Source organism: Eulemur rufifrons, chromosome 7 (genome assembly GCF_041146395.1).
Source record: "Eulemur rufifrons isolate Redbay chromosome 7, OSU_ERuf_1, whole genome shotgun sequence".
Lineage (NCBI taxonomy): Eukaryota > Metazoa > Chordata > Mammalia > Primates > Lemuridae > Eulemur > Eulemur rufifrons.
The window spans coordinates 104,224,402-104,368,580 of NC_090989.1; positions in this window are offsets into that span (position 1 = coordinate 104,224,402).

A 144,179-nucleotide genomic window follows, 5' to 3' on the forward strand; every position below is an offset into this window, starting at 1 on the left:
CACGGATCAGCACAAGAAAGACCCATGAATGTAAAACTACTCAAGAGCTAAAGATCAAATCCCAGATACCACAATGGCTCAGGAGAGAAAACATTGCAATGAAGTTCTACCCAACAAGCTGAACAAAAAACCGTCTCACTTATCAGTTTTCTCAATGAATGTGAATGGCTTGAATTCCCCGCTCAAGAGACATAGACTGGTCCAATGGATAAAAAAAATACAATCCAAGTATCTGCTGTCTTCAAGAAACTCACCTAACCTGCAAAGATGCATTTAGACTGAAAATAAAAGGATGGAAATCGATATTTCAAGCAAATGGTAACCAAAAGAAATCTGGTGTGGCAGTCTTAATTTCCAATAACTTAGCTTTCAAACCAACAAAAATAATAAAAGACAAAGATGGTTACTACATACTGGTTAAAGGCACAATTCATCAAGAAGCCATGACTATACTCAATATATATGCACCCAACCTAGGTGCACCTAGATTCATAAAGCAAACCCTGCTAGATCTGAACCAAATGATACATAACAATACTGTAATAGCTGGAGACTTTAACACCTCACTGACAGTACAGGACAGATCCTCTAAACAGAAAATAAACAAAGACATAATGGACCTAAATAGAATGCTAGAACAAATGGGCATGGCTGACATCTATAGGACATTCTACCCAAAGTCCACAGAATATACATTCTTCTCATCAGCTCACGGGACACTCTCTAAGATTGACCATATCCTAGGACATAAAGCATGTTTTAAAAAATTCAAAAAAATAGAAATTATACCATGCATCTTCTCAGATCACAGCGGAATAAAAGTAACAATGAACCCAAACAGAAACCCTCACTCTTACTCAAAGTCATGGAAGCTAAATAACTTTCTCCTGAATAATTATTCTATAAAGGAAGAAATCAAGATGGAAATCAAAAGTTTCTTTGAATTAAATGACAATGGAGATACAACTTATCAAAATCTATGGGACGCAGCTAAAGCAGTCCTGAGAGGAAAATTCATATCCATAAATGCCTATATCCAAAAGACAGAAAACATGCAAATAGACAACCTAACGAATAGACTCAAAGAGCTGGAGAAAGAAGAACAGAACGACCCCAAACCCAGCAGAAGGCGAGAAATTACTAAGATCAAATCAGAATTAAATGAAAAGGACAACAAAGAAACTATAAGGGAAATTAATAAAACAAAAAGTTGGTTCTTTGAAAAGATAAACAAAATAGACACACCTCTGGCTAGACTAACCAAGATCACAAAAATAAAATCTCTAATAACCTCCATCAGGAACATGAAAGGAGAAATCACAACCAATGCTACAGAGATACAAGATATCATCTATGAATTCTACAAAAATCTTTATGCACACAAACTGGAGAATGCAGAGGAAATGGACAAATTTTTAGAAACACATAGTCTTCCCAGGGTCAACCAGGAAGAAATAGAGTACCTGAACACACCAATATCAAGAACTGAAATCGAAACAGCAATAAAAAACCTTCCCAAAAAGAAAAGCCCTGGTCCAGATGGGTTCACACCTAAATTTTACCATACATACAAAGAAGAACTGGTGCCCATCCTACATAAACTATTCTCCAATATTGAGAAGGATGGAGTTCTCCCCAACACGTTCTACCAAGCCAATATAACATTGATACCAAAACCAGGAAAGGACGCAACAAAAATAAAGAACTACAGACCAATTTCTCTCATGAATATAGATGCAAAAATTTTCAATAAAATACTAGCAAATCGAATCCAAGTACTTATCAAAAAAATAATCCACCACGACCAAGTGGGCTTCATCCCAGAAATGCAGGGGTGGTTCAACATATGTAAATCTATAAATGTAATTCACCACATAAATAGAAGCAAAAACAAAAACCATATGATACTCTCATTAGATGCAGAAAAAGCATTTGACAAAATTCAACACCCTTTTATGATAAAAACGCTTAACAAAATAGGCGTAGATGGAACCTACCTAAAAATGATATGAGCCATATATGACAAACCCACAGCCAACATCATTCTGAATGGGGAAAAACTGAAAGCACTCCCACTTAGAACTGGAACCAGACAGGGCTGCCCACTGTCCCCATTACTTTTCAACATAGTATTGGAAGTCCTTGCGAGAGCTATCAGGCAAGAGAACAAAATCAAGGGAGTCCAAATAGGGAAGGAAGAGATCAAACTCTCACTTTGTGCTGATGATATGATGTTATATCTGGAAAACCCCCAGGATTCAACCATGAGACTCCTGGAATTGATTAACGAATATAGCAAAGTCTCAGGCTACAAAATTAATATACACAAATCAGAGGCATTTATATATGCCAATAACAGTCAATCGGAAAACCAAATTAAAGACTCAATACCCTTCAAAATAGCAACAAAGAAAATAAAATATCTAGGTATACACCTAACTAAAGAGGAAAAGGACCTCTATGAGGAAAACTATGAAACACTGAGAAAAGAAATAGCAGAACTTGCAAATAGATGAAAAACTATACCATGCTCGTGGATCGGAAGAATCAACATTGTTAAAATGTCTATACTGCCCAAAGTGATTTACAGGTTCAATGCAATCCCTATTAAACTACCAACATCATTCTTCACAGATGTAGAGAAAATAATTATACACTTTGTATGGAATCAGAGAAGACCCCGTATAGCAAAAGCAATTTTAAGCAACAAAAACAAAATGGGAGGTATTAATTTGCCAGACCTCAAACTATACTACAAGACCATGGTTCTTAAAACAGCCTGGTACTGGCACAAGTACAGGGACACAGACCAGTGGAACACAACAGAAAATCCAAATATAGAACCATCCTCATATAGTCACCTAATTTTTGACAAAGCGGGAAAGAATATACTCTGGGGACAAGAATCCCTATTCCATAAATGGTGCTGGGAGAATTGGTTAGCCACATGTAGAAGACTGAAACAGGACCCACAGCTTTCACCTCTCACAAAAATCAAATCACGGTAGATAACAGACTTAAACCTTAGGCATGATACAATTAGAATTCTAGAAGAAAATGTAGGAAAGACTCTTACAGACATTGGCCTAGGCAAAGAATTTATGAAGAAGACCCCTAAGGCAATCACAGCAGCAACAAAAATAAATGAATTGGACATGATTACATTAAAAAGCTTCTGCACAGCCAAAGAAACAGTCACGAGAATAAACAGACCACCTACAGAATGGCAAAAAATTTTTGCATACTACACATCAGATAAAGGACTGATAACAAGAATCTATTTAGAACTCAGGAAAATCAGCAAGAAAAAATCAAACAACCCTATCAAAAAGTGGGCAAATGACATGAATAGAAATTTCTCAAAAGAAGATATAAGAATGGCTAACAAACATATGAAAAAATGCTCAACATCTCTAATCATCAGGGAAATGCAAATCAAAACCACAATGAGATATCACTTAACTCCAGTGAGAATGGCCTTTATCAAAAAGTCCCAAAACAATACATGTTGGCGTGGATGCGGAGAGACAGGAACACTCATACACTGCTGGTGGGACTGCAAACTAGTGCAACCCCTGTGGAAAGCATTATGGAGGTATCTTAAACAGATTCAAGTAGACCTGCCATTTGATCCAGCAATCCCATTATTGGGCATATACTCAAAGGAAATAAGGTCATTCTATAACAAAGACACATGTACCCGAATGTTTATAGCAGCACAATTCACAATTGCAAAGATGTGGAAACAACCCAAATGCCCATCAATACATGATTGGATTAGTAAGCTGTGGTATATGTATACCATGGAATATTACTCAGCTATAAGAAATAATGAAGATACGACATCTCTATGGTTCTCCTGGAGAGAATTGGAACCCATTATATTAAGTGAAGTATCCCAAGAATGGAAAAACAAGCATCACATGTACTCACCAGAAAATTGGTTTCCCTGATCATCACCTAAATACACATCTGGGAACGATACCAATCGGATATCAGACTGAGGTGGGGGGAGGGGGGAGGGGATGGGTGTATGCCTACATAATGAGTGCATTGCGCACCGTTTGGGGAATGGTCACGCTTGAAGGTGCTGACTCAGGAAGGGGGGGTTGGGAAGGGAGGGATATATACCTACATGATGGGCGCAACGCGCACTGTCTGGGGAACGGACACGCCTGGAGCTTTGACTTGGGGGAAAAGGCGGTACATGGGCAAGGTATGTAACCTGAAATTCTGTATCCCCCATAATAATAAGATGAAATAAAAAAAAAGAAATTATTCTCCATATTATGGATAAATTATAGGTCATTTATATTCACAGTTAAACAAAAGTAAATAATACTGCATGATTTATTTTGCCTCTAGGCTAAACCTATATGAAAACTCTAACTCTTACAGGCCTTTTTCATCTCTGGGAATATTCTGGGCTGAAAAATAAGAGAAACTTTGAACAAAAGTATACAAAGATCCAATATTTTACTCAGAAACAATGCACACATTGATTATTTTTAGTAGTAAATTATAATGGCCTGTACTTCAAAATAACCTTTTCTTCCAACTACATTTTTAAAAAACTGTATATTTCAAGAAATTATAGAAAACTTGAATTTGCTTTAGTTTAATAGATGAAAAGTTATAAACTTTATGGCTGAAACAAAAATATCAACAGAAAACAATGAAACGAAGAGCCAATGCCTGTCAAAGCAATAATTTAATAGGAAGTTAGCCTGCAAAAAGTTAATTCTCTTATAAAAAGCCAATTTCTCTCTACCCTCTGCAAGGCTTGTCTGGGTTAGAAATTCAAAGCACTAATTGCCTGAGTTTAGAAACTCCTGGGATTTATAAGTGTCTGAAGGTCAAAATACCAGTGCAGGTAAATGAAGGCTTATTAGCATGAACTAACAATTGGGTTGTGGTGCTGCAGATATTTTGTATTAAATGAAAGAATGAAAAGGGAAAATAAGCCAAAGGAATGGTGAGTTAAAAGCTGGTGGCAGGAGGAGGGCTTAGAATAAAGCAGTCATTAAAAGTCCTTTGGAGTTAACTTCTTTAAAACAGCTAACAAGGCATGCTCCTGATGGCATGAATTTTTTTGGTTTTTGGTCTCCTGCAGAGACAACAATTCATTGCGGACCTTGAATAGGTACCCAATATGCAATTTTCCAAACGATTCTGATGTACATGGAAGGTTGTTGCAGACAAAGGCAGAAAGCGCTGTAAACAGAGATCTTGCAGAACATTTTCCTTTCTGTTTGACCCTTTATACATTTCTGCTGAAACTCAGAACTGGTTTTCTTACCTACTCCCTCTCCTATGTTGTTTTCTCTCTCCAGCCGTGCTCAATTTCTAAGCAATGTCCAGCTAGCCCAGCAGCTGCTCTACCCTTTACAGCTTCTCTGTCTCCAGAGGGAACAAAGCCAAATGACAGGCGCTCCGATTATCATCGAGAGGCAGACGGGCAGTGTCAGTGCAGAACACCTCTGTCTTAAAGCATTTATAATCAGTGCCTTTTAAGATTTAATATGGATTTTTAATTTAGCTATTATAAGAGTAATACACTCATAAAAATTAAAACAAATATAAACAAAAGCAAATGTAGAAAAAAACAAATACAATCTACAAAATTAAAATTATAAAACAAATATAGAAAAAATATATAAAAATTGTTCCCTTCATCCTCTTCTAATCTAAAAATTTGATATGAAGGCTTTTTCCAGTACTATCTTATGCATATATAAGCATGTATATACATACATCTATGCAGTCATATTGTTTTTGCAAATTGAGGTATAGTTTATATACAATAAATAAAATGCACACATTTTAAGTGTACAATTTAATGAGCTTTGACAGATGTATACACTTGAGTAATCATCATTTCAGTGAAGATATCGGACCTATCCATCACCCCAGAAATTTCCCTCAGGCCCCCTTCCAGTTAATGCCAACAGCCTCCCCTCTCTGGGGTAACAACAAGTCTAACTTCAAATATCATAGATTAATTTTGCTTTTTCTTAAGTTTTATATACCTTTTGTTTACGGTTTCTTTTGCACAATATAATGTTTTTGGATTTTCTCCATGTTGTCAGATGTAGTTCTTTTTTGGGCCACGTAGTTTTCCATTTTGTATGAATACCATAATTTTAAAAGATCTTTCTATTGATGGACATTTATACATAAGTAATGTAATTTTTATATGCAAAAAGGATTGTCCTATGCATCTTCTTCTGTGACTTTATTTTTATTTTTCCGTACAGAATTACATACTGAGCATGCTTCCCTATATGTTCATGTGAATTTACCTGATTCCTTCTAAGGCTGCATAGTCTTCTAGCATATGGATGTGATACATATTATACTCACTCCTCTATTTATAATTATGCACTTTCATTACTAAAGTGGTTTTGTAAATTAAAGTTATGCTTGCAAACAGCTGCAAAAATTAACATGATAAAGATGTGTCTAAGATGAAAATATAGAAATGTCTAAATCAAAAAATCCTTTTTTCACTTTCCAACTCCAAGTTTCATTACCAAGATATGAGCACATTTAACAGTATTTTAAACTAATAAGTTGGTAGCTATGAGATTATTTGAAGAATATATATTTCAATGCTACTTTTATCAACTCTAGAGATGCCTGTTGATTCTGTGCTATGAAAAATGAGGAATTTAGTATTTTTGTACTATTCTCACCCTCTTTCCCTATCTCTCCCCCAGATTTATATTTTGGTTGCATTATTATTTTTACATTCTAAACATCTTTACATTCTGTTCTACAACAATAATTAGCCTTACACTTTTTATCTAGATTTGGTTCTATAAATGTAAGTACATGTAGGTATTTCAAATTTATGATGATATAAACTCTATTTACTCAAGAACCACGTAGTATGAATGGGCCAAAAGAAGTAAATGTACTTTTATGTCCAAAAAAAAAAACCCTTTAATGCTTAAAGGTGAATATTCCAAGTATTGGAGAGTGCTGTAATCCATTTTATCTACTTTTCATCAATTTTTTTAAAAAAATTTCTACATCATTAATCAACTAGAATTTGTATTTTAACTTATCAGAAAATTCCTGTTTCATTTTATGGAAATATCTTCATATAACCATTATTTTTCTTACCAGGCACATAATGATTAACTTTGAGTCTTTGCACTTTCCAAATATTAATTTGCACATGTATTATTTGATTGATTGGAATGCTGAGGACAAGAGGTCTGGTATCTTCTGGTTCTCTTCCCTTCGGAAGGAATCTCTACTTTTATCTCTGAATGCTTTCAGGCTTTTCCCCTTTGTTCTAAAATTTCCAGGACCTACGTGTTTGGGAATCATCTATCTGTCCTGCCTGACTCTTGGTGGACTATTCCTCTCTACATACGACTTTCTTTTCTTTTTTCTTTGTTTAAAATATGACTTCTCCATTTTGTTTGTTTGTTTTGTTTTTGTTTGTCACCAGCCTCATCATCTCCTTAAGCAGCTGGGCCATCTGAAGAGATCCCCGCATGTCACAGAACTTTGCTGTCACATTTTCAGTCTCTGTTTTTTCTCGCCATTCTGAACAGTTTTCCCTATTTATCTTCCTGATCCAGTTTTCAGATCCGTCCATTGTTTTATTCAATTCTTTTGTAATTTCAACTTAAATGTCACTGATGAAATATATTTCTTGCTGTCCGATTACAGTTTTTATAAAGATGTTGTAATATTAAAAATTATCTAGGACTTACATTTTAAATGTTTTAAATTGTAATAACTCACTTAATCCTCACCATAGCCCTATAATATTGGTTCTAACATTAATCTCATTTCACAGGTTAAAAAATTAAAGTACAAGAAGTTAAATATCTCATATAAGATTACACAGCTGGCTCCAGTGCCCATGCTTTTAACTACTGCATTCCACTTCCTCTCTTGCTTTACTGGTGAAATACCATTACACATTTTTCTGAAAATACAATTTCAATTATTGTAGTGGTTTTGTTGTTACCTTAATTACCTCTTTTTCTCTAAGACTAGAACTTCTTTTGGTTTAGATGAGTTTTTCTCTAAGCTATTAATTAGTTTGAATGCACTGATGTGAATATACCAATGTCTATTGCTCCTAAAACAAATTGTGAAATCTCCTACCAATGCCTGTGGGTTCCTGCAGAGCTGGCCCCTATTTCCCATTCATCTTATTTCCTTTCCTTGTCATTTTCTCTGTCAGAACTCTCTTTCCTCAGTCTTTGCCTGGCTGGGTTTTTATCATCCTTCAAGTTTCTGCTCAAAGGTCAGCTTCTCAGAAATGATCACCCCACCCTTTTGATCCAAAGTGGCTCTGATCTTGACACCCTATTCCTTGAAAGCACATACCACAATTCATGATGAGCACGCTCATCTTAGCTTACTTGTTTATTTTCATCTCCCAATCTAGAGAGTCATGGCAAGACTTCATGTGCCTTGATCACCATTCACTATCCTCCAGCATCTAGTGCTGTGCTTGGAGCAGAGCAGGCAGTGGAGAAGTTGAAGAGCAAGTGTAGGAGAAATGATAACAGAGGGACGTCACCTTTACTGAGACTTCATTTTTATGGCTCTTTTTTTAAACAATTTTTTATTATTGCATAATAGATGTACATAGTTATAATTTAATACATTCATATAATTTATAAATATCAAATCAGATTAATTGGGATATCTAACACCTTAAATATTTTCTTTATGCTAGAAACATCTAACAATTCTCTTCTGGTTATTTTGGAATGTACAATAGATTGTAAACTACAGTCATCCTACTGATCTATCTAACACTGGGTCTTATTTCTTCTATCAAATCACATATTTGTACCTGTTAATCAACTTCTCTTCAATCCTCCCTCTCTCCTCCCCTCCCTGGCCTCTGGTAACCACCAATCTACTGTCTATCTTCATGAAGTTTACTTCATGAGTGAAAACACACAATATGAGTGAAAACATACAATATTTGTCTTTTTGTTCTTGGCTTATTTCACTTAACATAATGATCTCCAGTTCCATTCATATTGCTGCAATTAATAGGATTTTATTTTTTTATTGAGACCTCACTTTTAGAAGAAAAAAAATCCACACTTAATTTTAAAATCTATTCCCTTATCTATAAAATCCAACATCAATTTTTAAAATGAGACTGCTTCTCTATAGCTGAATATTTATTGAGTATAAGCTCTGCTTTTCTGTCCATTTTCTAAATGTACAGTTGTGTTTTAATTAAGGGAAATATCCTACATTAGTGGCTTTTGGGAAATAGTTCATTGATTAAAGATGAGAAACAAATAGGTGACATTTACAAGGACACCACCACTCCAAGGCACATATGTCTGTTCTTATGAAAAGAGACCAATTTAAAGTCACACACTGCGGTGCTACTAATGGTCCTCAGCTGAGCAATCTTCCAAACAGTATAATTTTGATTGGAATGCAATTTACTTTTCTGTAAGTAATGAAAAAAGGGTCAACTCATCAGAGAATATGGAAAAGGGAATGTGGAAAGGAGGATGTTGGAGAGACCAGCTGTTAGGTAAAGTGTAGGAAATTGGAAATAAAATCTTGAAAAAACTTCAGTTAATACACATAAACATTGCAGAAATATAGCCTTTGAAGCCATGGTTTGAAGCCATGGATGTTTTTAGGGGTAATTTTGCCAAGGCTAGTAGGTAAGCCAAAGAATGTAATATCTAATATAGCCAGCGAACTTTATATACTGTTAAGCTAAAATAGCTTTATAATAATTTGGCAGCATCTTTGGCAACTACTCCCAGACATAAAACAATTAGAGACTCCAAGCCTTCTCTTTCACATAGTCACTAATTAGCTCATGAGATAATTTTTTGTTTTTCCAAATTTTTAAAATTTAATTTCTCATCCTAATGAATGACTTCAAGTATAGAGATGATGTCATTTTAAAAAATATTGCTCAGACACTCTTTTTTTAAATGTTATTAGAAATCCCACTTTAACCAAAGCAGTCAGGGAAGTTCCCTCCCCCAACTTCTGAAGGAAGCAGAAGATTTATTTCTAGGAACCAGAAAGGATGTGAAATTGGGCATACAAGTTCTGTCAGAGGGTAAAGGTGAAGAACCAGACTGAAAATAGGGGGATAAATTGAATAGTTGCAGGCAAAACAGTAAGCACCTCACCCCCAGCCTCCTTCCTGGCCTGGCTCAAAAAGCAGCTAAGTTTATTACCAACACACATACACACACACACAGTGACAGATCATCAAAAGATACATTTCTAGAGAAACTTCATGGGCCCAGACAAAAGACCCACAAAAGGTTTACATTACAGATTACCGAAAGGAGGAAAAAAGCCTAGAAGAGAAACTTAAAGGAGGAGAGTAACACTTAAGAAACTGATTGGGCCGGGCGCGGTGGCTCACGCCTGTAATCCTAGCATTCTGGGAGGCCGAGGTGGGCGGATCGTTTGAGCTCAGGAGTTCGAGACCAGCCTGAGCAAGAGCGAGACCCCACCTCTACTAAAAATAGAAAGAAATTATATGGACAGCTAAAAATATATATAGAAAAAATTAGCCAGGCATGGTGGCGCATGCCTGTAGTCCCAGCTACTCGGGAGGCTGAGACAGGAGGATCGCTTGAGCTCAGGAGTTTGAGGTTGCTGTGAGCTAGGCTAACGCCACGGCACTCACTCTAGCCTGGGCAACAGAGTGAGACTCTGTCTCAAAAAAAAAAAAAAAAAAAAAAGAAACTGATTGAAAAAATAAAACTCTAAAAAGGAAGAAGGAAGGGAGGGAGGGAAAGAAGGAGGAAACCAAGAAAGGAATGAAGGAAAGAAGGAAGGAAGGGAGGGAGGGAGGGAAGAGTGAGGCCGAGAGGTAGTGGAAGCACTAGGAAATAAAGCATGGTGGTACATAAGCCAAAAAAAAATGACACTGCCCAGTGTCAAATGCTTAGGTGAGGTTAAGCCAAATGAGAATGGAAGCATGTTCACTGAATGTCACCACCTTGTGTGTTTTATTTTGTAATGTTTACAAGATCATTTTCTTTAGAGTAATATGAGGGGAGCCAGAATGTGGGTTGAGAAATAAGTGGGAAATAAGAATATTGATGGAAGTAATGTAGGCAGTTCTTTCAATGGGTTTAGATATGAAGGAGATGAGCCATTTGTCGAAGGGGCTGGAAGGGGTGGAGAGTTGGAATGAGTGAGGTTTAGTTGTTTGTATTTCCAATTTTGTTTTTAAGAAAGAGGCCTGCAGACACCTAATCCCTTATTGAAAGAAACAAGGAGAAATAAGGAAGTTGACCAAAAGAAAAAGATGAAGTTAGGTCATAACAGGGCAGAATCAGAACCTAGGTGGCAAGAAGAGTCCATGCACGAGGAGGAACAAGAGGGACAGGGTTGCAGACTTGGTAACAGAAAGACAAAGGACATTATTTCTCAAATTTCTGTTTTCACTGTGAAGTAAGTGGTGAGGCCATATGCTGAGAACCAGGAACAGTAAAGAAAAAGAGTCAGAGATTTCAGAGTAGTCAGGATGGAGAAGAAAAGCAAGAGGTGATGGGGGACTTGCAAAACTTCCAATGTTAAGAACTAAGATCAGAGGTTGAGTTTATCATGTCCTAAATAAGCTTCTCTGTGTGATATTTCAAGAGTCTATTCAAAGGGTCAGAAACGGTAGGCAGTTTGGTGACTATTTCACTAGACAAGTACAATGGGAAGACATTGAGGTGAAGAGTTTGAGATGTTAATAAGAGCAGTAGAAATAACGCACCCTTGATCCAAGTTTTATAGGGAAGAAAGTGAAGGTAGGATAGAACTGATAGGAAAATAGTAAAAGGGTCAATGAATCAGTGGTCAAAATGCAATAGAAAAATTAGCATAGTGGAAGTAAGTTGAACAGAAAATAACGATCTTAGAAAATGGCACCTCCATACACCTAGAGGTCATCGATTCCCCCTTATCCCCACATCCACTTTATAAGAAAGTCTCCTTAGCTCCATAACCATAGTATATCTGAACCTGCCCAGGCTTCACCTATCTTCTGCTAACACCTGTCTAATGTACCATTAGGCCACTATGACATCCTGCTAACCAACATCCATCCTGTTCCCACTCTTGTCTCTCTGGTTCTTATGATGTCATCTCTAGATGGTAGCTAGAGTGATCTGCTCTGAGTTAGTACTCCCTCAATTGCTCCCAATCATATTTTAAATAAAATTTAAATTCCTTACCAAGGCCTCCAAGATTCTAGATAATCTTCCCTGCAGACTTCTCTGATTTTTGTCTCCTACCACACTAATCACTGACGAGGAAGGCATGAAACTAAGAGACTAGGCTGCTGGATGGGTGATCCATATGGCATTGAAGTCATATAGAACATGGGGGAGGTACGTTGCAATGAAAAGCTCCCCAGGGACTTACCTATTTATTGTTTGCATATTCATTTTAATAAAATTATAAAATGAATTAGGAAAAGCCATAGAAATATACTATACTGTAAACCCTTTAAATATATGGTCTACAACTTATTTATATTTATATATCCAGCAATCAGCACATTGCCTGGTAAATTTTCATTGGTTAAATAAATGAATGAATGAATGAACAAACATAGAGTTTTTATGGGATGGGTGCATTAGAAGCTATTGTTCTTACCTGCCCAGCATCTATTTCCTCTGATTTTGCTATGGGAAATGACCCAGTCTTCACTGCATTCAGTCTCATTAGAACTGTTAGCCAAGGAATCCCACTCACTCCTGGCATGCAGCCCAATCTTAAGCCAATCAGTTATTCTTCAGGGAATTTGAATCATGGCTAGAATGAGGTTGAGATGGTAAAACTGTTCCAGCTGGTTCATGTCAACAGTAACACCCTGAGATTTTCCTTAGTTTCTGTTCTCTCAATCCTTAGGGCATCCCTCTTTCTCTACTTTTCAAGAGGTGGTTCTTCAACTTTTCCTTCACTATTGTGAGTTGCATCGTGGCCTTCTAATAACTTCTTTTTGACTTAAGTTGAGCAGAGTTATTTTCTCTTGCTTGTAACCAAAGAACTCTTAAAAATTGGAAATCCAATACAATTAAGAGAAAGACTATTTGTTTTAGTAACTATTGAGTAATGCTATGTGCCAAACATAGTATGATAGTAGGCATCAACAGATTCAAAATTCTTCCCGAAATAGTGCTTGTCTTTACACAACTTAAAGGTTTTTTTAGGGAGATAAGGAGTATGATCAAATAACTATATGATAAAATGGAATTAGTGGAATATAACATGCAGGTGAAATGTGAAGGAGATTGAGGAAAGGGATCTGTTCAGTTGGAGCAAATACGGTAGCACCAACATTTGGCCTAAGCTTAGGATCTGGGCATGCTGACTTGGGAAAGGCCTAGAGAATCAGCAGCAGCAGTGCACAGAGAAGGACAAGCCTCAGGTAGGAGTGGCGATCAGCAAGTGAATCAGTTTGCTACGTTCGTGAAGGAGAATAATGAGCAAACGAGTTGCAAATAATAGATTGGAGCTGAAAAGTCAGGCTAAGAAAAGTCCAATTTAGATTCTGTGGGCAACAGGGAACCAGAAACATTATTTATGCAGAATTGTATCTGGAAAAACAAGGCATGCAATGGCATATATGATGTACTGGAGCAAAGAAAAGAACAAAATGAAGAAACAAATCCCAAGTTATTGCAATAGTCCTATCAAGAGATGATAGTACGAGAATGAAGAAAATTTCAAACACTTTCTATTTAATTGTCAATGGAAATAAAGATAAGATTCAAAGAAAGCATTAGTGAGACCTTGAGTTGAATAAGATGCTGAAATTGATACACAATGTTCCACAGTTCTGTATTTCAAACCCTCATTTTTCTGCCTTCCCTCTCCTGAGTTTTAGTCACCCATCTCCAGCTGTCCACATGACATCTTCACTTGGATGGACCAGTATTATCATAAATAACATGCCTAAAGACAAATGTATTGCTACTTTTATCCACTACCCCACAATTTACTGCCCCTTCTTTTTTTCCCCCGAACTTAGAAGCATCTCTGCCTCCTCCTATCCTTCAACTGCCATCAGTCTCTACATCACATCTAATAGATAAGGCACTTATTCACTCATGCTGGGTTCACTGCAGCAGCTTTCTGATAAATCTCCCTGTTCCTGTTTTCTCCCCACTACATAGCAGAACATCAATAAACTCTGTCTAAAGTTGATAAATTAATCTAGCAAGCACAATGCGGCTTTCGTTGCCACGTGGATCTGCTGAAAACACCTCTTAAAAAAGTACTGTTACTCCCATGCTCAAAAAATGACAATGGATTCTACTTGCCCCCAATTTTGCTGGGTAATAACTTTTTCTATTCTTTTTATTTTTATTTATTTATTTATTTATTTGAGACAGAGTCTCGCTCTGTTGCCCGGGCCAGAGTGCCATGGTGTCAGCCTAGCTCACAGCAACCTCAAACTCCTGGGCTTAAGCAATCCTCCTGCCTCAGCCTCTCGAGTAGCTGGGAATACAGGCATGCGCCACCATTCCTGGCTAATTTTTTCTATATATATTTTTAGCTGTCCAGCTAATTTCTTTCTATTTTTAGTAGAGACGGGGTCTCACTCTTGCTCAGGCTGGTCTCGAACTCCTGAGCTCAAGCGATCCACTCGCCTCGGCCTCCCAGAGTGCTAGGATTACAGGCGTGAGCCACCGCGCCCAGCCTCTATTCTTTTTAATTGCTCAAGGTCCACTATGTTATCTGTGTGTGCGAGAGTATACCTGTGGTGGCGGGTGACCGTGGGCATGTGCACACCCTAATAGCAGAGCAAAAGAAGACACGGTACAGCAGAACTGGGCTTCCCTAGGGTGAAGGCCACATTCCTCAACTAGACACCATCTTATTAGATTAAATTCTCAGGGGCCTTGATGGGAAAAGAAGGAAACTGAAAATGCAACTGCTGTGCTTGTATACACTAGTGCAAGCTTTGACAGGTTAAATCTTCTGATTATCTGTTTATGCTTTCAGCTATTTGGTTTTCAGAGATTTGTATCGATCGATCATGTCCACACAATGTCCAGATTTAATCCATATAACTCCAAAAGGACTAATCCTGTGTAGCAGCAGATGCTTTAAAAATATCTGTTCACACAGATACACATGTCCCAGCCCCAGCACTGCACATCCACAGCCCAGCCTGGACCCGCCCTATGTCTGTGCCTCCACCCCGGCCACGCAGAGCAGCACCTCTGACTCTGCTTCTGCCCCCGCCCCTCCTCCAGCCTGAACCCTCTAAGCAGAACACGCGCCTTGGCCAAGGCAGCTATGGGGTCTGGTCTCACCCAGTCACACCCCGGCTGCCCTGGATCTCTGTGTATACTGTCCATTAAAGTGTTTGTTTCTAAAAAAAAAAAAAAAAAACTTCAGTCAAGTAACTGCAGACTGCTTGACACCTGAAAATCATCAAAAACTGAAAAAGAACTAGATTCATTCTGGTAGAAAAAAAGATAGCCAAGGGTAGTTTAGTATAATTTTAGTATATACTTAATGCTTGGTCCGAGATCGATAACCCAAGAACAAGAAACAGTCTGTGTCTCCAGTCTCAGTTGAATATTGATTTTAAAATATGTTTTAAAAAGTGTTGTATAATCATCACCTTTTGTGAATGTGCTTGAAGGAACACGGCCTTCATTTCTGGTGGTGCTCAGGTCTGGTCCTGTCTGAAGTCAGGCTGACAGACAGGACAGGAACACAGTGACAGTTTTCTTAGCTCAAAGCTCAGGTCCCTTCTATCTTGTTGCAATTCTGTACACTGAGAGCAGGGTTAGGATAAAATGGCAATGTTCCCAAATTTAATGAGTTGAGAATTTACACAGATTTATGAGGTTTTCAGATGGGCACTGTTTGCAGTGGACATAAGTAGAATAGTATGACAGATGTGTTTGTTACAAGATTTTTATCTTAGTAGATGAATCTAGTAATTATAGGACTTTGAATACTCTTTTTAATTTAGTATAGACAGTCCATTTGGAGATATATATTTTTTACAAAGTCTTGGAATAAACTCTTAAGAAGCTCAGGTTCAGGCCTGTGGTTCATTACTCAAATGTCTCCATGTTGGCAGTTTATGACTTCATCATTACTAAAATCCTGGCATTGTTTCAAACATCTGGGCTGTCTTAAAGTGAAAATAAAAGCCACAATGAAAACTGTGCCTGAAGTCACTTTTGAATGCTTAAACAAAGAAAAACACACACACAGTAGGTTTTTACTAGAGCATCTGACTGCTATTTTTCGTTCTGCTATTTGAGCCTTGTTTATTTTTTCTGTAATCACCAAACCAGAATTCACTGAACCTACAAGCATGGACTTCACTGTAGTTACAGTTCTTCCTGCGGGTGAGGGGAACAGCTCACTACAGCTAGATAAACTTGATCTACAATGTTTTTGCACATAAATTTATGTTTTGTGAAAATAAAGCTTTTATAGTTTTTTTAGTCAAATTCCTTAAGGCTAATAGTCATTTATTCACTTAGCAAATATTTATCATATAGTATATACGCCAGCTGCTGTGTCAGGCACTGGTGTTCAGTGGTCACCATAAATGTTCTAGCCCTCAAAATTATATGTAGCAGGTATTATTGAAATTCTTGATTCAGTTATGAGCAATCAGGAAGGTCAATTTAGTCTTATGAATATATACACATAGAAAAAAGAAAAAAATGTATATATATTTTTCTAGCTGGCTTTAGATACTGGTGTCCTTTCTATTACTGGGGGCTCTCAACTGCAAATGTTAAGTGTAATAAAGACAAAACAATTGTTATGTAGACGAGCGCCACAAGGAATGACACTTGAGTTGTAGTAAAACCATGTAAAAGAAAGAGCGAACAATTTTCCCCAGGAAATAGTTTTTCACATTACAACCTGAAGGGTAGGAAGGGGTTGAGAAAGGAGGCGAGTAACAATGATGAAATACAGCACCTGCAAAAATCTCATGGTGAAGGAAGAGCAGTGTCTTCCAGGACCTAAAAGAAATTCAGTGTAGCCAGAGAGACAATTAGAAAATGAGCTTGAGAAGAGCATTAGGAGAGTCAGAGAATGTGGTGCATTTGTGCTTGCTCATCTTCCTCTTCATAAAACTCCAGAGTTTGGAATCATCTGTAGCACAGGAGAAAGCTATACATACAGTTTGTCAGCTGGGGTTTGTGAAATGAGTTCTGCAAATGTGTCCCTAACCAACTGGAGTGTGGGTAGCATCATAAGAAGTGATGGCCATCACCCTCAAACTTTCTCCCATTCCCCTGAGCCAAAATTGGAAAAGCAGGAGTTTTAAATTCCTTATGGAAATCAGAGTTGTTTGCTAACAACAGAAATAATGTCAAGAATACATGCTAAATATAATTGTGGTTAAAGAAATTACTAGGCAATTAGTTGTTTAATATCTCCCTCGTATGTATGCTGGAAGGCATACTCCCCTAACAATGGAGATCATGTCTTTCCTACTCATCACAGTAGAGTGCCTTGATGCAGTAAGCCCTAAAAACATTTTTTCTGTTGATGAAAGAATGCTGATATTTCCTCTGATGGGGGACAGTGGAAGAAGAGCACATGTAAATGGAACAATCAGAGACCCTGGAGCCCTGATGAGAAGTCTGGTTGCTGCCTATGAAATAGAATCACTGAATTAAGGACTACATTTATACACAAACATAGAAATGATCTTTTCAGTCTAATGCAATAAATGAAAGGGCAACTAAGAAACAAGGCATTGCCCTGGGGGCATATAGGGTAAGTTAAAGTGGTCTAGGAAAGTGAAAATGTAAAGGATGTTGCAAGCAGAACAGAGGCTACTGGCAAGGGCAAGGAGTTAGGAGGATGAAAAGGCTGTGGGGGTGTGTGTGTGTGTGTCTGTCAACTATTAGTTCAGTGTTATGAGAAGAAAAAAGTTAGGCAAAGAATGAGACAAATAACAGGATGGAGACTGCCAAGCCAGACCTGTGTATGTGTGTATGTATGTATTTATTTAAGATGAAGTCTTACTGTGTCACCCAAGCTGGAGTGTGGTGGCATGATCATAGCTCACTGCAGCCTGAAACTACTGGGCTCAAGTGATCCTCCGGCCTCAGCCTCCTGAGTAGCTGGGACTACATCAATGCCACCACACCCAACTAATTTTTAATTATTTTTTTAGAGATGGGGATCTCACTATGTTGCCCATGCTGGTCTCAAACTCCTGGCCTCAAGCAATCCTTCCACCTTGGTCTCCTAAAGTTCTGGGATTACAGGCATGAGCCACTGTGCTGGGCTGCCAGATTTGTGTTGTAGAAGGCTGTTAAGATGGATTATCAAGATGGATTATCAAGATGGAATGTGGTAGCTAGATTTAAAAGGGACATGACTGACAGCAGGGAAGAAGCGACCTGATGAAAGGGAAAATGGAAATAAATCGTGGACCGAAGAAAAGACGGGATTCAGAATCTTGAGTAATTTCTATAACAACCCTTTTTGTGACTTGGGCAAATATTTATGGAAAGAGTGAATGTATTAATCAATCAAGCAAGCAATCAATCAATACATCAATGAACTAATGACAAAACGTCCCTTTAGGAGTTTATACAGCTAAAAAAGAATTGCTGATTGTTTATAAGATAAAAATAAAAAATTTAGATACCATAAATGAAAGGAAACAAGTATTTTAAAATTGTCATACATACAACATAAATCACCTAAAAGAGCTTTCTTTTCTTTTCTTTTCTTTTTTTAACCCATGGAGCAAAGTAGTTACAGAGTACTTTTGTAACTCTATGAAAGAAAGTACGCAAAAACATTAAAATTATACAGATTAAATTTGGTTTTCTTAGTAACTCTTTTACTTGTATTTGAGAAATTTTCAATGTAATAGCTATTAGACTACTGAATTTCAAATAGAGTCAGATCCCTAAAGTTATATTTAACCCAAACTTGTAGCTATACCTCTAATTTTCTAAAAAATATAATTGCCCATAACCCTATGTTGCCGTGAATACCTGTCATCATAATCTCCAAGGCAACGCCAAGTTCAAAACATATTTCTTGAGTTTGACTGGCTTAGAATCCTTGGTATGTCAAATGAGTACTTTGTAATTTTCCTTCCATTAATATATTCACTTTTATCCCCGATACATAGCCAGAAAGTTAATCCTGTTCTAAGGCCCAGAAAAATTAAAAATATAGCACAAAGTCATGCAAGTAGTGAGTGAAGGAACTGGATAAAAGACCAAAAATTACTTAGCCTTTTTCTTGTTAAATTACCATGCACTGCCATTATGCTCATAACATTATAGTTTTGAATAAAATTAGATTAATTGAAAAATAAATATTTAATTTATCATTCTTCAAAGCTGCTCTGGAATCTGGACTGATTTTAATCATGAAAATGTTTGTGCTTTATTAATATTGCATCATACAAATGAGCATTTATTATACATAGCACTTCATAGCTTTGCTCTTTTGGAAACAAGCCTCCCTTAGAGTTACTTACTTAAGGCAGATGGCATTTTCTGCCCTTTATTTTTAGGATAAGATTCCTCATCCAAGGAAATGAGAAGTATTCCTTTGAGATTTGAAGGCTTATTTTCCCTCAAACAGAAGCATATATCAGAGGCACATTTCAAGACTTCAGATCATTTTTGGTTAAATAGGTTGTACATAGTAGATATTTGTTGGTTGGCTGGTTTATTAGTAGATTTATCAATTGATTGAAATATAAATTGAATACATTTACTATCTAGGTAAGATCAGTGAATGAAATATGGCTGGCCAAAAATTAGAAATAAACTGGAAATGATCAGCTATGGAATCTCAAGTTTTGCAACTTTCACTTTTAGAAGCAGAAATCTTGAGTTTAAGTTATTAGTATGGAATTATGCTTGAAATGGCACCTAAGAGAAGGAACACGAAATTAATTGTTTAAATGAATATTTGTTGAATAAATGAATTGTATGAATAGTGCCTTGCTACAGCTGTTTTAAATTAAATTCTAGGAGAAAGTCAAGAGGGCGGATGAGAAACACCTCCAGCCAGAGCGTCTCTGCAAGAAGGAAAGATTTTAGATGAAAGTCAAAAAAAAAAAGCAAACAAGCAGACAAACAGATCAGATGAGGGTCAGAAAGAAGGGTGCCTGAACCTACAGGAGACCTTATGGGAAGAGGTAGCAGAGCAGAACTGGAAGCAGAAAGGCATCGGCAGGGACTAAGCCTTGAGAGGCATGGAGACCAGCAACAAGGGAAGGTGGAGTGGTTAAAATTCCCCTCTCTTGCATTCCGGACTGCTGGTGGGCTCCTGAGCTGCTGGAGAGACTTGCCGACACTCGCCCAGAGATGGCTGCTGCCAGGGAGCGAAGAGCCTCTTGCTGACAGGGCCCTGGGCTCCCAGCTCTTTCAGGTACCTCCTGCCCCACAAACCTGAGCCAATCGGCAGGCACCATATTGCTTCATTTCCCTCTTCCCCTCCTCCACTACCTTCAGCTGAGAGAGAGACAATTTAGCCACCACCCAGAGGCAGCCACAAGGAACCGGTCCTTTCCTTTTGGGGCCCTGCAGTGGACTGAGGGGTACTCGGACCATGAGCTCCCTACCTGCCAGCCCTCCCAGGTGCTGCTGGCCTGGTGACTCCAGCAGAACAGGGCAAACCCCAAGGCGGAGAGACATTGATTCAGCTTGGGCACCCAGTGGGTGTCTTGAAACCAGCACTCTTCAACCTGGCAGGGTCAGGGATTGATTTCCAGAGACTGGAGGACAGGCCTACAGGTCAGATCCCGTACACCCAGGTACTAACTGCATGCCCCGGGCGGGGGGCGGGGGGCGCCACAGAAGGGATATTTGTTAACTAGTCTACTGAGGTGTGTGTGCCTTCAAGGGCAGATCAGAGTGGGTCCTAGCTGCAGCATGCTCAAGGGCACCCTCCACCCACTGGAGGGCCGAGCTCCCAGCTCAGGCCATGATCCTGGGCAGGGAACCTCCTGGCCCGCATCACAGTCAGAGGGAGCTCAGCTAACTTTAGGTCCTGCCTCTCAGCAGAGGCAGTCTGGTAAATTGGTGCCTCCTGCTTTGTTCTTTTTGCTTAAGGTTTGGCTATATGAGGTCTTCTCTGGTTCCATACATTTAACATTTAGAGTCAATGAAGTTGCTGCTTGCTATTAGCAATGATATTGTCAAAATAAATGCAATTCAGATTTTATGTCTCTTAATGTTCATTCTTATTTTACAAATGGATGATTAAGGAATTATGCATCATAAACGAAGGAAACTAAGTGAGCTATTTTATGGGTGCACTGTCTTTGTCCTCATATTTGAGTATATATTGAATACAGGATTTACTCACATTTTCCTTTCTAATCTTTTTGTTGAACGGAGATCCAGATTTTCTCTTCTTAAAGCACAGTTGTTTCTATGTGAAGCAATCTTGCTATTGCCTTGTTTTTATTGCTTTTATCCATGACAAGAATTCTTAATATGAGAATAGATATCTTTTACTCAACAAACTGAATAAAGAAGTTGAAAGGGGAAAATGTGACAAAAATAGGGCCTAAAAAATCCTGCAAATAATTTGTATAAAGTTAGAGTTCTTGGATTAGAACCAAGGTCTTCTGAGATACTGAAACAAACAAATGAGGTGTGAAGGCATTTTGGAAAGCAGCCAAGAACAGGCATCATAAGTCTTGAGTTACAGTCCCCATTTTGCCATTAATTTATGAACTTCTTGGAGGTCTTTTTTAATTGTGTAGTGCAAAGGTCTTGCATACTTCCTGGCACACACTAGACAAATAATAAATGTGTGAATAATGAATGCCAATAATCCCTGTGTGACCTTAAGAAATTTACTTAAATGTTCTAGGATTAAATTTCTCCAAAGAAAATTAGATAATTCAAGGCTTGGTAAGTGTATAACTGGCTCATTGCTGGGGTCCTTTCTTTCTGTAAAATTTAATGGCTCATCTTGAATAGTACTATGATGTTAAAACTATTTTCTAAATTCAAATATAAAGTAGTCTGGTTTTTTTTTTATTAGTAGTCTGGTTTTTAACACAGATTGGCTATGCCTTCTAAGTTTGACTATGTCTTCTAAGTTTAGGAGCCATATTTCTGTTATTAACATTAAATACTTAATGTTCATTTATATGTTTGTAACTATACTTGATTTTACACAATGTTGAATATATTCATTATGAATGAATTGAGGGAATATTTTTCTTCATTCATTGTAGTGATGTTTCAAGATAGTTTTATTGAAGATTATGAAGATACATTTTAAATAAATGTAGTATAAAACCTATACTTATTTTCAATATTAGGAAAGTCCAGTTTCAATTTCTGGACAAGCAGAATCAAGACAATCATATTGAGTGACAGATTCATATCACACTTTTTAATATCTAGCATTCCTGGGGTGATATATTCATTTCAATATCCCTTACAGATGACCCTTTCAAAATATTTTTTGACATAAGATATTAAACCTAACTTTGGAAGACAAGCTCTCTAAGGCTTTCTTCAGCTTTAAAATTTTGTGAGGCTCTGTTTACATATGCTACAAAGATTTCAATTGATTAATATTAATAGCAATTCTATTTATCTTTAGTCTACATAAGTCTACAAAAAAAGGTGAAATCAAAGTCTCTACAAAAGGTATAGTGATATCTTGTTTATCCTGAAATCATGTAATGATAATCCCAAGTGCCCAGAATCTGAAAATACATTTAAAAAGTGGGTAAAATATTTGTAACAAATATCATAAGAGGAAGTTCTTTCAAGTATTTATTCAGAGCCTATTTGCTTCCACTTTCTATGCCATTAAATAGTTTAGTTATCTGATTCTACAGTCCAGAATAAATTAGAAAAATTTTAAAAAAGGATGTTTACCATGGAGTTCCACTCAGCCACAAAAAAATAATGGTGATCTAGCACCTCTTATATTATCCTGGATAGAGCTGAAGCCCATTCTACTAAGTGAAGTATCACAAGAATGGAAAAATGAGCACCACGTTTACTCACCATCAGATTGGTATTAACTGATCAACACTTGTGTGCACATTTAGTAGCAACATTCATCTGGTGTCTATACACAGCTAAGGGGCGCGGTGCGTCCGGTCCGGGGGATGGGCACGCTTCAAGCTCTGACTGGGGCGGGGCAAAGACAATATATGTGTAACCTAAACATTTGTACTCCCATAATATGCTGAAATAATAACTAACTAACTAAATAAATAAATAGAAAAGGAAGACTGCCAGAAGTGGATGTGTATACTGCACAGTAAAATTAGATATTTAACAATAAAAGAGGAAACAACCCAATCAGTTGTTCTCAGTCACTACATTATAGCAAAATTACCTAATTGATGTTTGTAATTATGATACATAGACATAATTATGACTATACTATATATACAACATATTTCATTTTATAAATGTTTTCATCGAAATTGTTGAAATGAAAACAATTTTTACTAGAAAAACTTAACTTTCAGTTACTTCAGAAGTCTCTTTTTATAGGACATAATTTTACAATGAGGCATTTAGCTAGAATATTTTTATATATAACTGCCTTTGAAAATTCACCCCCTGAGAGTTTAAAAGCCAAGGACTACCCTATGATTCAGTAAAACTTCGAGTTGGGTACTGTTCCAGTCTGTATTGAATTACTAAGTGAAGGTGATAGATTTTTATACAACCACATGACACACCATTGTTAGTAAAAGGTTAACTTTTATCATGAGAAGTAATTTCTAAGCTATTTTTCCACACCAGGAACTCAATAAATTATTGTTAAATATACAAATAATGCAACTCTACTGAAATTTCCTGTGGATATAACAATAGGCCACTGCAGGCTATGAAGGATTTTGTTTAGCACAGAATCTTAATGCTTAAAATAACTCAGAAGCATGTCTAGGAGCTATAGACATAATATAGAGCCTTGACAAAAACTGAAAACTATTTCTAATGTCCTCCTCCAAACTTACAGTCCGCTCTACCGCAACTCCTGGCAAGCATCCTGAGTGACTTTGACAATTATGTAGATTAGTCAGCCCTAAACTTTCTGTTCCTACACTTCCTCATCCCTAGGACCTTCTCCTCTACCACAGCCACCCACTCCTGTGTCACATCCTTGACTTTCTCATCAGCAAAACTGTGTACATTCATTATCACTTCCTTTTCCTGATCACAATTTTTCCAACTTACTTGCTCAAGTTCCCCCACCACTACAGTTATTTTTAAAGTCAATGCATTATCCAACCTGTTAACATCTCTAATTTCTCGATATTCATCAACCATCTCCTCTTCTCACTTTCTAATCTATTCATCTGCCTTCTATATACTTGTACCCAGCAGCTCAGCTCTGCGGGAGAAAATCCACCACCAACTGGAAAGACTAATAGCACTATTAATTTATAATCTCCAGCCTTAACTGGGCATTCAAATAACCGTAGTTTTAAGTTTCTCTAATAAGCTTACTTTCCCATTGAATGAGATAGTTATGAATTAGATGATGTTTAAGCAGAGACTTGCTTATGGAAAAAAAATCTATCAAGGTTAGTTATTATAATCATCATCATTATTAACATTTATAATGGTATAATTCCATATTTATGCATGCCATTATTTGTTTAATATCTGGGTCTCCTCCTACTAGACCTGAAGGTCCATAATGGCAGCATTGGGTCTATTTGAGTAGCTGTTGCATTGCTGGTATCTGGCATAGAATTTTACATCATAGACATTGCACAAATATTTGTAGAATAAGTGAATAAAAATAACCAGATTGGCAAATATTTTTATTTAATAAAATAAGAGTATAATATAACTATAATGTTTCTTAATTTCAAATTTTTATTTCTGGCTCTGATGGAAGAGATTGAAGGAGACGAACGCTTCTACCATAAAAACGTAGAAAAGCTAGACATAAAACAAACAATAAACTACATCTGTTTGAAAGAGGAAAGCTGTGAAGGCAACCTGCATGTGGGAGGCCAAAGTCAGAGAGGGAAGAGAATCTCAGAGAGGTGAACTGATACTCTCTGAGCTACTTTTCCCTTAAGGCATTTGCCAATTCTAGGCACAGGGCAAGAGGCTGAGAGACCAAGTAGAGAACTCCAGCTGAGTCAGAAAATTCAGTAGATATTTGGACAATATCATGGAACTAAAGAAGCATAAAAATTGAATTTAGAGCTCAACTTCCACATCTAGGTAAATGAAGTAGATGTAATTTTCCCTATTCCTCCTGATCCATACAACCCCAAACCCTGAACATAAAATAATAATATAAAGCAGACGTCAAAAGACTCATATGACCATATGGCCCATATGATCCAGCCATCCCGCTCCTAGGTGTTCACCCAGGAGAAATGAAAACATGTGTTCATACAAAAACTTGTACACAAATGTTCACAGCAGCTTTATTTGTAATAGCCAAAAGCTAAAAACAATCCAAATTTCAATTAATAGTTTAATAGGTACACAAATTTTAGTATATCTGTGCAATGGAATAGTGCTCAGCAATAGAAACGAATGCAACAGCATGGATGAATCTCGAAACAATTTTGCTGAGTGAAAGAAGACTGAAAAAAAGATACCACATGTGGTATGATTCCACTCATATAAAGTTTTGGAAAATGTAAACGTAATGACAGAAAACAAGAATACAGTGGTTGCCATGGAGTTGGAGGTCAAGAAAGGTTGGGAAAGGCAGATTACAAAGTGGTAGGAGGAAACCTGGATAATCTCACAGGCATATATACACACCCTACATCAAAATTTATCAAATCATACACTTTGAACATGTGCAGTTTATCATATGTCAATTATATTGCAATAAAGCTGTTAAAATTTAATTCAGTATTTTTCTATGTGTACATGCAAATTGTAGTGAAGGGTCTACAAGCTTACACTTTAGAATGATAACCATGGTGACTGGAATTGGGGCTAATAATCAAAGTGAAGTTCCTCATTATCTGTAGTATTTTAATCCATCCAAGAAGGATGTGCTTATTTCCACAGTTGAAATTACAATTATGTTTTTAAAAATTACAAAACAATGTGATAAATTCCATTATGCTGTCTATGTGAGCCCAAATTAGGAAGTGACTAACTCCATATCAGAGGCAGAGAGGTAGAAGAGGAGAGTGACTTTCAGAAAAAAGTTGACAGAAGACACAACTCTTTGTCTGAATCTTAAGGAATAAGTAGGATTCTTTGAGGGGAGGGAGCGTAGAGGTAATAAGAAGTATCAGAAAAGGCCTCAGGAGAGTTAGTGCCAGGTAAGGCTGCACAAGCTGGGATGGTTTGCGGGCTGTGCCAGTGAGGAGCCTGCAAGGATGGTGAGGACAGTGGAAGAAGGAAGGGTCAGCGCACAGTAGGGAAGGATGTAACAGTGCCCGGGAAGCAGGGGGCAGCCACTGAAGAATTGTAAACAGAAACATAATACAATAAAATTTGTGTGTTTTTTTAAATCGCTCTGGTGGCACTTTGAAATGAGGCTATGATAATTGGTTCCTTCACTCAGACAGTGGAATGCAGAGAAAGAGATGGATTTAAAAGATCATTAAGTGTCAGGAGGTCTCAGAGTTGACTGGAAATACAGCAGTTTAGAGACCGAGGGATTGGGGAAATTGAAACACAAATAACAGGGCAGGAAGGAATCTTTTTGTTGGTATGCTGTTATTTTTTGTTTTGTTTGGCTTTATTCTTTAAGATTTAGTTTTGAGAAATAGGAGTGGGAGTGGTTGATGAGAGAAGGTTCCAGGCAGTTATAAGCAGAGAGATTTTTGAGCTTTTTGCAATGTCTATAAATGAATGTAAAAACCCAGCATTTAGGAGAGAGTTTGGATTATCAGCAAATGTCATGTAAGTATTAACTGAAGCCATGAGATTGGGGAGAATCAACCAAGGAGAACAGGCAGGAAGAGACTAGAAGCTAGCTAAGGGTCGCACCCTATCAAACAAAAATACTTAAGGTGTAGGCAGAGAAAGAGAAAGGAGTTGATTGAGAAGTGAGTGTCATTGGGGCAACAGACGGAGAAAGTACTGGATAAGTAAGGGTGCCCACAAAGGGAGGGGCTGGGAGGTGGGAGAGCAAGTGGACTATGGGAACTGGTCAGTGGAAGTCACCGGGGGGACCTCGGGGAGGCTTTTTTGGTAGAGCATGAGAGTGGAAGCCAGGTTAGAGTCGGTACTGAGGAAGTTGGGACTCAGATTAGGCATTCAAATAGTCTGGAGGAGAAGAGAAGGAAAGGATTCAGGTGGCAGCTCAAGAGGAAGGCTGGGCCAATGAGAGGAAAAGCAGCAGGGGAACAGGACGATGGACCAGTGCAACGTTCTAGGAGAGGAAAGAGGATGCATTTCTGCCAGTTAAGGTGGAAGTAGTGATCCAGGATGTTACAGGTAAGTGAGGAAGAGGAAGAGAAGGGAATTGGGGAATTTCACATCAGATAGCTGATTTATTATTATCTTTATTTTTTATTTTTTGGTAGGCAGTAAGATATACTCCCCTAAGAGTGAAGATAGTAAAGGTAAAGTAATACTATGAGGAAGATTTATAGAGGTTTTAGAACAGTATTCCACAATATATGTGAGAGGAAATTTTTATTTATTTTTATTTATTTATTTATTTTTGAGACAGAGTCTCACTCTGTTTCCCTGGCTAGAGTGCCGTGGAGTCAGCCTAGCTCACAGCAACCTCAAACTCCTGGGCTCAAGCAATCCTCCTGCCTCAGCCTCCCGAGTAGCTGGGACTACAGGCATGCGCCACCATGCCCAGCTAATGTTTTCTATATATTTTGAGTTGTCCAGCTAATTTCTTTCTATTTTTTTAGTAGAGACGAGGTCTCGGTCTTGCTCAGGCTGGTCTCGAACTCCTGAGCTCAAACAATCCACCCATCTCGGCCTCCCAGAGTGCTGGGAGAGGAAATTTTTAAAAAGTAAAAAGTCAAGTCCTACAGAAGCTTGAACGACCCAGCTGTGGAGACCTGTTTGTAATGGCACCTGTCAGGCCCTCTGATGCGTCCAACCTTATCAGGCTTTACTACAAGGCAGTGGTTCTGTGAACATTGAATTCACCTAGTGAGTTTTAACAAGTATTTTTGCCTGGGTCACACTCCCAAATATTCTGATTTAATTGTCTCGGGTATGGCCCAGGTATTAAAAACTGTCAAAGCTCATTCGGTGATTCTCATGTGCAGCCAGGGTTGAGAAGCACAGCATAAAACACTCGTTTCTTTAGTTATTTGATTCACTAAATATGAACTGAATTCAAAGCATGGAACACAGTTGAATTTAAACTAAAAACTGAAACTTGGGTGTCAAAGATAATAATAAATAAATGTTCATGAAAGAATTTCAGGAATTGTAACTATCTTAATGCTGCACACATTTGCATTCTTAAAGTTTGTATTTTCAGTGCCCAGCCTTGCAGCTTTGCACAGCCACATCAACAAAACTGTCATAAAACCGAAGGGAATTTTTTAAACTACCTGTCAAATAATGAAACAGGATGAATGATGCCAGGTTTGTATGGTCCGTCTTTGAGTGATTGATGCATATTCTGCATATATAGTCAGCAAAAGTACCCACTTTGATTGTTTTGAGGTTTCTTTTTCCCCCACTTCTCATACTGTTTTTTAATCTAAAACAAATGCCATAAACAGTAATATAATGAAAAAGACAAGAAATTTCAGCCTTGATTTTATAGTTCTGTCACTCAGTATCTTGGCCTCAGTTTCGTAATGTCATCTTTTTTTAATTTTCAAAATTCACCTTTCATTCACCTGGTAAATCAACTCAATCTTACCAGTCTCAAGAAAAAGAAAATTCTAATACAAAGTAATAGCTTATTAATTTACAATGAGGAATGTGATTTCCAACTGGGCCATATTCTTGTTGGTCACTAAACCCATTCTCTTTCCATCAGGGAAGGTAAATACTTCATTTATATGGAGGTCACACGATTCAGTTTTGTGTCTAGAAGAAACCCAAATTTCTGGGGGATGGACACACTTGAAGCCCTGACTTGGGTGGGGCAAACACAATATATGTAACCTAAACATTTGTACCCCTATAATATGCTGAAATAAAAAATAAATAAATAAATAAATAAAATCACTTCCTGGATGAAATTTCAGAAAGAAAAATACTTAATTAGATAATTAAAAAAAGAAAAAAAGTTTTTCTAAAGAAAGTATATGCAAGGCTGGATGCAGTGGCTTACACCTGTAATGCTAGCACTTTGGGAGGCCAGGTGGGAGGACTAGTGGAGGCCAGGAGTTCATGACCAGCCTGGGTAACATAGCAAGAGCCCTATCCCTACAAAAAGAAAAAAAAAAAATCAAAAAAGTAGTAGTATGCAAAACTTCTACGCGGCCAGCTGCTCTTATTAATAGCAAAGATAATTGCCTTAGAACAACAGCTCAGGGATGTTACCTGAAGCAAAAAAGCTGTGTTTGTGGTGGAATTCCCTCTTTGCCCTATAGGCTCATCTCTTGATTCTAAAAGTATCTCCAAAGAGACATTCTAGAGTATTCCAAAGGCAAGTTAAGGAAAAGTTCTGTCTTCCTTAGCAACTTCCCTGGGGAGAATGCGTCAATTTATTGAACAGTCAGCCACCATAGTAGATTTCAGAGGTAGGTAGGGTAGAAATCTGAAATTTAAAATCCATCCTTTGAACAGATCTTTTATTCTAGCTTTTATTTTGTAGGACACACACAAAAATTATGGAGACTTTCTACATTAAAGACATGGCAGAGGTTTCTATACTTCAAACTACATGGGAAAAAAATAGTTATAGATAATGAGTGAAAGGATAAATATTTGGATTTTCTGGTATGAATGTCTACTTTACTTATTATTTATTTATATATTTTATAAACATTTGCATCATATTATTTGCTGGACACAGTGCTGGGCACCAAGGGATTCAAAGATGAGTAAGACATTGTCAGTGATCTCAGAGAACTCATAGACAATAACATAAGGAGAACATTGTGAAACTTTACTTCAGAATAATTGTGATTGATTTTTCTCTTGGCTTCCCTCCAGTTTTTGCAAGAAGTTGGTTGCTTGGAAGAATACCATACTGTATGTTCTGTATCTTAGCAATAGCTCAGGACAAAAAGTGTTTTTACAAACTGTTGTTATTAAATGAAAGGTGGTCAGGATAACTTGTGCTCCACATTTTTAAGTCACAAGAAAGTGACAAACGATAAGAGTGAAAACTTCTGCAATGACTTCCTGATGCCAAAATAACTATTTGATTTTTTACCAAAAAGGAAAAATATCATTTAGCAGTCAGTTCACTGCAAGGCTGGGAGATGGTAGGGGGGTGGGAATAATATCAAGCCATTTATTACTCATTATGGCACTTACATAACCCTATCTATTTTTACTACATCCAAATGTGTGATAGTTTCTTATTCTTTAATAGACCCAATCTCTGAAACACTTTTCTTGTTATCTACAGACTTTCAAGACTTCAGGCTATAGTTCTAGAACCATGTATTTATGACTCTTGACCAAGCCTAGTCCATAATGGTCCCATCCGTTTCTGAGCTCCTACAGTATTTAGAGTCTGACCGCTGCCCTCACATGCAACAATAGTTGCCCTGTATGGCTCTCTGCTAGCCATGGTAACTTCCACCAGAACAGGTAGCACATCTTTATATACTCCCCTGCGTGTAGCATGGCCCTGAGAAAAAGTGAGTTTTCATGAATGATACTTGAATTTAAGTCTTCAGCAAATCTAAATTATAATTACTAAGAAGAAAAACCTTAAATATTAGAAAAATGGTTTCTCCAGGTTATGAAATAAGTCCCTTAAGAGCAAGGACCTCTGATTCATTTTTTTTCTCCCAAGTACTTAGGACTGTGCCTAAAATGGAAATTTAATAAAAGTTTATATATTGACTCAAAGATGCACAATAAGTAATAGAATAAAATGCTGTTAAAGATGTGTGGAAGAGTTTGTAACTAAAACCATTCTATATTTTCAAGGAAATGTGTGTCTCAGTTTGCTCAGCTAAGCAGATCTATACCTGAATAATTACAGCTCAGCATCTGCTATACAAGAGAAAGTAATTAAAACTTTTGTTTACTTAGTGCATTATTATCTTAAACATTATCACAATATTTACATTTAATGAACAATATCACACAAAATCAATAATTCACAACCTCTAGTGAGCCACAATCACACTAGAGAACTTGAAATCTGCTCGGGAGATTGAGATTTAATATTTCATTTCAGCACCAAATATTAGTAGTATCCATCCTTGTGATGCAAAAAGAAAGGGTAAGGTTAAAGTTGATGAGGAAAAGGGAATTATGATTTTGTTGGAACACTTTCACACTGATTTAACTTCACCAACAAAATAAGCACGAGTTGAATTTACAGCTGCCAGCAAATGACTCTTAACTAACTTAACTTGAATCCTCTTTTTTATGTTATAGCATTGACATTGTAAAGACCACAGAAGATGAACCCATGCCTCAAATAGGCATTTTAATTTTTTATTTAAATCTGGTCACATTTTATGATCACCTTTTTATAAAAATATTACAAAATATTTAAATTATAGTTTCATTAATATTTTATTTTTGGCTTCTCTGATAGAATTTATAGTTCTTTAAAAGTTAGGGTATATACTTGTTCTTCCACCAGAAAAAATTTTTAAAATGTGATCATTTATTTGGTTTGATATTACTGTGTTTTAGAATATCAGAAAAATCTTTATTTCAAAGTTTTTATACACAACATCTTTTCCCTTTCAGGGAAAATATTATTCTTTATAACAACATTGATATAACATGACATAATTTGAGGAGGCACAGTACACTCACACTAATATCTAACTGTTGGCCCTTTAAGAAAGATTTTGCTTATTCTTAAAGAATGTCTAAAATGACAATTCTTGCTTGCATCGAATGCCTCCCAGATTGAACCCCCATGCAACCCCATATGTTCAGCATATAGATTTCCCATCCTTTGATGTGTCCAGTATTAACCAGAGATACTGTTTAAACTTGATCCAGTTCATATCACTCCTCTGCTCAAAACAGTAGGAATTTTCCATCTTACTCAGAATCAAGGTCAAAGTCTTTGTCATGTCCTACAAAAACCATGGAGCCTTTTTGTCCACTGCCCTTTCTGACCTCATTTCCTACCTCTCTTCCCTTGCCTACTTCCCTCCAGCATCCTGTTCCTTGAATATGCCTATCTCACTCTCATCTCAGGGCCTTTGCACTCATCATTGCCTCTTTCTGGAATGCTCTCCACCCAGATATCTGCAGTTTCTTTTTCATTTCCTTCAGGCTTCTGTTCAAGTGACATCCTCCCCTATAGGTCTTCCCTGGCTACCACATAAACCACCAACACTCTAAATCATAATTCTTTTCCCCCTTCCCTGTTTTCTTTTACTCCATAGCATTTATTACTAAGTGATCCCATAATATATTTACCTGTTTATTATTTATAATCTCCCCCTCTGCTAAAATATAAGTTCCTCGAACCAAAGACTTTTGGCTTATTTTGTTCATTGCTATCCCTTCAGTACCTGTAAGAGTGCCTAAACATAGTTGAAACTCAGTATTTGCTGGATGAATGAATTCATTGTTATAAATAGAACTACCTATTAATACTTATGAAACTCCATATAGCATGGCATTTCTCCCTGAAATTATTTTCCTACAAATTATATCCACATTAAGATACCCCAGTTATCTGTCATTAAAGAATTAAGCCATCATGATGCAATAAAAGAGTACAAATGGAGGCCAACTTATCCCATATCTAAATATATAAATATTGCATGTTTAATATTTAAGGGTTATCAAACAAGCTAACAGTGTTAAAATATACCATGCCTTCCCGCCTTGACAAATATGTCTCATTATGGCAAAATCTTCAAGCCAGATGTTTAGGAAATTGTTTTGAAATAATTGTTTGAAAATTCAGTTCCATATCTTTTTGTTTTTATTTGGGGGAGTGTGTAGGTGTAACTGGGTGTTTATTGTTTTTGTCAAGAATTGATATTCTTCCTCAAAGTAAAAGTTTGAAGTGTGTACTTTTTAAAGATGTTTTTATAATCTCATTTATGAACTTAGTAGCCAAGGTGATCCTAACAGAACTAAATTTTGAGTACCTTTTCATGTTGACCCAATTGCCTTAGCTATTATTCACTGTGCAAGGAAAGTCCTTCGGATTTGAAACCAAACTGGGAACAGACACCAAGAGTACTTCGGTGTAATCTGGCAGGCTTTGCTGCTCTTCTGCTAAAATAACTTCAAAATGAGAAAAACCAATGTATCAGTGAAAAGGATTGACAGAGAGGTTTTAATTCATATGTGAGAGAATTATTAGTTCCCTTGAGACATAACAAAATATAGACAACATAACCCAACCCTGATGGACCATATGATCCAGATGCAAAAACAAGATACAAAGATATAGTGTTATGCAACACCATAATTTCAGGACACCATGTAAATGAGGCATGACAGTGTGGTCCAAGCTGTAATCACAAAACTTGCAATAAATGTAAAAAGTACAACTCAGTGTATCAACTTGAACAAGGAAGACAATAATAATAATAGAAATAATTATATATCATTTATTTTATGTCAGGCATTTTTCTAAGTACTTTCATAATTGAACTCATGTAATTCTGAAAATAATCACATGAAAAAGGTACTGTAATTATCCTCAACTTATAGATGAGGAAAATGAGCCACGTTAAGTTAAAGTCACTTGCCCAAAGTGATGAAGTCAGATTTTGAATTCAGGTAGTATGGCTCTAGAGTTCATACTCTTAACTACTGCTCTATATTGTCTTTGAGCTGAAAAAGTTAACATAATTAAAATAGTAACAGTAGCTTAGTTGTACAAGGTGATTTATCATGCACAAAACACGACTCTACTTTCATTACCTTAGTGCAAACTTACAACTACTCTATAAGTTACACATGACCACCTTATTCCTATTTTACAGATAAGAATTTTTAAAGGTTTGAAAGATTTAGATAATAAAAGTCAAGAAAAACACATTCCAACATGTGAGGGAAAATAAAGAATGTGAATGGGATTAGTAATGGGGTTTCTGGTCCTAATTTCCTCAGGACATCATTGGACAGAACTCATGCATGGCTCCCAACCACAACTGATCATTTTCAGAGCAGTTTATTATAAATCCACAACTAAAAAACATGTATTCACAGGTGCTCACTCATGGTTGCACACATTTCCCTGATTGTGCAAGTGCACCATCCTATGAATAAAACCATTCTTCTTGTTAAATGAAACACTTAAATTCTCAGATTGAAGGACTCCCTGAAGCAGCATGTATAGTTTATTCTTTTGGCTAAAATGGATTTTCCCTAAATAAAGGAAATGTCTACACCCATGATGAATTCAATTTTCTATCCTGATTAGTAGAGCTGATTACAACTTTTAATATGAGAATTTTCAAATTGCAAAGGTTTTAAGTGCCATTATTTAATAGCAATAACTAACATTGGTTCCATGCTTCCTTTATACCAGGCACTGTGTTAAGAATTTTAAATGTGTAATCTTATTCAAGACTCAGGACGATGTGAGATGAGAGACATTAGTTGTCCCTATTTAATAGATGAAGAAACTGAGTCTTAGACAAGTTAAGTAATTTCACTGAGGTCACACACTAAGTACATATTAATATTATGGGCCCTTAGAACTAAATCTGTCTGACCCTACTGGGGTCAGAATACCCCATGCTATTCTGTTATTACTTAGAAAACTATTAATATTTGAGAATATTTACAGCAAGGTGGAAAAATAACTAAAGAAATTCTAAATTCAAAGAATCAAAAAAATGAACAGTGAGCTCTTCTTGTAGTAACTAGCAAGTGGCTAATGTAACTATGTGGTGAGTCACTTCTGCTCCTTATGAAACTATATTTAGTTAAATCATGTGAAATTGTCATTGTTTTAGGTTACAAACAAATACCGTTAACTGTTCAACATTACTAGGGGTGGAATAAGGAGACCTGAGATATAGGTCAAAGATTGCAATGTTAAATTCATCTGGGGATTATAAATTTGTGTTAAGAAGGCTAGTCCAAGAGTCTGGAGTGATGAAAGTATTTCTGGTGGGAACTTGAGCTGCATTTGGCTTCAATATTCATTCCCCTATATGAAAAGTATCCTAAATTTGTTCTGGGAGACCTGTTCTATTGGATATAGTCTGGTGGAGCCATCCATCAAGATGCCTGCTCTCTTCCGAGGATAAAGATGGTACAGGATACCAGTCAGACCGGTCACACATTTATTTAATAACAACATTGGAGCTGAGTCATGCCTTCACCTTTAAAAAAAAAAAAATACGTGCTTCTGCTGTGGTTATTCTAGTTCCTGTTCTTTTGTAGGTTGGTTCTTAGCTTCTCCTTCCGTTGCTTAAGCTCTGTCATAAACAGAACAATATTTTTTTCTGATTAGAATTATTTTTAAAAATTTAATTCCATTCATTTCTATTAAGTCAGTTTAGCTTTAGTTAAGTCCGATTAACTAGAATCAATTCCTCTTGTTTACAGGCATGGAACCTTAACAGATAATTCATTTTAGCAAGATAGATGTTGTAGACTAAGGGTAATGGATGAGAATGAAAATCAGAGTAGGAAAGAGGAGGTGGGTAGAGGTGGTAACAAGCAAGTTTATGATACAAACAGGTTTGAGATCATTTGGAACAGGTTAGAGAAAGACTTTAGAGGTGAGTGTTAGCTAATATTATCAATATTCTAGTTTTTGTGTTGGGTGATAGGTTCTTGGGTGCTTATTTTATTTATAATAAATAAATAAATAAATGCCATATGTTGACCAATGATGTAAAATGTGTCATGAAACAAGAATTATGAGCACCCTAATTTTGTGTAATTAATGTAAAAAATATTTTTTGGAGATAGAGAAGCTTTAAAAAAATGTTAAATTAAAAAACCACTGGAACTGGGAATACAATTTGCTGTTGAACTAATCCCTCCAAGACACTTGTTTTAGATAAAAAATTATAGCACCTAAAAGAGAAAAAGTTAAAAGAAATTCATTCACCTCAAATGCTATTGGATAATATTCTAAATCCTAAAATAATTTAGCAGTGGAAACTTAAAAAATAAATACTGAATTAAATCATACTTACTGAATTTCCTTCCTGGTCTTTCTATTCTTCTAGGACATGATCCTTTAATTTGATAATGAAATGCATTTTAGCAATTATTTCAACAGGGTCAGCATCAAAATTCTCAGATTCTTCCCTTTATTTAATTAGTTTTAAACACAGTAGTATCCTTATGGAAGCCTAACTTGCTATTTTATATTTAAAAAAGGTGATATGCAAATAATAATTCTGACTGAAATAAATAGCAAGGAGTGAGTGATCACTGTCTGAATAGACTCCAAGTCATGACAAATGTGAAATAAAATGACAAAGGCAGCCAAAGGGCAAATTTCTTCAGATGCTGTTGAGCATCAATCATAATTCCAATCAAGGTCTTAACTAAAATTCTAAGGAAAAATACTTTTTAGAAATGCAATCCTGTATAAACTTTAAAAAACTTTCATTTTCTACCAAATATCAAGGCATGATAGTCACAGTCAGAATGCCTAGATCATAAATAGTACAAATGGTCAGTAAAGGAATAGAAATAATATATACAGATTCTAAATTCCAATATGTTTTGTACACATTTTTACATATTTCTATGTAATTGCATGTGGGCAAATCAAATGTAAGCTACATATCAAAGACTTAGATAAATCAAACTTTAAAGTTAAAAGTATGAGCTTTTAATCTGACTCATTTCCTTATTTTAAGACAATAATATATGTGGCAAGAATGTATCTCTGTAGACTCTATGGTTTTGCTATTATTAATTCTGAGGTCCAGAACAGTTAAATAATTTTCTATTTCATACAACTAATTAGTAGCCAACCTCAAAATGGAACTGAGGTATCCTAACTAATAGTCTGATGCTGCTCTTGTGACAAATATTTATTAAACACCACCTATATACCAAGAGGTGCAGATACAAAAAGCAAGCGAGCAAAAAACAGTAACAAAACCCAGATACTATACAAATATCAAATGTTACTAAAATTTAGTAACTAAATGTTACTAAAATTGGGGAAAATTATACAGAGTAGCTGAGTGGGAATAGGGTTTTCAGGGAAGGGTCTGAGAATTTAGGGCTGAGTCTGAATCATGAAAAGGAACCGTGATAAAGTGTGTTGTAAGTGAGGAAAACGCCAAAGGCAAAGCCATGGCTCTCTCTCCACTGTTACATAAAGTGTAAAATAACATCCCAGTAGGACTTAATTGTTATCCCCATTTGATCCTAAAAGTCAAGTTCTTTCAATTATACCACATTGTTTACACTTGGTTTAGTTCCTCATGAAATCTCTCCAAAAGGGAGATATCACATATATAATTAACATGTGTGCACATAATTTTAAGGGTTTTTTTTAGAATGCTTTCAAGCACATTATTTGATGTTTACAATAATACTATACAGTAACAAGGTAGTTTTTATTCAGAAAAATCTATGGTGGAATGAAGTGAGCACTGGTTTTGAAATTAGGGTTCAAAACCTGATCCTACCAGTAATCACCTTTAATTCTTGAGCATGTAACTTAAAGTCTCTGAAACTAGGCTTCTTTATGGTCAAATAAAGATAAGTTATCTTTTTTCATAGAGTATTGTAAGAATAACAATGATATTCTTCAAAATGGTAGTGGACTTATATCAGGTACATAAAAAGAAAGAATAATGATTCTCAATAAAAGTAATTTTTAGTTAAGGAATGTTGAACCCTTCAAAAGTTTCAGTAGTATATTTAAGACATAGCAGAAGTGTGATAGACTTAAATCTTTGGCATTTAAGAGTTTATCATTCTATTCCTTCCCTAACCATTTCCTAATTACATATGACTTAAAGAGTCTTTCTGCTATTGAAACATGATAATATTAATGATCTCAATCACTTCTAAATATTTGATAGTGATGGTTTGGGTTTGGCTTTTTTTTTTTTTTTGAGATAGAGTCTCACTTTGTTGCCTGGGCTAGAGTGCCATGGCATCACCCTAGCTCTCAGCAACCTCAAACTCCTGGGCTCAAGCGATCCTTCTGCCTCAGCCTCCCGAGTAGCTGGGACTACAGGTATGCGCCACCATGCCCGGCTAATTTTTTCTATATATTTTTAATTGTCCACATAATTTCTTTCTATTTTTAGTATAGACGAGGTCTCACTCTTGCTCAGGCTGATCTTAAACTTCTGAGCTCGAACGATCCACCCTCCTCGGCCTCTCAGAGTGCTAGGATTACAGGCATGAGCCACCGTGCCTGGCTGGGTTTGGCTTTTTATTGAGTTAGTGGTGATGGTATTGGTAGTAGTTTCTTGGTTATTTGCCTTGAGGTTTTGTTTTCTTTCTCTTTGCTTTGCATGAGGGTTGTATTATATAAGAATGGGAGAAGTATGACATTAGTGAAGTAGTGGTGGTGTTTGGATTTTGTGCTAACTTACTCCTAGTTTAAAGGACTCATTCTTTAAAAGGCTAGGTAGGGAAGGCTAATATTTTATAAATAAGCTAGAATATATATGCCATTTTTATAACTAAACTAGAATTCATATGTATGACAGTGTTCCCTCTCCAGGTTTTTATGCAAGCTTTTTCACATTCATCCATATAATCCAACCACTTTCCCCATCACACTGATATCTGAGGGAAGAAAATTACTCTGTTTTTAAGACTTAGTCAGAGCTTTGAGTCCCTTCAATCCAGAAATATTTCAGTTGTTTCTTGAAACCTTCCCCCAAGTGAACTCAGATTTATGCAAGAATAATCACACATAGACAAAAAAAATAGTTTTCAAAGATATAACCACACAAAAACTGCACATTTTGCCATACTTATCAGACAACAAGGTTTAGACTCTTCATCTGAAAATTACACTAGAAATTAGTTATAATCTGTCCTTGGTCTCTGCATCAAAAGGTCAATGTTGATCCTTTGAAGGTCAAAGCAGATGTGGAAGAGGAGAAGATCTAGATAAATGTCTAACCTTATGGAGTACCATGCAAGGATGCTCCATAGTCCTTACAGTCCATTTCTAATCTAGTATTATTATATTCATGCTATGATGGAGAAACTAAGACAGAAAAGATAAGTTTATTTACCCAAGGATGCACAGAAAGGCAAATCCTGACAGAATCTAGATTCTCTACAGAGGATCTTTCTACTGTTTAGGGTCTCTTCAATTTGTAGCATCTTAAAGATTTCATAGCAATATCACACACATTAGCTCCTACCCAACCCAAACTGAGTTTATTAAATTAGCAAATGATGAAAACAGGTGGCCAAATGCTGAATAGAATTAATTCAGCCAAACCCATATTCACCGTTTTCAGTTTATACAGCAATTATTCTTCAGATCTCATAAATTCAGAACACAAACTCATTTGATAAGGTAAATAAGGAGATTGGGAAAGATTTGTAAGCACTGATTAGTTTTCCAAATACATAGCTGTAATAGGCAAAGTGCTTTCCTGCTTCCTTATTATGCTAGCTAACGCTTATCATTTCATACACATGTCAAACACTAATTGATGAAACTTTGAAAGAGGAAGAGCAAAAACAGCATCTCACTTTGAAATATCTTTGAGAACTGAAAATTAAAATGAACATACAATAATCGGGGGTGGAAGGAAGCTCAACACTCTTCATTTCAAACCCAGAGCTCATAAAAGACACCTTCAAACCTCCCACCTGCTTGGCAATTGGAGAAGAAAGACCAACATACTAATATGCTTTTTTGGTTAATCCTAACAAATTTGATGATAAGTGAGCATTTGTTTACTTGTTTTCATTCAATAATCTTATGTTTGCATCATTTTCCACATAATAAGCCCACCACTCAAAACAAGTTTGATGTGTATTTTAATAAAGCTAATTAGGCAGTAGGCAGTTTGGAGAGCTGCTCTGCATAGCACATTAGCAGTTAGGTAATTTCTCTGGGGAAGAGTGGGAGGAGCCCGGAGCCTTTTAAAATTACAGGCAGATCATTATTGTTACCATGTCTTTTTTCCTTAACAAAGTTAACTTCTTTAAATGCCACTGAGAAAAAGCTAGGGTCCTCTTGAAAATGAATGCTGATTACATGGTAATGAGCCCAGGATCATAGGTCCATGGCTAGACACTAAACTATATTCCTGCCCAACTGCCACAAATATATGTTATCATGTGTAATGGAAAATTTGCCAAAGTATTAAGAGTTCAAGGTAAACCCTCACACCATGGAACACACAATTCGAGTCCACTCACAATTTCCACCTTCTCAATTGCTCAGTGGAGGCAGCACCTTGTCTTAATTGGAGAAGAGACCGAATTTCTATGACTATCGAATACTTATGGCATTTATCAAGTCTTCCAGGCTTTGCAGAAATCATTTAATGTCACAGGGCCTTGTTACTAGTCCATTGTTTCTATTTCCCCTTTTTAAGGTCACTGTAATATTGAGGTGAAATCATGGGTACTATAGTTGCCTCAAATAATTAATGTGCCATTAATTTGTCTTTCCTATGGAACATGCTTTAGCCATTAAGGAGAATAAAAGGTCTTATTAGCACCTTCTAGCAGGAATCAAAGACTCCTATAATGTCAGAGGTTTATAAAGCTGAAGAATACATCCTTGTAACTCTCCATTATATATCTGTATATGATTTCTTTTAATATTATTTTAAGTGTTCTTAAATGCAGAACAATTAGCTGAGAAGACCAGTCCAAAATTAGTTCAAGCCTGAAGAATGCACCAATTTAAAGTAAATACCATTTTACTACTTTCAGTAACACATAATTACACAAAGGAATAACTGTCAAAATCTTAGGCAGGGGTTTTCACCTAGAAATTAGCCTTTTATTTATTGTCTGCATATGGATTTAGTAAAAATTGCTTAAAAACAATTTTCATAAAGAGGCTAGTCTTTCTTTTCTCCCATTCCAACTTTTTAAAAAGTTGTGTAGTTACAAAAGAACCACAATTTCTAATAAGAAATGTAAAGATAAATTTCAAATAAATCCATGAAAAATTATTACAAATTCTGAGCTAGTAAAAACCAAGATTTTACTATAATAAAAACAAGATTCACTTATTCTTTCATCAAATACTTATTAGACATTTAATATGTGCAAGATTTTTTTGTAAATGTATTCAATATGTTAGTGAATAAAATAATAATCTCTAACCTCAGGGAGGGAGGTTCTAGGTGCAATGCAAATAAAGAAAATAAGGACAGGATACAGAAATCAGGATTGTTTGGGGTAGAACTGTAACTTCAGATGGTCAGGTCAGGGTATACCTGATGGAAAAGGTGAGATGTGATCAAGGAAGTAAGGAGGGAAGGAATCACAATGGGTCAAGAAGTTTCCAGCAGAAGAAATGACAAGCTTGAGATCTCAAAAGTGGTTTGAAGAACAGCAAAGTGGTTAATGTGACTACAGCAGATTGGTCAAAAGAGAGAGTAGGAAGAGGTGAGGACAGAGACAATGCAGGGCAGGGGTTGGGGGAGGGCTGTGGTGATCAGGAAGGACTTGTAAAGACTGGTTTTCACTCTTAGTGAAATGGGGGGCCATTAGAGGTTTTCAGCAAAGGAGGGACATGCTCTGGCTTACTTTTGAAAGTATATTACTGGCTTCCATGTGGAGAGTGGTCTACAGGGAGGCAGAGGTAGAAGTGGAGTGAGTAGTGGAATGCTATTATACTATCCGGGTAAGAGATGATGCTGGCTTGGACTAGAAAAAGATGTAAAAAATGCAAGCTTTCATGACACCCTCTTCAATCTCTTTTGAGACTTAGATACTTTATTCTCCCTATATAACAAGATTTATTTTGCTGTATTATCATGTACCTTTTTATAATATTTCTCCATCAATAGACTGTGAGCACCTGAAAGACAAGGACTATTATTCATTCTGCATTCTCAGAAGTTACACTCTGCCAAACATATGAAGGTGCTCTACATAACATTTGTTGTATAAACAAGTTAAAATAGTCTCAAAAAGAATGTATTTTTCATTTCAGAACAATTTTTAATATGTAATTGAGAGGTAAAAAAGTACAAGAGGGTTGAAAGATTAATAAGCCAACCAGAATTTCCAAGCTATGAGGTATTGTGTGTATTGTTCCACTGTGAAGTAGTTCACATTTAATGGTGATCTGTAGCTCATCAATAGTATCACATCTTTTTTATCAAAATATAAGGAATTTTACATTCTTCTAATTTCAATATTAAAGAATTCCAAACTTTTCAAAATCCTAATTGGTGAAAAAGTTGACAACATTTTCAGAAATAATTACTTGGGAGAAAAACAAGTCTTAAAAGAAACCACAAGTCAGATAGAATGGAATTATTACATTAATGCTTATGTGTGTCTCCAAGCCTAGGAAAAGCTACATTAGCATAAGATTTCTAGACCTAGTTTTAAAAATGTTTTATGGCTCCCAAAGGGTAACAACAATGATAAAACCTTCCATCAAAAATGACTAAAAGGATAAATTGAAAAAGAATGTCTTTTAATCATTTCTTAAATTTAAAAATATTAAGGGGGTACAAATGTTTTAGGTTACATGGAGTCCCAGCTAAAGGTGTGCCCATTACCCAGATAGTGTTCATAGTACCCATTAGGTAGGTTTTTATCCCTCCCCTCCACCTCCTTCCCCCTGAATGATTTGCACAGAATTTTATTTCCCTCTATGCACGTGTGCTCATCAATTAGTTCCAATTTAATAGTGAGTACATGTGGTGTTTATTTTTCCATTCTTGAGACACTTCACTTAGGAGAATGATCTCCAGTTCCATCCAGATTTTTGCAAAATGTATTAATTCATCTTTTTTTTTATGGATGAGTATTACTCCATGGTGTACATATACCACATTTTATTAATTCACTAATGAAATGATGGGCACTTGGATTGATTTCACATCTTTGCAATTGTGAATTGTGCTGCAATAAAACATACGCGTGCACATGTCTTTTGGTGAAAAGTCTTTCTTTCCTTTGGGTAAATACCCAATTAGTGGGATTGCTGGATCAAATGGTAGGGTCTACTTTTAGTTCTTTGAGGAATCTCCATACTGTTTTCCATGGGGGTTGTATTAATTTGCAGTCCCACCAACAGTGTATAAGCATCCACACAAGCATCTATTGTTTATGGATTTTTTAATAAAATCCATTCTAGCTGGGGCAAAGTGATATCTCATTGTAGTTTTAATTTGCATTTCCCTGATGATTAGTGACATTCAGCATTTTTTCACATGTTTATTGGCTATTAGTCTATCTTCTTTTGAAAATCTACTTTTTTATGGGATTGTTTGGTTTTTCCTTGTTGATTTGCTTGAGTTCTTTATAGGTTCTAATTATTGGCCCTTTACTGGATGCATAACTTGCAAATATTTTCTCCCATTCTGTAGGTTGTCTATTTGCTCTGTTGATTGTCTTCTTAGCTGTGCAGAAGCTTTTTAGTTTAATCAAATCTCATTTATTAATTTTTGTTGTTGTCATGATTGCCATTGGGGTCGTTTCCATAAATTCTTTGCCTCGGCCAATATCTAGAAGAGTTTTACCTACATTTTCCTCTAGAATTCTTAGGATTTGATTCCTTAGATCTAAATCTTTTATCCATCTTGAATTAATTTTTGTGAGTGGTGAGAGGTAGAGATCCTGTTTCATTCTTCTGCATGTGGCTATACAATTTCCCCAACACCATTTATTGAATAGGGCTTCTTTTCCCCAGCGTATATTGTTGTTTGCTTTGTCAAAGATCAGTTGATTGTAGGTAGATGGTTTTACATCTAGGTTCTCTGTTCTGTTTCATTGGTCTATGTTTTTATTTTTGTAGCAATACCACGCTATTTTGGTTATAGCCTTGTAGTATAGTTTGAACTCTAGTTATGTGATGCCAACAGATTTGTTCTTCTTGCTTAAGGTTGCTTTGGCTATTCGGGCTCTTTTTTGGTTCCAAATGAAGTGTAGAATTATTTTTTCTAAATCTTTGAAGTATGACTTTGGTAATTTGATGGAGATTGCATTGAATTTGTAAGTCTTTTAATATTTATTTATGTCTTTCACAGGAATGTGGAAAAATCATTTATTTTTGTTTTAGAATAATTTATTTTTCCTCATCATAAAGTTAATATACATTTACTCTATACAAGTGAAAATTTAAAACTGAGGAAAATCACATAACATTTTGTCAACAAAACTTACTCTCTACTAACATTTTGGTATATTTTTAATCTTTTTTCAATGTAAAAAATGTGCATATTTCTTGTTTTACAAAATCACACTATCCAATCTTATGGCATGTACTTTTTGCTTTATTTTATCTGAGCATTTTTTCATACTATTCAAATTTTTTGAGAACATGTTTTAACGCATTTTGTTACTTTTTTCTATTGTTTTCAGTCAATCAAATACATACTGAGTAACTACTCTCTGCTAGACAGTATGTTAAGCACTAGAGAGAGACTCCTGGAGTACTTGCTTACGTAGAAAGCTTATATTCAACAAGTAGTACCAATGAAGTCTGATGATGCTACAAAATGCTATGGAAACACAGCAGGAGCACCTAACCTAGTCCAGGGAAATCAGGCTACTTTTAAGCTGAGACCTGCAGGTTAAGCAGTACACAATATGTGTCAGGAATTTGTAGGTTGTATTCCAGACAAAAAACTGCATGTGCAAAGAGTTCAGTAGTCAAGAGAAGCCATGTCTCATTCAAGTTATTGAAAGAAGTTTGTTGTGATAAGAAATAAGAGTGCTTAGGAAAGGAAAACAAATGTTCAAAGCCTGAAAGGAAAAAAAAAAGGCTTTGTAAGAAGTTTAAGCTTCATCCCTGGTGAAACAGAAAGCCATTATAAGTTTTTTGGATGAGAAAAGACATTGTCACATATATATCTTAAAACAACATTCTCCACTGATTAGGAGGCAGCACTGTCTGAAGACAGAGAATAGAAAGCCAATTACGAGAACTTGGACCAAAGACAGAACCCAGAGATGGAGAAAAGAGGACTAGTTGCAAGGATGAGGTCTATAGGAACTGATGCTTGGTTAGATGTGAAAAGTGAAAGGAGACAGTAGTGGATAAATTTCAGGTTTGGGCAACTGAGCAGATGAAATAGCTCAGTGGGAGGAAGGTAGAGAGGATAAACACATTTGAGTTATAGAAGATGATAGACTGATTCAGGGATGTGTGGAACTTTAAGTTCTATGGTATTTCCAAATTACAACATCAATTAGACGGCTTGCTATATAGATCTAGAGCTCAGTAGAGGTCACTGAGCTGGACATATGGATTTGGGATTCTTCAGTATATGTATGATGATCATTCCATTCACCAACTTAAAAATGTACTCCCTATATAGTTTCTGCATCATAATAATATAATGGTTTAAATAGTAAATGCAAAAGTGTAGTTAATTTGGGCATTAACTCAATACTTGAATTGTGTAATAGTTATTTGTTGTGTTACAGATTCAAGATGGTGAACATTAGAGGGCCTAATTTTTGCCAGATTACCAAAATTTGGCAAATATTGAGAAAATGAAAAATTTAAGTAAACCCTGAAAGTTAATATTTCTTTTCAGAAGTATATTTTTTCTAGATTTTAGCTGCAAATAAATAAATAAAGCTTACAACATATGACAAGATGGTAAGTGATACAGAAAAAAAGGCAGAAAAGTGGATAGGGAGTAGGGGTTAGAGGAGAGGGGGGTGCAATTTTGAGCAGGGTGATCAAGGAAGGCCTCACTAAAAAGAAGAATTTCAAGCAAAAATTCAAGGTGGGGAGGGAGTGAGCCATGTATAATAGATACTAGGGTTAGAGGTTTCCAGAGAGAAGAAAGCAAAGAAACCAGAGGGGCTGGAAGAGAGTGAGCAAAGGGGAACAGTGTGGAGGAAATAAGTTCAGGGAGGCAAAGTAGTGTTGTGAGGGAACAGTGGATGGCCTCAGAGTCCATTCTAAGGACGCTGGACTTTAGTCTGAGTGGAATGGAAACCCACTGTAGGGCTTATGCTTAATTAGTTTTAGTTTCAAAAAATAAATTCTAAAATACAAACTCATTTTAAACAAAAATAACTTTTATTTGCATTATCTCTTCCCTTCCCAATATCCTGACATTTTTACTCTCAATTTAGCAATGATGAGGGCAGTAAACATGATGTTGAAAGTTAAAGAAAAAGGAGAAATAATAAGAGTATATTTTTGTATCATGTTCAAAACCTTTATGTAAAAATATACAGTGATTTTCCACAAGACAGAAAAATCAGTGACAGAGTTAAATAAGTCTATAGTTCAAATCATTTCTTTCTTGCCATAGAAATTTCTCAATAAAATAAAAGATGGCTTTGCCTAAGGATACACATTAACTGAGAAAATAGATGTGAGAGATGTGATATCCAAATTTGAAAGGCGACTTTCCAGTCTTGTTTTTTGAATTAAACATCCAGATGATGAAGGGCCAGACAGCCAAAACCCTATAGAGTTGGGAAACCTAATAGCACTGCTTGTCTGTCTGTCCTGAATTCCAATAAAATAAAAAAAAAAATCAAAACACATAAGAAGCAGATGCATCGGAATGAAAGGCAGCTCCCCAGAGACAGAAGTGTCATTGCTGTGTTTCTCACCTGTCCCCTTAGTTAGCCAAAGGCCCAAACACTAACTGCTCCCTCAGTTACCCAGGTCTCCCTGTACAAGGAAAATACACACTGCACAAAGTGCTGGAAAAGCTAATTCCTATTTTAAAGAAGAGGAAAAAGGAAGAGAAACTGAAGGACACAGAGGAAACACAGTTCTTTATGTGTGTCCCAAAGAATACATGTATGCAAAGCAGAAATACACAGGGGAGAATCAAGTGAATAAATACAAATGAGTTTATTATTTGTGATGATGTAAACATTTATATTTCTTTCGAGTGATAGATGCAGAAAACATTGCCTCCCAAGCTAGACAGCTGGAGCTTTTCCCCTGCAGATTTACACAGGCTCGATAACCCATCATTACTGCATCTCACAGTCTGATCTGACCTTTACAGCTTTGCTTCTTTTATCTCCTATTCTCCAGTGTCTGGTTGCCTTTATTTTGCAGTTCTATATCCCACCAAACAGAATTCTTCTTGCATGTTATTAACCCCTTCTCTAGTTATAGACGTAGCCTTGAAACTATGCATATTTTTAAAGGACATTTAAGAAATTGAGGCCGGGCGCGGTGGCTCACGCCTGTAATCCTAGCACTATGGAAGGCCGAGGCGGGTGGATCGCTCGAAGTCAGAAGTTTGAGACCAGCCTGAGCAAGAGCGAGACCCCGTCTCTACTAAAAATAGAAAGAAATTATCTGGCCAACTAAAAATATATATAGAAAAAATTAGCCAAGCATGGTGGCGCATGCCTGTAGTCCCAGCTACTTGGGAGGCTGAGGCAGGAAGATCGCTTAAGTCCCAGAGTTTGAGGTTGCTGTGAGCTAGGCTGATGCCACGGCACTCACTCTAGCCCGGGCAACAAAGCGAGACTCTGTCTCAAAAAAAAAAAAAAAAGAAAAGAAAAAGAAATTGAGCCTTGACTGACTTAGTAATTACAGCATATCTTAAAGGAATGTGTGTGCTTCATAGAGATTTTGTATGTTTCTAGAGACTTTCAGTACTATGGGCTTTTTTTTCACATAGGAATAGATATTTTTTTTAAATATTCAAGAAAAAAAAAAAGAAAGAAAGAAAACACTGGACCAAGAGAGAGAATAGAAAAGAGACAAGCCCATAACTAGTCATGATATAGATGTGCCACAGAGAAAACCCTTAGCTATAGAAAATATCTTTACTAATAGTTATTCTTTTTTTTTTTTTTTTGATCCTTATTTCTGATGACTCGGGCTCTCATTTAGTGTTAGTAGTAATGAAAAATAACTAAAGAGGCTTTAGTTTTCGCCTTCACATTTGGAACCCTTTATAATTTCTTCAACTCATCTTAATAAGCACTGATACCCTCCCAAAGCAAATAGGCCAGTATTTGTATTTTATTTTTCTCTACTCACTCAAAATATTAATGCAGATGCCTATAAAGACACAGTGAGCCCTGTCAGCTCTTGAGAAATTTCCCTTGGCTCCAAATTAATGGGACCCTACGTGGCATAAGTTGTATAACGCGCGTCCTCTTCATCCATTCTGAGATTGGGGGGGGCATTTTGAAACTGCAATAGCAGTGAGGAAGCGGCCATCCATTCCCACTTTTAAGCCTAGAACTGCAGTAGCACGCTGGGTGCATCATGAATGTGCCCGGCTCAGTCCAGTCAGTGCTTTCAGGATCTCCACAGCTCCCTGTGCTTTCTCATTTACTCAAATTCCTCAGACACTTTTATAAAAGAAGAAAAATAGTTCCCAACACAACAGATTTTACCTGTGACAGACAAGTATCCGATAAGCTATATTGTCCTTCCCTTAATTGTGTTTCTCAATCTCTTTCCATTTCTTAAAACTGTTGAAAAAACGTTTACTTTATTCTCAATGTTCTTTATTCTTTAAATGAGAACAGAGTATGACATAGGACTGAATGGATAAGATTATTTCAAGTACCATTGAAAAATACAAGAAATTTGGAAATGATGATCACTTGAGCACAGAGCCAGAGTAAAGAGGAATGAAATGCAAAACAAAGAAGGGGAAAAATACTGCACACACATTTTCATGGTTGAATTAGGTAAATGCTCAGGGAGATTTTGAAGAGAAAGTAAAAGCACTCTTCTCCCTCCTCTACTTTGCAAAATGTCTTTATGATTATATGTCCACCATTTTGGGAATTCTAATAGATGTGTAAGATTCTTGTGAGCAAGAAAGAGAATTGTGATGATTAAAAGAGATGTCATTTAGTCTGTTTATAACAAAGTCCATTACCAGAGCCTTGGGAATAAAATAAGAACATGAGAGCATTTTCTGCCAGTTGCCAGCAGCAGATCAAGAGAATCTTGTCAAGGGCAATTACACTTACTGTTCACCCTCCAAAAACCCCCCAAGTAATTTCCAGGAACAGACTTAAAACCAATTTTCCCCCCTTTAGCCATTTAATATGATAAATTCAAAGACTTTCAGAATAAGAATGTACAAGAAGCCCTAATTGTTAAAACTGGATTTTCAGCAAAGCCTTTACATTTTCTCCAAATGCTCAATAGGATTAAATATTCATCAGCTGAACCCAAGAAATGCCTGCAAACCCAGTGCCCTGTATACTAACTTTATGGCTCCCGGAATATCTGCATTGCTAACAAGCTACTTATTGTATGAATGTTAGTTGGATTTGAAGTATCTGATATTCAGCAGCCATTCAGGAGAGCTCAAGCAGCATGCACAAAGGCTGGCCACTCAATCCTGCATTTTGCACTGTGAAAGATTATATAAAAAGAGAAAATTAAGTCCATTGACTCCTCATGCTGTCCTTGACGCAACCTTTGCTGTTGCTTACCTCTTACTTCCAGCAGGATCAGAGAAAGCAGCAAAGTGCAGACCTGGGATCACTAAAACAAATATCAGCTGAAAATTATTAATAAGTAAGTAAATGCAACATGTACCAGGATCCACATAACTGGCTTTAACTCTGAATGCAGTGAACCGACAACATACATAAAATGTAATAGGACACATTGCTGCCCCGTATTTACATGTTGCCAAACAGAATAGTGTCCATCTAACAAATAATTCATGTTCTAAAAATTAATTGATAAACAATATTGTAAGTCAAGGTTGACACTCCAAACCAAGTCACAAATAAAGTTAAACAGGATAGAAATTTAATAGTTGTTTTCCAACATAATTAACAAATTTTCCCCCAGCACGGACTATTATCTAACACTTTAATGCTGGAGCTTTATATCATAATTGTTTAACTTTTTTTGAAATTAGTCTTTCAAAAATAGAAAGCATTCTTAAAACACCTGCCATGATTTACTCTTTTTATGACTTCGAGCTATTATTATAAGCATTCTCTTTGTGTTATGCTAATTTTTCAGATGGTGTGGGGCATGGTGTTGTATGGGTACTGCCTATTCCTTTTGCTCACTGACCATTTCTCTTGAATTTGTGGTAAAACAAAGGTAGCTATGTAACCACAGCAGAACCACATGAGTCCTTTTTAACAAAACTATTTAGTAAATTAAAGCCAGAGCTGCTTTTCCAAGTGATAGTCTTACCCTCTGAAAACATATCTCTTTTCTGTTGTTCTTAGTGGCCTTTGCCTTCACAGCACCCCCTTAAAATATAACTGAATTTCAAATGCTTAAAAACATTATCTGAAACTCAGCAACAAGTGAAAGAGATTACTGGGTGTTCGTTACACATGCAATGGGCTGGGCTTTCTATTGACTGAGGCATTTACAAATCTATAGAGGAGGTGGTTAATTTGTAGATTGTTCTAGTAGAGATGTGAGATAGTATAATGACACCCTCCCTGTCCCTTGCAAAATATGTCCACACCCTAATAATCTCCATAATCTGTGAATATGTTATCTTACATGGAAAAAGAGATTTTGCTGAAGTGATATAAGTTAAGCATTTTGAGATGGGAAAATTATTCTAGATTATCCAAGTGGGCCCCATTTAATCACAGAGTTCTTGTCATCATGTCTTGATTTTCTGGAAGTTTCACATAATGTTGGCTTAAACAAAATGTAGGCATATAAAATGCTGATGTGTATATTTCATATTTTAATATATATTTGAAACCTCTGTAGGGTGCATTTCAGAGGCTCCAAATTTTAATTTTTTAATAAACATTTATATTTTTTATTTATATTCGTGTTCATATTAAGTACTTTAGGGTGTTTGGGAGCAGGGTTGTGCTTGGTGGGGAGTTGAAACCAGAGAAGTAGTAGTTATAAAATTATCTTGCCAATGAATAGATGACTTATAACTTACTTGACATTAGCATAGTACATTCATATTCTTAAAAGAAATCCAGGTGTAGGCGGCTTTCTGTGTTTGACTCTTCATCTTTTTCTGTAGTCTCTTAAGTCAAGGGTACATTTGCAAGGACTTCAATTATTTCAGTTCTAAAGTAAGAAAACTAAAATAATTCCCAAAGTAATTTTCAGCTGTAAATCACCAGACATCATTTTTACTTAGTCTTAACACAAAAAGTAGAGAATTTAATGTTTTTATTCACCGACTAATTCATTTAACAATCATTTGTTTAGTGCCTACTATGTGCCACATCCTGTTCTAGACACAGGCAATAGGTACCAGGAGCAGACTCTATTGTCATAGAGTTTTAATGCTAGTGAGGTAGAAAAACAATAAACAAATACACAAAATAATAACTGTAATGTCAAGTTGCGTGATTGCTAATAAAAACATTTACCTGGATAAAGGGGGAGTAACAATCCACTCCAAAATGTCTTAAGAGTATCTTTTTATAATTAATAATTCTTAACCCATATTGTTGCATATTTTTCACTTGATATATCCTGATATTTTTATTTATTCTTCACAGTTATTCCAGTTCTTTGGCTGCTTGAATCTCTTTTTATATGGAGTTGCCACTTGACTTATTCTGAAATGTAATTAGTTCTACACCTTCTGAAGAACTAACTATATTAAGTCAATGTTATGAGGCTTTAATACAAAGAAATTCTACCATTTTTAATGCTCTTGGCAATACAGATAAAGAGACAAAGTCTGGCAGTATAGTAAATAAAATTTAAAGCATGAATTCAGCAACATTATTTCTATGTTAACATTTCCTGTGGCTCTTATTCTTTGGAACAGAACATTGTTAAGGTCCAGTGATTCTTCCTTCCCTGAGAACAGTCCCTGGAATACCAGGCTGGGCTTCTGATAACTCTTCTATTACTGCATTACCCTGCATCCTTGCCTCAGCTGAAAGGTCCAGCAGTGAACTCCTGATGTGACCTGAGCGAATCAGATTCTTTTGTCTCTCTCAAGGTTATGACATTTATAATAAATGGACCCAGAAGCAGGATATTGTTAAAGCTCAATCTTTTGAAATGAAAATTATCCAGATAAGGCTTTTGAACACCCATACTGGAATGTAAAATAATATACTTCCTGATTCTTTATCACCCATCTCTCTTTTTGTTTTAGCAGACAGCATAATATTCAAAAAACTACACTTTGAAATTTATGCTTGTGGGAATCCTTTATGCTGCTTGCTTTTGCAGCAATTGCATCAGATTGACTTTTGTCATTAGAGTGCTGTCATAAGTTTGAGTGCCATGTGTTTGAGATCCCTGAATGTCTTAGATCTGCAAAACACATTCTTTTGATCAATAATATTGTTAATATCCCATTATTCACAAGCCTGATTTGCTTTTGGCTTCTATCAGACAAAAGCTGAAGGGATGAGGAGGAGGGAATGACACAAGTAGTTTAAGTCTCCATGCCCTCCATGATCAAAATATATCTGTTCTGAGCACATGTATGGGAAAAATATAAAGGATCTCTGGAGCTTAAAATAGATTCAGAAAACAGTAAATAAAATAAAATGAAAGCTGATTCAATACATAAAGAAATTCTAGATCTGTGCTGTTCAATATTGTTGCCATTAACCACACATGGCTATTAAGCACTTGAAATGTGGCTAATTTCAACTGAGAGATGCTCTTAGCATAAAACAGACACTGGATATCAAAGAATTAGTATAAAAAGAAAACTGATATTGTTTATATTGATTTCATGTTGAAATGATATTTTGGATAGTTGGATTAAATGAAATATGTTGTTAAAGTTAATTTCAACTATTTCTTATTACTTTTTTAATGTGGCTACTGGAAAATTTTAGATTGCATATAAGGCTCAAATTTCCTTCTATTGGACAGTCTGCCTCTAGACTCTATGGAAGGATATAATCACATTCTTTAAAGGGAAAATGGGCAGCTTTTACTGATTCCTAAAAGATTTCTCCAGTATAGCTACCAAATGATTACAAATGTAAAGTGCTGCAAAATGTAACCAACCTGGACATGGCGTAGTGAGTTTGAGACTCTGCTCAGCCTCCTCTCATCCTGAAGTAGCCCAAGTGGGGATGATTATCTCTTGTCTCAGGCCTTCAGCCCCCTGAGGGTACATTTAGCATTTTAATCCTAAGGCTAAATTTCTACTGGTAGGAATAAAAATTAATGACATAACTCCATGCAGTAATTTATACAGGTGTCACAGACTTTTTATTAGGGCTTTTCCAAGATAAAAAATTTATAACTTTTTATGTTATTTTTTGGGTCAAGATGTGTCACTATGAGGTCTTGGAAAAATCAAAGACCAACAATCTTGGAATAGTAGAAGGGATCTCATTTTTATAAAGATTTCAATAGACAGTGTCACAGACAAAATGATAGCCCTTCCACATTTATAAATAAAATACTTCGGAGACTTTTAAATGGTCTCAGACATCCTATTAGAAATTTTATCTAATCCTTTCCAAAGTAACTTCTCTTTTATTCTTTATTTCCAAACCTAGCTTCATTTTTCATTGCAGTACCTATCACTATCTGACATTATAATATATACTTGTTTACTTGTTTATCATCAATCTCCCTCTCTAGAATGTAAGTGTATTAAGGACGGGGATTTTGCTTTATTCACTGCTGTATCGTTCCATCAGTAACAGTATCAGATGCATATTTATTTTTCAATAAGTATATGCTAACCAATAAATAAACAAATGCAACTTTTATGGATATCATTATATTTCTTAACTCCAAATTCACTACTCTGCTATGATGATTTTGAAAACCCACTGTATTTATAAGCAAGCTTGTCATTTAGAGACTGAACTAAAGCTTTGTCTTCTGCTGCTTTAGAGAGTGTTCTCTGTCCAATGGTGTGAAAACAAAACACTCAGTATAAAAAAACTGATTGCCTCTGGACATTTCACACAAAGAAAAGGAGTATTAAAATAGCTGGAAAAAATAAAGTTCTATTCAATTGGCTAAGAAATTTTATTCACAAAAAGTTTTTTTTAAAATAAAAATCAATTTCACTATGTCCCTTGCCCTTACCTTTTGTCTGGTCCTGCCTGTCAACAAATTCACAGAGTGATTCAGGTACACCATCTTAAAGTTTATCTTCTCTTCCTTGGCTTTCTGTATGCATAATGTTAAGTATCTAAAAATATCTACATTTCTTTCTTATTCCATATTATAAAACCATCAGCCCTGTTAGCATTCATCAACGCACTATTGTGTCTGCCATCACAGGTCCTAGCAGGTGGTAAAGTGGTATGTACAGAAGCTCCCCACCGTCTTGCAGTTGGCTACTAGCTAGAGAACACAAATGGACTGCTAGCCAATTTCATGCCTTACCACGTCTAAGATCATGTCAGAAATTTGGGATGATACAATTACTCTGGTAAATTCTTTCTGATTTTTTTTCCTTCTCCCACTTACCTCAGGACAACAGCTCTTACCCCCTTATCCAGATCACCTTCCATATGACACCCCCAGATTATAATTATGCATTTCCCCAAGATTACTCTGAGGGGTAGTTTTCTTTCTACCCACGATAGATGATATCAAATACCCACAAAGAAAGTAAATATTAATATTTTTAGTTTAGTCTCACCCATAAATTATTATAGAACAAAGGTTTGAAATTCCAACTTCTGTTGAAAGTTATTAGTTTATATTTCAAAAATATCTTAATTAACTAATTAATATTTTATTAATAATTATAAATAGTGTATAGATTCTTGGGGTACAAAATTCTTAAGATAAATGGCTTTGAAGAGGATAAACTGACAACCTAAAGACCAGCAAGAATGATAATAAGTAGTCCGTGAGGTAATTCTAAGAGCTTGAGCTAAAGCAAAGACAATTGGAATAAAGAGGATTTAAGCAGGAGATGGGATCAGCATAAGTTGAATAGGTGATGGAGAGAGTACAGTTGGACATGACTTCGAGGTTTCTAGCTGGGTGAAATGGGTGAGTGGTGGTTCTGTTCACTAAGATGAAAAGGGGAAGGAAAGGGAAGAAAGGAAAAAAAAAAGGGAAGGGAAGGAAAAATGTTCTACCCCTTTTCACACTACAAAAAATCCTCAGATATCTTATCCACAAGCATGGATTCCTTTACTATAAACATGTTACTGATTTCGAAACTTGCATCTCCTGCCCACATCTGGGTTTCAGGCTTTAGTAATGTATGAGGTTGTGGGTGGGACAGCTCTATTTAGATGTTCCACAGGCATCTCAAAAATTTCCAAAAACAAAGTTACCCTCTACCTCTCCCAAATCTACTCCTCATCCTACATCCCCAATCTCAGGAAATTCCCCTATCATTTAATAAGAAGCTAAAATTCTATTATTTCTTCTTATCACTCATCCCTCACTTCCAATTCATCATCAGATTGTATTGATACCTATTAAAAACATCCACTTTTCTTCACACTTTTACTATCTTAGTTTATATAAACCATGATCTTACTCCATGATTACGGAAAAACAGCTTAATTCTTTTCTTTCCAATCTTGGCTTATTTCATTTTTACTTGTGCTCCAGTCTTGCCAAATTCATTCATGTTCCTAAATTATGTTCCTAAAACACAACCTACCTTATTTAAACCTGTTACATAGCTCTCTACTGTTTTCAGGATAAATGTAATCTCCTTACCATGGCCTCCTGATTTCTTTGAGATGGCCCTTGTCTACTTTCCAGCCTTGTCTGCCACCACTGCTCTTCTCCCAAATAAGCCCCTGACTCTTGTGGCGCCATTATGACCTGCTGCATGGCAACCACACTGAATTACCTCTAGTGTCCAATACTCTTTATAGGTCAAATTGGATAAGGACTGAAAGGTATCTATGGATTTGGCAATTAGGAACTTATCAAGAGCAATTTTAGATAAGGAATGGAATGGAATCAGAAAACAAACTACAGTGGCTTCAGGTTTCAGGTAAAATACTGAGGAAGTGGCAACAGAAAAAATAGATGAGTCATCAAGCTCGTCAAGTATTGACTGAATTGACCAAGCATAGAACGAGGTAGATGGATGCATGACACTACACTGATCCTTGAAATTTAGGTAAGAGTTAGCTAAAAGAAACTGTCAAGAGTATTCCCATCTGAACATGGCCAAATAGTATCACAAGAGCAAAGAATTGGAAGAAGCACTGATGTTGGCAAGGGAGTGGAGATGATCTCAAGAAATCTTGTAATATTAGAGTAAAATGGGAGGACAGAAAATAACAAGAAATGAGACTCATAGAGAGGAAATAATCAGACCATGGAAGGCCTTGATTGCCACATCAAGTCCTTAGATCTTACTTTTTTGACAGATAAAAAGCCATTACAAAGTTTAAAGAGGAAGAAAAATGAAACCCGTTTTTCATTTCTGATAAATTTCTCTGGCTGCAGGATGTCAGCGAGCTTTGAGGGGAAAAGACTGGAGGCGCAGTGGAAGACTGTTTATGAAGGAAAACAGAGACATGACTAGAGAAGTGGAGAGAATCAAGACTTTTATTAAATCCATGCAACCACCTGGTGACTAGATAGGGCAGGCATTGTTATTCTACTTGTACGGTTCAGATAGCAGGAAAGGAAAGATGGTGATACAACTGCTTTCTGGCAAATTTGGAAACAAAGCACAAATTCCTCACTCACAGCCTAGTGTACTTGGAGCTGGAAACCGTGAAAATTTTATTTTTTAAGGATTTCAATTAGAACAGCTTATATGATCAATTTAGCTGTAGACCCAGGGCTAAGGTATCAGTATGAACTTGTGTTTGTTTGTTTAATAGATAGATATAGAAAGAAGGAAATATGGATTCGTGTATGCATGGGTTAGTATATATACATATATTTCTAAGCTTTGTCCACTGAGAGGGTCTAGAAGCAGTGAGACACATCATTTCTCAAAAAAAAAAAAAAAAAAGAACCAGACTTCTTTAGAAAAGTGGTTGATTTCAGAATTGAGGCAGGGAAAATACAAGATGAGCCTGGGATATCTTGTGGTTCCAAGAAGTAAGAACATGCTCAAAAAGGGACAGGGGGCATGCCAAAAGGCTTCAAGAGCTGACCTGAAGGATCTCTCAATGACCAAAGCTGGAATAGTTTGAGCAATAAAATAAATAATAATGATATTAGATTATAACCCATAGAATAAATAACCATGAATCCATACTGATAAATGTAAATAATTGAATATATAAATCTGGGAAAGGGCCACCTCTTCCATACAGAATTCTCATTAATAAATGTAGAAGGAATGAGGGAAATACAAAATCACCATGAGGCCAACACTTCAGTAATAATCATTTTCAGCAAGATCTACTGATGAATGCCACAACGAGTGACTGAAAATTTCAGGAGACACAGGATATTTGCATAGTCTCAAAGTCTTTCCCCCTAAGATATTTATGAAGGGAAAAATGGTACCTTTACAGTGGAGAAAACTGACAGATACTACCTTAACCAAGTGATCAAGGTCAGCATCACCAGTAATAAGACTTTATGCACTCCTTGATGTGATTCACTGAGAAGGACACAAAATCACTTCTGTGGTGTTCTTGCCAAAAATAGATAACATCAGTCTAATCCTGAGAAAACATCAGACAAACCCAAAGTAAGGGACATTCTATTATACAAAATGACCAACCAGTACTCTTTAACAACCTCAAGATGAGGAAACACTGAGGAACTGTCAGATTGGAGGAAACTGAGGAGAACCAACAATTAAATGCAATGTGGGATGCTGGATTGGATTATGGAACAGAAAAAGAATGTTAGTGGAAAAAACTCGTGACCAACTAAACAAAATCTGTAGTTTACTTAATAGTTATGCAGCAATATTATTTTGCTGGTTTTGATAAAGGTACTGTGTAAGTACATAAATTATGGTTATGTAGGATGTTAACATTACAGAAAGGAATGGGTGAAGAGAATACAGAAACTTCATGATCTATTTTTGCAACTTTTCTGCTAGTCTAAAATTATTTCAAAATTAAAATTTTTTAAAAGTGATGATATAAATATCATACTTTTTTTAAAAAGTCCAGATAACACTGATCCAGTCTCAATAAACATAAATCGTTTTTTTTTAAAATTCATCAGTATCAAATTAGGTTTTTTCCTTCTTTCCATCTTCTCCTACAATGGGGGCCCAATTCATCTAATGTGAGGCAACTCAGCACCTGTACATAGTTTAAAATTAGTTTTATGGAGCCATAAAAATTCTGAGCAGGTACATCAGGCCTCTGGAAAAAGGGTAGGAGCTGCTCTACATTAGGTTTTTTATAGACAAAGTTCTGGACTCAAAAGACAAACATGCTTTCAAACCATTGGAAAAGTCAAATGACCAAGGACTAGAGCATTCAACAGTCTACATTTGAGGGCCAGTTCAACCACTTGTACATGTGCAAACTGAACTATTTTGGGCCTCTGGTCCCTTACTGGTTAACGGGAGATACTGTAAATACTAGCTTGGTAGGATTGTTGTGAGAATTTCCTGAATAGTGCACGTTATGAACTACGTGTTTGCATCCCCTCCAAGTTGACATGTTGAAACCCTAAGCCCCCATGCGATAGCATTAGGAGGCAAGGCCTTTGAGAGGTAATTAGATTTAGATAAGGTCATGAGAATGAGGCTGAGGCCCCATTATAGGCTTAGTGCCCTTATAAGGAGAGAAAGAGACTAAAAGGACATGGCTGGAAGAAGTCATCTGGAAACCAAGAAGAGGGCCTTCACCAAGAACCCAGCCCTGCTGGCACCCTGATTTCAGGCTTCCAGCCTGCAGAACTGTGAGAAATAAATGTTGTTTAGGCCTCCCAGCTGAAGGTGTTCTGTTATAGCAGCCTGAATTGACAAAGACAGCGACTGTTAAAATCACATTTTGTTCATACCTATTAGATACTATTAACAAAAAATATAAAAGTGATACTTAAAATGTTCTTTGAAACATAGGTCTGAATAAAAAGTAGACCTTTCTAAATTTCGTTGCTGTTGTTTTTCCCTGCAGTTAAGTGAACATTTGGGAAAACAGAAGTGCTGCTGGCTCTTCTGACTTGCCTAGAGCACATGGTCATATTTCTCTTTATTTGGCAGCTAATGAAAACAACTGCTGGGATTTAGAAGCCTCCCACTCAAACACACTGTGACAGACTCTTAAAACTGAGTCTCAGTGTTGTTAATAAATGTCTGAAGACAACTGCAAGGTGGTGATTAATTACAGAGTCTCTGGCGCTATCCCATGCTCCGCATTTATCATCACTGCATCCCTGAAATAGCATGATGCTGCTGATAGATTAGCCTCATTACCCATTTCAAGAAATATCAAACCCCCAAAAAATCTCTAATAAAGTCTCACATCAAGGAGGTTTGTTCCAATTACCTTTTCGAAAATAACTTGCAACCTACTCTACTGACAGCCAACCAAGTAATAGTGATAGCTTGTTGGATGCTAGGCCTTCGGTTTGTTTTTAAAAGTGAACCAACACTTTATTTTCACCTAACACAAACATCAAAGCATTTTCTTCCCAGGTGTATATACTAAGCAATGAAGTGCAGCATTTCATTTTGGACTCCCCCAAAACAATCCCCAGGTTTGACTCCCACCTCTCACCACCCCTTCTAGTCTTCGTAGGTTCTCTCTCCTTAACCCATCTCTTAAATCTTATTTTCCTAAGAATTTCAGAGTCTGTTCCCTCCTGACTTTACACATATTCTCTGATGAGAAGACCTGTCTATAACTTTCTCTCCCTACTCTGGAGACCATCATATTTGCTTGAATTATTATAACAGCTTCCTAACTAGTCTCAGTACTTCCAGTCTCTTTGCAATTCATTTTCTGCATGGCAGCCAAAAGTAATCTTTTTCAAACCCAAATCTAATCATGTTAGTCCCCTGTTTAAACCCTTTAAGAGTTTCCCACTGCCTTGGAGAGGAAGCATAAACTCTTAGTTTGTTACCCTTATGATCTGGCCCCTGCTTATCTCTCCAGCCCAGATCTTAACTACTCCACCTGCTACCAATGCATTCCACAATCTTACATATTTTTCTCTCCTACCCTTTTCTTCCCTAACTGGAACTTCCCATTGCATTCATAGTGCCTCCCACTGATTAAGCACATAAGTGCTCAACAAGCAATTGTTAAATAATGAATGAATAAATGAATGAGTGAAAATGGCTATCTTTACAAGCAAAGAAAGCCATTGTAAAAATTAACTGAAATATAAATTCAAATATAAAAGACATCAATGATTGGACACTATAGTTTACTACAATAGTGAAGAAAGGGAAATAAACAAAATGATAATCCTAATATCATATTTTAAAATAGATTTTTAAAGTTTTTAAAATGACAAAATATTCTTATTTTTAATTTATTACTAAAAGAATATGCAATTTTATTTCCTGAAAAACAAATCTGAATGGTTTTAGGATAACTTAACCTATTTTGATACTCAAAATATAAAATGTGTAGCGTGGACATTTATATAACTGAATAGTTGAACAAACCCCCTCTGCCTGTTCAGTTTTATAGAGGAAATTTTTTTGCTTGCTTCATAAGAAATTTAAAGAAGTTACTCAGGAGATGAAAAACAACCTCTTGATGGAATACTAAGCAGTGACTCCTCTAATTATACAGCATTTCCATAGAAATATGAGCAGATCCCATCAGCATTTCATGAATCTGTGTGGAAGTGTGAGAGCTTTCATTTATTTCCCAGGGAAGTTTCTTATTACAAAAGGCTTCTGCCTAAGTCAGTGAAGTGCCTATTATGGCTAACTGCCCTCTATTTTCCTCTTCAGAGACAGGCAGCAGGCATCCAAATTCTTATCCAATGACCCCCTTATCTTAACTCATTCTAAACTAATGACTTTCAGGACCATAAGTGGAGAAAGAGAATGTGAGAAAAACTGCGATTCAACATATAATTGCAGCGCTGGTAGAAATATGGGGTGGGAAATTTTATTCCTTCTATAATTGCCCCACTATTTTTCTATCAATATGCATTCATACTCATTATTGAAGACATAAGTACATTTCATAATTTCTCAATCATTGTCATTTTAATTTTTAAAAGATAAAAGTGGGGCTCCTATTCTGCCTCTGTGAATTATACTACTGCAAAGGCTACATCTTCAAACAAAATGATATATATAAATGGGGCACAGAATATAGACAAAAAACAGATCAATTATAAAGTAAGAGATCAAATTGAAAATCCCCCTCCAGTAATAACTCTATCCTCTATGTATGTACTTGAAGATTTAGAGGCTAGTTCTGTTACAAACTGGTTTGCTAAAAAGAATTCCCAAAAGTTCTGCTTTCTGACCATTTCCCTGCTGGTACAGACTTCTGGTCTCAAATTATTTTCCTAAGCAAACTTCTGATACAATATGAAGTGTAGTCAGACAATATTTTTTCATGTTGCTGCTTAAAATTTAAGCCCATCTTGCTACTATATTCAGAGTTATTTTACTTGCTGGAATGTAATTGCTTTCAAAGGAAAAATGTTTCTCGGTGAACAGAGAACATGTGGCTCACGACCACAGCTATATATCTATAATGTTGTGTTTAATGCAGGTAAAGAATTTAAGGAAGAAATCGATGAATATAGAAGTCTCAACAAGGTGATAAAGAGTATAAAAATTATGTAATATGAGGAACTCAACTACTTAGCTCCATGATGGCAGGATCTATATTCTTCACTTTAAAATAACCAACCCCTAAAGTATTCCTTGGCATGTAATCAGTGCTCAATAAATATCTGTTGAATAAATTAACAAATGAACATAAATGAAGAACTAGAAAAGATATAACAATAAAACTACAAAAGCTGCCTTCAAAAATTTAAAAGCTATGGGATGGAAGAGAAAATATTAAACATCTCTTGCAGAGCTCTAAATAGCAAAACTAGAACCAACAAGATAGAATTACAGAAGAATTTCTAATAAATAAAGTTATAATAAGCTATCAAGTGATGGGGTTCAGGACATACTCCTCTAAAATATGACACCTTGGCATTTGAGAAAACAATAGAAGCAGGAAGGTTTCTCTGACTTTCTCTCACCCTTCCCCCCTAAGTGGGCCATAAAATATTTCTTTAACATTCCTCTAAAGTAGGTCATAAGACCCTCATTTAAGAGGTTACTCTCCCTATACCAAAAGGAAAGGAATGTCCTTATCTCTGAAGATGCAGAAACACAGAGAAGAATTCAAACAAACAAGCTTTGCTAACCACCCCTGAAGTCAATACAATTAGATCATAGCCCCTTTGTCCAATGGTACTTATCCACAACTATCCACAACTATCCACAACTAAACAAATTTAGTTTAAAAATACAGATTCCCCTGTTTCTTTGGGTGTTCATTTCTGAAGGTTCCTGTGTTATATAAAACTTATATTAAATAAATGGGCGTTTTTCTTGTTAATCTGTCTTCCACATTAGGTATCTCAGCTAAGAATCTTGTGATGCATGAACAGAAGATATTACTTTTTTCCCCCTGCACAAGAAAAACAGATAGAAATTTCCTTTTGTGACTAAGAGTTTAGATTTTGTGATCTTTAATATCCTTTCCAAACTTGACTTCATAAAATATAAAAAATAAATTTGTTTTCCAGATTTTTTTTGTTTGTTTGTTTTGCTGATTACTAAACCCACTGTTCTCATTTTGTAAAGCTGGCAATACTTGCGTGGTTTTCATCTTTCATTTACAGAACTGTATATATTCATTATGAGAGAAGTGGAACTGTGTATATTCATTATGAGAGAAGTTCATCCAATAATACATATAGTAATAAAAATATTTGACCATTTTATTTAAATAATAATAGTGCCTACTATAAGCCACATATCAAAGACTTGGTGATAAATTTTTTCCAAATTAAAAAAATATATAAATCTTTCTCTATTTTTTGATTGAAGAAGGCACAATATCAAGGCTAGAACTTATAAAGTAAATTAATTTGACAGATTTAATTACATAAACATTTTAAACTCCATGTGTTAATAAAGTTAAAAGAAAAACAACACATATGACACATATTACAAAGTTTTGATATCCTTAATTTATAATGCACTCCTACAAAGCAATATAAGAGGAATAATCCAACAGAAAATTGGGCAAATACAAATAGGCAAATATAGATGATATACAAATGGCCAATGAACACTCCAAAAAACATTCAGAGCTTCTAATAATACAAAAGTACAAATTAAAACAAAATCAGTCTTGAGTCTGGCATGTCTACCCATCACAACAGCAAAATGACATGAACAAGATATTAGGTTTTATGAGAGAAGCAGAACCTTTATAAGAGCTATAAGGAATTTATCATAGGGATTGAACTTGATGTGATTATGCAAGCTGATTAAACAGCCTAACTGAGTTGCTCTTGAGTCTGTTGCTGGGTTTTCCTGCAGTCAACAGGGCTGGTAGTCAGAAGAGAAGACGGATGTGCCAATAAGAAAAAGCTGTAATCCCATAAGCAGGATAAGCAGGAACCCATGGCTCTCAATGGAGAACCAGAATTCTCATAGATCTCTCACTGCTTCCAAACCTCCAACTTCAATGATGGATTGACTAGAAGAAACTATGGTGTACTTCCTCACAGAGCTAAACTTCACCTGGCCCAGGAGTCGGAGAAGCAGGAGCTGCTGGGGCTGTGGGCCAGGCTGCTGTCCTGCTCCGACCAAGGTGAGCCAGCAGAGCCCGGACAACATATGTTAGACAGCTGCACCAGTGTCTAACCAAGAGGGGTGCTGCTTGACTTTCCCCTTCCAAAGGGCACACGGATTTCTCTTGCTATCAGCCCTAACTCATATCATGTGGGAAAAGGGATTCTGGGAAGGGTTATTTCCAGCTCAGCTGACAATACAAAGCCACCACAAATAACAGTAACAGGTAATTATGATAACAAGCAGGTATTGAGTGCTTTCTGTACATCAGGGATGGGCCTGATTCTGACAGAGATTCTTTGACGTAGTTATATAACTATCCTTACACTTTTCATATTCGAAAAATGAGACACAGAAAGATTGAACAACTTCTGAACTGAGACAGTCTGATTTCAGAGCTGCACTTTTAACCACTACTCCATTATTATTATCCAGATTTGATGAGGATAAAAAATGTTCATGTTATAGAAAGAGGCTGTGAGTCATGTTTGCATTTAAATTTGCCAGAAGTACTACTTATTTTGAGCAGGGCCACAAGGTGAAAATTAGACCTGGGGATGATCTTAGGTTTTCTAAATATCAAACATAAACACACACACACACACACACACACACACACCCTATGTAATTTATATTGTGGTGGATCAAAGTAAGAAAATTCTTTTGTAACTGGAGTGAACAAATTTATTTCCTACAACAAATTTATATTCTAAAGATTTAAAAAGAGGACTACAGTATTTTACCTGCTTTGGGATTTCCATACTTTGTGATCAGAAGGCTGCACTCCTAGATGATTACAAAAAGCTTTGTTGTTAAGGACTGAATATCCCAGGATGAGATATCCACAGTAAATGTGCTCTGTAAGCATAGCAAGAGAGAGACAGGTCCTGCATCCATTTAAATTTAATACAGTCTTCCCCCTACCTGTCTAGTCCTGGAACAATATTCTTATTTTATTGGGTTTCTGTGCCCTACGAGGCATTTGGAAATGTATGGAAGAGTTTGTCTTTGTCACAATGACACCACAGAGCACTTAATAGACAGGACCAGAATAATAAATTCCTAAAGGGCACAGACTAATCCCACAACACAGAAGTATCCTGCCCAAAATGTAAATAGCACCCCAATCAGAAACTTGTCTAACTGAGAAGGAAAATTTCAACTCCATGTTTAAATTCTTCAATACTAAATCTATTATAATTTCTAATTTCTAACCTTATCTGTGGAATTGTTTCTACTTCTACAATATACTGCTAAGCAAACAAAATTTTATATGACCTTTCTGGAGAAAAATTTTTCTGTACTTCCAAATACAAAATGAGCATAATACCTTTTAATGTATCAATTTCACATGTATGAATTTACCCTAAAAATTAGACAAAAGTGTGCAAAAATGAAGCTGCAAGAATCATTTATTATAAAATTGTTTATGAGAGCAAGCAGTTGAATGCTTTTATATCCATTAATAAAGTGTTAATCAAATAAATTGTGGCACATCCATGCAATGGAATACAAAGCAGCCATTAAAAGGGATAGATAGTTCTATGCACACTGATGTGGTACAATAGCCAAGATATATTATGTTTGAAAAGTAAATTGCAAAAATAGTATATACTTATATATAGTATTTTATAATGATAATTATAAATATAGTCTGGACTTCAAGAAAATTTTATTCAAAATAAAAAGTCTTTGTATATACTATTTCCAAAATGTAAATACTGTGTATGATTTATTAAGTGTTGTAATGTGAATGGTATTTACTTTGAACAAAATTTAACTGATTTTATTTGTTTAGGTTGAACCCAATTGCATTTATAAAGTAAGTAAATATTAATATTCAAAGCACTTAAAGTAAAACACAGTGATTTGTGTTTCCTTGCACACAGAAGTTCTGAAAATACATATACTAAATAAATACACTTTTCATGATTGATTCTGCAGTGGCACATACCAATGCTGACACTATTTCTTTTTCTGTCAGCAGCAATTGGCAAGGCACATGACGATGTAAATAAAAGCCAGCTTTCAACTACCTCCTTTCACTGTAATTTCCCAAAATATTGTTGTTGTTTTCCAGTCTCACAAACCACTTTTGCTTTTCTTGTATTCTCTTCAACTCTCTCAAATACCGTATTTCATTAACTCTAAGATGTCACTGCTTATAAGACACCATTATTTCATGCAGTACTAAGAAAGAAACAAAAATCTGCCAATTAAACTAACACAATAGTTTATCACTGACAATTTTTACTCAAAAGCTTCTTTTAGACTTATGTAGGCATAAATCTGTATCATATACATACATCATTCCTGTGAATACTTAAAAACAATAATAGAAGCAAGGTAAATTGGCTGAAGTATTTTTTCAATTATCTTCATAATTGGCCCATCTCTTCTGACTCACGTTTTTAATTTATATTTCAATAGATTTAAGGGTACAAGTAGTTTTTCGTTACGTGAATGAATCATATAGTGGTGATGTCTGGGTTTTCAGCGTACCTGTCAACCAAACAATGTACATCGCACCCGAAACTGACTCACTTTTCAACTACGCACTGTGGATGTTCCTGTTTTCCACACAATGCATCCTCTGATGCCATGTTTCAGAGAGGAGCGCCCCCTTTCTGCCTCAGGGATCTTCTTCCAAGCCACTGACACCCAGTTTGCTCGTTTGGATGTTGGTGCCTTTTTTTTTTAATCTTACAAGAACAAATCAATAAAAGATTTCAGACAACGATCAGGATGCATACTTCTTCCATAAATGGTCCTTAAATAGTTGGTTGACTACGTCATTGATGGATTGTAGTTGTCCAGTTGTGACAGCAGGAACCAAGTGTGTGCCTAGACAGACAGTAACTACAGCACCACAGAAGCTGCCTGGTTCACTGCAATGGCCAGATGCCATCAACTGTAAGCCGTATCTCCATTAAATGTTAATATTGAATTAACATGTTAAATTCTAAGACACACCTCTATTAAATATTAAAATGCAGACAAATATGCTCCTTGGAATGAATGAAATACAACATTAGTATTATAATTTTATACATAGGACATAAGGGTACATAAATCTCTCGTGTATTGTCCACAAAAATCACATTGTCAGAAAGTGATCAAGTGAGGGGTCAAACTTAGGTCTCATAAAATACTGTGTTTCAGATCCCACATCTGGTACTCAATCGGTGTAACTTTGGGCTTAACTCCTTTTAATCTCAAGAATCTCTTATTGGCTAGATTTGTGTTAATTATTCCTCTCTACCACCTCTCCTCCCAACCATGCCTTGCTCTCTATTTCGCTACTAAAATGTAATGCCTCTTCAATACACATCTTTAACTCCATATTTACTACTTATGATTTTTCTGCTGGCTGGAAAAAAAATGTACACAATCATATATAAATCAGAGTAGAACTTTTAACTGGAAACAGCCCATGAGCTTTAGTATATTGACTCTTGAGTTTTTAATTTCAGCTCCTTAAGAGGTTTTCTTTTAGTTTCATCATCTCTAGCTATTTTCTAGATAGCTGCAGATGCCAAATTCACATCCTAGACATAAATATAGCAGCCTACAGCTATATTGTTTATTTTGGTTTCTAAGCTTTGTGTATATTACAGCCCTATAATTCTTTGCTAATTTAGGTTGTACTATAAAATTTCTCATCTCTTGAGCCATTCAAGAGTTACTGGAAACAACTACTATTGCTATTTTGGGTTAATTACTTTTTCCCTAATTTTAACCAAGATGGATAGATAAATTATCCTTAATTTACGAACCTTAGAAAAACAGAATTATAAGTATCAGATTACTTCTATAATTATCCATGTAACCAAAACAGAATATCATATGTCATAGTTATAATTTTAAATCACTTCACTCTCAATTTACTGTGCATTTTCTCTCAGGCTTGTGATCTGTATATGATAAAATTAATATATATATAATTTTTTTAACTGCTAATGGATGTTCCCTTTTCCCTGAAGTTGCTTAACAAGCTTGTGATAAAGCTATGATAAAGCTTGTCACAACAGAACATTGGATTAAAGAAAGCTATCAGGGTTTTTATTCATACTAAAAAAGAATATTACAAAGGAAAAAATGAAGATATTTATACCAAATCTAGATTTGGCCAGATCTGTCTTATGTATCAGAGAGATCTCTTCTGCCCTATCAGTTTGGTCCCGCTGAAATGGTCATTTCTAAACTCATTTGTCAACTACCTTTAGTTATTCAGATGTCTGCCCACTTTTAAATTATTAATTGCCTACTTGCCAATTTTCTTATAAGTTATTTTCATCAATCTGAATGTATAGTTTGATAATTGGTATGTCTCATGGAGGTTTTGTTCTTTCTCTCGCAATGAAATGCTAATAAATTAAAAACTGCCTGCTGCTACACCTCAGATCTCAGTCCTATGTTTTGACAAAAGCCCCAGAGCATTATAATTTATAGATGGTGGCTCCTCTTTATACACACCATGCATATTTGACATGCTCGCTTTGACATTTATGTTTTAACAGATGGGGCTTCCTGTTTAACGGTAAGAGAGAAAACCCTCAAGTCACATTTTGAGCTGTTCTGCTTCTCTGGATAAAACATAAACAGAGTAAAGAACAAGAATGTGCTTTAATTACTCAGCAAGCATACCATGGATCTTCCGTGCTGTCAACTGTGTTGGTGTCCTTGACACACAGAGAGCACCTCCTCATTACCTTCTGGGAATTTGTGCATTAACTGATGGCTATATATGGAATTAAAGAACAGCTTTTCTGTCTAAGGCATAGGACTGGAACTGAAATACTGTGATTACATCGGTCCCAGTCTAATCTGGCGGGAGGGACCTTTATTCCAGTATTAGGTCATTGTCTTCTGTTTTCTTTTGTATCTAAAGCGTCCGTGTCTTTGACTTCCTGGCAGTCATGTTTTTGCTGGACATCTGTCACAAAACTCTTACCCTGGATCAACCCAGCCAACCACATTGCCCTACTCCTAAACTTAGATAATGAGGATTATTTTTTTAAATTTTTTTAAACTTGCGGTTTGGTAGCATTACACATTCATGATCTTCAGCCTCCATAGTACCTTCAAAACTGCACAGACATCTTGAATAAGTAGTTCATTACTTGTTATTTCTCCAACATCATCTCTGAAGTCAGTGTCAACCCTCACTACTCCACTGAAATTATTCTCACCATGTTGGCCATGACCTCTAAAATATCCAATTCAATGAATAAATTTTTGTTCTTAGCTTTTAATTATATGAAATCACTTTCTCATAATATTGCTCCTACCTTTTTAGTGACTCCTTTACAGACTTCTCTTTTTTGCCCAACTCCTAAATATTGGTGTCTTCCAGGTTTCCTTGCCAGCACACTTCTCTTCTTACTCTATCCTCTCTTCCTTGGCCATTTCATCTCCACTTACCATTTCAGCCACCACTAAAATACCATCTTAGATCTTCATATTTACAATGCCATCTTTATCTCCAGAATCTAATCTTCTACCTCAAATTTTCTTTTAACTGCCAAATCCATGTTCACAACTTCCTACAAATACCTATACTGACTACATCACTGGTTATGTCAAACTTAGCCTGTTCAATCTGAAGTTCTCATTATCCCTATTTATCTGCTCTGTTTCTGTCTTCCCTATTTCATAATTTATCCAGTTGCCCAAGTAAGAAGTCTGGAAGTCAATCTTGTCTTTTTTCTTGCCCCAACCCCCAACAGTCAGTCACTAAGTGATAACTTTACTACTTCCTTAATACCTCTCAAACCTGCTCTCTAGGTTCCATTTGTATTGCCATTGTGAGTTCAGCCTTGCCAGCTCTTGACCAAATTGTTCACAGTATCCTTTCTTCTTCATCAATTCTTTATACTTTTGCCAGAGTGACATCCAAATGCACAAATTGGATCACATCATTCTACTGCACAACATCTTTCATGGATACCCTGTAATGTCAGAAGAAAAAAAATGCAACATCATACAAGATCTTTCAGAAATGGAATCTTATCTTTTGGGGCAACTTTATTACTCCACATATCTCCAATAACACGTATGCCTCTTTTCCTCATGACTGTGTGCCTTTGCACGTGCTCTTTCCTCTACCCACACTGCCCTTGGTCTGCCTTCTTTACCTGGGTGATTCTCATTCATCTTTCATGACCTCGCCCAAGTCACTCTGAACCTTGATACTGAATAGACACTCTCTGTGCTTCAGTCACAGCTTAGGCATACTTACCATAGAGGTGTCATTCATACTACCATAACAATCTTTGTCTCCTCTCAGTTTCTTAAGGGGAAGAAATTTTATTTCTGGATAGCTCCCCCACCTCCCAGCACATAATAAGAACTCAGTAAGTCTTTGTTGAATACATATCTGATTATAACTGCTTGTCAAATTATAAAAATTTAATCCGTTAATGTATTCAGTGCCTATTTTTTATTAGAAAATGTCGCTTAAGGAAACATGTCTTTTGTTGCCAATTCAAATGGATTCAGGAGTTCAGTAATAACAACTCAGGAATAATAAAAAGGTCAAAGTAAAAACAAAGAGAAATATCTGATGATACAATAAATCATAGTTATGAATTTTCTTTGAGAATAATTTTATTTATTCTATTTAAAGGTGCTTTCAAGTATATTTTACTTGCCCAGGCCTGGAGGTGACATTTGATTTTATGTTTGAATTTAAAATGGTAAGAATATAAGATTTGGTAAGCTCAGAGCAAGAACAAGGACAAATGTAACCTATTCCATCCAGCAACCATCTTATACACTTCTGGATTTGCAAAGATTAACGTCGATTTTTAAATACTTGTATATAACAAAATTCATCTTCAATAGCTTGATGATCCAGTCAGACAAAGAGAGAGCAGGAAACACAATGAGTATGAATTTCAACAGCACAGCACTTATAATTTATATTTCACTTTCCACAAGCATCAACAAATGAAAAGGTCTGAAGCTGTGCCTCCCAGCTACCTTCATACATCATTTCAGCCATACTTAAAGCAACCACAGGAGATGCCATGAAACTTTTAAAAAATCTAAATTAGAAATCCACTTGCATGTTAAAAATAGAGATCACTTTTTACATTTGGTGTTGAGGATTGCAAAATCTAATAGTAACTTGAGAATATAATAAGTAAGAAACCTAGAAACTTAAATTGAAAATGCTGAATGAAGTAAAAAGACCTCTCAGGAAATGGAAAGGATTTCATTGTTTCATTTCCTTATAAATTACATTGTGCACTGATTTTAATGTTTCAGATCTGAATAGCCAAAATAAGCAAAAATTTATAATTATGAATATATTTCTGTGATAAATAGCTATTAATATAAATGCTTTGATATACAGAGTAACTTACAGCTATTTCCATAAAGAGATAAGTGTAGCTCTGAAGAGTAAATTATGCACTTCTTCCATATTAAAGTTACAGATAAATAGGAATCTTATTTAAATTATCCCTTGTGTATTAGAAAATAAAAAGCAATGTGTTAAACATTTCAATACATTAAAAGAAATTAAAGATGTACTAAGTAATTATCAGGGAAGAATCATGTATCTAAAATATACATAATGGAAAGTTAGAGAAATGGTTGAAATCTCTTCAAGCAGATTAGCATATCCGGGAATTGGCATGAAAGATAGAAAATTAATTTACTATACAAATAGGATGCCAGATAAATAGAAAATGAAACAACTTTTAGTTACTATGAAATAAGGAATAAAAGAAGAAAATATGCTATCATTAGTCATGAACGTTTTTCTGCAGAGTAACTGAAATATATATTGCCTTAAAAGTACATGCCTTTGAACATAGAAATTCATGTCTAGGACTTGAAAATAGTTAAATTTTTATTTATGCAAATATGCAAATATGTTCAAAGAAGAATATCTATAATAATGAAAACTGAAAACCAGCCTAAGTTACAGCAATAGGAGATTTACAAATATATTGTAGAATAAACATATAATGGACTGTTATTCGATCATTAAAAGTTATTTCAAAATGTTTATTCATTCAAAATACATTTCTTGAGTCTTTATTAAGTGTAGAGTATTTGGATATAGCTCTTGGGCTAAGGCAAACAAAGCAGAAATTGCCTCTTTACAAGGGAAGTAAAACATATTTTTGAGTGAAAACACAGGTTAAAAACAGTATGTATAGTCTCATCCCTTTGTCCACTTATTTATATCTAGATACAGATAGATAGGTTTTTATATACATTACATATGTATACATGAATAATAAAAAATCTGTAGAGAAATATTCTAACTTGCTAATGAGAACTTTCTCTAAGAGGAATTTCTTAACATATCTATAATTTTTAGTTTTCTACAATCAACATGATTTATTGTTTATGAAGAAATAATCAACTTTTAAAAAATTTACTATGCAAGAAATAGGCCAGGATTAAATGGGATTAACTAATAGGTGGAATTACATGAAATAAAAGCAAATAATAGATGTAGAGTTTAACAACATTGCAATTAATGAACATAAACAATATAAGCTCTGCTACAGCTATATTGGGCTATATATTACTACTTAGTAGTAGCAGTAAACTTTATTCAGTATTAGCTCAGTATCTGCCACTATCCTAATGTCTTATAGATATCGAATCCTTTAATCCTCATAGCAATCTCCGGTAGGTACTATTGCTTCCTCATTTTACAATGAAAGCACTGGAGCACAGAGAGTTTCTATAATTTGCCCATTCTTACAAAATTGGTGAATTTGATACAGGCAACATTTAATCCCAGGCAGCCTGTTTCTGAAGACTGTGCTAAATTGCTATGCATTCTGTTTCTTTGTAAACAAACATTCAATCAATTTAATAGAAAATAAAACCATGTATTTAAAAATCATATAAGAATGGAGAATTGATAATTATAGAAGATTTAAAAAGCTGCTATGTGAGTATATAGGAAGTGGGTTAGAAGTTAAAATAATACTAGACGTAACAAGTGGCAAGCAACTCCTAGAATTTATGAAAGCATATAATCTAAGGGTGATTCAGGCCATATAAAATCTAATTAAAGAAAAACCAAAACACCTCATACCCAATGCAGAGATCTCTTCCTTAGAAATATTTGCATACAACCAGCCTGTACTCTTGTGTGTTTCCAGTGACAGAGTTAGCCCTATTTCACATACTTTTCCAATTTCAGCTGGAGAGGTCTAATCTTTAGAATTTTCTTAATTTGAGCAAAACGCTTCCTTCCATGTAACTTCTCGACATTAAACCGAAGTGTGTCCCAAATGGGAGAAAAAGTACTCTCTTTCCTACATAATGGCATAATCTCATAAATACTTGAGAATAACTGTCTTGGGTATTTCCCTTTAACTTTTTTTTTCCACACTAAATATCTTTAAAGTTCTTTCACAAATGTAACATTTGTTTAGCGAATATATTCTGTGTTCCAGGCACTAAAGAAACAAAGACAAATAAAGAAGTTGTTTTTCCTCAATAACTTGCATTCTAGAATAGGAAAACATCGTACCAAAGAGTGCTTTAGAGATACTCCTCAACGCTAGGCCAAAACTCTATCACAGGAAAATTTGTAAATTTTTTCCCCAGATCAGAATCTATTCTATAACTTCCTCCTAATCTACCACCCTAATTAGTTATACTATCAAGAAAAAAACAATGATGCCAAATTTAATACATCGCCTCTCACGTGGCAGGTAGTAGTGCTGCATATACTCTGCCTTTCCAGATCAACTCTGCAGCCTTCTTTATCCTGCTTTGTGCCTTGGGAAGTAAACTCTAAAGGTTGCTTCAGCCAAGTTCTATCACATTCCCATTTCTAGTTGGGTTCAGTCAGTGTGAGATGCCAGTAGGAGACAAGAGGGTAGAAGGAGACAAAGATGCCAAGGTATTTCTCTCTCTGTTCTGCTTGCTGGCCCAAGGTTTGGCAGTGCCTTTCTTCCTTACCTAAGGCCTCAGCTCCTGCTGGGACTCTGGCCCCATGGCTACAGCTTTCACTGGGTTCTAACATGTAATTATTACCTTTTCTTGTCCTTTCAGGCCTAAGGGTAGTAATAGCTTCCTACTATTGCCAGCCAGGGCCTGGGAGTCTCGCCATTCTTGATTGGTTCCCTGAGTCCTGCACACACTTTGTAAAAAAGTCCCTCCATTAAAGTCTTTTCAATTGCCCTTCAGAATGTGCTGGGACTCTGACAGACCCTCAAAGAAGGTTTGCTGAAAATAATGTAGACCATGTTTTTCTTAGAGAGCTCATGCATGATGATCATTGTCAAACATCTCGATCTTTTTTGGAATAAGGCAGGGCAGTCAGAAATGATAGGAAAGGGGGCACAAATTATTTCCCTAGCCACTGGAATTATTTCACCTGTCTTCTACTAAGTGAGCTGTTTCAATTTTCTCCCAGTACGTTCTCTTTCCTCACAAAAGCCAGTCTTCGGAACGCAATTTCCAATGTGTTAAACACGTCATCTCTCCTCTGGGATTCTAGATCCATTCATTTTAAATAGCTTTAGAAATATTATAGTATATTCTATTAAGGTAACACATTAAAGGAAATAAAATTTCCTCTAGGTGGATAATACAATATCTCAGCCCATTTTGGCCAATGCATAAGGTCAGATATTTGCTTTCTGACATGTAGGTTTTACATCAAGAGAACTTGTAAGAAAGTTTCCCTGACTTGTTCAAATTCTCCTTCGATAACCACTCATCTCAGACACAAAGATTTTGGGGGAAAGAATTTTTTTCTGAAGTTGGTAAAATAATAACAAGGAACCATAGGCTCTGTGGGATATTTCCTTTGGGCAATGTGGAGCAAAGCAGTACTTTAGGTGAGAAACCATGCTCTGCAGATAAAAAAATATTTAATTTTTTTCTCAGGAAAAAAAAAGAGGCAGTATCTTTTCATTTGCATTTTATTTATCTTTGAATTGACCTATAAGGTTTAATCTAAGTTTCTAGGGGAAAAAAATCCATACTGAAAAAGCCTAAAACATATTAATGTCCTTCGATAGTGGACAGCCACACCTAGTTTCTCTTTTCAGGTCAACCTATGCTTCCCTTTTCCAACTTCAACGTAAAAGAAATTCAGCCAGCTGATGCTATTTTGTTTTCTGTTTTTCCCAAAAATATCCCTATAGGAAGAAATAATTCTTTCAAGGCTCTCTCCTAATTATCACAAAGCATCACAGAGTTTTTTGTCCATGGCCTAGGAAACCTAATTTTTAAAAGACACTTTTGATAAATGTATTGGTGAAATAGTTTTATCTAGTAAAAAAGCATTGTTATCTAGTATTCAATATAATGTCCCTGTGGAGTAAGCTTTCATCAGAGACAGTCTCAGCCAGAACCAAAAATAGAGCATTTTCAATTGGAGGCCCCAAATTGGGATTTAGTGCTTTAGAAATAGATATAGACAGATGCATTTGCCAGCACAATGGTTTTCTAAATAATTTCTGAGGAAGCTTTCAGACCTAGTACTCCATTATATAAGTTTTATTTAGACCTTGGGGAACATTCAAGGGAGCAGCAGCAATGTGAGGGCTGAAAACAAGAGAGGCACAGGACTTATACTTTGGTTATGGTTAGACTGCCAGCATTCTGGCCATGGGCTGAAGGAATTGCCAAAGAGGCTTAACACAAATAAAGGAAAAATATAAGTGGTTTTATGAATGAGAATTTTTCTTCTGGAGCTCCAGAAAAAAGTGGCTATATGGGTATACTTAATTTTTCCCAAATATTAAATTTCAGAAATGCCTTAAATTTGTGTTTTTAATGAGAATAAAACTACAAATGAGTAATATTTTTCATCACCTCCTCCCTAGTTGCTTCCGGAATTAATGAGTATAGGTTATTCCATGACAGTGGATTAGAAAGGTATGAGGGGAACGCAGGAAAAAGAGATGAAGAACTAAAAGAAAAATCAGTCACAATCAGTTTGCAATTGTGTTTAAATTACCATATAAATTTATATGTATATAGATATAAATATAAATATATTTCCCCTTCTTCCACAGCTTCTCCTTCAAATGGTTGCCATGTAAACTGTGAGATTTACAAGACTGAAGCCCTTGAGATCCACAATGCTTATTGGGTTAAAACTGTGCTAAATTCATTCAAACTGCAGCTGGCAACTGTCCTTGGAGTCCCTGTCCTTGAAATCACTGGTTACAGAAGCCTGCAAATGCAAGCCCTGAAAAATGAATGGAAGTAGGTAATTTCTTAGTGATTATCGTATAATAGTTATTAACACTTTTTTTCTATATTTGAAAGAATCACAATAAGTCAAGGATAGAATGAATGAGTTTTGCACAGGTACCAAAATGTGTATATGTGAATACACACACATACATACACACACACACATACATATATAAGTATAAAAAAAATCATTCCAAAAGTTTGGAAAGAAGAGGAACAGTTATAGTAGGACATCATTAAGAGATTAAAATAAATTATATAATTTAATGTCTTGCCAAATGGGGCTTTGAACACTATTTTACTTATTAATTGAGATTTAAAATGTAATTTTTCTTTAATAATATATATATATATTTTTTTTTTTAGAGACAGGGTCTCACTATGTTGCCCAGGCTGGTCTTGAACTCCTGGTCTCAGCTCCAAAGCACTGGGATTCAGATATAAACCACCATACCAGCTCTTTAATACATTCCTAAACTAATTTACCTTGGGATAAATTTCTTAATGATGTCCTTGTTTTCCTCCTTTACTTGGTGTATAACCAGATCCTGTCCAAGTTGTACTACTTCTGTAGACAGAACATTTTCCAAATCCACAAACGTTTCCTGTGTAACTCAAAGGATTCTCCCTGAATTGAAATTTTATTACAGAATCAAGGATTCTTAGAATTTCAGGAATGTGAAACAACATATAAATCAACCCAGGATAGAAATTTCTTCCAAACTAGAGCATCCATGATTGACAGCCACCCAGTCTCAGCAAGAACAATTCTAATGAAAAGAGCAAGGGAGCAAGGTCTAGTTCTTATATGGCCTCTGTTGCTTACTAACTGGATGATGGTATAATAATCACTTGGTCATTTATTTGTCAAATGAAAATAAAAACTTCACCCATTTACCTAGACCCCTCTGTGAAAATTCTTTGTAACATCTAAAAATGCTGCAAAATGTGCTTTATGGTTTAACTCATTCTTTATTATTTCACCAGTCAACCTATTCCAGTTCTATTTATCTCTATTTATGTCTCCCTTCCTCCTTTAGAAAGAACCAAAAGTGTTTCTCTAAGGCTTTGCCTTGAACACCACAGAATAGTCTACTGGCACTGTTGCCCCTGAATACCATGAATGGATAGATGGTCACATCAGGAAGATCAGACATAGCTACAGCATTAGTAAGGAATGAGTCTATTAGATAATAATGAGCTATTAACTCAAAATCTTGATGAAACATTACAGAGATATCTCTTAGTTCATGATTTCTGCCAGACAGATCTTACATGTAATAAGATTAAACACACAAGTTGGAAATATGGTATGCTACAACTGCTGCTATAAAAGGGGCCAGGCTGCCATATCTTTAACTGCACTACTCAGGGCTGGCTGTTCAAGCTCCACAGTATTCCACTGTCCACAGCATTAAAACCATATGTGGTAGATGCTTCTTTCTAATCTCATATCCTTTATTTGCTGAAATAAACCAGTTTGGTAGACCTTTACTTGCAGATTTGTGGTGATTTTCTTACCCTATACTTCAAATCCTGCACTCCTATTGCCTACACACACACACACACAGACACACACACCCCTTCTTCTGTAAGACCTTCCCCATCCCCCATCACTATACCCCACTCTCCCTGAACTCCCACAACATGATTTTTGAGCCCTTGTCATATCACTGCCATTCTGTCTTACACTGTGGTAAGCCATTTTCTTGCCTGCCTTTCCTAATGAGTCATAAGCTCCTTGGTTGCTTGATAATGTGACCACTGAATGAATGAGGTAAAGAACAAATGAATCATTTAACAAATGGCAATTGGAAGAGTACTTCTGTTTTTTTTTCCTCTGCTATATTGTATTTTGAATACTTTCTGTGTACTTCAGATAGGATCATATTCCTGATCCTGATTGATTAATAAAGAAATCTGAATTTATTAATTCTGACTTTAATTTTAAGATAATACTTTAGAACAAATTCAATCTCAGAAAAAGCCTAAGGTAACATATTTGTTATGTGATGAAGCATTGGAGACACAGTTGAAAAGTAGCCTTTGTTCCTGGAAATAGCTTGTTTGAAGAGATAGATCTTAGTGCCATGTCTATCAGAGTAAGAGAGTGTAAGAATTCATGGGATAAAAATAATGAATATGCCTGTATTATCTAATTGAATTAAATATTTAGAAAAAAATCATATTTATAATCAAATAAATACGGAAAGACTCTGTTTATATGTTACATTTTATATATAGTGCTATTTATAATAAAATAAGCATGGATAATAGCAGGAAAATTTCATGTTATTTTAAAAATACAAGACATAAAAATATTGCAATTATGACAACCCCTTCAGAGTAAGCTTCCAGCCCCTGGGGAAGCTTTGCTCATTCTTCTCTATTTTTAAGAGAACTCTGGTAGGAAATTGTAGGTGTATAAAAGAGAATGAATATAGTTGTAAGAGCAAATGGATGACAATTAGTCACATCTAAATAAGCTGATACTGTATATATGATTACACAAGATTATCTTATGCTCTTTGTCATCAATTTGATGTTCTTCCTGAATTTAAACCTGGGATTGATTTATTCCAGATATGTTTTCCCTCACTATGATGTAGGCACTCACCAGGCACCAGGCAATGAAGTACAAAGATAATATGAAATGGCTGCTTGCCTTAAGGAACAAGTCAGTGGTGATGGATATGCATCCAGAAGCACAGGGGTTATGATACACTGTGGCCCAAGAAAGACAGCAATCAGAATAGTCTTCTTGAAGCAAATAGACATGCATTGTACTTTAGGATTTTGAGCAAGTTAGAAAACACAGGAATTCTAAAGTCATCCCCAGAGAAATCTTTTCCAAGTTTCCAACACTTTCTGTGTATTATAAATATTCAATAGTTGATCTATTGCAGATAAAATTCTGTAAATAAATTCAGACATGACCTTCATTTACTTTGTGCTCTGGCAGTAGTAACAAAGCTCTGACAGCCACGGAGAGTCCCTGGTTCCATTATAGCAGCAATGCTGGTTTCTTAGAAAAGCCATGGACCACTGAGAGAAAGGATTTTAGAATAGTTTGATGCTTCTTTTAAAGCCATAGCAACCATGGAACGATTGGAGAAATGGAATGTTTTGAATTCTTGATATTTAAAAAAAAAGTTTCTAGTGTTATGTATTTGTGTATGAAGAACCCTTAGAAAATCCATTATGTTGAAAGGAAAATACAACATGACATTTAACATTATACTTAAGATATGAATCTGAAGTGGCTAAAAGCCCCTTTGTCAGGGATTCACTGAATAATTTTAGGTTAAATTAGATTTTTTACATGCTTGTTATTTTGAAAGTATTTATATTACTTTGTGAAAAACCATCAGCCACTAAGACATTGAGAAATGTCAAGGTTTTTTTCTAGATTTTACTCCATATCTTGATATGAGCCATAAATAAGACAAATCACTAATAGTATTTTTTACTTCACCAGAAAAAATATCTGGCCTTTTCAGCCCTTGATTTTTACAGACATTTCCAAAAACCTGAGAACAGTTCCATTCCATGAGTTAATACAGACATTTCTGAAGATTCACTATTCTATTTAGAAGCATAAGAATTATGCTTTCCTAATTGAAACTAAAAAATAAAATAAATTCCTTTTTTGTACAACTTTTCTCTAAGATAAAATATCCCACTGTTTAATTAGTTCAGTGACTCTTTTTGTCATATTGATTCACACATGAAGGAGGATCAGAGTGAATTCTTAAACAGAATAAAAATACTGGGAGAACTCATATCTTTAAAAAAAGAAAAGAAAACACATATTTGTCTTGATAAGTTTTCTTATCAACAGCTAAATATTCATGTCATTTAGCATCATAATGGAATTATATATTATTCAGAGAACTATGTATGAAGACTTTATTATTATTGATTTTGATATCACAAAGATTAATGTGTTACTATCAGAAAATCAATTGCTAATTTAACTTCAGAAACTGATTCAATTGAAAGATGATTGAAGTTGCATCTAAACACACTCTCTAAGTGGCAATGAATCATAACTTTTAAGTTTATTGTTTTATATTCCCCACGTACACTCTATCACCAAGATCAACTCTACAAATGAATGAGTGGAAATTCTGTCTCTATACATACTACTGCCAAACACTGAAAAACTTAGATTTCAACATCATCATGTTCATAGCAACTTTCTAAATCTAACTGACAGAATCACTGTCAAGTCTGGACTTTTGCATTTGTTGATTTCCTTGGAAGCACCAGCCATCATAAACACTGAGGTTTTGTTGAATAGATTGGTAAAAACATCAAAGGTTTTGCTTTGTTTTTCTTCCCTTATTACACAGTGACCAGTTTGTTTGCTCTGTTCTCTCATTACAACTCTCATCCTTAAACATGACAAATATTGCCACATATATGCTGTTGGTCATGAAGTAAACTATGACAAAGCCTGAAAAAATAATCAACTCAAAATGAATGCACCACTGACTGTATCTTTCTAAATCATGAATTCCTGGCAAAGCGGGACAATTTTGCCTGTATTGTTGAATCACTGGTGCCTAGCACATAGTTCTGATAAATAGATGTTTGTAGAATTAAACTTTTGGTTAGCCATATCAACATAAAGTACGAAGAATATCCCAAGTACTAGGGTTAAGGTTCTACTACATGACCTGCCTTTGAATTTCTACAGAACTTATCTAAAAGCACATATGAAACTTTGTGCTGCCTTGTATAAGAGGCTTTTTTTCCCTTCTATTCTCTTCCTTTTCTTTTAAATTCATATATATCCCAACTTTTTGACAAGGTTGTAAACACCTAGAGAACCACCACCATGACATATTTTTTTTTATATTTCCAAACAAATCACGAAGTTCAATAAATAAATCCAGATACAAAATTTTCTACTTTCTTCCCAAAGTATAGATATTCTTTTATAATCTTCATAGTTTTATCGATGAATTTGAAAACTTACCATAATGACAATCCATTAACTAAATCTACTCCACATATATATTAATGTAACATTAATCAGGTTCTGATGATTTTAAAGATATTCAAAATAGAAAGAAGATTTTCTACTCAAGGAAATTCTTGGAGCATCGTGACCTTTCCCCTCTACTCTCAACTTTAAGCTATTCGTCTTTCCTGGCCAAATGCCTCTTGGGATCTACAATGTAAATGAGACTTTGGGCTCACCCTGGCATAAAGAACTAGTGTGAAGCTTTATCCCAGTGTCAAGCCAAGGTCAGGAATGGAAAGCAACAGGAACTGGGAAGATTTAGCCACTTAGAGTTCCCAAAGTAAAGTTGCCATCAGCCCCTATGAATATGGCAGATGTTCCTGACACTCGAAAGGCCAAGAAAGAGTGAATGGGAGAACTGAATTTTCCTATACTGGAGGTTTGGAGGGCACAGGAGCACAATAACTAAAGAGGCTTTGCCAGGTGCGTCAGCAGGCAAATGTCAGCTTCCTGCCTTTGCAACTGAGGGCTACAGGATGGAAATCCCTCTGTGTCCCACCACCTCTGGAACCCCACAGTTTGAACTCTCATCCCACCCAGATCTGAGCTGTAATGACCCAACAAAAAAAACCACAGCCCATCTAAGGGAGACCATCAGCCAAAAGAATCACAGAACAAATTCCCAGTGAAACTGAATTGCTGGAGGGAAGAATGGGACAGTGCATAAAAAAATGAGTGTGCCAAAGGAGATTTCAAAATCTGATCACTTATCCCTACCTCTACCACAATTACCATATTTCATGCCACCATCCTTTCCTGTCAGTGTTATTGTAACAGTCTCCTATTGCTCTCTCTATTGTCTTTTCTTCACACAGAAGCCAGATTTTTCTATTAAAAAAGCGTGTCACAGAGGAGGATTTGTGGAACATTTTGGCAGTTGAGGCTTGGGCTATGGATTTCCCTCATAAAAAACCCTCATAAAAACAGAGAGAGCAACCAAAAGAACCAAAACAAAGACCCATAGATAACATCTATAACAAAACTAGGTGGCAATATACCCCCACAAATCTCGAAACATAAGGTGGTAGTAAAAAACCACTGAAATGCATGTGATCGGCATAGTGTCAGCATTTCTGTGGGAGGAAGTAGAAAGAAGGCATGTAGACTTCTGTTAGTTCTGAAAATGAGAAAGTCCTAAAATCAGGACCAAGTGTCCTCCAGAAACTGCAACCAATCAATCTAAAAACCACGGTGGAAACTTTTTCAATTTCCAGGGAGTGAAGACTATAAAGGTGCTGGAGTAGTCTGGGTCTTAAAAACTCTTGACACTAACAAATCAAATTTCTCAAAGATCTACACTGAAGAAAAATTGCTGGTGGTAGGATATAAATGGAAAAGGACTGGTACTTATGGATAAAGAAAGAGGAGATCCATATGACAGTGGAAGAAAAGAATAGAGTAATTGGATATCTAAAAATATGAGGCCATATTTTAATCACTTTGCAAAATGATGGAAAAAATGCTTTAACACTCTTGGTGTTATAAATCAATCTGGATTTATTTATTTAACTTTGTTAGGGGTCAGTAAACTACAGCCCAATGGCCAAATGTGGCCTGTGGCTTATTTTCTATGATACCACAAGATAAGATTGGGAAAAAGAAAAAGAAAAGGATGAGGAGGAGGAGGAGGAAGAGGGAAAAGAAGAGGAGAAGGGAAGAGAAGAGAAAAGAGAAGAGAATAATAAGGAGGAAGGGGAAGGAAGAAGAAGATGATGAAGAAGAGAAGGAGGAGGGGGAGGAGGAAAAGGAGAAAGAGGAGGAGAAAAGAGAGTGGGAGGAAGGAGAAGAATGGGGAAGAAAAGGGAGAAAAGGAGGAGGAGACAGAGACCTTATGTAGCCAGCAAAGCATAAAATATTTACTCTCTGGCCCTTTTCATTAAAAGTCTGCCAACCTCTGTTCTAACAAAATAGAGCTAGAAATGCCAGTTGGATACCTCTCCTTCCCCAAAATAGAGGAAACTCATCTCACTTAAAAACCAGGCAATATAATTCTTTAATCAAGGTAAAATAATTTGTTAGAAGAAAAAAAGAGAAAAAGAAACAGACTAGTGTTCCTACATCCATACCCACAAAGCATATTAAAAGTATAAATAAATCTATAACGTAACGTTTCAAAATGAGAGTTAAAAATTAAGGAAATTATCAAAGTTGCAAAAGAACAACAAAAATCAGAATTTTAAAAACTAAGAAACAAGATGGTAAGAGAAAGGGAAGATGTGAAAAGGAAAACAACAGACTCTGGGAAGAATTGGAGAAAAAGTAAAAAGTTATTTCAGAAATGAAGACTAAATTAGAATGAACACAAGAGTAAATAAACACAGAAAATAAAGGCATCAGGGAATTATTTAAGGGAAATAGAAAGGAGAAAATAAAAAGGAGGGTACAGGACATACAGACTTATGGGACACGGTGGTAACTCTAATGTCAGTGTAACTGGTGTCCTGGAAAGAGAGAACATTGAAAGAATAAGGCAGGGTAATATTTGAAGATGATGGCTGAGAATTTACTTAAACTAATAAACCACATCAAACCATAAGCTTAATAAGTACTGGGAAATAAAAGTAAGGTAAATATAAAGAAAGCCATTTCCGGGCACATCATAGTAAACCTGCTGAAAACTCCCAAAGGAGAACAGAAAAATTTAGAAGCCTGAGGAAAAAAACATGCTCACTGCTTTCAAAGAAGAAGCAATAAGATTAACAGTTGAATTTTCACAGAAAACTATTGAAACCAGAAGACAATGACATGACATTTAAATTGCTGAAAGAAAAAAATAACTCAAATCTAAAATTTTACATATAGTAAAAAAATGAAGGTGAAAGAAAGATATTTTCAGATGCGCAAAGTCTGAAAGAAATAGTCAGCAGCAGACCTACACTAAAGAAATACTAAAGGAAATTCTTTGTTCAGAAACAAAATGACCCCAGATGGAAGCAAAGGAATAAAGGAGAAAATATAAAGCAGAATAAAGGGCAAATAAGTATATGGGTAAATGTAAATGAATAATAATAAATTTTTGTTAGCTATAAAATGTATGTAGGATTAAAATGCATGCCACTATAACACCAAGAGAGGAAGTAAGATAACTGGATTTAAAGTTTTAAATTCCTAATCTTGACAGTGAAAGTAATAAATTCTATTAGGCTGAAATAAGTCAAGGATACACAGTGTAAGGTTTAGGCTAACAAAACAAGGAAAAGGAAAAGAAAGCATAACTGATAAGTTAACAGAGGGAGTAATGAAATAGCAAAATATATTTGATTAGTCAAGAAAACAATTTAAGACAGGAGTGATAATGAAACATAAAACATGTAGATCAGCTAGAAAACAAATAAGATCAAACACGTTGAAATTATACCATTGTCAATTATTAAATACATACTGCCTTGCCTTAGTAAATTCTAATACGTCAGTTTTTTCACTTCCTGAAAAATGTAAAACATGTGGACCAATTAGAAAGCAAATAATAAGATCATAGATATAAACTCAAACACCTCAAAATTACACTAGATGCAAATTACATGTTTCCTTGCCTTACTAAATTCTAATATAAGTTAGTGGTTTTTACACTTTTTGGATGATGAAAAGAACAGAGGACACTCTAACTCCGTTTACATTCACCTCACCTGCTTTGGTATGATCCTTGTGTATGTCATTTGTGTTTGTGTGTGCGTGTGTGTGTGCATCTTGAATAGTTAATTACTCATTTTTAAATGTTTTAAACAGTTAATATTCATTTAGATTTACTCACATTTCTTCTTGCATCTCTTGGGATCATTTTTCTTCTGCCTAAAGAAGATACTTTAATATTTCCTTTAATGTATATCTGCTGTTCATTAATTCTCTAAGATTTTTTTCTAGAAATATTTTATATTGCCTTTATTTTTAAAGGAAATTTTCACTTATAGAATTATAGGATGACAATTCTTTTCTCTCAGCACTTGGAAGATATCAATCTACTGTCTGGGTTTTCATTTTTTTCTGTTGAGAAACCAACTGTCAGCCTTATTGTTGCTCCTTTGAAGGTAATATATACATTTTGGGGGATGCTTTTAAGATTTCCCTTTATTTTGGGTTTTGAGTAGCTTCACTATGATGGTATGATTTTCTCTGCATTAGTCTGCTGAAAACTCACAGGAATTCTTGAATCTGTGACTTAATACCTATAGTCAATTTTGAAAAATTCATGATAGTAAGCCTTCAACTATTGCTTTTATCACATTCTCTCTCCATTCTCCTTCTAGAATTCGTAATTTACATATGTTACATAATTTTATCATATCCCTTACAGTATTTTCTGTGTATATTTTATTCATTATATCTCTATAATCTAGTCTAGATAGAGTTTCTAGAGGAAACTCTGACCCCTTTTTGTACACTAATTTTCTGTTCGAATATGTTAAATCTTCTGTTAAGCCCACCTCTTGATTTCTTAATTTTAATTATTGTATTTCAAACTGATATTAGATTTTTTATTTAATTTTTTATAGTTTTTAATTCTCTCTTGATTTTGTCACCTTGTCATTATTTTCTAGAATATATTAACAACAGCTATTTTAAAGTCAGTGTCTTGTTAATTCCAATATTTGTATCTCCTATGAATCTGTTTTTGTGTTTTTGTTTTAAGATAAGAATTTAAATATATATCACATATGTTATACAAGATTCTGCATATATATATATATATATATACACACACACATATAAACAAAACCAGAAATACAGTATATGTATATGTATGCATTCTTGACTGTGCATGCTTGGTTATTTTTTATTGACTGACATTGTTTATAATAAAATGAAGACAAATTTAAGTTCTGAGTGATGTTACCTTCCATCAGAGAGAATTACGTTTGCTTCTGACAGGCAGTTGGGTAGGAGCAGATAACTTTAACTCATTAGAGTATTGCACTGTTTCAAGGCTGGGCTTCAGTCATTGTGAGCATTGATCTTTTGTTCATCTTATTCCTTTAGAGTCACAATTGAAAGCCTTGGGTGTTATTACCACCCCATCTCTTTGTGGGTCCTAAACTCCAGGTTTGTTTTGATTTGTTTTACTCACCTATCTGGGAATACTAGGAGCTCTCCAGGTTTTCAACCTCTTCACCACTGATTTCTCATCAATTTTAACTTCCCAGCTACCACTTTAGAGTTGACAATACTTGGAGAGAAAACACAACATTTAACATTGTGCTCACCTCTCTGAGTTTTTGTTCTGTCCAGAATCTTGGCCCCTAAATCCTCACTCCCTTGATAACTCTCTGATGCTTTCAAATAAATGTGCTATATATGAGTCCATCTCTTTTTAGTTGCTTTTGGTGAGAGATTTGGTCTATAACAAGCTAGCCTGCTATTACTGGAAGAATAAGTCTACCATAAATAAATACTGATATAAAAGGAAAAAGAAGAGAAAGAACAGTGTTTTGTCCTTAAAAAGAGACTAAATTACAATTTTAGATAACAGTAACAGAACAAGAAGAATGTTAGGGGAATTTTCCATAAGTAGCTAAAATTTCTCCTTCTGTTTAGAGAAGTATAAAAATAGTATACATTTTTAGACATTATATGTAAATACAAATTGTCAATATAATAAAAAGCAGAAAAAGATAAAAAGAGAAATGTAGAAAAATAATGTAAAACCAAAAGAAATCACAACCATAATGCAAAGAGATTAAAATCATCTCTTAAAAACTAGAAACTATTAAGTTGACAAATAAAACTGACTCTGTTTTTAATCCAATGGTAAACTACTGATAACTGGGAAAGTATCCTGCTAAAAACGTACAGAATCATGGGTAGAATTTTAAAGATTTAAAATATTTTTAATGGATATTTGAGCTTACAATTAAAAAATTAAAATCCACATGTGCTAGAAATAAAGTCCAAACTGAGAAGCAGAGGCATAAAGCATGAGCTGTTATTGCAGCTCTATCATGGTAACAGCACTTTATCAGTCCAATAAACTAGGGGCTGGGGTTGAATGTCCACCTGAGGTAGACTACAAGGACTATGATCCTTGCAAAGTATAAAATAGAATCTGAGAATTTCCTATAAAGCCTAGGGTACTCAGTAAAAAGATAGACTACATAAAAATCCATTCATTATAGAAGAGGAAATACAACAAAACTCATCTACCTCTGCTGGGGCTCTGAGTAGGAAAAAAAGGTAGCTCCTGAAAGTCTAACTCCTGGTTTTACATTTTGCATGGGCACGGAGACAGGTTTTCATTACATGAATGAATGGTTTAGAGAGCATTGAGCCAGAATATTAACATAAATATTGTTCCAGGGAAGTTAGGGCCTTAAAATACTTAACAGAAACAATGCAAAACAAATCATGGAGAATATCCCTGCAACCCAACCTACAAAGAAATTCCCACAGAAATCAAAAATTAACCTCCACTAAAAATAAGTTCACAATAAAACATTAAAAGCACAATAGAAAAACAATCCATGATGAGTGAAAGTGAGCAGATAAAGCAAATAGTAGATGTAAAGGCCCATGTGCTCCATGTAATAAAAAAAACACTAGAAAAGATACAAAAAATAGTATGTTGTCAGTGATTGAATACATAAAACGAGGAACTAAAATGTTAAGAAAAGTACAAAGCTTATGAAACAAACAAACGTAACGAAGAACTAAGTAGAACTTCTGCAAATAAAAAGTATAGACATTAAAATTAAAAACAAAATGGGAATGTTAAATTAAAGATTGAATACAGCTGAAAGATTGAATACAGCTGAAAAATTAATACATTGAAGATAAAACTAATAATAAAAGCCACAGAAATGCAAAAGGGAAAGATGAAAGAAAAAGAAATATGTTAAGAGATAGAGGAGGAATAAAGATCCAATACATATATGTCTCATCAGAGTTCTGGAATTGATGAAAAGCATATCTTCATATTGAAAAATCAGAGTCCCAAGCAAAATTAAATCAACAGCTAGACATATTTGGTGAAAACTACGCATTAACAAAAACAAAAACAAAGTCTTCAAAGTTAGCAAAGAATGAAACCAGATTATGTTCAAAGAAACAATAATCAGACTAATAACAGAGAGGCTAGAAGTCAATGGAGTTATATTTTAAAAGTAACGATAGAAAATAAATGTCAATGTAAAATTCTACAACCAAGTAAAAATAACTACATCAGAACAGAAACATCATCCAAGAAAGGGGAAGATGAAGAAAAAAACAAACACTGAGTAATGAATCCTACAATACTTAAATAGATAGATAGATACTCTTAAATGAATAACGAAAGACTGTGTGGGGATATTTTATATAGGTACAAAATAAAGATTTTTTTTGAAATTAAAATACCAAACTATCTTAATACCTAAACACTGGAGGCAAAATGTTGGGAGAGAGAAAAAATTAAAATATTCCAAATATCTCCTCTGGGGAAGAGGTGGAAGAGGGGGAAGTAAAGGTATTATAAAGATCTCATCCTATTGGGCTGGTGAGACACTTACAAGTATAAAATGATTTGGTGAGGAATTGTACCTTGCTTTCACATAACGATAGAGTGCCAGCTAGCTATTTATGACCAGGAAAACAAAGGTAATCATTGAGAAAATGCAGAAGTCAAGTAGAAGTTCCAAATTAACAAGTGGAAATAGAATAACTTGCAACTTTATCAACCCAGAAAACGTAGTGGGGGAAATGGGACTTAAAAAATATAAATCAGACAGAAAGAATAAACCAAGTAAATCAGTCTAGTGCACTAAATGTGAACAAACTAAAATCCATCATTAATCAGACTGGGTTGAAAAAACAAAAGAAGGCCATTTCTTGCTTCAAAGAAATACACTTAAAACAAAGTTATAAAGAATGGTTGAAAATAAAGGGTTAGGTAAAGAAAAAAATACCAGGCAAAGGCAAACAAAAAAGTAGTGGAATAAAATACCAACAAGATGAAATTTGAAGTTAAGAGCAATAATTAGGACAAAAAGAGATATTATATCAGAATAGAAGAAACAATTTATGAAGAAAAATCAATAAATCAGCATGCACAAAACAATAAAGCAACTAATTATGTAAAGCAAAACATTCAAAATGAGCTAAGAATTTGATACGTATACTAGTAAAACAAAATTCTACAATAGGCTTCATTCAGAATGAGACTGATCTAGTCAAAAAATAAATAAATAGCATATCTATATTCACCAAATTGATGATTTGCTTTACTACAAAGAAAATCTGCTCAGAATAAAATCCAATTAAATGAGAAACAAATTTTTAAGAAAACCTTTAAGTACTTAGGTATTAAGAAACATTCTCCTAGATAATCTTTGCATCAAAGAAAATATAAAAGTGAAATGACAAACTAATTATATAGACAGCAATGAAAAGAGAACACTTTACATCAGATAAAGTAGCATGCAAACTTTACTAGAATGTAAGCATCTATGTGGCAAGAATTTTGTGTTCATGTGGTCCTAAATCAGTGAACATGGCAAGTGCTCAATAAATATTTACTAGATATATATCAAAACTAACAGGCACAGTGAAACAGTTTTCAGATGAAAATTAAAGGAACTTAGTACTCACCAGTAAAAATTAGGAAAAGAAAAATAAATCAAAAAATACTAAAAAGAAGAAATCAATAAGAGAAATCCTAAAATTAATTTTTTTCCTCAAAATGGAAAAAAATAATTCCAAAAGCTGTTTCTTTGAAAATATGAAAATTATTGATTCATATGATCAAGAAAAACAAAAGAGAAAAACATACATATAAGTTTAGAAATGAAAATGGAAACATAATCATAGGCAAAGGAAATTAAAAATAATTATCAGAAAATAATATACGTAACTCTATAACTTTATGTTTATAAATCTCTGGAAAGGATGATTTCCTAGCAAAATTAAAACTATTCCATTTGGTCTAAAGAAGAATGTTGAAAATCTGAATAAACTTACTACACTAAAAATGTTGGAAAGGTGGGAAAAAAAAACCCAAAACCCTTGTATTTATTATTGGGGGGGGAAAGATCTGAAACACATATAATATGTCAACATGTTTTAAAACTCTGGAAATATTCAAAATTTTGTATGATTATTAGTCAAATTTTGTAATTTAGATTGCTCATTGTTCCAAAATCCTGTTCTGCAGCTCTTTCCTACTGTCAGATTTCACTTTTTTGAAAGGTGCCCAATGCTGTCTCTATTCCCATACTGACTTTCCATAAGCAACCTGATATCTGCCATTGATATTTAGTGTAAATTGAAACAGTTTGTTACTGTCATAGATATCTAGTTATCTAATTGTTGAATCTATATTCATATGTACTTTCAAAACATTACAACTATCAGAGAACAGGTGGTTGCACCTTTGTAATTGTAGTGCTGTTTTTCTGAGAAAGTGGTTTTCCCCAGGCTCCTGAAATCACATCTGCTAAGCGACCTTTTCTATGCTTGCGTGCAATTCAAGGCCAGGTCAATAGAAAGTAATTAACTTGAGTATTGCTTTATTATTAAATTAATTCAAGAAACTTGCATAGGGAGATTCTGGTATTCACAGTACTGTATATAACTGCATGAATGCATGGATAGGGTGATCAAACACATGACAAATTTCAGTTTTGCTTACAGAGACAATCTTTTCCAGAAGAATATGTGGTTAGAGAAATGTAAGTAAAGGAATGGTTGAGTTTGGAATTAGGCACTTGATACCCTCAAGGCTGCTTCTCCTTCAGAGTGTTGCAGAGGCCATGGGCTTTCCCCATGTAATGCCCTCGGTGAAGCAGAGTCTAAACCTTCAGCTGCACGCATACAGGCAGACTGCCCAGCAACTTCCCTATTTCACTGCATTTAGATTTTTATCTTGGTTTGTTTTAGGAAGTTTGTAATATAATTTAAGATTCTTTTAATGAAGGCAAACATTTTTTATAATATAACAAGCAGTTTATCCACTGGCATATTAATATCAATATTTACTAGAAACCTCTTAGAATACAATTTCTTTTGGAAACTGCTTCATGAGTTCTCCCACTGCTAATATGGCTATAAAAATTTTTAAGAAAAAACAAAGAAAACTAGATTTGATGGCCCCAAGCAATACAACAGAACATTCAATGCTTGTCATTCTTAAAATGAAGCAAAGTACACTTGATTGAAGCTTACCAGTTGGCATTCCCAAAGATGCAAGGGAGAAGCCAATTAAAATATATATTAGAGATTAGGGAAAATATCCTAAGTTAACAGAATATTAAAAGCAGGAAAATTTCAATTTATTATTTTAATTTTTAAAATAAAGTGGATGTATAGATTAATTAGTCAGGTATAAAATAGCTATTTCTAAGAAAGATTCACTTTTTGAAAATGTTCAGAGAAAAGAAATATAAAAAGGGACATTTATAGCATAACCTCAATGTCAAAATCTTTGCAAGTGTCACAGGGAATTAGTAAATTTGATGAGTCTTTTTAAGTATAATGAAAAATTTTAATACAAAATTGCAATTTGGCATTGTAATTCATGAGGTATCTAGCCTATTGAAAAAGAAACATTCTCAACATCTGTGTGCTTGGTTTATCAAAGTTTGAGGCTATAAAATGAGAGACAATACTAACTTTTTGGGTTATTTGTATAATTAAATTTAAAACTTACAAAAGTACAAAAATGTTAATATTTCCCCCTCTAACCGTGGGAAGATTGGTTAGGAAAAATGACAGTTGGAAGAAGAATCAAAAGAAATAAAATCTTTGACAATATCAGCTAAAATTATAGTCTAAATATTGTTTACCAAGCTAATTCTTCTCATAGGAAACCAAAAATAGTCCTATTTAGATAAGGCAGACCAGTCATTTCCTTAAAGCAGGCCAGTTTTATTTAATAGTTAAATCTTATTTTGTATCATTACATTTTTTTGCATTTTATTCAAGAACTCAACTGCACAACAGCCTGATGCATTTAGGAAGAAGCAAAACAAAATTTTCTAAATTTATTCTTTTATTCAGTTAACCAATACTTATTGAAGGCAGGCATTCGATTATGTGCTAGGAGTTTGAGACACAACCTGGTCACTGCCCTGAAAGAGAATTTATTTAATAGTATGCATAGGGTTCAATAATTGGAAAGGTAGAGACACCATCTGATATTATTCCAGGAATCTGATATGTTTTCATGTGCAGCTTCATCGAACTCAAGAAAGAATCTTATTAAAAATGTCTTCAAGCTTCTTCATGTAACAATATCAGACTTGCTATATTTTTATTATATTATTTCCTCTATGGAGATTATCTATGCAATGCATTTCAGCATTTACAGAGTGGTATGATTATTTAACTTTTTGAGCCTCAGTTTCCTCACCTATGAAAGAAGCTGCTAACGGTATCTAACTGGTGGTGTTAGGAAGGTTAAATGAGATCATACATGTCAGGTTATCCTTGGTTTGGACCTCAGTAGAAAAACATTTCCCAATTTCACTCTTATTATCCAGAAAGGGTTTATATGCCCATAGTTAAACCAACCACCACCAACAGGAAGAGAATTACTCAGATTTTAACTTTGGGACATGGAAAGAAAGGTGAAACACAATTAAGACTGGGCTTTACCAGCAAGGATAAAAGGAGGAATGGCTATGAGTAGACCACCATTTGTGTGCACCAGAGTAGTGATGGCTTCCATCAAATGGGCATATGGTGAGGGTTAGGGGAATTAAACCTAAAAAGGATACCTTGACCAAGGATCTCCTAGAATACAAATCTGTTTAAGTTGGCAGGCAGTTAGGTAGATACAAGTGTAATGCTAGGCAACATGGAGACCCTAAAGCAAGTCTCAAATTCAGTAACCAGAATACTAGTCTTAGGAGAATTGGTAAAAACAAATACAGTTCCTTTCTTCTAGGAACTGAGATGGCTGTTGGATTGTAAATTCATAAACACTAATTAAAGTGATGTGACTAGAATTACAGTATGTGAAAGAAATTTTGCACAGAAGAAAGGTGCAAGTCTCTCTCTTTGGGATAATACCCTGGAAGGAATAAGTTAATCACTGGACTGTAAATCCTCTCCTGTAGTCACAGGGATACGTGAGTAAAGCTTGGCTCTTAGGCAAACTTCTTGGAATATCAACTAAAAGAACGTATGATTGGAATTAAATGTTCTTGAGCATACTGTATCTGGTTGTCAGGCTTATTCATTGTATAATCTGATAATTCATGGACCCCAGCTACACTAAAGGATGGGAGCTAAATCTACATCTTCTCAGGTCCTAGGGGACTAGCAAAGTATTTAAGTTGAAAAGCTCCATGCCCCTAAGGCTGTCCTATGTGGATATGACCCAAGTGCATGCCAGTTCTCATCCCACATGACAGAAACACATCCCACGTGGTAACTGGGACAATGAAGTGACATCTGGGAGTCTACAGCCTCTATGAATCTGTTTTATGCATGAGTCTGTGCTTCCTGTACTCTAATCTTTCTTTTTTTTTTTTATTTTAAAGTATTATTGGGAGTACAAATGTTTTGGTTACATAGATCACTGTTGTAATGCTTAAGTCAGGGTTAAAAGTGTGTCTGTCACCCAGATAGTGTTTATTGTACCCATTAGGTAGGTTTTCACCCATCCTCTCTTCCCCCCTCCCCCCTGCTTGATTTCCTTTGAGATTTACTTCCCTCTATGCACATGTGTGCTCATCAGTTAGTTCCAATTTAATAGTGAGTACATGTTGTTGGGACTGCAAATTAGTACACCCTCTATGGAAAACAGTATGGAGATTCCTCAAAGAACTAAAAGTCCCTCTACCATTTGATCCAGCAATTCCATTACTGGATATATAACCAAAGGAAATGAAATCAGTATGTAGAAGAGATATATGCACTCCCATGTTTATTGCAACACTATTCACAATAGCCAAGATACGGAATCAACCTGAGTATCCGTCAATGAACAAATGAATAAATAAAATGTGGTATATATACACAATAGGATTCTACTCAGCCATAAAAAAAAAAAAAAAATGAAATCCCTTCATTTGCAGCAACATGGAAGAACTTAGAGGACATTAGGGTAAGTGAAATAAGCCAGGCACAGAAAGACACATACTTCGTGATCTCATTCATTTGTGAAATCTAAACAAGCTGATCTCATAGAAGTACAGAGTAAACTAGTGATTACCAGAGGCTGAGGAGAGATCGGTCAATGGATACAAAGTTACAGTTAGATAGGAGGAATAAGTACTGGTGTTCTATTGCACAAGAGGGTGGCTATAATTAATGGCTAAAGTTAATATTGTATATTTCAAAATAACTAGAAGAAAGAATTTTGAATGTTCTCACTACAAAGAAATGATGAATGTATGAGGTGATGGATGTGTTAAATACCCTGATTTGATTACTACACAATATATACAGGTATTAAAACATCACACTATACCCCATAAATATATACAGTTATGTGTCAATTAAAAATTTTAAAAAATAATAATAAATGTTAGGCATTTTAATAAAGAGAAAATAAATGAGAAGTGGGGAGGGCTGAAGGAAGGGAAGAGAGCTTTTTTATTGGGTTTGCTCAGTTCCCTAGTTCTAATCTCAAAGTCAGTGTCCATCATGGTCCAGGAATTCTCCATATAAACATATTTGGTGTGTACTTGGCATTTATCACAACCTCTGGTCCAACAGTTAGCTATCTAGAGCCTTTTGACAAGGCTCCCATTTAGGGGAAGGGTTGAGGGTAGGGTTGTTTCAGGGTTTCTTTCAGTAGAATAGGTATGGTTACCCCAGCAACAGCCTCTCCAGTAAGAGACGAGGGCTATGCTTATTTGTAGTTCCCCACTACAGCTCCTGTGTAACAGAAATAAGCCCGCATCTCATGTATTCATTGTTATCACCACCAAAATTAGGAGCTTACTTATTTTTTCATTTTTATTATGCTCCATGCACTGGGACCACAGTTTTAATTATTAATAAAAAACAAGACACCTGAGAAAACACCATCTTTATAATGTATACTTTAAACTCTGGTCTCCATAGTAGTATACACAAGATAAGCCACCGGGCTATGAAAGCAAATATTATCACTAGATATTTATTTTATATCTAGAGAAAAAAAGAGAGCTGGCTTTATTAATAATCCATAAGATTAGCCCTGGAGCACTCAGTACACCCACAGGTGGTTGAGTCCCACTCAGTGCACTGATGTATTGCAGAAGAATTCCCCAGCACTAAGGAGTTGCAGCAGCTCCTTCATTCTCTCATGAGGATGCAACTTACAGTAATTTATATGCACCCACATAAGTGTCTGGATGTCTGGTTTATATTAAACTACCCTCACAAAATGAATAACTGGCATAAAAAGAAACTGCAGATTGACGATAACACTTATGAGCACAAGAGAGAAAAAGAAAATTGCAGAGCTGACACTTCTTCAACTCCTAAGTTGAGTTCTGATGTCATCAGCAACATTAGAAGTCAAAAAGTAAATCAACAAATATTTAATCTAATCTAAAAAGAAGTAGTCCAATTTCAAAAATTATTAAAAAGACTATGTAGACTACAAATTTATGTCCATTATAATTGAATATGAACATGAGCTGAAGTACATGTTGTAGTTCAGGATGTGAATTAATGATTGGTATACATACACAAAATATTTTTTAACAATAAGTGCATAGATTGAAGGTGCAGACTCATATTTTGACTGAAGGTATAAGCCATCAAAATTGTATGAATGCTACTATTAATATTTTCAGCAACAGTGCTGATAACTGTGGATCATATTCAGTTTGTTATAAATCTTGGTTAATACTCTTTGTAACAAGTCTTGTGAATCCACTTCAATTTCTGTACCATGTAACATCAAGCAGTATATAATTTATAATACTAAACAATTAAAAGTCCATTGACTATAGTTTTATTTCTTAACCAATTTCATTCATTTGTAAAACCTGAAAATTTCTTATAAAAATTAGAAACTTCTTCTATTATAATGAAATTAAATGATTTATGAAAACGTTAAAATCATGCTGATAATTTAAGAATTTAAGTGCAACTCATATGTTTAACTTTCTAAATTTAAACTATTTTTTGTAAACATATGTAAATGTATAATATGCCTGTGCATTGATGGCTCTGAAATATCAATATCCATGTTCCATGGCAGAAAAATTTCTTAAATAGTTTAGGAGTGAAACTATATGCTATAACAGAGTCAATTGTGTTTATTTATATGGCTTTTTAGTTTGCAAATAGACTCAAATAGGCTTAAACTTCCAAAATATATTCTTGGTTTAATAGCAAGAAATTTTTATCTTATAATGTATCAACACAAAACACTTGATCACTTTGTGAAAACTTGTAACATAGAGAAATTATACTAGTCATTGGCATTAGAGTGAGAAAATTAAAATAGAAGTATTTATTACTATAATCATTACTATGGAATGATTGTTTTTTGATATGTAGAGAAATACTTCCTTTGAGGCAAAAATATACCATCTTATTTTTATAAGAGGAAGGCAAATAAAGCAAACATTTACCACTGAATTCTCCATATATTCCAAAGCATTTACAAACTCTTTACTTATGCATAAATCTAAAATGGAATATCTAGCAAAATAAATTTTCTCACTCAGATTAAGACAACCAGGGCATTGAATAAAGTTATTTCTGTAGTTAGTCAGAAAGATTGGTAACTACCAAAAGAGATGATAGTGATAATAGGCATTCTGGCTATGAAAAAATGTGTATATAATTCTTTTCCCACGAGCTAAGTACGAAAAACAATTGATCTTATGGAGACAGAGAGTAGAATGATGGTTACCAGAGGCTGGGAAGGGTAGCAGGCAGTGGGGCATAAAATGGGGATGGTTAATGGATGCAAAAATATAGTTAGTTAGATTGAATGAACAATATTGCATAGCACAGCAAAGTGACTATAATCAACCATAAATTAGGGTATACTGTAAAATAACTAGAAGAGTGGAATTGGAATGTTTCTAACACCAAAAAATGATAAATGCCTGAAGTGATGTCTACCCCAATTGCCCTGATTTGATTAATTCACATTGTATGCCTGTATCAAAAACTCACACGTACCCTATAAATGTATGCTATTATGTACCCATACTAACTAGAAATTTAAAAATAAAAAATACTATAATAAAAATAAATAAAAATACAATAAATTCTCCTTTGCCTAGTACAAAAACAAATTCTCTTCGCTTTTAAAAAAATTGGATTTCTTTAGGAGAATAAGTGTTTCCTCAACATTCAGATGTACTATAAATGGATATTTGCTTTGTTCCCCAAAAGGTTTTAAAATAAATAGTTCTAAAGTACTTTAGAACAAATGTTCTTAAAAATGACTTTGATAAACTTTTTGCATAATTTTAGTTAAGGCAACACTATATGCCATATATAATAACTAAACTCAAAAATGTCTAATCACTCAAATATGATATGTTTGTTTTTACTGTATCAGTCTAGGTCTAATCAGGAGAGAAAAATCACAGTCATTTGGACAGTGAAAGTTTTAACTTAAATGATTAAGTATAACAGGGTATTGAAGCAACAAGGGCTTGTCTAGTAAGAAGTGAAAAGAACACTAAAGACTACAGAAGTAGCAGATACAAGGAGCACCCACTGCTTTTAAGACTGAGCTGGAACACCCCAGCGAGAGGCCCCAGCTCTCAGAACTGAAATCCTGACCTTGCTGAAGAAGGCATGGCTGTGGCTCACTGGATGGCAGAGAAGACACTGTGGTTCTGTGTCAGCAGAACTCTCTGGAAATCTGCCCTCTAGGTGGCCAGGGAAAGCTGCTCTTGGGGATGTGTCCTCGCAGAGGCTCTCCACTACAAAACCAGCAGGGGAAGCTGCTGATGGCTGAATGCTGCTGACCACCATGCCCTGCAGGAGCCAGAAGCTAGCAGGAGAAGCTACAAGTGCAACAGAGGCCAGCCAAGTGAGCACACACTGGCACCAGGATGCAAAATCCTTTCTTCCTTTACTGTCTCTCCATCACTTTCTAAGCCTCAATGCTTGGTGGCATTGAAAAAATATTTAAAGGGCCCAGACTAATTTTCTTTTCTTTTTTATTCCCATGGAATACCATGAAGCCATTCAAAAATATGAGAAATATGTATTTACTGGGTGGAAAAGCAAGTTGTGGTACACTATCATAGTATTGTACATTTATGTAAAACACATTCACAAACAGTATTACGTATTAATATACACATGCATAAAAAATTGATCAGGGCTCAGGCCCATTTTCACTGAGAAATATAAAAGAGCGAATTTGAAGCTGAGAGGCACTAAATCAATAACGATTATACTTACTCAGGTCAAGCCCACATGGCTGTCCTGATTTTTGCAGTGTTTTTTTTAACTGTTAATTTGGAGGCCCGGTTTTTTCTTCTTTGTGGTTTTTCCATCTTCTACTTGCACTGTTCAATGTGATAGTACTTGGCTGTATCAAACTGGTTTAAAGAGAAAGAGTGTGGGAAATTTCATAAGAAAGGTTTCTGCGGGCAAAGTCTGGAGGCGGCACGTATCACTTCCGCTTGCATTCCACCGGCAAGAACTCAGTTGTATGGTTACACCTAACTGTAAGACCAGCTAAAAAATGCAGTCTAGCTGGTGCCCAGGAGAAGGCAGAAATGGTTTCCGTGACCAGGTAGCCAGACTCTATTACACTTTATTTCTCCTAATTTGTTTTATTAATTCTGGTGCTAATGCATCTTGCCTGAGGCCTAAGTGATGGTACTGTGTGTGTGTGTGTGTGTGTGAGAGAGAGAGAGAGAGAGAGAGATCCCCAGATGTGAGCTGAGATCTGACAATGTTGGTAATATGTGTGCATATATGTCCAGATGTCAGCTAAGGTCCCTCTGACCTTGAGTTCCTGATAAAATTTGCCCAAATCCCCCATTTCATGCCCCAGAGATGTCCTGAAAATTCTCAGAGTTTTTATATTTTCATAATTTTCTCCATGCCCAACTCCTGCTTTCAAACATGCCATTTCCACATGACATTTCCACCAAAAATACTGGAAAATACTTTCACTGATTTCCATCAAAAATACTCTTTTAAACACTGCACTTGTGGGAATAGATGACTTTACTGAAGATTTGAGAATGACGGCAGAGGTTTAAATTATAGGAACAAGAAAAATTTCACAGTACATAGCAGGCAGCCTCCTGTCCTCTGGTACTTAATTCTGGGAAATTTCTGAGGCCCTCCACCTCATCTGGTTTCCTTCCTCATATCATCTCACTGCTCCTTTTCTCCCAAGAGTCCCTTTACCTCTCAAGAGAAAAAAAAAACAAAACAAACTGATTTCCTTTATTTTCCAATGCAGAACTACTTAATGATTTTTATTTAGTTGTTTCTTAGGTTCCTCTAGTATTCTTGGAGGTCTTACCTTCCACCCCCAGGGAGTTTATATACATTCTAAGAGAAATTCATATACCGGCTGTCAAGCTAACATTTTCACATTATTTCGTACAAAGTCAAAATAACTTAAATACTAACTACAGAATATATTAAGTAGGTTCTACTAGATGAGCATTCTCAAAGCGTGTTCTGTGCACTAGTCCTGTAAAAAAAATTGTGCTCCCTGATGAGGTAATTTTAAGAATCCCTGAATACCATATTCCCCTGTCAGAAATTCACCATGCATATTAAGCATACTGAAATCTGTTAGAAGTCCAGCACTAAGAAACTTGTTTAGCTCTCGTATTAGCTAACTCATTTGATGACATAACCTTTTTTCACAAAATGTCTTCTAATATATAGAATACATTTTGGAAAACTCTCAGCTAGACAATTTCTAAGGTCCCATCTAGCTGTGATGTTCTCTGAAAAGCTATAATTCTTTTTTTTTTACACATATATATATTTTATTTATTTCAAAATATTAAGGGGTTACAAATGTTTTTGTTTGATTGTTTGTTTTGGCTTTAAAAGTGGCCAGTTTAATAGATATTAAAGAAGTATTGTGTGTTGTATTAATGACACAAATTATGAAGTTCTACTCCCTAAAAATTTTTTCTCTCTCTCTCCCTCCTCCTTTCCTTTCTTCCTCCCTTCCTTCCTTCTTTCTTCTTTCGTTTCATTTTTCATTTTTCCTCAATGGCAATTTCTCTCTAGTTTAGGAACCAAATAAAATATGATGCTGCCTCTAGGGTGTGGTATTTTAATCACTTTTTAAGTGGGATCTAAACCAAAGTGCTCTGAAGGGCTTCGAAGATTCTGTCTTCAGAACGGAGTGTGTGTTCCCAGACAATAGTGGCAGAAGGCAAGTATGCAACCACCTTACATTATAATTTGTTCATTTTGGACTGGAATCAATAAATTAGTATGCCACATCAGTTCTGCTTCACCATTGTGATAAAACTTGCATTTATATAACTCGTAATCATTTTTACTATGGGCACAAGGGAGAAATTGATTTTTAAAATTTTTTTTTATTTCAGCATATTATGAGGGCACAAATGTTTAGGTTATGTATATTGTCTTTGCCCCACCCTGAAATGCTATAATTCTTTTTTTTTTTTTTTTTTTGTTGAGACAGAGTCTCACTTTGTTGCCCAGGCTAGAGTGAGTGCCGTGGCGTCAGCTTAGCTCACAGCAACCTCAGACTCCTCGGCTTAAGCGATCCTACTGCCTCAGCCTCCCGAGTAGCTGGGACTACAGGCATGCGCCACTATGCCCGGCTAACTTTTTCTATATAGATTTTTAGTTGTCCATATAATGTCTTTCTATTTTTAGTAGAGACGGGGTCTCGCTCAGGCTGGTCTTGAACTCCTGACCTTGAGCAATCCACCCGCCTCGGCCTCCCAGAGTGCTAGGATTACAGGCGTGAGCCACCGCGCCCGGCCCGAAATGCTATAATTCTTAAGCACCTATGTGACCTGTGAAGAAACAACCGTGGGAGAATTAGCCCAACATCATGGCCAGAAGGGGAACTGTTATGCACTTTCTTGCTATAGGAGCCCTCTCAGTGACCACTGCCTCCACCTAGAGCTTTAAGGCATCTGGTTATTCTAAGAGAGTGACGCAGAGCCCCTCAGAGACTGAGCAGAAATGAACAGGAAAAAGAGAAGGCAGATTTTCCAGTTGGTAGTGAAAGCTCCCTGTACTGTACTCCCGCTTATCTTCATAGAGGCTACTGAGGCAGAGCTCTGCTGTGTGCCTGAAAATGTCCCCTCTCCCTTTCCTCTTTGCATTCATTCACTCTGGGATTCCTATGCTCTCTTTAGATGAGCTGCTCTCGCTGCCCCAACTCCTTCCCACGCCCCTGCAATAGTCAACCTTTCACTAATCCTCGCCTTGACTCTTGGTTCCTTTGGTCAAAGGTACTCTTGGTTGTGATTAAGTGTTACAGCAAGTCAGCAGTCTAGATGATGGATGCTTTTTACCATCCTTTCTAACCTTGACAGTATGAAATAGTTTGACTTTTGCTTTAGTAGAACGTATTGACTAGCAAATTTAAGAAAAAAATATTTTAAATAAGAAATAAGATTGGGTTGCACAATACATTTTTGAATATTGTCACCAAGGCACAGGCCCATGTTTTTTTTATCAATTTGAAAGTGTCTTGAAAAACACAAAGTATAATAAATATAATAAATCATTAGTATTTCCTGTCACTTTCTGTGAAGAACTCTTTCTTCTATATTTAGATACTTCAGATGCTGGAATAAATATATGCTGCAGTCTTATCCATCTATTCCCAGATGAATTAATTCAGATTGATACAATATTTTTAGAAAATACAAGCTGTGGTGCACTGATTAGTCTGTTTTGTAAATTCCAATATAATGTCCTAATGAATGCATGCTAGAAGGTAAGTTTCTCTTGGTTGTGAGGATCATGAATCCCTTTGAAAATATGATAAAAGAGAAACGTCTCTACAGAGAGAAATATCCTGTATCAGCTAAGACAGAATTTGGCTGTGAAAAAAAGAAAACTAGACTAGTTAGTGTATCAAAGCAGGTTTTCTTTTCTTTGTTTCCCCCCCGCCCCCAGAGTTAAGCAATACAGAACTAGTTACAGCAGTTCCACAATATAAGCAGACCTACGATCTTTCCTTTCTCTTTTCAGCTACCTTTAGCAAGATGGATGTTCCACCTCTGAAAACGGAAAAGGATAAAGGGCGAAAGGCTTTTGCCAGTTGAGTCAATTCCTCTATAGGACTTTGCCAGGTGCCTCACCCAGTAATTTCTACCTATGTCCTATTGGCCAGAATGTGTCACATGTGTACTTGCAGCCGCAAGAGGGCCCAAGACATGTGAATTTTTAGCAGGGTACCTGTTTCCCTGAAACAAAATCCAGCAGTGTCTGCCACATGTCCATATACAAAATATGGAACGCCTTTAGAAAGATTCCAGATTCAGAATCATTTATTTAAAGACAGCCCACAGGTAGAACAGTGAGTGATGTCCCATTTATTAAAGTTGTTGATAATCTATAGATTGAAAATTAATGTTTTAATATCTAAAGTGGTTAAGATGATTACTGTGTATAACAGCCTAAAGCACTGTCTCTTAAAATGTGGGCCACAGTTACATCATCTGTGATGCTCCTTCTGGATCATGCAGATTATTTGACTCAACCAGAGACCTGCTGAGTCAGAATCTCTAGAGATGGCACTCATGAATTTTAATCTCCATCAGTGGTTCTTATATATACTAAAGTTAGAGAACTATCAGCCTAAACTCAAATGCCTATAAAGGCCAGGAAATAACACAAATGAGTAAACACACTGAGTATATAGAATACAATAGGGAATGAGGGGACTGTGGACCGTATGCCCCAATCAAAAGAGGCCAGCACCACTTAGTATCTGCTTATGGTCACCACGTAGCAATGTGGACCTGGTATTTTCAGCCCTTTTAATTTTTTTCAAGGGAAGATGAACATCCATATTTTTATGTAAAATCTCCAGATTTTCAAATGCTGGGGACTAGCTTTGAAATATTTAAAAGAAGCTTTTTCAGCATTTGACAAAATTCAACACCCTTTTATGATAAGAACACTTAACAAAATAGGCATAGACGGGGCCTATCTAAAAATGATACAAGCCATATATGACAAACCCACAGCCAACATCATACTGAATGGGGAAAAATTGAAAGCATTCCCACTTAGAACTGGAACCAGACAAGGCTGCCCACTGTCCCCATTACTTTTCAACATAGTATTGGAAGTCCTTGCGAGAGCTATCAGGCAAGAGAGCAGAATCAAAGGAGTCCAAATAGGGAAAGAAGAGATCAAACTCTCACTCTTTGCTGATGATATGATGTTATATCTAGAAAACCCCAAGGTTTCAAACAAGAGACTCCTGGAATTGATCAATGAATTCAGTAAAGTCTCAGGATACAAAATCAATACACACAAATCAGAGGCATTCATATATGCCAATAACAGTCAATTGGAGAACCAAATTAAGGACTCAATACCCTTCGAAATAGCAACAAAGAAAAAAAATACCTAGGAATATATTTAACTAAGGAGGTAAAGGACCTCTATAGGGAGAACTATGAAACACTGAGGAAGGAAATAGTAGAGCATGTAAATAGGTGGAAAACCATACCATGCTCATGGATCAGTAGAATCAACACTGTTAAAATGTCTATACTGCCCAAAGTGATCTACAGATTCAATGCAATCCCTATTAAATTACCAACATCATTTTTCACAGATATAGAATAAATAATTTTACACTTTGTATGGAACCAGAGAAGACCCCGTTTAGTAAAGGCAATTTTAAGTAACAAAAACAAAATGGGAGGTATTAATTTGCCAGACTTCAAACTATACTACAAGTCTGTGGTTCTTAAAACTGCCTGGTATTGGCACAAGTGCAGGGACACAGACCAGTGGAACAGAACATAAAATCCAAATATAAAACCATCCTCATATAGCCATCTAAACTTTGACAAAGCAGACAAAAACATAGTCTGGGGAAAAGATTCCTTATTTAATAAATGGTGCTGGGAAAACTGGATATCCACATGTAGAAGACTAAAACAGGACACACAGCTTTCACCTCTCACAAAAATCAAATCACGGTGGATAACAGACTTAAACCTTAGGTGTGAAACGATTAGAATTCTAGAAGAAAATGTAGGAAAGACTCTTAAAGACATTGGCCTAGGCAAAGAATTCATGAGGAAGACCCCTAAGGCAATCACAGCAACAAAAAAATAAATAAATGGGACCTGATCAAATTAAAAAGCTTCTGCACAGCCAAAGAAACAGTCATGAGAGTGAACAGACAACCTACAGAATGGGAAAAAAATTTTCGCATACTCCACATCAGATAAAGGACTGATAATAAGAATCTATTTAGAACTCAGGAAAATCAGTAAGAAAAAATCGAACAACCCTATCAAAAAGTGGGCAAAGGACATGAATAGAAATTTTTCAAAAGAAGATATAAAAATGGCTAACAAACTATGAAAAAGTGTTCAACATCTCTAATCATCAGGGAAATGCAAATCAAAACCACAATGAGATATCACTTAACTCCAGTGAGAATGGCCTTTATCAAAAAGTCCCAAAACAATACATGTTGGCGCAGATGCGGAGAGACAGGAACACTCATACACTGCTGGTGGGACTGTAAACTAGTGCAACCCCTGTGGAAAGCAATATGGAGATACCTTAAACAGATTCAAGTAGACCTACCATTCGATCCAGCAATTCCATTATTGGGCATCTACGCAGAAGAACAAAAGTCATTCTATAAAAAAGACACTTGCACCCTAATGTTTATACAGCACAATTCACAATTGCAAAGATGTAGAAACAACCCAAATGCCCATCAATTCATGAATGGATTAGCAAAATGTGGTATATATATATACCATGGAATATTACTCAGCTATAAGAAATAACAGTGATATCGCATCTCTTTGGTTCTCCTGGAGAGAGTTGGAACCCAGTCTATTAAGTGAAGTATCCCAAGAATGGAAAAATAAACACCACATGTACTCACTAGCAAACTGGTTTCCCTGATCATCACCTCAGTGCACATTTGGGAATAACACCAATTGGGTATCAGACAGAGGTAGGGGCTGGGGAGAAGGGATGGGTGTATACCTGCTTGATGAGTGCAATGTACACTGTCTGGGGAATGGTCACGCTTGAAGTTCTGACTTGGGTGATGGGGGTGGGGGGAGGGGATGGGTGCATACCTACATGTTGAGTGCGATGCACACTGTCTAGGGAATGGACACGCTTGAAGCACAGACTCGGGGGGGTGGGGGGGCATGGGCAATATATATAACCTGAACTTTTGTACACCCATAATGAGCTGAAATTAAAAAAAAAAAATAAAGATAAATAGGAAAAAAAAAAAAGCTTTTTCAAAAAATGGTGCTAGAACAACTGGACATCTATATGTCAAAAAAATAAATCTAGACACAGACCTTACACTTTTCACAAAATTAACTTAAAATGGATTATAGACTTAAAAGTAAAATGCAAAGATATAAAAACTCCTAGAAGATACCATAAAAGAAAACTTAATTGACATTGAGCATGATAATGACTTTTCAGATATATAACACAAAAGGCATGATCCATGAAAGAAATAATAAGCTAGACTTCATTAAAATTAAAAACTTCTGTTCTGCAAAAGACATCAAGAGAATGTGAAGAAAAGTAATAGATTGTGAGAAAATATTTGCAATAACATCTGATAAGGGACTGTTATCCAAAAATATATAAACAACACTTTAAACTCAACAATAAGAAGACAAACAACCATATTCAAAACTGGGCCAAAGATCTGAACACACACTTATGAAATAAGATATTCAGATGGCAAATAAGCATAGGGAAAGGTGTTCAGCATATGTCATTAGGAAATTGCAAATAAAAATAACAAGATACCATTAAACACATACTAAATGTTTAAAAAACAAAATACAGACAACACCAAGTGCTAGTGATGATGTGGAGCAACAGGAACACTCATTCATTGGGGATGGGAATGCAAAGTGGGGCAGCCACTTTGGAAGACATTTCAGGAGTTTCTTATAAAAATAAATGTACTTTCACCATATGATTGGTATTTACCCAAAGGAGGTGAAAACTTACGTACACCCAAAAACCTGAACATGAACGTTTATAAAAGCTTTATTCATAATTGCCAAAATTTGGAAGCCATCAAGAAGTTCTTTAGTAGATGGATGATCCCATTCATAAAAATGGTATGATCCTCCATTTATTTACATTTCCTGAAATTTCTCTGAGAAATAATTTTTTGGTTTACTGCATAAAGCTATGCACAATTTTATTAAGGTTTTCATTAAGTATATAATATTTTGATGCTATTATAAAGGATGCTATTTTAAAGTTTTATTTCTCAAATTCTGTTGCTAGTGTATGGAAACACTAATATCTCTACTATTCATGTGAATAAAATATTTTTTCAGATTTACCATATGGGTAAAATAATTTTTAAAAATAAAAAGCAAATAAATAAATTTTACTATAAAACCTATAAATCATAATACAATTTACTTACACATAAAATTAATATTTCAGAATTTATTTCCCACTAATGTCTTTATAAATGTATTGGCTTTTCATTTATCCTAAAGCTATTTAGGGGAATATAATAGATAACACTAGAAATGAAAACTCTTAAAGAATTTAACCAAATTCAAATTATTTCCCTCAGTTTCTAGGCTGTCCACCCTGAGCCTAACAATCAAACTCTAACCTATTATGATAGTTAATCCATGTTCAAAATCATGTTAGCGGTTAAAAAAAATTTAAAGCAGTTCAGAAAATGCATTTGTAAATCATCTAAACTGATTAATAACTCCAGTGTCTATAACATACAATGTATCTCCACCTCAACATCTTTCTAATCCTGTAACTATCTTCTCTTCTTTCTCTTCTCAAATATATAGTTTTACTGCCATATTTATTTCTTTTCTTCCCTAATATCCCTATTATCCTCAACCTCTCTCCATACACTGATTTTCTTACTTCTATTTCAAAGATAACTAGGTTTTTCTTTCCTTGAATGAATCTTCATAAGGGGGCTTCCTCCAGATCCTGCCTTCTTTTTCTCTTGGCTAAACTTCGAGTATCTTCATCAAGCACTCACTAAACAAACCTCTCATATCAGCACATACATGGAACATAGAAGGGATGTGAACAAATGTTTCAAATGAGTGAATGAGTAAATGAATATAAAAATGAAATAAATCTGGCTTTTATTCTTACAACTTCCCCTAAATTCTCTAATTAACATCCCTGTAGCCTTTCTCTCCTTAACCTCTCTTAAAATTTTTACTGTATTTGACACTCTTGACTTTTCCTTCCTTGATGTCTTCTTTTGTGTTTGCTTTAATCTCTCCCTTCCTTTCACATTACATTTCGGTCAAATTGTCCTGTTCCTCACTTTCCTCCCACTTGCTTCTAATGACCACCTAAATCCTTTCCTCCTCATTTATTCCTCAAGAGTTCATCTAATTTCCAGGTTTGAGTTATTCTTAGAAATCAGACCTGTTGCTACTTCACACAACATCTGTGTAAATGTAAAAATGACAAAACTGAGCAACAGACACAACCCTATAGATGCATAGATTGTGAATAGAAGATACTTTAGTGGCTTCTGTTTGAAAGATCTGCTCCTTTGTTGGGCTTTGGGCTTACCCAAGTACACAAACTGTACACAGAAGTTCTGGGAATGATCCTCAATTCTACATATCTAGCCAGGCCAGCAGGCCTGTGAATACTCTTAAGGTCATGGGGAACTTGACATGTCAAAAATCAAAAGTAGTTTTTTACACTCAAATCTCCTGTTCTTTCAAATCCCAAGGTCTTATTAGTTTATAAGGCCAGGCCCTTCTGAAACATACTTAACTTTCTAACATGTCTCTTCATTTTTTTTAAGAGACCACCACACTAAGACAAGACCCTACAAACTGATGAGTTCACTATTTCAATGGTCTCTTTTTGGAACAATTTATCTTTTCAGTCTCTCTATGTGATGACTTCTCATTGTTCTCAGAATAAAATCCACTAAAGACATACAAGCCTTTGCATAATCTGGCTCCTACTTCCCTTTCATAACTTTCCTATCAGAATTAGTCTCCTTGACATCTCATATACCTTGTGCTTTCCCTTGACAGTCTATCACCATGGTATTAATAATTAAACAACTCTTTATTTGTAAAATTATCTGTTTTATATTTGCCTCCACCAGAATTATAGTAAAAATTACGTATGAAGGTAAACACTGTGTCATCTTATTCTAACTTTATGTCTAGATCTTAGCATAGTATCTAGCATATAGAAGGCAATATATATTTGTGAAGAAATAAATGTTAATACTAGAATAGCATCATTTTAAAAATAGAAGGGATCTGGTTAAATATAGCTAATATCAAAAAGGCTACGAATAATAGAGTGCACATTCGGCCATGTAAACAGATGATGAAGTAATCATTAATTAGTCCCACAATTTCATACAGGTCTTGTTTCCTCCAAGAACGTCATCAGTCATTGTTACTTGTATAGACCTTGTATTTCCATATCTCACAAGGAGAACACTCCTTGAGACTTACTATTTAACATTAACTTTTTTTTTTCTTTTTGAGATAGAGTCTCACTCTGTCACCCAGGCTAGAGTGCCATGGCATTGACCTAGCTCCCAGCAACCTCAAACTTCTGGGCTCAGGTGATCCTCTTGCCTCAGCCTCCTGAGTAGCTGGGACTACAGGCATGTACCACCACACCCAGCTAATTTTTACTATTTACAGTAGAGGCAGGGTCTCATTCTTGCTCAGGCTGGTCTGGAACTCCTGAGCTCAAGTGATCCTCCCGCCTCAGCCTCCCAGAGTGCTAGGATTACAGACGTGAGCCACCATGCCTGGCCTTAACATTTTAATTAGTCCATCTCACTTTATTAATGGGAACTAGCACTGACACACACAGCTGGAGGGAGAAAAGAGCTGTTTTAAAATGAAACATGATTTTTATTCATCTGTTTGATATTTGAAAAGGTGATATGGCAGAAAAGCTAACACATGAGGCCATCCTTGAAAAGGCACCTGACCCTTGGCAATACCCAGGACTTCTCCAGGACTCAGTTCATTGGGAATAATATGGGACAGCGGTTCCTCAGATTTCACTTCCTGACTCAGCAAGCACTAAAAGTCATCAAGTTTTCTAGAGGTAAGCCTGAAATGGAAGTTTGGAGAAAAATGGGAATCTCTTCTGTCTGGAGTCCTTTAAATAGAAGAGGACCACCCAAAAATATGACAGCAACAACATGCAAAAATCCAGGTATATTGTTTCCAGTATTTCTCTTTTGCCCTTATATTCCCTAACTCTCTGATCCTTTATGAATTCTGACTTTAGTGCCCAGTAGTCACCTCAGAAGACCTTGCACTACCCATCCATTTCAGACACTCTCCTCTGGCTGGATCCCCTGCAATCTTGCAATAGTGACCTAGTTTTTACCCACAAGTTTTAAATACTGCTGATGTTAATAGTTGTTTCTGTGTGTTCCCCAGGTTCTACAGGCTCCTGTAGGCCTAGAAAGTCCTCCTAAGCCAGAATATTCAGAGACCCCATGTTATCTTCTACATAAGGCATTGGAGCTTTACTTTTGCAAACACAACAGTGTAAACAACCATGTAAAGCCCAATAACTATGGCATTGATTTAAGAGTTAAACCAAACCAGCAAAGAGAACAAGGCAGACATTTTTCTACTTTTACAGTAACCTTTGAAAGAGACTTGTGGCAATTACCAAGTTACCACTTCTCAGCCAATTCTCTTCAGATCAAGCAGACCTAAATTCTTATATAATTTTAATTAAAAACCAAATATATTCTTTTAAAAAATGTTTTTTTCTGAACTTTCCAATATCTTTATAGGCCTCTTTTTTTTATTTTCATGAAGTAAGATGTGTTACATAATTTAGAGCCAAATAGTTTTAGAAGGCTTGTGGGATGAAAAGATTGTCTCTCTCCTACCCTACTTCTTGCCCTACATAAGCAACTATTTTCAACTCTCTTTCAAGATTCTTAATTCTAAGTAGCAAGCATATTCTTTGTTTTGAGTTTTAGGCATTTTTCCATTGATTTATAAATAATCAATAATTGTATAATTTTGAATAAATGCTTCAACTAACAGTAATTAGAACAGTAAGTTATCTGTAAGAAAATTTTCATGATCATTTTCATTGTACAATTGAGTGATACTTATAATTCAATCATTTTCTTGCCTATTGTATGTTTATTTCCAAATTAGAGGAGCAGTGGACCTATAGAAAGTAAAAATTAAAATATAATCCTGATTTAGGAATCCAGGCTGCAATATGACTTCAACATTCTTGAAGAATGATGGTTAACCCTGAAGTGACAATTTCTTTTGGATTCTTGACAGATGAACACTTGCTTCCACGGAGCTAGAAAACCTAACAATGTGACCATGTGCACTAACACCCAGTGTGTCAGCTGGCTGAGAAATGTGACTCCTGGTGTCTTGCTGGAAAACAAAAGCAAAAATAACTAAAGAGATGGCCTATTGTCCCACAATACTTTTCATATGATCCCAACATAATGCTTATGAAATGTAAGGTTACCTGTGTCGGCAGGAAGGCTGCAGAAGGTGATGAGTCATTTTGTCTAAAGCAATTCCCCCTCGTTCAGAATAGAATAAAAGTTGTCCTAACACTGCTAGCAGATGCCCTGCCTTGACATGTGGAACATGAATGTCCCACAAGCAGAAGAGATGAGTAATGATGAAGATGACAAGCATTGACATCACCACAAATCTTAGAGAAAGGTCAAAAAAGCCAGCTGAGAAGCTGGGGCTTAAACAGCCATCACATGGCAGGTTTCAAGTTCAGTCATTTTTAAACATTTTTCCTTTTCTTTTTTTTTTTTTTTTGTTGTTGTTATGAGGAGGATGTTTTACTGCTCAAGTTTTTAAAAAGTAGTCATAATTCCTGTCATTGTTGCTATCTAGAACTATTTTTCAATTTGTTAATTAAAAATTAAAATACACAATGCCGTAAGTGATAACAGCAGCAGCATTAAACAAGGACTGTGGAAACACTTTTCCCAGAGTAAACATGAACTACATGAGCCATTTTAAGGCTCTATGCCTTTGCTTGTGTAGTTCTGTCTACTAGAGTCCTCCCTCCTCCCCTCCCCATATCACCTACCTCGTTAGCCAGGGAAACACTTATCATTCAAGACCTCGACTCCAATAGTGTCCTACCCCATGGGTTTGATAGAAGCTAATTCTCCTCTGCCCAACTGGCAGAAGCTGTTCTACTCTTCCCTAAGACACACAGTGAGGATGCTGCCCAATCTCTTGCCTGTGTTTCCATTCCCCAGCTGTTCTAGCTCACCTTTGTTCTAAGATCATCACCCTGGTCTCAACATGCTCTTCCCACATCCCAGTGAATTTCTTTGAGAACCTCTAAACTTGGTGCTGGAGAGAACCTAAGCCAGAGACCTGTTCCTGGAGGATAAGTAGGATTTTCCCATTGCCTAGCTCAGGTTTCCACATTCTGAGCCCAGACACCCATCAAAGACTATGCCATCTACCTCACCGCAGGGACTTCTTAGAGATGTCAGTTCAAAGACTGTCCTGACACCAACTAGGACTCCTCCCTTATCATAAAACATTTTAAGGGGAATACTAAAAGAAAGGCTGCCCTTTTGAGTAATTCAGGGTTTTCAAAAAGAGACTGTTCCCATTATGACACACCTACTATGCCTCAGTGATAGGAATGAATGTTCTTTCTTGTTTCTAAAGCAAAGGCGGGGGACTCCAGGAGTATCACTAATAATATAATTTGAAATATAATGTACAATTTTTATTTTCTTACTTTATGTTATTCTAGGAAGAAAAAAAAATATCCTGAGACAAGAACTCAGATACAAAAGTAATTTATTTGGAAGATCCATGAAGTACTGGTAAGGGGGAGGAGAAGTGGGAAAGGGAAGGGTGGGCAGCTGGTGGTTTATCTCCCTGGAGAAATTTAGAGTCAGTGTAAAGTACATGTCTGAGAGCGTGGTGAGCAAGAGAGCTGGAATTACCAAGTCCAGTCAGTCAGGTAACGAACCTGCCTGCGGAGGGGGTGGTGGTGTTAAATATGCTCGCACTCTGAGCCTTCCTCAGATGATACAGTGTTGAAAAACTGGACTGTGGCAGCAAGAGAGAAAGCTCTCGGATGGAGACATGGAGGTGCTGAAAGTGAGAAGATGGGACCGGTTGCACTGAAGTGGCAAGGACAAGGATAGAGGTGGAGAACTAACAGCATCTGCTATATTTATAATATCATTTTTGCCACCAAATAGCTATGTGTCACACTGTATATTGTGTATTATCTACTGTATATGGAATATCAGTTTAAGTACAAGACCAATATATAGAAACAGAGTGTGATTCTAAATAATCTCCTTTGGTCTCAGTTACAATATATACATTATTAATTTTTTTAATTACCTTGCCAGATAGTTTCAAGAAGGAGGCATGTTGTGGAGCATGAAGGATGTTTGGTGGACTGGAGTCCCACTAAGGGTCAGTAACTGAACAGGAGTTCAAACCTCTTATATTCTAGCAGTGCCTCAACTGCACCAATTAAAAAATTATAACTTCCCAATATTCATTGGCTTATTTAATTTGACCTCTTCTTACATATCAAATGACATTTCAATAAGAAAAGAAACTGAATCACGTATTCATGAATTTTTGAAGGATTCACAGCTAGTGACAGTTTGACCCAACATCTAAAACCCCTAACTCTCCATTCAGTTTTCTTTCCATTTGTGAACTTATTGAGCCCTTCCTTGACTTTCAATTCTTAAAATTATCCAGAGCCCCTGAATATCAGGATGACACCAACATCAATATATTTCTATTGCCTTGAATATGATATTTATTATCTTGTCAAACTGATGTTACTTTGATGATGCATCTACTGAAACAATACATCCATATAATCTCAGACATGTTAGGATAAAGTGGAGAATCCATTTTCTTAGATGAGTGGCATCCTAAGTTTCTTCAAAATACTCAGTACCAAAAAGATCCATTGCATTTTCACAGTGAGTTTTAGAGTCCTCTTTGGCAGTGTAAAAGGTAATAAATTCTTTTTATTTCCTGTGTTCCCAGACATCCTAATAGTGGAAAAAATATACTGTCATGAAAGAAATGGAAAAACACTATCTGTACTGAGAGCCATACAAGAGTGAGTGCATTAGGTAGGCTTTCTTCTGACCACGTATATTGCTGTAGTCCTGAAAAAGGGAATTTGGGGATATGAAAAGTGGAGGAAAAATCCAGAGCCTGCTATATAGAAATTTCCCCAATGAGGAGTAGTTTTCTTTTTCCTTTTTGCAGAGAGCTGGCAGAGATATTTTGAAAGAATGGTTTAAGTGATATTTTTCTTCCTCTAGTGTCTTGGTCTTTTATTTTTGACTTTTTGGAGTTTTTTAACCTTAGAAGTACCAAGGTTCACATTGGCTTTCTGTTTATAAACATTTGATTTCTTTTTGGTATTCCATTTAGAATAATGCAATGATGATTAGTAGCTTTTCAATAAGTGTATTACTTAGCTTGGGCTGCCATAACAGAATACAATAGACTAGGTGGCTTAAACAACAGGGATTTATTTCTCATAGTTCTGGAGGCTGGGAAGTCCAAGATCAAGGTGCTGACCTATTCAGTTCCTCTGTGAGGGCTCTCTTCCTGTTTTGTAGATAGCTGCCTTCTTTCTATGTCCTTACATGGCAGAGAGAGAGAGAGAGAGAGAGAACATTCTGGTCTCTCTTCCTCTTCATTATTTCAAAATATTAAGGGGATACAAATGTTTTGTTACATGGATACATTGTATAATGATGAAGTCAGAGCTTTTAGTGCGCCCTTCACCAGAATAGTGTTCATTGTACCTGACAGGCAAGTCTTTATCCCTCAGCCCTCTTCCACCCTCCCCCCTTCTTGGATTCAATGTCCTTTGCATCTCTTTGTGCCCATTTGTACACATCATTTAGCTTCCATTTATTAGTGAGAACATGTGGTGCTTTTTTTTTTTTCATTACGAAGATATTTCACTTAGGATAAGGGTCCTAAGTGAAGGTTCCATTCAAGTTGCTGCAAAAGACATTATTTTGTTCCTTCTTATGGCTGAGTAGTGCTCAACGGTATATATGTTACCACATATTTTTTATCCGCTCATCAGCTGATGGGCACTTAGTTTGATTCCATATCTTTGCAACTGTGAATTTTTCTGTGATAAACATTTGAGTGCAGGTGTCTTTTTGATAAAATGACTTCTTTTCCTTTGGGTAAATACCCAGGAGTGGGATTGCTGGATTGAATGGTAAGCCTACTTTTATTTCTTTGAGAAATCTCCATACTGTTTTCCATAGAGGTTGTACTAATTTGCAGTCCCACCAACAGTGTTTAAGTGTTCCTTTTTTCTCTGCATTCACAGCAGCATCTATTATTTTTTGATTTTTTAATAATGGTCATTCTGACAGGGGTAAGGTGGTATCTTATTGTGGTTTTAAATTGCATTTCCTTGATGATTAATAATGTTGAGCCTATTTTTATGTTTGTTTGGCCATTTGTCTATCTTCTTTTGAAAAGTTTCTGTTCATGTCTTTTGCTTACTTTTTAATGGGGTTGTTTGCATTTTTCTTGACCCCAAAGGTGAATACAGCAACAGCAAAAATAAATAAATAGGACTTAATTAAATTAAAAGGCTTCTGCACAGCAAAGAAAGTAATTAATGGAGTAAGTAGACAACCTACAGAATGGGAGAAAATATTCAAAAACTATATATCTGACAAAGGGCTAATACCCAGAATCTACAAAGGACTCTCTTTATTTTCTTATAAAGACACTAATCCCATAATGGAGGCCCTACCTTTATGACTTCATCTAAACCTAATTACCTCTCAAAGTCTCCATTTTCAAATACTATCATATTGGGGGGTAGGGCTTCAGCACATGAATTTTGGGTTTCAACATGTGCCACAAACATTCAGTTCATAACAGTAAGACTAGGACTCAAAAGAATGATTCATGGATAATTACATATTTCAAGAGTTTCAGATATTATACATCTCAGAGAAAGACAACAAGTACCACAGAGAGCAATGAGGCACACATACTAATGTGTATACATTCTGCTTAATATCTATAAAGGAAATAAAAGACTTACTGGGAAGATCATCATTATGTCTACCAGAGATTTTCTTACAATATTAGAACATAATTTGCACATCTACATAAGAGTAGGAAACAATGTGTTTTTATCCTTAAAAATTGGAGCTGTTTTTGTGGTTTAATTCAGAATAGTCTCCTAATCAAGCCTGAATGGCAGCTCACCATTGTGTCTACAGAGCATGAGTTTTCTGAGAACAATGTGGTAAATCATTCAACCAAAAAATATTGTCATGGGGCACAAAAGATATAAAAGTGAATATTTCATAGTCTTTGGCTTCTTGGAGATTGAACTCAAAAGAGGAAAGCATTTAACTAAACAAGCAAGTATAATGAAAACTAAATACAAATTAGTGTGTAGTTGAAATACATAAGAGGGAAACAACCCAGTCTTTGGGATTCAGGGAAGGCTAGCAGTTGTCCTTGTGAAATGTAAAAGATAAAAATATGTTCTAGACAAGGGCACTGAGGCAAAGAAATGCACAGAATATTTGAGGAACTGAAACTAATTCTCTAGGCTGTACAGTAGGCAAGGACCATAGATGGTAACAGATGGGCTGGGAAGGCGAGGTCCTTATAAATCATGTTAAAGAGTTGGAAATTTGTCTGAATATGATAGTAATTTATTAAGAAAGCTTAAGGAAGAAAATATCATAATCTTGAGCACATTTGAATGATCACTCTGGCTGTACAATGGAAACTATTCTTGGGAAATATAAGACTCGTAGGCAGAGAAATTCATAAGGATGTTCTAGCAATAATTCAGACAAAAGATAGTGGTGGCCTGAACAAGAGTAGGGGTAGTGGGTATGGTGAGAAATAGATATATCTGAGAGATATTGAAAAAGTAGACTTGGTAGGCACTGGTGATTGATTGGCTGTCAGTAAAAAGGAGAAAAAATATTCAGGACTTCTGGTCTGGGCGACTGAACAGGTGATATACCACTTACCAAAGATCGAAAACTGAGAGGTGCAGTTATTGTGTGTATATCCACTCCCTGTGAATAAAATTAGTATTTACATAATAACACTATTTATAATTGTTTTAAATTATATCAAGGTCCTTTACTTTGCCACCAACCACATATAAAATACATTTTGCAGGTAAATAATTAAAGGCTCAAAGAAATTACATAACTTGCCTAAGATTACACAGATACAAATGATGATGCTAGGACCAGAGCCAGATCCTATATCTTTAACACCTTTGCTTATTGCCCTCTGCCTCCTTCCCTTAGAAGCTGCATTAACTCTTATCAGGGATAATATCTTTAGTAGTGATACCAATGATTTCCTGAACGATGCTCTGAAGACCTAAAAGGGATGGTGTTGCCTTCTGAGCTATTCAATCTACTCACCTAGCAAGGCAATTTCAATCCCCCAGAGCTTGTTATCTTCACTGGCATCTTCATTTTTAAAAATAGCAACCTTGAAATAGATTTTCTACCTTTCCCTTCAAAGTATTCCACAACTAAGTTAGAAATACAAATTTGTTTCAAAAGAAAGCACTCAAACATTCAGAAGTAGTAGGCCCTCTTCATGTAATTAAATTATCTTATCCTTGTGATACTTGCATGACAAAATATCATTTTGTCTATTTTCTGACTATAGGTAAATCATTTACCATGGCAGTTTTAAAGTATTATCTGTGTTCTGCAGATATTTTCCCTATATTACTGTTTCAGAGGTTTTCTGAGATCAGTATCAAAAAGTGCTTTGCTGATATAAATCAAGTGAAATCCAATTTTCCCAAATTTACAAAATAATAATAAGCAATGGATACAATCTTCTTAACCACAGTTTTCTGTCATACATTTTTATTAAAATTTCATATCTGCTATAAATTATCTATGTGAAAATCTAGTGTAAGAGAATTCAGGGAGGACAATGGCAGTAACAAGCCTTGAATCCCAGCATAAAAACAGGCAGAACAACTTCATAGAATCATCCATGGCAACATTAGGTGACAGACTATCCTCATGAATGTGCAAATATAAGCAAGTGAAAAAAAAAAACTACAAGTCACAAGACTTGATGGTATTAGCACTGGAGCAGGAAAAAGCACAGGAAAGAAACAGGGCGTCTTACAGGCCTGAGAACAGGAAAACTTCAAACAATCCAATAACTGATCACTGGAAAGCGCAGCCCTCTGATTGAAAACAGCGGTTAAAGTCAGGAGAAATTTTGCTCAACTGAGTGGGTGAATAAAATTAGTACATGAGCGGAGTTAAAAAGGTTAGTTAAAATCTAGCCCCTAGACCATGTGCACTCTTGAAACTGACTTGAAACATGACTCTCTTTTCAAGGTCCGCATTCAGTAGAAACTGCTGGGAGTAGATAAAAATCAAGCAGGGTATGTGAAACAAAGATGAAGGAAATACAAGATCCACATAAAAGTGGGGAGGGGAAAGAGAGCCAGGAAATCTCAGAAAACAGGTTGCCATATTTTGGAACACTACACAAATCAAGAGAAGAGAGATCACTGTGAAAGTATAAAACCTGTGTGAGCAAAGCCTCCTTCCAAACTTGCAGAAAAACTAATTTCATATAAAAAACGGGCAAAGATTAAGTATTGAGATAAAACCCTATATGAAGCTATTATAATAACAAAAAAAGAATAAGGGGCAAGATAATATCCACATTTTTTTTAAATGCTAGGAAGACATGCTCACAGAAAAGACCAAAACAGTAACCTTCTATTGTACACAGAGCTAAAAGACATAAAGAAAATTGTATAAAACAGTAAAAGAATAATATAAATTGACATCAGAAAATCCCAGAGATGAAATGACAGAGCTCAGGACAAAACAGGTAAAAGAAAATGAAGATTAAACAAGAGAAAACACAAAAGTCAGTAAATACCAGAGATAATAAGAAAATCACTTTATGAAAAATACATAGTAAAAAAGAAGAAAAAAATTTAAAATCAAATAGAGATGATAAAGATACAAAAGAATTTGAGAGATAGCGATAAATATTTAAAATAGGTTTTAAAAGTCAACATGTGATAAAAGTAGTCCCTGGGCCGGGCGTGGTGGCTTACGCCTGTAATCCTAGCACTCTGGGAGGCCGAGGCGGGTGGATCGCTCAAGGTCAGGAGTTCGAGACCAGCCTGAGCAAGAGCGAGACCCCATCTCTACTAAAAATAGAAAGAAATTATATGGACAACTAAAAATATATATGTAGAAAAATTAGCCGGGCATAGTGGCGCATGCCTGTAGTCCCAGCTACTCGGGAGGCTGAGGCAGGAGGATCGCTTGAGCCCATGAGTTTGAGGTTGCTGTGAGCTAGGCTGATGCCACGGCACTCACTCTAGCCTGGGCAACAAAGTGAGACTCTGTCTCAAAAAAAAAAAAAAAAAGTAGTCCCTGAAGAAAAAAAAAAACCACAAAGGGAGAAGAACCAATACTAAAATCATAATTCTAAAAAACTTTCCTTAAAAAATTTGAATCTATATATTGAAAGAGCAGTTCAAATACCTCAGATTATCAACTTGGAAAAGCCAATACCAAGTCATATTCTAATAAAATTATCGGATTTTAATGAAAAAGAAAAAAATCCTTTGACAATCTAGGGGAAAAAAATAGCAAATGCCTTATAGGTATCAAATTGTTTGCTAACTTTCCAAGAGTCATACTTTCTTCCATAACAAAATGGAGGATATTCCAGGAAAGAAAAAGTGAGCCAAGGATTTTAGATACAAACAAATGGTAATCAACATGCAAGACTGCAGTAAATATTGTTCCCAAAACTCTTTCTAAGAAATGTACTAGAGAATGAGCATCAGACAACCGAAGTGACTGAAGAGAATTAAAAATGTAGAAAATATAGTTAATTTTAGAACTAAGGTTAAATGAGGGCTAAACAAGAGAAAGCACAGTATGCAATGGTAAGTTCAGGCAATGTAGATACAGTGTAATTGTAAAAAATGGTGGAGAGTGGGAAGAGCATATACAAATAATATTCTAACTGTTCTCATTAATGTTGTGGAGAGAATAGACAGTATTACTGTTATTTTAACACAGATGTGTGTACTATGTGAGATAAAGTAAATGAGTTATTCAAATTTTACTATCTCCTGTGCCTTTGAGAACTAGAACATACAAATAATATAGATGAGGTTATGTGGAAATCCTATAGTCCTGAATTTGAATTGCAACTATCAGTATGAAATCATGATGTATTTTTGTCTTTAAAAAATTGTATGTTTTCTGTTAAGGAGTTCTGGTCAGAAGCAGTTGAACATCCTTGTACCCAGATTGTGGATTCCAATTGTCATCCCCTAGTAAAAGAAACCAATGGCCGGGTGCTGTGGCTCACACCTGTAATCCTTCCACTTTAGGAGACTGAGGAGGGAGAGTTGCTTGAAGCCAGGAGATCAAGACCAGCTTGAGCAAGAGCAAGACCCTGACTCTATAAAAAAATAGAAAAATTAGCCAGGTGTGGTGATACATGTCTGTAGTCCCAGCTACTCAGGAGACTGAGGCAGGAAGATAGCTCAAGCCTAGGAGTTTGAGGTTGCAGTGAGCTATGATGAGGCCACTGCACTCTACCCCAGGAAACAGAGCAAGACCTGTATCAAAAGAAAAAAAGAAAAGAAACAAGAAATTCTTGGAGAAGTGGCTGATTCCAGGCCTGGAATAGGAAATGTACAAGAGAATCCTGGAAATCTTGTCAACCACATAGTGAGCAAGCTCTCAAAAACTTTTAGGGTTATGTTGAAAGGACTCAAGGGCCAATGAAGACCATTAGGCATTAACTTAAGCTTCTAACATCACAGATGAGACATGAGAAGACATTGTGTGCCCTCTGGTGAAGGAACAATTACCACCTAGAGTCTTACCAAAGGGATCCCATCTCAATTTAACTGGGCTTCTGATTCCAGCTACCAATTTGCGAAGGACAGAGGTGCATGATTAAGTTTACCATCAAAATGCAATTGGCCAAATCCAAACAGTGGGAAACTCTGCAAGTCAAATGTCCTGGGTCTGTTAGTGGATATAATGGAAGAGAGTCAAAAGGATGAAAGGGAAAGTCGCAGATTAAAAGAGACTTAAAAAACAATTCAAATAAAAATTTTTAATGACAAGGCTAAGCTATATTTTAAGCTAGGTATTCACACTTGAGTGATAAAACTGTAAGGAAAGCAGTGATTACTTTAGGAGTTGAGACAGTGATAACCTTGGGGAGACTGCATACATGAAAGCTGGCAAAGTTCTGTTTCTTGACTGGCTGGTGATTGCATGGGTGTTCATCTTTAATGTCTCAATAAACCATTTGTGAAATTTTTCTGTATCTGTATTTTACCTTAAAATAGTTTTTTTTTAAAAAATTCAGTATAACATGCAACTGATCTAAGAGAAAATAGTATATTTTAGTATTTTAAATGACTTTCATAATAAGACCATGATTCATATGATCCACAGAGACCTCTATGACTCTGGTTTTGAAATAATCCATTTTCTCACATTCGAGAACCACTCCAATAAGCAAGGAATTCCCCCACTGGTGCTTTCCTGCTTCATGTTGATATTCTCAAAGCCTGGCATATAGTAAATATTCAATAATATTCATTGATGGAATAATAGCTGCTTTTCAGATTGCACATTTGGTCTTGAATTTTAAATCATCATCTTGAAATAGACACTTGTTCATTTTGCCAGTCTTCATAAGGGAAAACTACTATGGTATGGGGAAGCCAGCCCATTCTCTGTAATCTCACCATTAATCTGGAGACAATTCTATTTTTTAACAGGAAATTCTAATCATTTGAATAATAAGCATTGGCCTTATTTTCATATATGAAAACTTTTCTGGAAGAACAACATTTATTTACTTGAATACTTTAATCGCTTTAAAAATATAAATAAAAAAGTAAAAGAATGGTAAATAGCTTTGTAGATTTTCATAAATATCAAGCCTGTGACACTGGATATTGAAAAAATTAAATTTTAATTGGAGAATAGGGAGTAAAATCTTTCATTTATAACCAGAAAATGGACATGAAAATTTTGTAAAGTAAAAATTAAAAATCAATATTAAATATTTGGGAAAAAGAATGTGAACTTATGGTCATTTAATTTGATGCTCAAACCTTAGGATCTATTTCACATATAGATTCATTTTTATTTATGCCCTGAGATCCTCCCAGTAACTTTCATCAGGGTTATTTAACTGCCTTCTGCACTTTTTCTCTCCTTTGTTCTTCTTTAGAACTCAGCTTTCATTTTTAAAAGTGAAAAATATATCTCTGCTTTCTAAATATGACTTCTTATTTTATAAAACAGAGCTAGTTTGAGCTGTTACATTTACTTTCCAAAATCATTACCTTTATTGTTGGACAGAGAACTCCAGAATAGCCCAAGTGTCCAAAACATAATTAATCTTGATTTTTTCCCTGAGAATTCAAAGACATTTTTATCCTATGCCCTAGATGGACCTAGATAACATCTCCCTGATCAGTTCTATTTTGCTGTTTTTGGCTTTGTTTATTACTAAGATTTGGCAATTTATACCATTCCTCCTAGAAATAGATTGGCAAATTCCAAAAATACAAAGATATTTTTATACAATCTTTGCTAGTACTGAGTACTAATTTTATCAGCAAAATAATTTTTTTCATATTCTTGTGTTTGTGATGACAGACTATCATCCCGTGCAGAACTCAGTAAATAGTGCTCAATTCAGAACAGGATACAAATTTTTAACTTTATAATTAGTAGCATTAAATTAAAGCTATTAATTTTACCCCACCATGAAAATTTTAGACAAATTGGGAACATAAAAATACACAAATGGTGTATATGTAGATAATATATTAATTTCATTTTATTACTTAACATCATAGAACACAAGGTGATGGGGGATACCCAATTCTGCTCAACAATAGAACATATCCAATGGAAATGTAACTCACAAGTTCTCCAAGACAAATGTACACAATGATCAGAGAGGCAGAGCCCTACAGAAACATTCAGTTAAGGAGAATATTTAGAACAAATGACACACCTAACAATTACAAAAGGAGAATGTTTTTGGTGTCTAGACCTAGCTCTGCTATGTTGAACCTTGCATAAATGTGTCTTATCCAGGTAGTAAAGAAGCCCAAAATCCATTCTGTGCTGTGCTCACCAAGCCTGCACCCTGGCATGAGACTGCCTGTCCCAGCGTGTCATCTGATAGCCAAGCCATACTCCTCAAGTGGCTGCACCCATCAGATGGATACCATTTCCTAGTTGCCACAAGGGTCCTGCATAGACCAGCATTGGGCCTACGTCATCTCCACCCTAGGACCACTGCATGAAAATAGATAGGAGTAGGCCCAATCATTTTGTTAAGTCCTCCAGTGATTCCTAACAACTCCCCATGGCTAAGGGCAATTTTAGAAGCGGGATTATTTCTTGTACAACATTTTTTCAATACATATAAATCAAGAGTTTAGGACTTGATTCTTCTAAGCAGAGTGCTGCCTGGAAGCATTCTCCCCTATTACTCTAAAGCCCCTACCACTGTGGTTGTCTTTGTTTCCTTTATCTCATGAAATGTATAGTATATTCCATGAAGACAAAATTGAGTCTGTCCTGCATTGTATCCACAGTGCCTAGCACTGTACCTGGCATGGATTCAGTAAGCATTTCTGAATGAATATATGCATGAATGGATAAATGGTGGATGCATGGATGAATGAGTGAATATGTTCAGCTGAACCGGGGGGTTTATATTAAACTATTTTATTCTCATAATACATAGGTTATATCCAGACAGCACAAAATCAGTCCAATGATACTTTAAAAATCTAATCACTCTGCCATGTGATAGATACACATATTATTAAACAGACAATTTGATTTTCCCTCCATGGATTTCATAATAAACTGGTCATTTTTGGCATTGTATAGGAATAAGTTAAATCACAACTTATAGAAATTATTACACTATAACCAACAGCAGAAAGAAAAAGGATACAAATAACTTTCAGATACTCAGGTCAGGAGGATTTGTGGAACACTTTATTCAGATAATCTCAAATTTGCTTAAAACTGAGATTTCTGGTTCAAGGAAGATAGATGCAAAAGGAAAAAAAGAGAAGAAAATGAAATGTCAACTGTTTTAATAAATTATGACAAAATTAAATAAGATTTATGTGTAATGTTATTTAATAGCATGAAGGGATTTTCCCAGGGAGCCATCAACAATGACCATACTTAGGGTTGTGTAAAACAGGCTACATATGATGGTAAAATAACACTCTTGGCCAAGATAACAGCATGAGAAAATCAAGTGTTTACAGTCAGACCTTTTTTAAATTTATAACTCCATCAGGTGCTACCTATATTTCACTAATCTTATTAATTTCCCTCTTCAAGATTAGTTTATTCATCTATATTTCATAGGATTGTTTGTGAAAGACACATGAAAAGTGCATAATATTTCAGAGAACAGAGAAAACACAAAGCATATGTTAATTCTCAGTCATTGTCTTACTAATTGACATGATTGCTATTTCATAGCAGCAAAGGGGTGTGGGTCTTTCAAATGTGAGAAGAAGCCAACTTCACCCTTCAGAAGGAGTCAGAGCCAAGAAATGATGAGAGCCTGTATGGAGTGTTAGTTACGGAAACCTAGGAAGGAGAGAGTCAAGAAAAGAGGAGCTGATTTCAATGTTAAAATTTTTGATTTTAAGCTTATAAACTTTCCTAACATATTCACTTCCTCCTCACCTCCTTAAGCCATAATTTGTGTCAATTTGTTTTTTTTTTTTTGTTTGTTTTTTTTGAGACAGAGTCTCACTCTGTTGCCCAGGCTAGAGTGAGTGCCGTGGCGTCAGCCTAGCTCACAGCAACCTCAAACTCCTGAGCTCAAGCAATCCTCCTGTCTCAGCCTCCCGAGTAGCTGGGACTACAGGCATGCACCACCATGCCCGGCTAATTTTTTCTATATATATTTTTAGCTGTCTATATAATTTCTTTCTATTTTTAGTAGAGGTGGGGTCTCGCTCTTGCTCAGGCTGGTCTCGAACTCCTGAGCTCGAACGATCCGCCCACCTCGGCCTCCCAGAGTGCTAGGATTACAGGCGTGAGCCACCGCGCCCGGCCGTCAATTTGTTTTAGAACTTTTTTTCTCTCATTCTTTCTGGTTCTCCTCCTCTCTCTACAGTTTAATTACTGTAGTATCCCTAACTCTACCAATTTCATCCACCTCATGGAAATAGTATCTATTCACCCACCACTGACCATAATATCCCTCATGTTCTTACTTCCCTCTTTTTCCAGCTAAGTATTGACAGTCTATCTCTAACATCACTCTCCTATTTGGACCATTAATTCTCTTTCTCCCCTCTCTTTACATCCTCCTCTTTAGTAAAGCTCTAACTCTGGTTAACTCAACTCTTTCCTCATTCTGCACTTGTATACGAGCTTCTGAACAGAGCAGGAGAGACTCACAACTGTGGTCTCCGTTTAAATTTGAAAATACAAGTGGCCAATGAGCACTGCCCTGCAATCTTGCTTCATTCTCCTAGAAAGAAATTAGGTTTCTTCTTCTCTTAGAAACCCAATTCACACCTTTTCTTATACACAGATTTCCATTATCTCCTCCCCTCTTCTCATTCTTTCCTGATGACCTTACCTCCTATTTCTCTGAGAAAACTAGAAGCAGTCAGGGGAAAAAAGTCTCCAACTTCCAGCACCAAATCTGCTAAACTCCCTGCTTCTGTACCCATATAATCTGCCCTCCCTCCTGTTACAACATGTGTTCTTAACCTTTCTGTGTGCCATGAGACCCTTTAGCAGTCTGGTGAAATCTATGGACTCTTTTCAGAATAATCTTTTTTTTTTTTTTTTTTTTGTAATTGGGATTCATTCAGCTGAACAGAATAATGTTCTTAATGTATAAAATAAAATGCCTAAGAATACAAAGGAAACCAATTATATTCAAATTCAGTTATCTAAATATTTAAAAACCTATAGTAATATATGTGCTTTTTTTCTTTTTTTTTTAATTTTTTTTAAATTTTTTTTTAAATTTTTTTTTTTTTTTTTTTTTTTGAGACAGAGTCTCACTTTGTTGCCCAGGCTAGAGTGAGTGCTGTGGCGTCAGCCTAGCTCACAGCAACCTCAAACTCCTGAGCTCAGGGGATCCTCCTGTCTCAGCCTCCCGAGTAGTTGGGACTACAGGCATGCACCACCATGCCCGGCTAATTTTTTCGATATATATTTTTAGCTGTCCATATGATTTCTTTCCATTTTTAGTAGAGATGGGGTCTCGCTCTTGCTCAGGCTGGTCTCGAACTCCTGAGCTCAAACGATCCGCCCACCTCGGCCTCCCAGAGTGCTAGGATTACAGGCGTGAGCCACCGCGCCCGGCCTCTTTTTTTATTAATACATTATATAAGATGATCTGCCAGGTGGTCTAACAACTGCCTAGTTTAATGTTGTGAGGAAAGTAAATGATATTTTAAGATATTTCCAATGGATGATATGTAATTTAAAAATATATGTATTGGTAGCTAATTCTGATTTGTTGACTACATTTATTATAGAAAAGTACATTAAATTTCAATTACAGATTAGTAAAAATAAAGATGTACTTTTTGCCCATTTAAGTTCACAAACTTTATGAATTCTATCTATGGGCTTCTTAGAAGTCTGTGGATCCCAGGTTAAAAATCCCAGATAAGGACAACCCCTCCATTTCTACATTAAATCCCAATTCTTCAAACACAATTGCTTAAAGCATATATTCCTGAAATAATTCCCATCTCTTCACCTCTTTACTTAATCATTACCATTAATATACAATCATTTTCTAATCTCTCTTACCTTAAATAAACAAACAACAACAACAAAAAATCCTGTGATCTTGTGCCCCTCACTTCTCTGTTCTTTTTTATGGGAAAACTCAAAACAGCTTGTTAGAATCACTGCACTGGCTTCATTTTCTCATCTCTCTTTCTCTCATTGAAGCTAAAATAAACTTTTCTAAAATATTAATAATGAATTAAAAATATTTTAATCAATCATGCTGAAGAAAAGACTATATTTATTTTGTACTGCCTCAATCAAAAATGTTATTACCAAATTGTTGTTATATGAATAGTAAAGTGTTTATGACAAAAATGGAGAGGGGAAAAGCATTGTACAGAAGTCAGGCAGTTAATTAATTAGTGTATTATGATTTTTTATTTTTAAATTTTTGTTGTATTTGGAAATTTTTTGAAATTTGTTGTGATTTATCATGCTACATAAGTAATAAAATTTATACTTAACTTTGTATTCTTATTTAAGTGGTTTTCACAAAATTATAAAAGCTTCAGATCCCAAGAAACCTAGATCCATCCTTAAGCAAAAGCAATATTTAAAGAGGTAATGGCTGAGAATTTTCCAAAACTAATGTTAAACATCAATTCATACATTCAAAAACCCCGGCAAGTCCTGAGCAGTATTAAAAACAAAGACAAAAACAAAAACACATAGCTATATTGTAGTGAAACTGTGAAAAACAAAAGCAACAAAGATACCTTAAAAAAATCTCTTTAGAAAGGAGATGTTACTCTAAAACCAGAGTTTCTCAGCCTAACATTATTTACATTTTTTACTGGATAATTCCTTGCTGTAGAGGTACTGCAGGATGTTTAGCAGGATTCCTAGCTTCTGTGCACTCAATGTCAATAACACACCCCTCCTCCAAGTGGAAGCAACAAAAAATTTCTCCATACATCGTCAAATGTTCCCTGGGAGCAAAGTCACACCTGGTTGAAAACCACTGCTCTGAAAAGAGCAACAGTAAACTGACAAGTGACATCCCCCCCCACCAAGAAAAAACAATAAAATGTGGAAGACAATGGACTATTTAACAGGAATCTAACCAAGGCTTTAACTTCCAGATTAACAAAAAATATACGTGTTAGAGGAACAAATTAAACAATATCACAGACACATGGAAAATGGAACAATCTATAAGTGGTCTAATCTCTTAAAAAACCTCAACTGCATAAGAGAAAAGACGGATGGGGAGGAGTTGCTCTAGATTTTAAAGACTAAAGAATAAAAAGACATAATAACCAAATACATTATGAACATTTATTGAATTATGACTTGGAAAATAAGCTATAAAATAAGTTTGAGGAACACTAGCAGAAATTTAAATATGGACTAGATATAGATAACATTAAAAATCTATTATATTTCTAAGATGTGATTAATGTTGTGCTTGAGTAAGAAAGTGTTCTTATTCCTGGGACACGAATAAAGTATTTAGGGATGAAGTAGCGTGATATCTGCAATCATTATTTTGAAATGGACTGAAATAAAATATTAATAATACATATTTAATCACATATATGTGTATTTTTATATGAAAATGTTAAAAATCTGTATGATTGAAATTTTTCATTAAAAATTCTGAAAAGATCTTTATATGGTAATACATGCAAATGTGTGCATACACACACACAACACTAAATGTTTACAAGAGGCCTGTAAAACATAAAGGTACATGATAACTGAAATTAACAAGATGAAAATTATATGTCAGCAAACACTAATCAAGAAAAAGCACGTGCAGTTAGATATTAGACCCGTACAGACTTGGAGGCAAAAAAGCATTACTAGAGATAGAGATATTTTACATTAATAAAATTTTCAATTCATCAAGAAGATGTAACATTTTAAAATTAGCATGACTATTGACAGAACTACAAAAATATAAACAAATTCACAATTAACATAAAAATTTAACACATCTGCCTCAATACTTGACAATATTAATACAAGGAGACATAGAAAAGGTATAAAAGGTTTGAAAACATGAATAATACATTTGACCAAATAAACACATATAGAACACTAAAAATAACAATTGCAGAAAACACATTATTTTCAGGCCTACCTCTTAACAAAATTGAATATGCACTGGACCATAAAGCAAATTTCAAAGGATTAAAATCTGGCTTCAGTGGAGTTAAGCTAGAAATCAATAACAAAAAGATAACTAGAAAATATCTCTATATTTGGAAATTAAGAGCTACAAAAAAAAAAAACAAAAAACCCATGTATCAAGTAATGAATTGCAGCAAAAAATAGAAAATATTCTTATCCGAATTATAAAATTATAACAAAATATTAAATATAAAAATTTATGTAATACAGATAAAAAAGGTGTTAAAGGAAATTTATAGCTTTAAATCTTAAATGCAGAAATTAGAAAATAAGGGTTGAAAATTAATGAACTAAACATCCACCTCAAGATTAAGAAAAGCAAAATAAACTCAAAGAAAAAGCAAGAAAGATTAAGAGCAAAAATTAATGAAATAAACAAATACACATTAAAGGGAATTGACAAAGTCACAGCTTGATTCTTTGAAAAGACTAATAAATTGGTAAAACTCTTGAATAAATGAAAAAAAAAAGAAAACCAAAGAGATAACATATATAACCAAAGGAAAATCACTATAGATTCTTCAGATATCAAAAATATTTAAGAGCATGTTATGAGAAACTTTCTGCTGATAAAATATTGAAAATTTAAGTAATATGGACAAAATTCTAGTAAAGAACATTTACTAATATGAACAAAGAAGAATTTTAAAAATATGAATAGTGTTATGATTATTAAAAAAATTAAATCCATAATTAAAAAACTCTCTTAAACGAAGCTCTAGGCCAATATGGCTTTGCTGGTGAGTTTTTTCCAAACATTAAAGGAATCATTATCCCCAATCTTACAAAAATCCTTAGAATATAGAAAAAAGATGAACACCTTCCTATAATTCTTAGAATATAGAAAAAAGGAAACCACAGGGAAAGAAAATCAAGCACAATCTTACCCATAAACATTGACGAAATAATCCTAACCAAGATGCGAGCAAATTAAATTCAACAAATATAAAATGAATAAAATATAATGATTAAATGGATTTATCTCAGGAAACTAAGGTTGCTTTAAAACTTGAAAATCAATCTGTATAATCTACCACACGTTAACAAAATGAAGAAGAAAAAGCATGTGATCCCAGCAGATGCAGAAAAATGTTTCATAAAATTTGATATTCATTTATAACAATTAAAAAGTACTCAGTAAAGTAGGAACCTCCTGAATAAGATTTTTTTAAATACCAAAAACAACCTATAAAATACTAAAAAATTTTAGCTAGAATAATGACTATGAGATCAACATTCAAAAAACCTATTTTTTTTTCCCTGAATACCAGCAGCAACAAGTTATGAATTAGTACCACTCACAACAGCATCAGCAAATATCACATACACTTCTTTGTTCCCATTTTCTGAGTTAGGGGAAGCCTAAGGAGCCCCAGGAGAATTGAGTAGGTAGAGATGGAGGTGGAGAAGGAGGGAAGTTGGAAGTATTTAATGAGAAAGGGTCACAGACTAAAAATCCAAACATGAAAATAGCAGGTCCTGCAAAGATGGCAGCAGCTGTGGCAGTGTCTCTACTGACATTTTAGGTTAGATTTCGAATACTTGAAATAAAAATAAATGCAAAATCAATGTGCAAGCTCAGAATTATAGAAAGCTGTGTGTTTTACCAAATCTCCCATATCAAAAGATGATACTGAGAAACATTTTTTTAAATAAAGTTGGGTCTACTTAGCTATAACATAGATACAACAAAATTAACCCCTCTTTTGTATATGCGTTTTGACAAACATATTCAATCATGTAACCACCACAAGATATAGAATATTGCCATCACCCCCTAGAGTCCCATTGTGCTCATTTTCAGTCAATCCCCAGCCCCCCAACTCCTAGGCATTTGCAAATATTAGTATGTTTAATGTTCTTATAGTTTGGTCCTTTATAAAATGTCAGGTGCCTCTTTGCTTCCACAAATGTCTTTTTTAAAAATGTAGGTATTTCTAAAATACTTCAAAGAGTGCTCACTACCGCAGCATTTTACTAAAGGAATTTCTGATGCCTTCATATTCTAACCACAATTCTAAGTAAAACTCCCATGCACAGTATAGTTACATGTGTTAAATCAGACAAAATATAGCACTGATAAAAACACACAAAAGTAATGTTAAAGACATGCCTATACAGTCCTTTCTATATGCAAGAAACTTTTCTAAACACTTTAATATTTCATTTCCAACTATTATAAATACTCTTAGATGTAATAACTCATCTAATCAAAAAAAACTATTAAGAAAATTATTATAATCTTCATTTTATGGATGAGAAAATTGAGGCTCAGACAAAATAATTTTCCCAAGGCCACATGGCAAGTGGTAGAACCAGGATTCAAACCCAGGCAAATTGGTCCCATATCCATGCACTTAAGAAAATCAGAATCTGATGTTCAACTATAACAGATTGGATCATAACAACCTGGAAATGGAGGCTGACTTAGTCATGCACCTATGTAAGTACACCAATGAACAAGAGTCATCAAAACATAGCACACTGCGTAATGAAGGGAACTGAAAGCTCATTCTGTCAAATTCCCCTACCTTATCACTGGGGAAATGACAGCCAAGAGAAAAACAAAAATTTGTCCAGTACTACTAGTCTAATTTATGGCTCAGTTGGCAGTAAAATACAGGCATTCTTTCCCACAGCATTTCAAAATATCCTTAATCACCTTGAAATAGATACTCCATGCCAGTTGCCTGCCATGTACAGTGGCCCCATCAAAAACACTCAAGTTTCTTCATCCTCACAGACCCCGTCTGAACAAAGAGACATGAGGTGCCTTATACATGAGTGATTAATGCTTTATTCCAGGTGACCTTACTAGCCCAGCACCTTTGCACGACCAGAGGGTCTATGAGGTATCTACCTCATAGGTACCTTGAGGTATCTAGATCCTCTGGTCTAGAGAGCTGTATTCTACAGCACTACTCTCTACTGAAGAATGACTAGGACATCCAATCCAGCCATTAAACTCCCCCAGGGACTTCAAATGAGAGACACAGACGCAGTCATCAGGCACAAAGTGGCACAAAGGCAGAGGGTCCAGAGAACAAATTTGAGGCACTAAACTCCATAACTAAACCAAGGACTTGAGATTAAAGATGAGAACTGCTATCAGAATAAGATCAAAGAAGAATATGGAGGTAAAGTTGAAGGAACTAAGTCACTAGCCCTAGATTACTCCACGGTCAATAGAGTGGTTTTGACACTACTAGGTCAGGTGCTCAAAGTGTGGGTTGATATAGCAGCATTAGAATCACCTGAGAACTGGTTAGAAGTGCAAATTCTCAGAGCCCACCCAGACTTAGTCCAAGATGGGGTGGGCCCAGCAAATTCTGGTTTTAATAGGCACCCCAGGTGATTCTGATACATCATTATAGTTTGAGAACCACCACAGTAGGTCAGTGACTGCATCCTGAACATGAGTATTTTTATACAACTTTCCATGTGCTCAGTAACAAAAGGTCTTCAGAAAGAAACTCATACCCAATGATAAGTCCTAAAGATAGGACTGACATTCCATTTCCATAAGCAACTCCTGGATGGCTGCACAGATGGCTCCTCTTCTTCCTTACTTCCCCCAAATCCTTTAAAATAAAATCCTACATCCTGAAGTAACCCCACAGTTTCCGTTCCTTGCAGTAATCTAATTAACACCCAGCTTCAAGTGTTGGAGAACTATATATAATCAATTTTAATGAATTGTTTGAACTTCAGTTATTTGAATCATGCTACTCTTTTACATATTAATTCCTTATTTCATTCATTAATTAACTTAATAAATATTGATTAACTACTTACTAAGATGCCAACAGTGCCTAACAGTGAACATACAAAAATCCCTGCCCTTGTGGAACATAGATTATGGTGAGAGGCTATAGAAAATAAACAAATTAATACATAAAATAAGTATGTCAGATGGTCATAAGTGCTATGAAAAAAATAAAGAAGCAGGGAAGGTGGTAGAGAATGCAGAGCAAGGTTTTGTGATTTTAAATAGGCTGGTGAGGGAGGCATCTCTGCTAATGCAACATTTGAGCAACAACCTGAGGATACAGGGGAGCAAACCTTGTGTTTACCGGGGAAGGGACATCTTGGAGGATCTCAGGAACAGCAAGGAGGCCAGTGTGGCTGAGTTGAAGGAGTGACAGGAAGAGCAATGGGTATAAGGCTAGAGAGGCTGGTGGAGGCTAGAAGTGTGAGACATCACAAGTGCTTGTATAGACTTGGGCTCTTAATCATTAGTTATGTAAGGTATTTTAGCTCTTCAATCACATAAACTTTGGGATTCTTTATTTAATGGAAATGAACTGCCTATCCTTTTAACCAACATGTGAAGTGCATTCATGCCATTTAAGAATATTAGACAGACCTCATAGCCCTACAATAATAATTCCAGGCTGGCACTGGAGAGAAGAATATCAAAACAGTGGTCTAAATGATCTTAATTGCTTTAACAGGGAAAAATCAAAAAATAAATCTCTCTTCTGGTTCTCTGGAGATGAATTCTGTGCAGCACTTTTGAGTAAAGGGACTTTATCTGAGGTGAAAATAACCCCACAGAGAAAGCAATTCTCTTTTGGATAGGATTTATCATTGGGTATGAGTTGCTTTCTGAAGACTTTTTGTTACCAAATACATAGAAAAACATTCCATTTGACGTAGCTCTAAGATCTAAATTGATTTAAATAGATGTGCCTGGAGACAGGAGTGATTGAGGAGAGCACACTCCTTCACTGCACAGTGCCCCAGACATTGAGGGTCAGCAATGAACACAACTGACAACAGTCCCTGCCAAGTGGAGCTCACGTTGCAGTATTAAGGAGAGGGAGACAAAAAACAAGACATAAACAAAAGTAAGCCAATTTCAGATAGTTATGAGTAGTATAAAAAGGGTAACAGGAATACAGTGAATGGTAGATGTGGATTTCTACTTTAGATTAACCGGACAGGGAAGCCCTCTCTGAGGGGGTGACATTTAAGTTAAAAACTAAATGAAGAATAGAAGCCAGCCTCGAAAAAATCTGCACTCAAAAACAATTCAGATCTTTTATGATCCACAATAGATTTATATTGTGATCTATGGTTTTCATTTCTGTTTCACATACATTAATTTTTTTTATCCTCACAACAATACTATGAAAAACATAGAGTTAATAATAGATAAACGAGGTGTCAGAGAGGTCTAAGGGTTTTCCAGACACAGGACTAGTAGATGGGCCCATGGCAGGCATTTCTTCTTGACTCAGTTTGTTGTTATTGTGATTCCAAAGAAAATGAATATTTTCAAGTCTAAAAACACCAATGTCACACACAGGACAGAAAACAAGAAAAAAATTGTGTTTAGGTTTCAGTTATTTGCAAAAGATAATTCACTTGTAATTTTTTAATTGCTCTTTATTTTTTTATTGAAGAAGTATAGTTTGGTCATAAAGGTTTGAGGGTTTAGTAGTAGTTTCTTATGCTAAGTATTGATTTGCATTTACCTCTAATTTAAACAACAATAGTTAAATATTTTCTGAATGCTGATGGATTTCATAGGACTTACTTTTAAAAAATATTTTGAGCTTATATATTCACCATATGCACAGATTTTCAGGATAAGCCTATGCACAATTTTCAAAATCTAGGGTCATCTAGGGCAAAGATATATTTGATAACCCAATGAGATTATTAAAAGAGTTTGAAATGTATGAATACAAACTATTATACTCTACCATTGATATTGGTGTTAAGATCCATAGAAGCGTATGTTTTTCTTCAATTCTTGGAGGCCTTATACCACAGGGAAGCCTATATTTTTCCCAAGATTCTTTTATTCCCTAGCATTCTGACATCAACTACATAAATAACAGGAAATTTTTTTTCTAGCTATTCATTCTGGAAATGTGTAGTTCTCCTTATCATTTTACAATGAAAAATTTCAATCAGGGAACAAATTTAAGAAATATTCTTGTCATCTTTTCATGAAATGGGAAATTGCTTCTTTGTCTCATGGATCTCAGAAGACTACAATAATATATTCAGTTACTATATACCACAATTATGTCAGAAATATTTCTAAAATAAACTGAAACATAATATTTTGAAAGTATAGGGTAAAATGTTTCCAATTTGACATTAAAGCTGATTTTACCACAGTGATCTCTCTCAGCACCTAATAAGCCACTGTGTATTTTCTAGGCTTTTTCACAGTAAATCTTAGTCAATGACTTTGAGTCACAGGATAAAGCAGAAAACAGGGATAATGACAAACTGGTGGTGACAAAAATCAAACAGTAGATGCAAGTTGTGACATTAGTAGTAGTATAATAAAAGACAGTATTTAGTAGTGGTTATAATCTTCCAGGTGCCAGGCTAAGCACTTTACTTACACTATCTTATTTAATTCTAACAACAGAAGTATTATATCCATTTTATATGTAAAGAAACTGACTTGCAAGAGATTAAATTTGCCCAAGATTATACATCTATTGAACAGTAGAGCCAGCCTACCCTCCAGAGGATTCTGACTCTGAAACTATACTTAATAATAATGTTATAGCAATTCTGTGATATATATAGCATGTTTATATACTAGTACAGCATTGTTCAATTGGTATCCCACAAAACACTAATGTAAGATAAATGGTATCTCATATCAAAAAGATTCTCTAGTCAAATTCTGTAGGACAAACTTATTGTTACATGATGTTAGCTTAATTTGCAAATAACCTGCTCAACTTTCAGGTGGTTTACTCCTACAAAGAAATGAGAAAGACCATGCAGGATTTGGGTACCTGCAAGTTGATCACATGGCAGTAGTGTACCTAAGTAGGCGCAGCAGATTGGACAGATTGACTGAAGACAAATTTTGCTGGTCCTCATATACAATCCTAAAGTATTTGCATTATCCTGTAGTATATATTAGAGTTAGCAAACCTTTTCTGTAAAATATAAGATAGTAAATATTTTTGGCTTTGTTGTGCCATATGGTCTCTGTCACAACTACTTAATGTTATCCTTATGGCACAAAAGCCGTCATAGACAACAGGTAAACAAAGAGATGTGCATATGGTCCAATGAAACTTTAAAAACAGGTGACAGGCTAGATTTGGCCCACAGGCTGTAATTTGCCCTACTCCCAAGATCTAATACAGACCCTTGCTTCTCAAAGTTTCGTCTGAGGTCCAGCAGCAGCAGCAGCAGTTTGTGAACATGTTAGAAATTCAGAATCTCAGACACCTGCAGAACTACTGAATGTGAACCTGCAGTTTAATTGTGTATGCATATTCAAATTTGAAAAGCACAACTGAAAAACACTGAAGGGTTTTAAGCATGGGAATGACATAATCAGCTTTGTTCTATAGGTGCCAAGGGGGAGCCAAGGGAAAGTTCCCTTGGGCCCTCTGAAAGTTAACTGAAAAATCAACTTGCAAAAGGCAGATTAATTAGAGAACAAGCATACAAATTTATTTAGCATGTATACACGAGAGTCTTCAGAATGAAGACCCAAAGACACAGGAGAAATTGTCCATTTTTATGCTTAGGCTTAGGTTCAACAGAGTATGGACAGCAATGTAGACATACGATTGGACAAAAAGGATATGATCTTATGCTAATCGATTGAATGGGGAAACTCAGCAAGGCCTGTCTGTCTAGATTCTTCTTGGCCACTCTGAGCATGCACTTTTTCCTTCTAATGTGGGGCAGGGCTCTCTCTGGAATGGGGGTCTTATGGCCTACAGTCAAACAAGATAGGTCAAATAATTTCTTTACGGCCAGTTTTTACACAGAAAGGCAGAGGGAAAAGTGAGTAATATTTTTAGGTTTTATGGCTAGGTTTGGGAAACAGTGGATCTGGCTTCTATGACCTGCCTTGGGAAACAGGGATTCTAGTTTCCGTGGCTAGCCTAGGGGGAGAATGGGACTGAGAGATACGAGGGCAGGGGAAGGTCCGAGCTGAGGCTGCTTCTGAAGACTTAATTATGGGGTATTGTTTTCTGAGCTCCAGCAGTTCCATATGAAATATGGATCTTTCTGAATATTCTCCATCTAATGTTTTCCATATCTGCTAACTCTACATTAAGCCCCAGCTTTTATCTACTTCTTTCATGAAACCATTTGCCACCAGCCTAAAATGATCACTTCCTTCTCTGATCTCCTAGAGCACAAAAGCATGTTTCATTATTTAATTTTTTCTCTGACTTTTCATAGGTCATGATCTATTCAAGGATAAGAACTATCCATATATTTTTATATATCCCTCAAAACCTAGAAATGTAATGTGTAAAGTAAATAATATATTCCAAAAGAATCTTCCAGTTAAGTAATTGATCTTGGTAATTTAGTGTAGGGCTACAGAGTTGTTCACTGTGGCATTGATATTGCCTCAAGGGAGTATAATTTCATATCCCACGCAAGCCAATTACAAGCTGGGCATGATAGTGCACACCTGTAGTTATAGCAACTCAGGAGGCTAAGGTAGAATGATGACTTGAAACCAGGAGTTCCAGTCCATCTTGGGCAACATAGCAAGATCCTGTCTCTAAGGGGGAAAAAAAGAAGCCAATTACAATTGGGCTTGGAAATTATCTAAAAATGTATACCTCTAAGCCATGAGTTCCCTTGGCTGCAAGAGGACAGGGTCAGAACTACATGGCCCAGGACAAATTTATCTAAAGTTTGGAGAGAAAAAACAACTCCAAGCAAGAGCATCATCTTTAGATAATTCCTCAACTTATGCAAGTCTGATCTTCAGAATTATCAACCAAAACTTTGTTTCACCACACAAGGAGCCCTGTACATCTCTGAAGCAAGATCCAAAAATATAGACGCAGGCTGGGTTCACCTGAAATATTTGTAGGACTGATACTCTTGATAACATCAAACAGAGAAGATGTCCAGCCTCCCAGGCTCAGCTCAGCTTCAGTTTACTCCTGGTTGGGAGCCTAAATTAACCCTGAAGACCTCCTTTATATAACTTTGGGTCACTCTGCATAAGAATGAACATGAGCTCTTCATTCTCCAGGAAAATCTCTAGACTAGGAATACCCAAGGTTGGAGTACATCCTGACTCCTTGTCTTCAGCAGGGAAGGGTCTGGGTGATTTACCAGAGCCAAGGTTCTAGATGTCAGAACCTTGAGATGTGATAAAGCAATGCTGACCCATGGGCTGTGGAACAAAGAACCAAAGAAGACAGAACTGAAAGAGAGACTATCTAAGGGCAAAGTCTCAGTTAGGCTGAAGGACTGCTCAGTCCAAATGATCTGGGTAGCTTCTGAAGAGAGGAACCTAAGGGAAGGTGGAGAGCAGAGCAGAAATGGTTCCCAGAGGTGAGGGAATGTAACTACAGGTCTTTCTGAGGTGCCAGAGACTCTTCCTGTGTCAGAAGTTGTGACAAACTCTCCATGTATTAAAACAGTAGAAGTTTGTTCTAATTTGAATATATTTGCTATAAAGGACAGAAGATGGAAAGAATGCCAGTCTATTTACTCTATACTTTTCTCTGCTAATGGACATCACAATATTTTCTTAAAACTTTTTCATGAATGGTTTTGATTTGTTACCTTTTGGGAAAGGAAAAAAGCTTTAAATTTCCTTTCCTGGCCAACTAAGCCCTTCCCCAAGCTCATCTAGAATGAGGATTGGCATGAAACATACTGAAATCCCATCAGAATTGAGGCCTGGCAGCCACAGTTCAATTTAATGCCTAAATATTATCAGGTTTTCTTGAAAGAAATGCCATTAGGGAGGCATTAGAAAAGCAATGGGTTAGCATTCCAGAAATTGTCTATGCAAATGGTACCATAAATTATAGTAATGGAATAAAAGTTAACTTTGGTTGAGCACTTATAATACAGCAGGCCTCAGCACTCTATACAGATGATCTCATTGTTTCCTCACAAAACCCTTTTTAAATAAGTGTCAATGTATTCTGCATTTTATAGATGGGGAAACTGAGAAGCCAAGAGGTAGGTTCATGCAGAGCCAATCTGACTCTCCGCTTAGTAACTACCCCAAGGATACTCCCCTCCATGCTGTGTGCTCAGCGGCCCACAGAATCCTGTCTTCTTAAGTAACTACTTGTCTCATGAAAAAGTCAGTCATATCAGTATGAAGATGTTTGAGACATTTACATTTTAGGAATAGTATTACTAAAATAGAATACTTTTAAAACTTTTTATATTTTAATTTACAAACTTAAAATATAAATGACAGCTTTTTTCCTCACAATTCAGCCTTAATGCTACAAGTTGTTTTGCTTTTATAATGCACATAGGCCTAAATGTTTCTCTAAATGTAACGTTTCCATCAATTATCTTTAGATATCTTCCTGTAAAAAGGACACTAAACGATTCCAATAATACTGAATTTAATTAGCATGATTTACAGTACATTTAGGCATTTGGCCCAGACAGTTTCTATGTAAATGTTTCAGATGTAAGTATGACAAAACCTCAATGAAAAATAAAGATGGATGTTTTGAAATATAGCAATTAATTGATTTAAACATGGTAAATGATAACTAGAGAAACTCTTCAGAATAAGAATTTTTTGTGCCTGCTTTAAGAAATGTATAGAAAAAAATGGTTGACTGAAATATATGTGATTCATTAAAGACTTTGACTCTTTTCTAGGAGTATATGAATGTGTACTATTTATTTAAGTTATCCTCAAGAAATGTGGGAACTATGAAATTCTATACCCCTATTTTTATTTACACATCTAGTTGCTGGAATAAAAAAAATATTTTAAAATGGCTCATTGTCTAATTCCTTTCAATTCAAACTCCTATTAATTTTATAATCCATCTTTTTCAACCTGTGTCATTATTTCTATCAACTCTAAATGCAAGAGAAACATGGACAACTTTTGACCATAAGTATATATATCAAGTATCTGGAATATTTTATGGAGTTTTCAAGGTGAATCAACTAATATTATTAAGCACCAATTATGTAACAGTTACACTCTTTGTCCTTTTATACACATTATCAAGAAGCTGTGTAAGGCATATTGCTACCTCCATTTTACAAGTGAGAAATCTAAGTAACTTGCCCAAAGTCTCATGGCTAGTAAATAAAAACTCAAATTACTATTTGCCTTATACTTCTTCAAATCCCAAGTATTTCTACATTCTCTCTGATATCAAGAAGAAATTTTTAGACCAAATGGGTCTGTAAAAATTTGTACTAAAATGGGAATGGGGACCAAATAAATGATAATGATTATAATGATGCTGATACTGTTTGAAAGCTTAGGTTAAAGACATGTTAAGCATTTTATACGTGTCATCTTATTTAATCTTAAGAATATCATATGCAATAAGTAGTTTTACCATCACATTTTATAAATTAATAGAAACAAAAAAAGTTAAGAAACATATCTCACTCCAAAATTAAATTTCTGAACCACAATGCTATATCATCTGCCCAAAATTAAACATGAAAATGTACAGAAAAATGTTGCTAAATTTAAAATTATATTATATAAACCTATCAAATTTATGGCTATGAAGCCTATTTAATAATACAGAAAATGTTTGTGATATGATAGACTTAAAAGGAAGGTATAATTATTTAAATGTACTGTTTTATTATAATTATTTTTTTTAAAGTCTTAATGAAAGACCAAAGAAATACATGGAGTAGGCAGGATTCTAAAATGATCTCCAGTGACCTATGCTCTTGGTGAGATCTATAAGTACAACAGAATTTTACTATGATGATATTATGTTATATATGACAAAGAGATTTTTGCAGATGTAATTAAGTTTCCTAATCAGTTGAGTTCATGGAAAGAGAGATTATTCTAAAAATCTAATATCTAATCAGATAAGCTCTAAAAAGGGGGACTATAGGTCAGAGTCAGCAGTCAGAGGTCAGAGAGATGCTCCTGATGTCCTGGAAGAAAGCAAACATTCCCGTCGTGAACTGCCTGGGGAGGCCATGTGGTGGTGTCTGGGAGCCAAGGGTGGACCCCGGCTCAGGGCTAATGAGAAAATGGGGATCTTAATCACACAGCCCTGGGGAACTGAATTCTGACAACAGCCTAATGAGCTTGGAAAGGGGACTTGAGCCCAAGATGAGCCACAGCCCTGGCTAAAACCCTCATTGCAGCCTTCTGAGACATGAACTGAGGATAAGCTAAGCTATGCCCAGATCCAAAACTGTGTTTCAGTTTTCTATGAATATTTGTAACATGGGGTTAAAAATAGCATTTACCTTGTAGAGTTGTTATGAAAGTTAATCAGTCAATTCATGTAAATTGCTTGAAACAGTAAGTTTTAGTTATCTATTGATATGTAACAAATTATCCCCTAATTTAGCAGCTTGAAACATCAAACATTTATCATCTCACAGTTTCTGGGTCAGGAGTCCAGATGCAGTTTATCTGGGTCCTCTGCTCAGGGTCTCTCCCAACGCTGAGAGCAAGGTGTTGGCCAGGGCTGCCGTCAGGTTTGACTGGAGAAGAACCCGCTGTCAAGTTCACTGATGTAGTTGTTGGATGGATTATTTTCCTCTCAAATTGTTGGACTGAGGACCCCATTCTATGCTGGCTGTTGGCTGGAGACCACCCTGAGTTCCCTGTCCCACAGGCCTCTGTAGAGAGCAACTCACAACAAGTCAGCTTTCTTCGTCAGAGCAAGCAAGGGAGAGAGTGTGAGCAAGGTGAAGTCACATTCTCTTTTTAACCTAATCTCAGAAGTGACATCAAATCTCATTTGCTGTATTCTATTCATCTGAAGCAGGTCACCAAGTTCATGCCCCAAAGGAGGAGATTACACAAGGGCGTAAATATTAGGAGGCGGGCATTGCGGAAAGTCATTTTAAAAGGCTGCCTACCACCAGATGCCTGAAACAGCAGCTATCAATAAATGTTAACTATTATTACTCTCATTAAGTACATTTAAAAATAAGCTAAACACAAATAATAATAATAGCAGGATGTCCTTTTTGTAGGCTTAAGAAACCAGTTTAACCAATGTTTATTGAGTACAATGTGCCAGACACTATCCTGAAGAGTAAGGTTACGAAGCTAAATGGAGCATGGATACTTAGCTTTCAGGGAGCTCATGGTTGAGTGGGGGAGAAAAACAAGTTCTCAAAAATGCCATTTGGTGTGATGGAAGTAGGTATAAGATTCAGGAGGGACACAAAGAAGAAAGTTAGTGGCCATCTTAAAGAAAAAGTGATGTTTGAACTAAGTCTTGAAAAATAAATAGATGTTCACAAAATGGGCAAAGAACATTCCAAACCGAGAGAAAGGTGTGAGTAAGGATAAGATGGGGCAAAAGAGCATGACGTATTTGGGAAATTACTAGTAAACCAGGATGGCTGGATAGTAACAGTAAGTCTACAAAGAAGATATAGATTCCCAGATATAAAAAAATTATGATTTAGCTTTGTATATGAAGAGTTAGAGGTGAAGCATCTAGGTGTAGAAACCTAGGAGGCAGTTTTATACAGGTTTCTAGATGTAGGGGAATATTTGATTTGAAGATATAAACTTCAGACTCATCAGCAACCAGGTGTTAATTGAAGTTCTCAGAACAGGTTAAGTCATCTGGAAAAAGTATATGGGATAACTGAAGAAAAGGTCGATGCTAGGAACTGTAGGAAACCAATATTTAAGAGAGTGGATAGGCGCACAAGAAGGGGAAAGAACCGTCAGGAAAGCAGGATGTCTGAAAAGAGAAGGCCGTAAAGACAGCCATAATGGTGCACCTGCAGTCCCAGCTACTCAGGAGGCTAAGGCAGGAGGATGGCTTGGGCCCAGGAGTTTGAGGGCAGGCTGGGCAACATTGCAACACTCTATCTCTTAAAAAAATTCAATTAATTAATTAAATTTTTAAAAAGAAATTAAAGCAATAAAGATATTCAAGAAGTAGGGAGTGGTCAACAGCACCAAATTACACAAAGAGATCAACTAAGAGTGACCATGTATAATGTAAATGGTCAAAAGAAATTCACCTAAGCAGGAAAAAGGGACAATTATTAATACCAAAGCTCCTATTCTATGAATACATGGCCTGTACAGTTTCCAAATATACACAAGGAGCTTAGCCAGGTTAAGTTACTTGCCAGATATCACACAGCTAATGGATGGTAGAACCAACATTTGATCTTACAGCTTTCAGATCCCAGAGCCCATTCTTGAACTGTGAGCATAAAGTCTGAGTAAAGTTTGTGTAGTGGGTTGAAGCTATTTCTATGATTTAACCCTCAGAACCTGTGCAAAGGGTCTTTGCAGATGTAATGAAGAATCTCAAGAAGAGATCATCCTAGGTTATCCAGGTAAGCCTTAAATCCAATGACAATTGTCCTCATAGGAGACACACAGAAGAAAGACACAGGGTGACGAGCAGGCCATGTGAGACAGGGGTAGAGATCGTACTGACACAGCCACACGTTGAACCATCAGAAGCTTGAAGAGGCAAGGAAGAATTCTCCCCTGGAGACTTCAGTGATTACACAGCCCAGCCTACACCTTATTTCATACTTTGAGCCTCCAGAACTGTGAGAATAAATTTTGTTGCTTTAAGCCACCAAATTTGTGGTATTTGTTATGGCAGCCCTTGGAAATTAATACAGCTGATAAAGGTCCCCTTGCCACACACATATATTTTAGATAAAGAAATCATTCTAAGAAAAAGGAATCAAATTAATCAAATGAACCATTGTTAAATAAAAACTTTTTGATTATTGTTATTTAAAGGACTATTACTAACACATATTTTTTTAGAGGATCAAAGGTGCTTTTTTCATTTTAACTTAATATCTAGCACTGATGTCACAAAATCTCATAATAAGCCATCAAAAACGTGGCTTTCAAAGGTTTTGATTACAATTTATAACAAATACTTTCAAAAAAGTAGAATATTTTCTAATAATTCAATACTTTACAAAAGTAAACAATTGTGTCTTTTTTATCAGATCTAACCAAGATTTTTTCCAGAAAAAAATAATTTTATTCAACAATATTGAGATATTCTAGCATCATATAAAACTGACTTTAGTTTGACTATTAGAAAATATGTTGATGATCTAAATTAAGAAGTATCATGTGGTGCTCCCCAACTAGTATTTTCCCAGTGACTTAATTCAAGATTTTTAACCTATGAAGGAAAGAAGTTCCATTTTGAATTCTTAAAGTTTATCTTAACTTCTTTTTCTATGTCAATATGCATGCTTTCATTAATGGGGCACCAAAGATAATAAAAATTCTCTCCAAAGGTATTTTATAGATCTTATAGTACTGTTTCACCATATTAATAAAGGATAAATGAATTTTGCATTGTATATGTGGTTTCATTTCCTTTCTTATTTGACTTCATGACAGGGCCTGCTTTTAAATACCATAACTCATTCAACATAATTATTCCTTATTTTATTGCTTTCCACATTGTATTTTAAAAGTACATTAATTTTTGTGATCTGAAAACATTATGGGGTAAATGTGAATGTATTAATTTAGTTGACAGTGCTTCAAGCAAAGTGCAGACAGTATTAAAATTGATGTTTTCTTTGACTGCTAGCAACACACACATTATGGCAAATATAAAAGAAATCATTTATTTTGAAGGTTAGTAATATTATAGCAGTATCCAACAACTGAGATAAATATCAGAAATGAGATTTTATTTTAATGTAAAATAAAGTAAATAGGAATAGGAGATGAGGTCAGGGAGGGAGAAATAAGTACATTTTTACCCTCAAGGCAATTTCAAGGTAGGGTAGTGTTAACAGAAAGATTATGAACCTCGTACTCAAGCAGATATGATTTTCAATTTCTGCTCCACCACTAACAGGCTGAGTGATACAGCATATAGTAATTAGCCTCTCTGACATTTTATTCTTATCTGTGTGATAGAAGAATATCTACTACCTCTGGGCCATTGTGAAGACTAAATTCAGTAAGTGAGTAAGGCACCTAATAGTGACTGACATAGTAAATAATCATTATATTATTGATGTTACTACTATTGTTGAATCTGTCTTAGAATGCCAAGTGTTAAAAGGACAAATGCATAATTTCAGAGTCTTCTTATACATGACATCACTCCTTTTCTGAGCCACCCTTCCCAGGCTCTGCTATCATTTCTTGGAAAATGTATCTTGTTGCTTAAAAGTTCTTTCATGGGAAATAAATCACATTTTGAAATCTGTCTTACACAGTTGACTAGATCTCTATCATGTGG